This window comes from Semicossyphus pulcher, unplaced genomic scaffold (assembly GCF_022749685.1).
Source record: "Semicossyphus pulcher isolate SPU_LCO1_2020_fin unplaced genomic scaffold, fSemPul1.0.p SCAF_23, whole genome shotgun sequence".
In the NCBI taxonomy this organism is placed as follows: domain Eukaryota; kingdom Metazoa; phylum Chordata; class Actinopteri; order Labriformes; family Labridae; genus Semicossyphus; species Semicossyphus pulcher.
In genome coordinates, this window is record NW_027211697.1 from 15,694,198 (window position 1) to 15,814,677 (window position 120,480).

The following is a 120,480-nucleotide window of genomic DNA, read 5'->3' on the forward strand; positions in this document are numbered from 1 at the left end:
TTAACTTTGTCATTCACCAGCAATAGTGTCAACTGCAATACAGTTTTACACGGCGCCATGGTCTTGTTATGCAAAGTAATTTCTAATACAAAAGGTCTATTGAACACTGAAGGTCACTGGAGTAAAGATTAAATGCACTCTGTGGTCATGTCATGTTGTTGAATGTAACCATGTTGTCCCGTGTGAATCACAGAGTTTTCAATATTCTTGTGTGGTTTATTTCTTGTGCACATTGTTATTTTTGTTGTTCTCACATGCCTGTAGTGATGCAGAATTGTGCAAACTATCACATCTTCCATCATTGGATACGTTGGTGAGCAACAACAGCCAGAGAACCAGCTGACTGATGGTTAGTTGGTTCTATAAGTGACTTCTAACTTGCTTTGTCAAGTCCCTGCACCAAACGCTAGGATCTTAAGGTTATGAGCAGACACACTGTACATGTAATTTGAATATGACAAAAAGAGGGGTACAACTACATCTTATTAAAGTAAATAGAGAATAGAAATGACAAGAACAATAAGGAAGAAAAGAAAATCTATCTAACCATTGTAGAGGGTTTATGAAATCCGTACTTTTTTAAATCAAAACCTCTTGTAAAAGTTTCTCATCTTTAACATAAAGTTTGGATTTGTATTTATATCGAAGTTGATTACAGCTAAATGGGCATATGCCGCTGGTCTTACGTCACTTCCGACTACGTCTGCGGAAAGTTCCGCCCCCGCGAAAAAGCGCACAACAGTTAAAAATGATGGTGACAGAGAAAGAGAAAACAAGTATCAGCACGTTTGTGTGTGATCAACTCCGCGATGAAGCAGATTTGAGGTACTGAAGAGGCATTTAAGAGATTTTCTTAAGAAAAGCTGTACTGTGTGTACCGATGCAGGCCTGTGCGCCTTGATTTGGCATGTGTTCGTGAGAAGAGTTGATGGTAACTGTTGCTAACTTTGATTAATATGCAGTTTTAATGTAGTCAGACTCATTGGAAGTAACAGCGCCAGGGAGTGTATGAATCATCAAATTTAAACGATACCTGCTTGTGGTAGGTGGTATCTTTTAGTGTAGCGAGAGTTAAGAGTGTGGCAACCTATTTGTCAACGTTAGTTTTGTGCTGAAAGTGTTTCTAGCAATGTGTAAGCCGCACTTTCTGTACTAGTTAGTTTAAATATTTCTTCTCTCTGTTTTGGGATCCACAGGTATAGAGAACTACATCAAATGATAACAGTGCACTTAATCACACCTGCACGAGGAATATTTACTTGTTTGAAAAACTTGAACTTTGATAGTAGATTCTCTCAATTGTATGAAAGTTCGTTTTCTGGTTGATAATGTAATGCTGTTTTACCATTTTATCGTGAAAGTTTTTGTTTTAAGGGTTAAAGAAATCAAATAATCAATTTTGTGATTATATTCATTAAGTTGAGATTTAGTTTTGTTCTTTATTTAAAATTGACAGCCTCTCTTCGGAAATTAACAGTCCATTAAAAATCTGTAATACCGTATAATGTGGGTATGTTAAATATACATTTCAAATGTATTCATAAGACTGCATTTAAAAATACCGGCTCAAATTATTATGTCACTTTACTGTTTCTGTAAATCCTCCTTAAAACTTTGGTGTAATCTTTCTTATTTCAGCACACTGACCTTAGGAATTCTAAAGAAGAGATATCTGACACACGTGAGATGTGAATCATTGACTTCAGAGGCCAAATATTTCATGAAACAGGTGGTTGAAGAGGAACTGATGAAAATGCAGGTATCTATATTCTTCCATGTTTTGGGGGGGGGGGGGGGGTTACATACATCTAGCAGTTTCTATTGTCGTCCTCATCATATTTTTTTTTCTGCAAGGACAATGAAGGTAATGGAAAAGAGTTTGAGACCAGGAAGCCCCAAAACAAGAGGAAGAGAGAAAAGGAAAATGACGAGGTGAAAAGACAGATGGAAGAGGAAGCTGAATCCAGGGCGAAGAAATCCCGTTGTCACTCAAGCTCATCATCTGGTAAACAGCCATTTTTGATTTATTTAGATGCTTGTAGATTAAAGCTCCTGTGAGGAACTTTTGGATTTGTGTTAAATTTTGGCACCCCCTGTGGACAAAGCTGTACGCCTGATCTCTTTGCTGATTTTGTCCTGTACATGCTTACGTGGTGTTTTTTAACAAAAATCTAATCCTGCTCTCTTGAACAGTCATATGTCTCACTCACTTACATTTTTTTACAAAGGCAGCGTGCAGTTATCTGCTTCATCTGACACCTACTCCGAGCCAGCAGTTTGAGGCATTAAAAATAACTACATAGAAAAAATCAATCTTGTCGCTGATGGTCTGGTTTGCTTTTGTATGTCATACAGAGTCATCAGAATTAATTTCACTCTGTTTCATAACCAGCAAAAAACTCCTCACAGGAGCTTTAACTTATCTGTAGGATGTTCTACATTTCAGTAAGGCTACTCGGTGTACAATGTCCTGGACCACAATTAACAGTATAACTAGGTCTGCAAGTATTTCATTATCAATTAAGCTGCAAATCATTTTCTGTATTGATTATTTGATATGAAAAAAAGTTGTTTCTCTCCATGTGTACATTCAATGGGGCTTATTTGAAAAAAAAAAAATACTAGTAGTAATTTGTAGCCACGGTCCAGGCAGTTGTTTTGAGCTGTTGCATTGAAAACACAATGCAATTTCAGATAATCTTAGCCAATCAGAAACTGCTACCCTTACATTATGTTTGTTATCCATAGTTATGTTTTTCAATTATTTTTCTTGCACCAGTAATAACCATTAAAGGTTGTCTTTTCTTCTGATGTTAATGACAGAATCGGAGGATAAAGAAGACTGCAAAAATGGAAGTGAGGAGAGTGAAGAGGAGGAGCACGTTAAATCTGGTTCTGAGGATGAGGAGCAAGATGTGAAAAAATCACAAAAAAAGACAAATGGAGACCATAAACATCAGATTAAAAGTGAAGATTCTACAGATGAGGAAATTAATGAGTCAGGAAAGAAAGGGAATGAGAGTAAGGATGCTGACAGTCCAAGAGAAATGAATAAAAATAAAGCAAATGGTACAAATAATGGTGAGTCAAAAAGCAGTAGTGCAAGTCAAGGAAAGAAAACACAAAGTGATGAAGAGGAAGAAACTGACTCGGATAGCAAGTCAGAAAATGGTGACAAAATCGACAGGAATTACTCTTCAGATGACAGCAAAAAAGGTGACTTTGCAAACTCCCATATCAATAAAGGATCATTCATTTCAAGATTTTTTTTTTGTATGACTTTCTGTTGTGTTTTGCAGAAGAAAAGGCCTCTATGGAAAAGAAAGATGACCCAGACTCAGATTCATCGTCACTTCCCTCTCTGGGGGATGAACAGGATCGTGGGACGGAAAATGGAAAAGATAATAAAAAGAAGAAGAACATGAAAAAGAGGAGTGCCAGAAGTCACAAGGTGAGCCCATAACTGATGGTAGTGATCAAAACTGGAAGAAACAAGTTTTGTTTAGCCTTCAACATTCAAATGTTTGAAGATGGTGCAAGCAGAAAGGTCGAAAAGCAAAGATTAAGTTTGGAAAATGGATCGTGAGCACCAGAGTGCAATTATAAAGTACAGATGTATGATAAACTTACCATCTCCTCTCAACCCGTCATAACTTGGATTCTTCCTGCAGGATGACGACAAGGCAGTTGCGAGGCTCAAACGCTACATTGCTCTGTGTGGTATTCGGCAGAATTACAAAAAGCTCCTTGGTGGCTGCAACTCTGTTCGCTCCCAGGTGGCTGTTCTGAAGAAGGAGCTTGAAGAGCTTGGTGTCCAAGGTCTGTTGCCTTTTATCACACCACATATTATGGGCATACTTTAAACACTTGGAGTGACAAATTTTGTTTTTCTCTTTTGCTCATTAAAAGGTATCTTTGAAAATGTTATTTCAGTTAGATCTTAGTAGTCAAAGGGTAAAAGGAATATGTGGAGTCCACATGGCAAAAAGTGACGTTTCTGATGTCCCTTAACCTACTTCTGTAGTTTATTCTCTCTCCTCTACTTGTTCATACATTTACATACATTTCAAGCCCCAAAAAACTTCAATGGATTGTAGTATGTTTTTAAATGGGTAAAACTGCAGTGTGACCTTTTTCCTTTTGTAAACAGTATACAAAGTAAAGTTTATTTTTGTTTTATAATTGACACGATGTAATTAAGCTCAGGAAACCATGTGGTTAAGTATAGTGTGTCTTTATTCAACATAGGTCAGCCGTCTATCAAGAAATGCAAAAAAATTCGAATGAAGAGAGAGCAAGCTCAGGAACTGGCTGGGCTTGATACCAGCAACATCATTGCCACAAAAGGTAACTGTCTCCCTTCAACCCTTGATTACACATCTATTGCCATACTAATGACCTACAGGGTCATATATTTCAAGCTCTGTCCACCAGTCACTGTAGAACTGAAGAAGCCTTTCAGATGGGAGGTGAAACGTCTTCAAGAACTTCAACCAAGTCCAGTTGCCTTTTGGCTTAAGCTTAGAAACTTGCATATTGCTTTTCAATTAAGTGTTTATATGAATACTGATGACTAATGGGGTTACCTCTCTCAGGTCGACCTAAACGCAGAGGAGCTTCTGCATGGCAGAACCAACACAGCCCTCCATCCTCTGCACATGTGCACGCTCTGAATTCCAGCTCTGACAGTGATCAAGAAAACGGCAAACGCAGAGGACGCAAAAGAGCAACAGACTGGGCCAACCTGAAGGGCATCATCAGTGACGATGCAGACAGCAACTGACATTGACAGTTTTCCTTCAAGTGTTCAGAGGCCACTTGGATATGTCCATGCCTTTGAACATTTTCCTTTTAAAGTTGAGCTTTGGTTAAAACAAATTCCTTTGATACTAAAGGTATGAATACTAAATATTTCTTAAAGTTGTTCAAAAAATGTTTCTGAGATACAATTGATAGATAAGGTAAAATATCAGTGGCGGATGATAAATTTATTTTGTACATGCATTTTCTATTTCAAATAAAAGTATTTACTCTAGCAACAGTTTATTTTGAATGGGATAAAACAAAGAGTCTTGATTTTCAATATAGCGGTACTAAATTTAACCACTTATGTGCATAACATTTGCTTCTTGCAAAACATGCATTGATTAACAACCATAGCTTTAATCAATAAACACATTACAACCAATGTTGAACCATGTGTTGCCACAGAGAAAACAATACTGGTTATCCATATATGATAAGAGGGGAAGAGGAAAACTTAAAATTAATTTGGTTAAAATACCATGTTAGCTATTAGCTATTCTAAGTATGTGTTTCAGTATGCTAAATTGTATCTAGCTATGTAGCTATTTTATAATCAAACGAAATGAAGGCAATTGAGCAGCTATGATCACTTTCATCCTAGGGTGAAGGGTGAATCATTGAAGAGATAATATTTAGCAAGTCAAGAGCAACTTTTAGATGCATTGGAGATACAAAATTTTGGTTTATACAAAAGGGGGAAATCTTCGTATTATAAACATAAAAAATACATTAAATGGGGCAGTTTTGTTCAACGCCGGTGGAGGAAAGGAAACACAAAGGCCAGCAACATGTTTCCAAGAATTTTTTATTTTTTTATTTTTTTACAAAAAGGTCATTTAAGTAGCAAAAAAGTCCTGTTTCTGTCCGTTTCTAATGGAATGACTTTTTCTCTCCCATTCCGGAACCTATCTCAGTAAGCCCTTGTGTACACGAAATATTTCGCAGACGGAACGGTCCTATGGGGTTATGTGTCCGCATGCACTCCATGCATTCCTGCAGGTCAATAAGATCTTATATACTTTAGATCTTTTTATTACTTAAATACCAGGACAGTAATTGCGTTTTTGTGAGACAGTCAGCATTACGCTTACCTAAAATTTTGCAAAATAATCAGTGCTTTGTTAATTAGAAAACGTACTGATATAGATTAAAACTGCAGGCATGCGACCTTCTACTTTGTAAATACAACCAGTCTGTAGCAGCGGTATATCAGGGAATTATCATTAAACAAACCATTACAATTCATTTCCTGACTGAATTGTTAACAGCTCATACCAAACCTGTTATTTTTTGGTTCGCTTTCAACCGTTTTAAAACTTAAAGATTAAAACATTCTTATCATCAAATTTTACTGTACACCGATATCGGATATTAGCTGTTTGTGTAGAAGGAAAAGAGGATTCTTAATAACGGGTAAGACGACAAGCAGAAGTGAGAATTAGCAGCAATCGCTTAGAAGAGCTGCCAAATAAGTGTATTTTGTATACTGTGTGTGTAGAGAAAGATTATAACAATTAGATATTGTATTTCAATGCCATCTTTGACAGCATACGATTTCATACAATAATCTTTTGTGTGTATCTATATAATAAGATTTACAAAGACCCTTCACATATTTCATGCAGAAATGGATGATGACACATCAGACGAGGTCTTTACTGACCTTAAGACAAGGAACATTGGAGCATGGGGTGTTGCTCAGATAGCTGCTGGCACTGGTCTTGCAGTATATGCAATGTGGGTGGGAATCCTTCAGCCAGGCTTCCGAAAGGTCCCCTTGAAGTTACAGGTCCATACCTCTACATCTTTACAACACTTTGAATAACTATTGATGTGGCATTTCTTCTATCAGGTGTTCCTCTTGAAAGTGTTGACAAACACAATATTTTAATCAAATGCCCTTTGATATTTCTTTAAGGTCCCGTACATTCCTGCCAGCAAAGCCCAAGTAGAAAATGTAATGACACTGCTGAGAGGACGAAAGGGAGGCCTTGCAGATTTGGGATCTGGTGATGGCCGCATTGTTAGTATAAGCAAATTATCAGGCTTCCATTTTTTATGCACTGGTAATCAAGGGGGTTTAAATTGTCATTTGTCAATGCTTTAGGTCCTGGAGGCCTATCAGAAGGGTTTCACTCCTGCTGTTGGTTATGAGCTCAACCCCTGGCTTGTTCGCCTGGCTCGCTTTCATGCGTGGAGAGCAGGCCATCATGGAAAAGTTTCTTACAGACGGGAAGATCTGTGGAAGGTTTGACATTTGTTTGACATTGTTTGTGTCATGACATGAGTTCTACTCACAACAGCCACCATTAAATTACAAAATGTAACAATATACGTATATTTGTGCTTTGCAAAATTGTATTATGCCAAAAACATGAAAGTATAAACGATTATGCCTTCACTTCCAGAGGGGAAAGATAACAAGAATGACACAGTCAAACTCTCTTCGTCTAAATTCCTGACAAAGGTTTTTTATTACCGAACACAAATTAATTGAAGAATCATCTTTATGATTAGAAATGTAACATGCTGTCCTCCCTTTGGCATGACCCTTGCTACCATTACTTTAACATGTTCGGGGTGTCAATCCTCTAGTAACCACAAACCCCTAAGAAAGTCATTTGAATACTAAACTTGTCTTCAACATGTGATTATTGTATTTGTTATTTAAAGCTTAACAAGGTTTGTGGCTTGTTTACCACCTGCCTTGTATTTCATCACAGGTCAACTTGACAGAATGCAAGAATGTCACAGTGTTTCTGGCTCCCAGTGTTGTAAGTAATTTAATAAACAGATTCCTGATCAAAAGAAACTGTAGAATTAAGTTTACCTCAATCTAGCCAAGCAAATAATGCAGAAATAACAATTATTAATAAGGATTTATTATTCTGCCTTTTTCTTTCTTAGCTTTCATTATTGCAGCAAAAGTTGCAGGCTGAGCTTCCGGATGATGCCTTAGTGGTAGCTGGTCGTTTTCCTTTCCCTGACTGGACACCATGCAGGACTGAGGGACATGGTGTGGACAGAGCCTGGGCATATAGCATGCAGGCACTAAAACAGCACAGCTTAAAAGAAAATGACATGCTCACAGTCACAAATAGCAACAATGAACAAACCAAGGAAACAGGATCCACTTGAAGCTACTAGGATGTTCCTAATACATTGTTTTGTGCTGTCTTTTATTTATTTTCAGGTTTATCATTAAGAAAACTGCTTATTAGATGTAAATACCCTTCACTGGAATATTGAGGATTACCTTAAAATTACTGTCTGAACACTTTTTGACTATTTATCTACGACCTGATGTTTGACAAACTACCATTGCTTTCAACTCCATTGTTGCAGTGATCTTCAAACATGTAGATTTTTGCTGGTATCAACAATTTGATGTATCAATTCTTTGTTGTCAATTATTTGTTATCAACAATGTTTCAACCATGTCTTAAGAGTTTCTGTTAGCATGAAAGTATAACCACACCTTGGCCACTAAATTGGCCTGCCTCAAAATGTGCCTGCAGAGCCACTATATGTAGATATTTTAGAGCAGATACCTAACTGAAGTGAGAAAGTTTAAAAAGTTTTAGCATCAGATTTTTATGCTGTGTTGGTCTTGTGTGTCCTTTGGATTAGAACTGTACTTTTCACTATTATTTCTTAGTATTTTTTTACAGGCCCACATGTAATAAGACAGCTTTTGAGCAACTTTTGGAAGTAGGAAGTCAAAAAAAAAAAAAGAAAAAAGAAAATATGGATGATTGTCAAATGCAATTAGTGCTCTGGAAACAACTTTGTGTCAGCAAACAAGGAATGCAGCTCCTTAGACTCTGGGCTGGTGGCTAGTGTTTTTTTCTTTTTCTCACAAGCAGATTGTAACTCTTGTAAACTGCATGGGCTCCATACTGTATAAAGTGTACACAATTATTACACAAATAATAAAAGTATCTCTGTGTATTTCACATCCCTTAGCAGAATGACATTAAATCCCTTTTCATTTTATATAGATGTATTGATTGTTTTTGGGTGTCACCTCTTCTGTGATTCTCCAAAATGTTCCATTTCATCTTTTGGTACTTTCTATTAAAGTAATTGCTCTAATCCTATGCATGGACTATGAATTGCCCTTTCCAATTAATCCACCACGTGTTTGGTCCTCAACACAACAAGCAACATTGGTTTACAGTGACTAAAATTTTTTTTGTTGTAATCAGTCACATATGTTTTTTTTTAAATAATGCAAACAAAATGCTGCATTAACAACTTTATCCAGGGTAGCTTTGAAGATAAGCTGATCTCTATACGCAAATAGCAGCGTTAAACTGTATCTTAAACATGAGACAACACACAGTTTTGAGCAGAGAGAAAAGTAAGTATCCCCAGAAGTGCAGACTTCAAAACATTGTGTAAAAATGTTGTGTCCAACGGATACTAAATCAGTTTGAAGATAAAATACTGCAGATGTGTGGTTTCAAGATGGGCAAAATAGTCATTAGAGGGGACACATGCCTTACTCTAAGTATTCTGTCAAACGCTTTTTGTTCTATTACTTGCATTATTTTCCGAATAGGCACGTGTGTACAAATAAAAGCCAGCCATTTTTTGTGTGGCAAGAAGGACAATATCATAGAATAAAACCATATAACATGTTAATTACTTTTTGAGACAGCGGTCCTATTTTTATTTTTATTTTCTCACACTGACACTCAGTATTTGTAATATTATTATTATTATCATTATTATTATTGTTGTTGTTGTTGTTATTATCATTATTATTATTTTAAGTTCTATACTTTGAAAGATATAACCGGAGGTCGTGCTTTAATTATTATGACTAACTTGACACAGGCCGATGTGGTTGGCTGATTTCTGCATCTAAAGAGGAAGTTGCGAAGCAAACCCCACAACTAGCAAGCTAGCTATATTCTCGAGCCGCCCTAAGCATTGAAAAGGGGAATAACAGGAGCAGGCGCGCATAGAGTTATATATTTAGCGTTAGTACAAGTTTGTCAGATATATAACTTAGGTGTGCATAGTCACCCGCTTCGATATTACAAACGGTAAAGACAAGGTGTCGTGACTTCCAACCAGAGAAACATGTCTACTTTTGACAGCTAACGTTAGCTAACGAAAATTATGCCTTCTTCCTTCTAGAAAAGCTAACGAGTTAGCCATCCGCTGCAACGTTAGCACCTAGGTAACTTCGCTTCGAAATGCGTCTCATAGGAAGCTAATTAACGGTGCACATTTCTCCGGTGCTGGAGACAGTGCTATTTCTGCCACAAAAACAAGATTTATAACGTTAAATTTAACTTTACCGTAAATAGAATTATGCGACAATGCCTAACGTTATCAGTTGGAGATAACTGATTGAATGTTAAGCCTATACGCTTGGTAATGAAAAACACGTTTTATTCGAGCCATATAAAATAACTCACTGTTAAACGTAATTGCAAGCAAAGTCAACGACGCCAACCTTTGCTAGCTAGCTGTGTGTTGAGTATCCACCGTACGCTAAGCTAACGAGCAGACCATGATGAGCCCCTGCGGTTACACCTTAGCTAACGTACGCTACAGAATTGGCTAGCTAGGTAGCTAATGTTTGCTTTTTGCTGTAACGGTTATTAACGAGACTAAGTCAGCTGAAGAAAGCATCTGAGCCAGCGGAACATGGTGAGTATAATTGAAGACAAATTATTTACATAATTATTCATGCTGTTTACCTATCTCATTTGTTTGTAGCAATCGTGGTGCATACGATATGACTCGTGTAATTTAACAGGGAGAACTTAAGTTACGTTAATAATGCATTGTACTTTTCTTACATATAGCTAATCGGGTATGGTTGTATGCACAACGGCCCTGTCGTTCTGTTAAGCCATATAACGGTTTGCGAGAAGACAGGTATTTCACAGGATGTGGCAGCTAGCTAAGCCATTTCACGGTGCAAGACGCCCATCTTGCAAACCGAATATTTCCTTTGAGTTGTGTTCAGCCTCGGCAAGTTGTGGCTTATTTGAGGAATTTAGACCCGCCTGCCACAAGAGCTGCTCTTTAAAATCTCAATTTGCTATCTTGTCTGGGCTATGCTGGGCCCTACTTTCTCCACCTGTCAAAGCATGGTATTGCAATTAATCACAAATTATTTCTTTTAAATTACTGCTTGGTTTGCATTGATCAAGACAGGAACCCTCATTCAGTCGTCATTGCAGGACCATATGAGCAAGTCAAATTGCAGTTGTTTTAATATCTCCATGACATCATACCAAAACGTACATAGCACTCAGTGATACATGTGTTATGACCACCAAGAAGATAAGTCTTAAACTCACTAAGTGACGCACCTTGGAAAGATGGCTTATTTGTTGGCAAAAGTTTAACTACAAAGTGTACCTCCTCTTGAAATCAGTTTGCAGGGCTACATGTAAAAGTGATCTTAATGCTCAGATGTTTTAAGAAGTTACTCTAATAACTATGCATTGTTGTCTTTCCTGTGAGGATTCTTGAAAAGTGGTTTTGGTTTACAGTTGTTCTGCAGTTGAGCACTTGCTGTGTGCCTCATGACGTTCATGCCAATTAATTTTAATAATCTAATGAACAGATGCCGACCCAAGTGTGATTCTTAGTGGGTAGATTATTGTGACAAAAGCAGATCATTCAGTGTTCTTAATATGTATTTTGTCTAAATTTGCTTTTAGTTATTAACTTTACCTTTTATTATCAACTAGGCTTCAGAGGAGTCATCACTGCGGGCACTGGAGAGCCTTATGACAGAGTTCTTTCACAGCTGCACTACCAATGAACGAAAGAGAGAAATAGGTAAGTTGACCTTGTAAAACAGTTGATACATATCTGCCTTAGCTAGTCTGAATCACCAAATACAATGCACTATATACTGGAATATACTATAGTGTAGGTTTAATGTGACCTGAATTTATTTACTTTGTATTGCAAGTGCCTTTTTTGTACACTTCCTGTGTTATGACGCATTACTTTCAGTCTGTCTGCAAGTGAAGTTTTACACTGACATTTACCTCTGCCTGCTTCCTTTTTTCTGTAGAAGAGCTACTAAATAACTTCGCACAGCAGAGTGAAGCGTGGCGCCACTGCTTGTTCTTCCTCTCCAATACTCGAAATGAGTATGTAATGATGTACAGTCTCACAGTATTTGAAGTAAGTCCTTTCGGTGGGAGGTTCATCATTTCACTTCATAGTTCTGTCTACAGCCTTGTTTACCTTGTAATGTGTTAAAAATAAGACAATAAGAAAAATATTGCATTAAAGGAACTGAGATGAAAAAGTTGTTTTCCTGTTCCTTCATTTTGTTAATTCTAAAAACAAGTTGAATTTCTAATATATCTTAAATAGGAAAGTAGGCTGAACATCATGGGTCCCCTAATGACATGCTTTTATCTCTTTAATGCGTATCTGAGATGTGTATGCTTAAATGTCGGTTTTTTGTTTGTTTCTTTACTTTCAGCATTATGTCTATAGTGCGTTTGTTCAAAAAAGTATTTTGAATAGTCATTTAATTGAATGACTCATCTGATTATTGAAAACTCAATAAATATCTTTCAATTTTAAGTTGTAGTCTCCTTTAGACACATGAACAGCTGATTGTTCCCTTTTACTTCCAGAACCTGGTGAACAAGATGTGGATTGGTGTTGCTTCACAAGACAAGATGGAGATTCGCAGCTGTCTGCCTAAACTCCTACTTGCTCAGCACAAATCGGTGCCCTACTTCATTCGTAACAAACTCTGCAAAGTCATTGTGGACATTGGTCGCCAGGACTGGCCAATGTTCTACCATGATTTCTTTACCAACACACTTCAGGTAAGCCCTGCTGAAGTCGTGACTGCTATTAATATTTTTACATCAAGTTTTAATCTTCAGTTGCTGGTTGCTAGTTGACATGCTTTTAGATAGTTAACAAATGTTAACAAAGGCTGCTTTCAAATGATCAGCAGTTAAACCCATCCGTGTCTTATGGGGAGAGTGGTGCCACCCAATCTCGGATCCCAATGGCTGTAGTCTGACGACGATATAGCCTCTGGGGACAAAGGTGAACATGCTGGGCGTGTAGCCAGTGGTTAGCATAAACAGCTTCTGGCCAAGACTTCCTTTTCTGCGCGCTCCATTGTTTACAGAAAATGAAACGTTTTTCTTGTGATTGACTTTAATTAACGTGTCTTACCTTTGCCGAAATTTCAACATCATGATGCAGATTAGTAAAAAGTAAAAATGCAAGCTTTGTCAGGTCTGCCCTCAAGAGGAGAAGAAAACAACTTTTAAAATGCTGGTCAAATTGATCTGATGCATTCGAGGAAGTTGAAATCTGAATGCTGAATGGCTTTCGTGACACAGTGTCAAGGGATTTTATCTCATTTATAGGGAATTTTAGATCTAGAACGGATTGTTATCTGAACTTGCTGCAGATATCTGTTTATAGAGATTAATAAGGAGGTAAATCGTTGTCAGATGACCGCTGATGGGAGCTTGGATGTCATTACAACGCTCTACGTTCCGCCTGCTTTTGTTTTCCACACAGACTGTATCCTGCATACCCCACAGCCTGCTGATACTATCGGTCAATATTACTCGGACAACAAGCGTAGTACAAACGGAAACCAAATCCACGTCCCTGCCTCTACATTTCTATGTAGAATCTGTAAATAGAGATTAGGTGCCACCCCATTAGGTGGAGTACTCCCACACTCTACTCAAAATTACCACCTATTGCTGTGCAGAAGTTCAAATGATTTAACTTTGACCATGGTTGCAGCTGACCTTTTTAAATTGCAACCAGTGAGATAACAGCTGTTGGTGAGGTAGCTAGATGTGACCAATAAAAGCAGGGGAGGAATGGAAGAGAAACCCTGTATTTCAGAGCTCTCAGAACTCTATAACATAACATCTTCATTTGAGATGGCCTAAGAGTATATTCACAGCTCGTTGAACATGTCCAGTGTTTATTTATTTTGGGTAAAATGTAATGTAAACGTTCACTTCAAAATAAATGTTGATAAGCCACACAATCGATCTGTTGCATCTTAGATCATTATGACAATCTACAGAGTCACACTTAGCAGGTATATAGCATTTGCCGTGAGAAGGCAAATACAAAAGTGTATTAATACTATTTGATGGTAGCAAAGTTGGTCTTTGCTTTAGCAGAGATGGCCCAGCTCTAAAAAAGAAACCCTAAACAGAACTGCTATCAGTAGCATTCTTACATAAGATAGTCTTGGACTGTTTTATTGGTAAAGATTCTGAAATCTTCATTTATACTGATTAGAGCTATCGTCTGTCAATTGGTTGTGAATTGCAGTTAATCCAGTCCCCAGCTCTGGCTCCACTGGGGTTGGTGATGCTGAAAACCACATCAGAGGAACTTGCGTGTCCTCGAGAAGACCTGTGTGTTGCTAGAAAAGAGGAGTTGCGTAAACTGCTGATGGAGCAGGTACCTACAGTGCTTGGATTGTTGACAGGTAAGACAACATTTAATGTAATGTTCAAGGGCAGCTCCAAATTTTAAAGTCCTGGTTGTAGTTTGTGAAATCATTTGTAGGTTGTTGTTTTTTTTTTCAGTAAAGAAGCAAAAAAAGGTTGCATGACAAGATCTCTTGTCTTGCTCTTACCGTTTAATCTCAACCACTTGAGTAGTTTATGGAGAACTAGTGATACACATGGGTGTATGTAACAATTACTTACAGTACACTCTGTATGTGATGTCAGTGATATGTGCTCCATTGCAAAGGATGTATAGCATAGTCTGAAATGCGCATTTCCATGTTCTGCAATGCCTAAACTTTACTAATGATAAAACTACCACAAATAAGAGTCAGGCTGCCAATCGGAAAAACAAATGTTTTGGTGGAAAGCCCTCCATTTATTGTAACTGAGTTCTTGTGATTTATGTTGTTTTGCAGGTATCCTGGAGACCTATTGGGACAAGCACAGTGTCATAGCTTCCACCCCACCTCCCTCACCCACCTCAAGGGAAAGTTGTAAGTAAATTGTCCTTTAGTTACATAAAACTGCAAATATTAGGTTATTATATGGTGAGACTGACTACAGCCGTGTATTGAGTGGTTTGTAGTTGAATGTTAACCTGTCAATTTTTTGTCTCCTCGATCCATTAGTGGAATTGCTGGGCAGTTTGTTTCAGGGCAGCCAGTACTCAAAGCTGCTTTGCCAGCCCATGGCAGCATTGGACAGTGAGAGTCAGCAGCTCTGTTGTCTCGTTTTGGAGTGCTTGGCTCACCTGTTCAGCTGGATCCCTCTGTCTACAAGCATCACACCCACACTGCTGGCATCCATTTTCCACTTTGCACGTTTTGGTTGTGATATTCGGACGAAGGCAAAGACAGGATCCTTCATCTCCTCCAACTCCTCCTCCTCTAATGGGCAACTTAATCCTGGGACAATGCCACCAACATCGAATGGTGGAGGGCGAAACGGACAGCAGAGTGAGGGCAACAAGGTGGACCGCGCCCGGCTCGGTGTACTCGCAATGACGTGTGTCAATGAGCTTGTGTCAAAGAACTGTGTGCCAATGGATTTTGAGGAGTACCTGCTGCGCATGTTCCAGCAGACCTTCTTCCTCCTTCAGAGGCTGACACGAGAGAATAATGCTCATACAGTCAAGAGCCGCTTACAGGAACTAGATGAGAGGTATGGCTCAGTCCAGTAGTTGACATTGTACTTGTGATGAGACTATATTGTATCCCACCTCGACAAGTTGAGCATGGTATGCTACTAGTCCAATTAACTTTTATTACTCTAAAACCTAATTTGCTGTCAGAAGATGCACTGTGGTTTTTCATCTCATGTCTTCTTGCACCTACTCTTCACAGTCTGTACCTCAGCTGCGTCACATGTATCACACTCTGACCTCTGTTTTCTGCATGTGTTGCAAACTGTGCAATTATGACTATCTTGAATACTTAACACTATTTCGGTTGTTTTTTAGTTGGCTCAACAGTAGCTGAGAATGATCCAACGTTTCTATGGTTTCAATGGATAGAATGAAGTTATTCATTACTGACTGTTGCTTAAGCCGTATGTTTCATAGTATAGGTTACCTTTTTCAAATGTAGCTTATTCTCAGACTAAACCAAAAAGGATGGCTTATATAGTAATTCAGGACATAAAACTTGAAACATTGTACATTAAATCACCTCGCATCATCTTGTCATCTGTGACATCCCAATCATTATAAAATCAAGCTTGATAGAAGCAGTTGTGTAGTTTAAGAGGCACATGAGCCACATTTTCACAGAAAATTGGGTTATGTAACTTCCTTTTGCGATGTTACAAGATGATGTTTTCATTTGTATGCACTGTTAACTTTGGCTCTTTCATTTTGCAGTTACCTGGAAAAGTTCACAGATTTTCTGCGCCTGTTTGTCAGTGTTCACTTGAGGCGGATTGAGTCCAGTCCTCAGTTTCCAATTGTAGAGTTTCTTGCCCTGCTTTTCAAGTACACCTTCAACCAGGTAATACAAATTCTGTCAAATAGTTGTGTAATGTTTATTCAGTACACAAAATGTTATTCATTTCTACATGTTTCCTTCAAAATATTGTTGTGACATATTGTGTAACTGGCCTCTCATTGTCTTTCAGCCAACCCATGAAGGCTACTTTGCCTGTTTGGATATATGGAGTGTCTTTTTAGATTTTCTAACAACCAAAATCAAAAGCAGACTCGCTGACAGAGAAAGTGTTCTAAATAGGTAAGTTACCCAGAAAACCTTTTTATTCCTTTTTAAACTGAAATACACCACAACCTTAAAACTATAGGCAATCAAGTATATAAAATGCCTGATGTATTATTAATCTATTGTTTACAATGTACTTATATATTTGTGTCTGGTTTGACAGGTACAAAGATGCCTTAGTTCTTCTGTTTAGGGAAGTTCTGAATCGCATACAGTTCCGATACAATCAGGCTCAGTTGGAAGAGCTGGATGATGAGACCCTGGACGATGATGTAAGAACAATAAATGTTTATTTATCAGTCTGTCAGTAGCTCCTTTTAACCTAATGCTGTATGTACAGTGTGTGTCTTGTAACCATTAGCATGTTAGCACATTAACCCCTTCAGGTCTTGCTCTAATTACAAAGGCAAATATATTTTACTTAAGTCTGAATCTTCTCCTCCATTTTGTAACTATAGCAACAGACTGAGTGGCAAAGGTACCTTCGTCAGAGTCTGGAGGTGGTTGCCAAGGTGATGGAGCTGCTCCCATCCCATGCATTTTCCACTCTGGTAAGAGATTATTGTTGGTATCACCATGACGTCTTGGTAAAACTAATGGAGAAATTCAAACACACGACAACAGTTGGAACAATAGTAAAAGTATTAACATTGCACAAAATGTAAAAACACTAGTTAAACAATTCATTTGTACAGGGCTATAAATTAGGTTAATTTATAATGATGAAACACAAAATAAAAAAATACTATTTAGGTGAGGTGGGTGAGTGTTTTAGTGGTAATGGTTTAGTTTAGCATGTACAAGATTTCAGGCTGTCAAAGAGCAAATGTTAGTAGTTGTTGATTTGTATTTGGTAAATTGCTGTATAGAGTGATGCACTGCCATACTTTTATTTATCTTATTTCATAAAAGCAGAATTTAATTTTGGTGACTATAATAGAGTTCCTGTTTTGAACAGGTTTCCTGATAGATTATGTCTTTGGTTCTGTGGTTATGACACTGTCTGTATTGTGTATGTTAGATGTTAGTATGCCTGCTGCTTCCATTCCTGTGTCCATAACAGAAAAAGTAACAAAAATAATAAATATTCAAAAGAAACGGAATTCTTTTATCATAGCTATAGATTTTATTAATACATTTTTAAAAATGCACAGTGTCAGTCAATGTTTGCTGCAACCTCCTCCTTAATCCTCTTCTTTCTCTAGTTTCCAGTCCTTCAAGATAATTTGGACGTATACATGGGTTTGCAGCAGTTTATTGTCACCAATGGAACAAGTAAGTAACCTTCTCTTTTAATGTCATTTCTCTGTCATTCTTCCGTCTTTTGATTCAAGTTACAGCCACATGGGCTGATACTAATGCAATGTTGTAATGTTGATTGTGTCCTGCTTTCAGGTCGGAGGCTTAACATCACTGCAGAGAATGATTGCCGTCGACTTCACTGTTCTCTCAGGGACCTCAGCTCCCTACTTCAAGCTGTCGGACGCTTGGCAGAGCATTTCATCGGGGAAATTTTTGCTGCACGTTTCAGTGATGCTCTGGCAGTGGTGGAGCGGTGAGTTTTCTAATACTCTACAAACTTTTAAATTAAATGCTCTTGTCTACATCATGAGCTTATTATAGAACATATTCTACAGTCAACATTACTGAATCTCAACTCAGTCTTCTGCTGCCTGTTGATTTTGCTTCATTTAAAGACCAAAATATCACAATGGACCATGTGCTTCTTTTTTTAAGGTTGGTTGAAGTGACATGCTACGGCTCTCAGACCTCCCTTTATGACCTGGAGACCGCTGTGCCTTCTGTGCTCAAGCCAGACCTCATTGATGTGTGAGTATTTCATATAAAAAGCAAACCTGACCACAGATGTTGCACTATTTGTGTATTAGGTTTTGTTTGTATAAAAGTTTCAGTTTCAAAATAAAGAGAGAGGACTGTTCTGATGCTAAATGCTTTTTGCAGCAACACGTACAAAAAAGTAGAGAAACAAAGTTTGAAAAGTTTGTGGATGCCACCACAAAGTAGTTCTGGATGTTTGCATAGTGTTTACAAATTTGCCTGCCTTTCAGAGCTATCAGTGATACTGTTTTGAACGAGTACTTGCAGAATCTTTTTTAATTCTGGAACTGACTTTGTAGAAATCTTTTTTACATTTAATTTAATTTTTGAGTTTCAATGTGTCTTAGAAATCATGACAAAGACATTATAATGCCATCATAAATATACTGAAAAGCATTACAGGTACTGTTGTAAATGCGATTTTGTAACGCGTTACTAAGCTGTATGAAAAAGTTTTTGTTTGTTTGTTTTTTTAATTTTTACTGTGTTTGTGTGTGTTGTATGTTTGTTTCAGACATGCACAGGCCCTTGCTGCTTTGCAAGCCTACTCTCATTGGCTTGCGCAGTTCTACAGTGAGGTCCACAGTCAAAACCCAAGCCAATTTATCAACCTCATCACATCTGCAATAGAGGCCAGTAGCCCACTCATCACTGCTAAGGTAGCTTGCCCATCTTCTCTCTTTTTTCCAGAGGTGTTTATAAATAAACAAGTGGCTGTTGCACTAATGCATTTTATATGTTCATTACTTAATAAAACCTGCACATTTTAAAAGGGTTTCAAGAAGATTTATGCAGGATTTTATATGGGCCAATAAAACAATTCATGTTGGTTATAGTTCAAATATAAGTAAGTGTAGTTCATGTATACGTGATCTTAAGAATGTTCAAAGATTTCAATGTTGAAACTGTGGTTCATTAAGGAGGAAGTATGACATAAAACATATTAGCCAACACTGAAAACCTTAAGCACATGTTCAAAGAATCCTCATTATATTTAATTTTCCGCTTTATTTATCTGATACGTTTTGCTTATTAGTCCCCTCTTTACATTTTGTACATAACCTTTTTAATTTACTAGTATAGTTCTGCATTATTGATGGTAGTGTCTTCTAGATCGAAGGATACTTAACATTGATGACCTCATTGAAATCGCTGTAACATACAAACAAACTAAAATTAGTTTTGTTCATCAAAATTGATACAAGAGCTGATTACGGTGTAGGTTTATTCACCGAAGGATAAGAATAATTTTGTAGCTCCTTTCCACCTACCGACTGACATTAACCCTGAGTGAGGAAGATATTTAGGGTTGTTCTAAGAGAGAAACAAGAGTAGAGAGTATTATTACCAAATAGTTAATATTTCAGTGTATATTCACTCTGTCTCCAGGTACCTGAAAAGTTGCTGCTCTCAGCATGCCATCTGATAGTGTCCATAACCTCCACGGTGCGGCCTGTCTTCTTGGTCACTTTGCCAGCTGTTCAGAACATCTTCAACCTCATTACTACAGAGAGTCAGACCCGCAGACTTCCGCAAGAGGTAAATGTTTAGTAAATACATTTCCTGTATGAAGACAATTAAACATCCTTGAAATGTCCTCAATTAACAACAATGTAATTTTTCTCAAACAGGCTCACCTGTTGGTGTGCAGAGCTTTGTCCAACATGCTGCTGCTCCCATGGCCGAACCTACCAGAGAGTGAACAGCAGTGGCAAACACGTTCCAGCAACCATGCCAGCCTATTGGCAGCACTCACCCGAGAATATCGCATTTTGAGAGGAACTGTAAACATTACTCCAAGGCAACCCGATCTGGATAATGGTCAGTATTTATTTATCAGTCTTTTGTTTTATTACTCTTCGTCTGTTCTGTTCAAACTGTGTTTTTATGATTGTTTTTTTTTTTCTATCCAGTGAAAGCTGTGATTCACCAGACCCTGCCTGTTCTCAGAGACATTGTGGACAGCATCTCTGGGGAATCCACCAAATCACGTCAGATCTGTTACCAGAGTCTTCAGGAGTCTGTCCAAGTGTCCCTCAGCCTTTTCCCTGTGTTTATTCAGCAGCCAGGTCAGTGTCTTTCATCTGCATTGTGGCTCCTTTAGTGTTTGTGTTAAAAATGTGTTTACATTATAAAAATAATTGAATCCATCTAGCATTACGCTCCCTATCTAACTAGAAATAATGGATAGCTGTTTCAACTCTCTACAATAAATAGTATTTAATACAAATGTTAAAAAATACATTCCTAAAGACTATGATGAACTTTTACAGAACAGCTCATCTGACTGCACAGCTTTGTTAACTGTCACTTCTCTTTCCCAGATGTGACAGATGAGATGTTGGCCTTCTTCTTGATGCTGTTTCAGGCGTTGCGAGTCCAGATGGGTGTAGCTTTCACAGGACAAATCATTCACACTTTCCTCAGCATGTTCACCAGGTAAAAAATAAAAGACATCCTCCAGAGATTATTTTTAGCCACAGTAGTATTGCATTACATCTAGGTGGATAAAAGTTAAAATGATACATCAAATATTGAAATGCTGGATATTCTCTTACTACTAATTTATGTTGCTTGTTTGCGCTCCAGGGAACAGCTGGCAGCCAGTATTTTGCAAGAGGGCAGTGCAGGGTCTAGAGTGGTACAGAAGTTCCTGAAAATCCTTCAGGTGGTGGTGCAAGAGCCTGGTCAAGCCTTCAAGCCTTTTCTACCCAGCATCCTTTCTCTGTGCATGGAGCAGGTTTACCCGGTTGTGGCAGAGGTCAGTTGGTGCTCAACTGTTAAGAGTTTTCCTTCATTCTGGGGTGTCATTTTGCATGCAATTGATAAATCTCCTCTTTGATAGCGATCTTCCCCAGACGTCAAGGCAGAGATGTTTGAACTGCTATACCAAATACTTCACCAAAACTGGAGGTACTTCTTCAAAACTTCAGTCTTAACAAGTGTCCAAAAAGGAGCCGTTGAAGATACCATGGAAAATGAGGCTCAATTCACAGCTGCCATGCAGGTGGGTATGCAATTATTGGAGACTAGACTAGACTCCGTTTCTCTGGAGTTTTTGTTTTGAAAGGGAAGAAATATTACAGCCCAGTCATCTCAAATTACATAATTTGCAAGTTGCAACACAGGTAATTGTTGAAAGCATTGTTGAATCTATATCCGCTGCATTCACTAACTTGTGTTAAAATATCTTTTCCAGGCTTTTGGACAGTCTTTTCTGCAGCCTGACATCAACATCTTCAAGCAGAATCTGTCCTATTTGGAGTCACTTAACAGCAAGCACAAGTTATATCACAGAGTGAGTTGAGCTTTTATGTATTTGTTTTTTGGAGGAGTGTCAAGTCATGGAGAGATGTTCACCCACTTCCAAATTGTGATTTTACTCATTCTCCTTCAGTAGTCTGCAGACTGTTTACAACAGGCAGGAAACTTTCAGACCATATACAAAACCTTCATCAAAAATAGAAAGGAACATGAAGGCATAAACCTGTCGGTCTTTTTTTCTCTTAAGCTACAGTTTTGTATGAGGTTTAAATGTACCCATGAGTGAGTGCTTACAAGCCACTGTTATAATTTTGTTTTTAATGTGCTTTAGAAGCTATTCCGGACCTCGATGCTCTTCCATTTCATCAACGTGCTGCTGCAGGTCCTTCTCCACAAAAGTCACGACCTTCTTCAGGAGGAAATCACTGTTGCAATTTACAACATGGCCTCTGTTGACTTCGATGCCTTCTACTCGGCCTTCATGCCAGAGTTCCTCAATGGCTGTCAGGGTGTGGACACCAGCCAACGAGCTGTTCTTGCACGCAACTTCAAGCTTGAACGGGTAACAATTAAATATTTTCCCAGCATTGTTTTTCTTTCCACTTGAATAAATTATACCGAGCCATGTAAATGTATTTTGTAGGCTGTTTGCACAGGTTTGCATTAGAAAAGGTTGCCTGAGCGTTGCATACAGGATGTGGAAGGTCAGCTTTGATTATTCACAACATGGCATACGGAAATAAACAACATAACAAATCAAGTGTACGGTGGCATTTAAGTGATTGGCCACATCTGAATACTGAACAGTAAAATTAGTTGCCAAAAATATGCGTCACAGTCGAGCCTTTTTATTGAAAATCTTTCAATCCTGAAAAGTCACTTACTGAATTTAAATCTGTTTTCCTGGCAAAATGCTGACAAACATGCCATTATACTAAAAAAACCTAGCATATGAGAATACTTTTGTTTTCATCATATGAAGGAATACTCTTGGCTCTTGTTTCACAAAGATATCACTTTATCTCCAGAGAGCTCTTTGCAGTTTCTTTCAGAAACAAATTCTTTAACGTATATTTTCCCAGTTCACCTCTTGTGGCCGTGCAAATAGCTTGTTATTGTTTACCCAGGTCTTAAGAAATCAGATCAGTGCTGCTGTCCAAATACAAAGGTGTAAAGGATTTCAACAGCAACCTCTGTTTTTCACAGAGCATACTGTGAAGAGTGACTATTTAATCTTTGATTGTTCCTCTAAAAGCTGTTTACAAACCTTTCTGGAAAGATATTTTGATCTATTTTTTTTTTTTTTAGAATATTTATTGTGAAGTTCTGTAAGCAGGAAAATCTAATTGTATTTACCTCGTGTATTTGAGAGGAAATTAGGTCCCTTAAATATGGTGTACACAGCATGTTTTTTGCAGTCTCCTCCAAGTATTTACTTCATCAGCCCAAACACATTTAACCTTGCAAATTGAACTCTGGCTCATTTCCTTGCACTCTGATGCCAACCTATTTCTCTCTTGTAAACTTATTTTACTGTTAAACTATGTCTCTTCTTTCTTAAGGACTTGCCCTCGTTCACTCAAAGTGTGCAGCGGCTGGTGAATGACCTTCGCTACTACAGACTGTGTAATAGTAGCCTGCCGACTGGCACCATCAAGCTATAGCACAAAGACTGTTTGAACCACTCCACACATCAACTATGATCTTCAAGGACTGCCTGTGCTGACCACTTTGCCCAACACTCCTTCTCCAATTGAGCTTTGCTCCACCTATTCAAAGTAATAGGAAGGAACAACATAAAAAGTATTGTTGAGTAATTGGAGGTTGAGGATGCTGCTGATTTTTCTCTTTGATTTCTACTGTAGAAGGTTGGCGCATTAATATTTTTTTTTAAAAAGCAGCGCCCTCCTTATGTGTTGCCAATGATCTTTTGGCAAGAAATGTAAACCTGGTCTGCAGTTGGCTTTTGCCCGGACCTGGAGCAGTCTGAGCCAGGCCTTCTTTCCCACGCCTTCGCAACAAAGCTGGGCTGGGACTGAGCACTTTCAACTCATTTTGAGTTTTTAAAATGTCTGCTTTTATTCATTTTGCCTTCAATTTTTTTTTCATCTCCAAAGGAGACGGACTCTCAACTTAAGATCTTTCATATCATTCCATTCTGAAAAAGAAAAATCTGCTTGATTAATAATAAAGTGCTTTTTTAGTAAAACTCAGGTATTAATTCATGATTTTAGTGCTCTATGTGCTTTACTCCTGCAGTGTTATTACAGTATTTTTGTGAAAATAATAGTTGTATTCAGAGATTCACGGCGTTTCTGTATGTTTACACTGTTTTGCTTTACACGTCAGTGGCATCTTTTTAAAACCCTTTTTAACCCTAATTAATTTACTTCAACTTCTGAATATTTGTTTCCTCCTTGCATTTTTTAGAAGACATGCGCAAAATAATCACAAAGTCTAATAAGTTCTTGACAGAGCCAATGGACAAGTCGGAGCAAATTTAAATATTGAGACCTGCTAAAAACCCTTGACAGATTTGCGTGGCCTGTGATGAGTGAGGTGACAAGGCAGAAAGCATTGGCACAGCAAGATTAATTAAACAACTTCACAAACTTAACACCAAATGTGGCATCATCTTTTCTGTAGGTTGAACTTGCAGCAAGGATGTCAGTTTACTGTTGTGTCTGTCGATGCATGTCTGTCAAAGACCTTAGAAAACATGATGTTGAAACAGCCAAAGCTTCTCTCTGGGGACACCTGCTGTTAAGATACTGACATTGACGGCAATTTGTGTTTCTCTTATGCTGTTAACTTTTCGATAATGTTCAGCTATGTGTTATTGCTGCTTTTTAGAAAACAGACTGACAAACTGGAGGTTCATGACTGAGGACAACCAACAGGACCAAAATAATATTTGAGTTTCTTTTTCTGCAAGTCTCATCTTGATTTTTAATTTACTGGTAATAATTGTAATGTAAGGAAATACAGATGCATGCTGATTTTTAGTGCATTTAAAATGAACATAATAGTTTGAAATAACTAAGGTCTTAATATTTATTAATTTTTTTGTGGAAATCTACTTATTTATATTTCCAGAACAGTTTATTCATATTAATATCACTGTGGACTAAAAAGAATTTAATACAGCTTGGATGTCTCTTATGTTTAACATCATTTTACATGCAGTGTGTGGAGCTTGAAAGTAGTTAGAATACCTCTTAATATTATGGTTACGTTCATTTCTATTTTGGTGTGGTTAACCTTAAACTTTTGGATGTGTAGAGATCTGTACGACAGATCAATAAAACTAGTAGAAACTAAAGTGCAGGATCGGTGTCATACTCTTAAACTTCCTTTTTTTATCACACTGACACAGATGGCTGCAAGTGAAGAAAATGTAAATTCCAGATACTTAAAAAAGGTTAACGCACAGGACTGTTGTTTATCTTTAAGTTCAATAATGGAATCCAGTCTCTGCTGGAGTAGACATGTTGATGTTTAAGCAGAAACACAAGAAACAGCACCTGGCATGAGTGGAGTTAAATATGTTTCAGTGTGAGCGACATTCAGGGAGGTGACAGAGAGGGGAGGACTCGCGAGTAGAGATTGAGGAGGGCTGACTTTTTTTCCTCAGAGGCTGCTAAAACACATCAAAACGTGGTCATGATGCAGCGGTACACTATCAGAAGAATTCTCCAACAGACCTATTTAAGCGATCAACAAACCCACAGATGTCTTCTGTCTGCATTTCCCTCTGCGCTTCTCGGTGGACCCAGAGCTGCTGCAGGGCAAAGGAGCAAATCAAGTAAATAATTTCATTTTGTGCATTTCCTATTTCTGACACTTTGGTTGTGCAAATTAAACTTTTCATTTACAAACAAAAGTTAAATCAGGCAAGGCACCCATCCAGGACTTTCATTGATAAAAGTTTAAACTTGAGAAATCTCTTTTTAATACTTGATGATGACACAAATATTTAATGATTGAGATTTAAATAATAGGTTAGGTTACTGTTACAAACTGGCACTGACTGAAAAGAGACTTTGATTCTGTGCTTAATATTTATTTGTTCCAGACTAAACGGGGCTGTTTGCAAAAACAAACATGTTTGCTGAACTCCTGGGTTCATGAACTGGAACTAGGTTAGAGCCACAGAAGATAGTGTTGGTGCTGTGGGTGACAGCAGCAGTGAGCTGTGATGTGCGTAAAATGCTGAAATCTGAGCGTAGTTTGTGCGTAATGGGCAAGACAGAATGAAACTTCCATTCTGTCGCTGAGTTGCTGTACTATAATGGCAGAGACAGTTTAAAGTGAAATGCCTGTAGATTTAGTTCCTCTCGTGGCGAGTCACATGTAATTGATCGCATGCAGTCGTGCATTATCTCCTAGTGGAGATGAAGTTGCCATTCTGTGCAGAACTACAACTAAACATCTTAATACTCTATTAAAATGTCTGATGTTCCTATTCAATTCTACTCAAAGAATCTAGTTCATGTGAGTGTTTGTTTGTCTTCAGGTCAATATTTGTGTTCTTCCTTTTAGGTGAACATTAGCAGAATAAGTTTGTGCTCTGTTCCAGCAGGTCTTCCAGATGTGAGGGAGCGGACCCTTATAGCTGTCAAACCAGATGGTGTCCAACGTCGTCTTGTTGGACAAGTCATTCAGCGGTTTGAGCAGCGCGGATTCAAGCTGGTTGGCCTAAAAATGTTGCAGGTATAGAAGTCTGAAAAAGATGCTGGTGTGATGGGCATGTACTCTGATTTTAACTGCAGCTGTCTCTGTTGTGAAGGTGTCTGAGGATCTCCTGTCCCAACATTACTGTGAACTGAGGACTAAACCCTTCTATCCCAGGCTGCTGCATTACATGACCTCAGGCCCTGTGGTTGCAATGGTGAGGACACTGATACTCTGTGTTTTACCTACTTTTGTCTACTTGTTTTTGACTCTTCTATAGCTTTGTATGAGAATGACAGACATGAAGGATATGTTAAGAAAAGTATTACAAATAATCTGAGTATGAAATCATATATAATCCTGTGATAAATATCCATAAACTTTACATTCGTAGTTCTTGTATAAGAATACAGTATGTATCTTGTTTTATATTTCATTAGGTATGGGAAGGGCACAAAGTAGTCCAGGCGTCCCGTGCGATGGTGGGACATACTAACCCAGCAGAGGCCCAGGCAGGCACAGTCAGAGGAGACTTCAGCTTTCATGTCAGCAGGTAACAGGATGTTTTTTAATCTCCTTCTGTGCACAGTAAGTTTCAGGAGTAGACAAAAACCTCATGAGACTCATGCCACTGTTCAGCTGTGCATCCTGTAATGCAGTGTATTTGTCATTTAAAGGAACGTGGTTCATGCCAGTGATTCATTGGAGGGGGCTCAGAGGGAGATCCAGCTGTGGTTTAAGGGGAAAGAGCTCCTGAACTGGGACTGCTGTGACCAGAGCAGCACCTGTGACGTGTGAAGTCACAGTGGACTGTCGAACGCAGTGAGAATCAGTCACACTACCTCTTCTCCTGCTGCTCAGAGGTCTGTGTCTTGTGACAGTGTGACAATGCTGGGAAAGGATGACTTATATTCAGTGTTCATACCTACCATACAAGATATTTACCTCAGTAAATGCACTTAAAATCAAACAGATTTATGTTGAAATAAATGTGACTTTATTATATGGGTAGGAAAAGCTTGCCTTTGGTCTCTGGATGAATTTTGTGTAGTAATCATCTGTCATTCAAGAGCCAGTATTAAATATTGTGTGTGAAATATTGAGCTGCACTGAGCGGATTACAATAATTATTTATGATCTCAGTACCTGATTTACTGCAGCAATGTTTGAATAATGCGTTGCTCAAAGCAGGAGTAACATCATAGTTTATGCTACAAACGCCTAATATGCAGAAGTATTCGTCAAATTCAATAATTGAATGTGCTTGTATTAAACATTCTGTCTTTTATTCAAAATTTAAATGAAAACCAAATGTAACTGTTACCAGCATAAAGACTAAGTGATCTTATTTTAGTAAACTGTAAAAACATAAATGCTGATTTATTTACTAATTCTTGTATACAAATTTTCATTACAGAACAAAAACATTTAAAGAGATTGAGAACACTTTTTGGCAACATAAAAAAGGATATAACATTTCTAACAAAGATTAAAAAAAATGTGTAAAATGCCGTATGATGTTGATTTATTTAACAAATTATATGTATTGAACGTTGTGCTAAAATACTGAGTGAAATCATCAATGAAACTGAAACATTAATCAATACATTTCTGTATCTGAGTTGTGAAGTTCTATGTTTGGATCATATAACTCGTTCATGTCAGAAAAAGTTATTTAAAAACTGTTGCAGGGAATATACACATTAAGCTTTATTCAAGACAGCAAATGGACAGCAATGTGTCGTGATATGTTCAACAGATGAATCAAAAGGAAAAGATTGTAATCTTCATAGAACAGAGTCAGGATTGACATTCTGTATTTATGACAGTATTATAATATTTGTAGTTTTATATTTAGTCTTTACCCACATCTGGCTGCAAAAACACAAAACTTAATTCAGGTTGACGTTGAAAAACTAAGAATCAATTAAACATCTGACTGTTGTGTTGAGTTCTAAACATTTTTGTTACAATGCAGATGTATTTATTTTTAATAGCAGCTTCAGTCGATTGTTAAAACATCAACCTAATCCGCAGGAGGGGATAAGGTATCGCATTTCTTTATTGTCGACAGAAATTGGATAAGATGAACACTGCTGAGTTTTAAGCATAAACTTACTTTAAAAAAACACAATGTCTGAGTATTAATGAGTGAGCTTCACTTTTAATGCAGCTTGATTTTGTGGATGAATCTGTAGCACAGTAGAGATATGACGGCATATATGATGACAAGATTAAAATCCCTCTGCAACATAACTCTGTGCTTCTGGCTGTATATGAAATACTACAATCATCCCCATTCATCTTTGACTGATCCGTAAAAGTGGATGTTTGAAAGCGTCTTCACATTGCGGCACCCTCTGATATCAGTCCAATCTTCAACTTCTGCTTCTCCATGGCCGTCTCTAGTTCTGTGGCTTTACGCACATCCTGAGGAGGAGACAACACAACATTTAACAGGGAAATATCTTTGTTTGTATTTCTGTAAAACTTTAAAGGAAACATCCTTAAGGTTTTATTTGAAACTGTGATTTAAAAATGACAAGTGCGCTTAAATTTTACTTGTGCTTGTACAGTGAAGGTCAAATTCAAACACCCCTGAAGACACCCAATATAAAATGTCTTCAACACCAGACCAAGAACAAAAATGCTCTCTATTGATTATCAAATATAAAGTATACCCACTGCAAATATTGACCTTAAAGATCTCTTAAAGCTAATATGCATTTGGGGTTTTTTAATGTCAGGTGAATGATCTTTTTGTCGATGTAGGTCAGTAACAATTTGGTTATATGTCGTAAGTTTGTCAGAAGCCAAGGCTGAGCAAACAAACAGCTCAGAACACATGGACCCAAGCATGATCACATAAAAACACATAAAAACACACACACACACAAACATAAAAACACACACACACACACACACACACACACACGTAAACACACAGTGTATCCAGAAAAAACATAGACAAACCTCAAGAAGGGCCTTATGCACCATTATTTGGCCATAAACTCGTGCACCTTCCTCTGGTGCTACCGTGCGCAGCTCCTCCTTATTCAGCGAGAACAGCTGTGCTCCAGTTAAAATGCCCAGACTCTGAACTGTCCTGACAGAGGAGGGAAGAGCCACAAAATCAGCGTTGGTGTCATGATAGAAGTGTTTTTGTCATATGGAAGAATCCTGCTGTTTCCTACTGCCACTCTCCATTTCAATGTTGCAACTAGTTATGCCCCGACGTCCTCTTTGCTAACTGTTTATGTTTAACTCCAACTCAACTCTGTTCACAGTTAAGCAACACATAAACATTGGCAGGGAGGACATTTTGACATCTGAGGGTGCTATTGTACCCTAAACAAAATCACTTTGAAAGCTGCATGAATAATGCCATAAACTGTGGGGGGGTTTATTTTCTTTACTGTTCTTTAAGTCCTCAAAACCCAAGTGCAAAATAAGCAACACCATAAAGCTCGCTGAAGCCGAGGCAGTGCTTCTCGTAAAAAGAAATAATAAAATCTACTTCTTGTTTTAAATTTGTTGTAATCCTTCAGTGGATCTTGAGAACAAGACGTCTTTGTAAATTAACTAATACAGCAGGTTCTACAAACTATCCTTGTTCTGAATCAGGGTTTTGGAAACAGTGGGAGGTGAACAGTGCACACTCACTGCTGACTGAAGCCCTTGGCGGTGAGCCAGGCCTCCACCTCTGTAGAGGGTGAGTGGTAGTTCAGGGGAGTTGAAGTGTCGGCTGCGCGGGGGACCACCAGCGGACGAGTGGAGCCTCGTTTTCCAGCGAGCCGCTGCAGAAGCTCATCATTCATTATCAGGACTGCAGTTAAAAAACACAAAACACTTGCTTTCACAAAGTGTCACATTTCTTCTTTTCAACAGTTAAGCTAAATGATCATGGAAGGTGTTCACAAAATTTCAAATGAGTTTAGACACATAGTCAGAGGTCTGTATGCCCAGTTATTTCTGTATTTACAATCAACACTGCCCTATAGTGTATATATCTATAGTACAGCATAGTATGATAGTATAGCATGGTATAGTATGCCATTCTCAATCTCTCCACTAGATGCCCTCAGACTTCCTCCTGTTTCCCCATCCACACACCTGCTCCTCCTTCAGTCCTAGTTTTAGACCTTCCCCGCCTACCTGCTCACCTGTCTCCACTTAACTCATCAGCTGCAATCGATATAGATTGAACCATTCCTTTGTCTAGTTGTCAGTTCATCCTTGTTTCTCTACTCTGTAGTCATTCTTTACTGATCTGTGTTTTCCTTTTTGCCTACCAACCTGTCTGTAAGCTTTTAAAAGCAGTGTGCAAGTTACATATCTGTGGGTGTGTCCTTACCTCTTTCCTAAACTACCAACTCTGACAATTGATCTGTAATTTGAACGCGCTCTAAACATGTAGGAACACTGCAGTGTGTCAGTATGAAATTATCTCTAAGTGTGTGTGTGTTGATTCAGCATCTTCACAATGGCCTTCATTTATTCATTTATAGCAGCGCTATGTCTCTGGTTGAGTTTAGGGGTTGCTGATTCCAATAAGTCAGACACAAGAAACTCCTGAAATCCGATATAGTTTCTTGATTTTCAAACATGCTCCTCTTATGTTTGCACACGATAGTCCCTGGCTGATATTCAACTTGTATGTGCATGTTACCTCGGTCACTGTCGTCTGTCTGCAGTGTTGTCGACGGTAAAACCATGCTCTGTGGTCGCAGTGGGCTTGCAGCAATAGGACTGGTCCCATCTGAGCTTGATGGGGCGTACGAGAAGTACTTTGTCCGAGGTGAAATGGGCATTTTCTGTTGTGGAAAAACAGGCATTAATAAAAACTGCATGACGCGTGAGACAAAAAGCCACAACTTGTGCATATATTTGAGGTACTGACACAACAACCAAACTTTGTATGTGTGTAAAATGTGTTGTGTCTGTAATTTACCTTTGACTCTCTGCGTACCACTGGGCTGTCTCTCCCTGTGTTATTCAGAGCAGACAGAGGCTCCAGGATATTAAAGGGAACAAATCCTATCTGGTCAAAACGATTCTGACATTTCCACCATCGCTTTGATGACTCAATTACCTGAAAAAGATGCCTCACAAATCAGGGAAATTTTCTCATTCAAAGAAAATGTCTTCTTATACAGGTGAGTCATAACTCTGACAAAGGGTGGGTACCTCTAGTGTTTCTCCTTGCAGCACAGAGAGTTCACTGCTGTTTCTGGCCACAAAGTCATAACTGCAGCAGAAAAGTCTCTCACCCTCTGGTGGGAGCATGTTTTCTTCCCTGAAACTGAAGTTACATAAAATAACATGCAACATGTAAAATAATTGAAAACGGTTGAACAAAGAACAGATTGAGGCCAGTAATCTTAATTTCTGATGAGAGGCACTGAGATGATTTATTGTATGACATAAAAACCTAAAAACTGATTTTACTAGGAAATATACAGCCCTGAATTGCAGCCATTAGGAATTTGTCTGGTTCTGTCATCTTGCTTTAAGAATTTATCTGTGCCTTGTTCTGTAACACATTTTTTATTTGAACCTTAATTTAACCAGGAAGCCCCTTGAGACTGATATCTCTTTGTATACAGACTTACACCTCGTCAGTGCTTTCACCGTGGCCCGCCACTGTGTGTTGAGCTTGTTCCTGCAGAGTCTGTGCCGTCCTACGTTCACTATAAGCATCTTGCTTGTGCTGCGACTCAATGGGATCTTCCAGAAGATTTCCAGTTGAGTCGTAAGCCTGAGGCCGCCACCCATCCAGAAAGACAGGTGAGTATGGAGGAACAGACACACTGAGGTGCGAACTGGGAAAGAGGGCAAGAGGATCCAGTTAGAGCAATACAACACACTCTCAAACCAAGTATTACACACACATACATTAACACACAAACCAGGGGTCTGTCCAGTTTGGCCCTAATGAAGTCCACAGCTCCCTTTCCTGTACAGTCAGATGCTCCTGGAGTGTGGAAACAGCACCCCTGGTCATAGCAGGACTGAGCACTGAAGCACCTAGTGCAGGCCCCCCAGTGGTTTTCACCATCTGTGGAATGGAAACTCACCACAGTCAGAATCAAAGGGAGAGACTGAAAAGCTGCGTAATGACACATTAGAGAGACTCACCAAACCAAGAGGCACCAGGACGTGATGCAGAATTTCTGGAGCGTCAGGCTGTGTGATGGAGGCCTTGAGACGGTCCTGAATAAACCAGCAAATATTAGTTACCAGCAACTAGGACATGTTAAATGTTTAGTTCTCTATTAGGACAGGTCTAATCTCACCAGTAGACTGAGGGAGTACTTAATTTTCTGAAAGATGTCCACAAATTCTTCCTCTGATGGAGGGCGAGCCTTCATGGTCAGCAGGTCATCTGAACACAGAAGAGACCAATCAGACCAATAGACTTTGTAAAAAGATGGCCGACATGACAGCCCCCCAAAAGTGAAGCCAAACCTTCTCTATCGCCCCCTGCAACTGGCTGCACTAAAGGTCATAAAGCCCTCCTCCTCCATGTTAACAGATGGGACATGAGTCCAACTATAAGATTAAATTACACGTCAAATACATTTTTCTCAAACATGGTTTCTGTCATTATAGTTAGTTCTTAAACAGAAATCACAGTATGTACGGTAAGTTGTGCCTTTTAATCTTCCTCATCTTGGATTTTCGTGATGTAGCCCCAGCTCCAGTCACTCCTCTGTCATGACTCTTGGACTTGTTTATATTGTAGGCAATCATTTTCTGAATTCCTCGAAGGATCATTTGGCAACGAGCCTGTTGAGCTGCTTCCAGCATATGAAATAATGTGCCAATAATCTGCCTTTGTCTCCACATACATGCAAATACTCTTCTTCTCCAGCCTCCAGTCACCAGGCTCAACAGTCCTCCTCTGCAACCAGCTGATCTACAGAACAGGTCCTCAGATTTTTAACCTACCTTGAACTTATCATCCAAACACTGTACATGTTATTATTTGTCTGTGTGTCTTAGGACTCTATCAGGCTGCAAACAGTTTTTCAGCAGGGTATTTCTTAAACCTAAACCATCCGAGTTACAGTAATAAGCTGACAGGATTTAAGAACAGCTCTCACCATCTTGGCCCTCTTTCTTCTTGCTCTTTCTGCTTCTCTTCTTCCTCCTTTGGTTGAGAACACTCTGCGCCTCAGCTGTCTGCTGCAATCGTCCCATGAATCGCTCCACATCGTCGTAGCAGTGGTTCAGAATCTCCTGATAAAGACATTTGCTGTAAGTTTTAGCCCTCCATAGCGAAAGAAAGGGTTTCAAAAGTTAACTCTTCATATTACTGATTGTTTAAGTTATGAGTGAGTCAAACAACATACAAGGAGCTGAAAGTAGACATATCTTTTATGCATTGCACCTACAGTGTGCTAACACATATGCAATCCAACGAAACAACCCTGCAGAAAATGTGTTACTTATATTGTTCAATATTCCAGTTTCTATAAAAGTATTGATTCATGTACAATCTTTAATGCTTTGTTAATTCTGTACATCTAACATGTTTTCTTCTATATACTGAGCATCATGTGCTTCAGGATTTATTCAAAATTCAAACCACTCTCTCGGTAAATGTATAGACATATTTGGCACAGCACCTTTGAGCTATTACTGCCTCAAGGTTTTTACTGTAGAATGCAAATATTACATTTCACTTTGATCATCCATATGTCGCCTTACCATCACACGTCTTCTCTCATACACCGAGAAAGGTTCTAACCTGATTGTGCAGATGCGCACAATGTGGTCTTGCACTACATATTATGTTTAACTTCTTTGCACAAGTCGCCATCTTCTTTAAGATCTTATTAATCATTTGTAAACTTTACTCGTAAATTGCTATGAAGATATACACATATAGAAGAACATCTTAGTTGTCTGTTGAATTACATACCACTTCTCTCTCTGCATTCAATAGAGATGTGTCACTTAACTCTCCACTGACGCCATTTTCTGAGCAGAAGAAAAACAAAGCCATTTATGAAAACTCAGACTTAATACAAAAACACCAGGCCTGCTGTTAGGTTGGTTGCAGACAGTGGAATGATGTGTAGAGAATATAAATACATCTCTGCTCACACATACAAACACTATGATGACTATACCTTTTCTAGTGCCTCTGTAGACGGGCAGTGCACCAGGAGGAAGCTGCTCTCCTCGAGGCATCATCACTCGGACACCTGAAGGCTTTCTTGGGACCACCGGGGGAGGTGCAGACATCTGTTGAGTGTGGATACACAAAGAAAAATCCACTATATATATATATGCTTAGATCATTTAATATATGGTATTATAACTTGTTGAAACTGATCATTTATAAATATATATATATGTATATATATGTATATACATTTTGTATTAGTTTTCTAACCAGACTGGACTGACTAGATATGTCATGTGAAATATTTAATAACTGATTCAAGCAAGCTCATCTTGACTTCAGGTGAAGGTCTTAAAAGTGATGAATGAGAGCTCAACATATTGCAACATTCCACGAGCTGATAGTAAGAATGCTGAGTATTCTGTCTGCACACTTGCATGTCCGCTTGCACGTACACACGACAAGAAAAAACACTGTCACCAGGTGCATGGTATGCAGCTGACACAACCACCAAAACTTAATAATGAAACTATACCAGCTATAGTTACTAAAAGGTTTTTTTTACCAGCATCTCTTTTCCTCTCCGCCCTGCCTTTCTTCTGTCATTCCTTCTCTTCTAATAAGCACTGAATACTGACTAATGAATACTTCTTTAAGAATTAACAACTTCTCAATAAAGGCAAATTGAGCAGACAAAGTCCTTCGTGCAAGTTATGAAATATTCTAATGCATCAAAATGAAAAAAAAGTCTTTCCGAAGTTTCCCCTTTACAACATATTACTGATACAAAGCAGCTGTGCTTCAGTAGCAGGTGTACCTGCCTCTCTAACCCTCTGTCAAAAACACACACACACACACACACACACACACACACACATGTTTGCATAAAGTTAACACATAAAATGTAGATACACTACTGTACCTTCAGTGCAGTTTAAGAGTTTAAATCCAAGGCACAGACAATCCTCGTGCTGATTCTGTGTTCACTGAGCTTAGCTGTGTACACGAGGACGTCCCACCTTCCTGAGATATGTAGAAAAACGGGTCTGACTTTCCTTTTGCAGTTAATCTATGTTGCTTTCTCTCTTGTCTGATTCTCTGATACACACACACTCACTCCCTCTCTCACTCCCATTCTTCTCTCTGCATCTCTGTGAGCGCCTCTCTTCTCTCTTTCTAACAACTGCCTGTGGCCCCGTGTGAGCTACAACACATGCCATTCCAGGAATGTAATGCAGTCTCCCTCAAACTCACCTCCTCCACAAATTAGGTGTCATCAAGTTTCGTTTGAGGTTATTAAACAAAGGAGAAATTGTATTAGTTCGGTTGCTTTCAACATTCTTTTCTGTGTGGAGTTGCCTTTCACCTATTAATCACATTCAATAACAAAATGATAGAATTTCATACATTTAATCAACTTCAAATTTGTCACATGAACTGTTGTAAGTAACAGAGATGTATTTGTTAAAAAGTTATTATACTGCGTACAATGTTATCAGAGGAATAACCAATAAAATGATCAAAAAAAGACTTTTAGAGTAAAGATCACTGAACAATGTTTAATATCATGTTGACCCTATTTCTCAGTGACCTGTTTAGATGGAGAAGAGAGTGTATAAAATATTTAGTAGTGATTGTATCTCCACGAGGATTTTAACAAATGCAGCAGTACAAAGTCACAAAGATACTGTCGCTGAGATTCATAAGATTTTTTCCTCTACTAAAGAAAACGTTTCTGAACTTTTAAACAGCGCCACGCCTAAATTACTCTATTCAGTTTCACTCAAATGCTAACTCACCACAAGCTGCCACAAGCCTAATTATTTTTGGCAGCACAGTGTCCTAAAATAAATGAGTCATCTTAACTGGCAACATGAAATTATTCCCAGTGAATCACAAAACATGGCTTAAGGTTCCAAACATGTAAAATATAAGATGGTCTGCATTATACACAACTTAGATCAATGTAAATCATTTCTCAATGTTTGAATGATCTGTTCATTTTTAACATCTTTCCACCTGTTCCAGTGCTGCAGTTGTTGCAGGTGTACAGGCTCTATTCTGTATTTAAATACTGTTTCGGACATGCTGTGTGCAAACATTTATTGGGTAAGCTTGTGAAGAAACACAAGTTCACCAAGATCTAATCAAATGAATTCAACAAAAGAAAATGAAAGCAGGGAAGGGCAATGCATTGGGAAATAATGTTGGTGAACAGTGACACCAACTGGTTTGACTGGACTGTTACACAGGAGGGGAGCTGTGCCATATGGCAGTGGTTCTCAACTGGTGGGTCGGGACGAAAAAATTGGATACAGAAGACATGGACTACTTTTCAATTCCAGTACTGTTACTTTGAAGAGCATGTAGATAAAAGATGAAAAATGTCCAGACACTAAAACAACCTTTTGACAGTGCAGCAGCTGTATTCGGTTTGCAGTGCACAACAGATGATTTTACTTGTGCTTCTATCCAGGGCATCTCTTGGTCTTTCCCTTGGTTTTTCAGATCTCTGCAACTTTTTGGACAGCAGAACTCATAAACAGGCTGGGTAAAGGTTCGTGTGTATAGCTTTCCCTTGTTTTGGATCAGTTATGTTCATTTTAAGGTCAGCTGCTCTGCTTTTTCAAGGATCCAGTGACAGCTGACTGCAGAACTTAAGTTTATGTGAAGTGAATATTGTCTCTGCAGCTGCCCTCAGCTGGCTCTTGAAGCCAGAACACAGCAGCAAATCTTAGCCAAAAGAGAGAAGCAGTCTGCTGAAAGGAAATTTAGACTAATCTGATAATGAGGGATTTTGCATTTATTACTTTATTACATAATATGTTTCACATAACTTTAAGCTATTACTGGTCAGCTTAGCCTTAGAGCTTTTCAGTTGATCTCCATAATTAGCGCTGGATTTACTCTACTGCTAAAACACTCGCATTCATTTCCAGCTTTGACTTGTAGAAGGACACTTGTAATCTTCACCCAAACAGTGTTATACAGTGTGCTGTTCCAGTGACACACACAGGTGGAAACAGGGACACTATCTCTGCTCTCTATGTATTTGTCGTCTTTTAAAACGGCAGTAAAAGCATTTTCCTCACCATTAGCTTACAGACACAGAACTTGTATTGTATTCAGTTGTGGGAGCGAGCGCTAAATCTTTGCACATTTTCCACCAGGGGGAGTAAACTTTCCTTGTGTTCAGCCAAGGCTGAGGACATATATTACTACCTTGTTTCGCTGAGCTGTGTGAACACAGAAGATTGCTTTGTAGCCCAATTTAGCTTTTGTGAGTGTTTAGTCAGCAGTTGCATGTTAGACATTTTAATCTTTGCATTGTTGTTAATGCTGTTGTGTGTTTCTCATGCAGTCTAAATCTTGGACACAAACAGATTGTTTACTCTGTAATAGACAAAGTTAAAACTGTTTTCACATTTTCAAAAGATGTATTTTTGTCAAAGTGTCAAAAATTAATTTGGATCCTGGTTTTATTGACTTCTAGGTTACTTGGTTTGCATGTGTGAAAGTCAGTGTGTCTATCTAGCACACTGTGTCATGTCTAATAGGATGGAGACTTGCAAAAGTTGTTGTGGTCAGTGTGCAACAAGTTTGGGGTTAGCTGCAACATCTGACCTCTTCCTTTTAAAGAAATATTGTGAACAATCTGTCATACAGAATCGTTCTTGCATGGTATAGGTAATAAGCATGCAGATGTAAATTTAATATATATAAATTTGGTTGGTCTAGTCCAACAGTCTTTAAGAATCCCCAGTCTCTCTCAGCTACGTCTTTAAATTGCTGTATTGGATCATTCTTTACAAGTTTTACTCTTTACCATTTAAACATTTAATCCAGAAACATGAATAAGCCGTAATCAAGAAAAATGGTAGTTTTATGATCTCACATCAGTGAGCTCTGTCTCCTTTAGTTTGTTTGTTTTAGTTTTCTCTTACAGAAGGCAACTGTCAGTCCAGTCTGAGCGCTGATGGCATCATAATTGCTCAATTATAAGCACAATTATAATCGGCGGTTTTTAAATGTACTACCACAGAAGCATTACATGGTGATGTTTTGTTTGTGTTCTTGTGTTGTCCAGCCCATCTGGACGTTTTGGGGACGGGCAGGTCAGCCCCCTCTCCTCCCATTGGCTCCAGCTGTACAAACTTCTCCCTCTGTCTTCTTCTTGGGTTGGCAGCGACAGAGCTTGTTCCAGCACCCAAAAACGTGGTCTCGAGTTGTCAAAACTTTTTGGTCGAGACTTCTCTCCCTTTAAAAATTCAGTTTTAGTCTGGCTATCATTAAAAGCAGGAAAGGAAGAGCTTAAAGAAGTCTTCACAGAGAGGGACGAGCAGAGAAACGAACACCAGGACTGCTGAAAACTCCTCTCCTGGACCGTGCTGTCAGCATGGTATGTCCACAACAGCTTTAACACGTCATTGACGGAATTGTATGGTCTCTAACGACTAAAATATGATTCTATTTATTTGTCCCTTTTTTTTAATTGTGGGGTGTTTTTGACTTATAGGTTGAATAATTTACTGTCGACAACTAGAGACTTGTGTGTCCGTTAGTTAAGCAGCCATGAATAGGCTTTTTGGCTGTGGTTTGTCTTCGGATAATCTGTCCTGTGCAGCTTGATTGTCTTAACATGTGTTCACAGGAGTAGCCCTACTGCTTAGTATGTTCAGCGACAGATATGTTTCGCACCATATACATAACAGCGTATCTGCAGGAAGGCTACAAATAGAATATGGATAACCCACTGTAGGCCTACTGTACGGCGGCCAAAACTATATTACCGCCAAATATTACACATTTTTAAGTCTTTTTGTTTATTCCCTTAATTTTGGGGCTCTGAGTATAAAAATGGAAATCAATTCCTACTTAGTGATATGATGCGAATGTAAACAATCTTAAATTAAAGCCGGAAGTATGAAATACAACATCATGGAGTAGGCCTACTGAGACAACACAAGTTATGTGAGGCTGTCTTCAGACCTACAGACCGCTCAGTAGATTACCCAAAATATATTTGAATTTTTGCAAATATAGTTAAAACAGTATGTCAAGGTATTTTTTAATCTCATGGACAAGAAGCTTGAAGCATGATTGATGGCTGCTCAGATTATGTAATACTATGGTGTGTGTGTGTGTGTGTGTGTGTGTGTGTGTGTGTGTGGGCCCATGTTCCTATAATGTATGCTGACCCCTGATGAACATCTCAGTGCTGGTGGATCACAGCTTGTAGCCTAATATGCTGTTGCTCACATTTGGTGCCTTATTGTTTCAGCAGTGCCACAGCTAGCGTATCCTAAAAGTAATTTGATAGTAAAGTTCCCTAATCCAGAAGATTTTTTATTGTGTATTTTGTGCTTGCATGCTTTTCTATCTCACCTGTTTCCTGTAGCAACATTGAAAATGTATGGTAACTTACCAAAAGGCTTCATAATTACTGTGACTGTTTAGATTACTCTGGGATGTGTTACAGAAATGTCTCCTGTTTAGGCAGATTGCCAGAGAGCCTTTTACAGAAAAAAAACCTCTGGCTCCTTTTTAAACATGGCGTTGACATGTAAAGTTACGCGTGTGTGAAAGGGGCTTTATTCTGGCTGTTTATGGAGGGTTGCTGTGGCTGCCAGCAGGAACAGTCATGTTGTTTAAAACTTCCTTCTGCATTGAATGTAAACACATAAAACAGTGCTTCACATACTATATTTGTATTTGACTATAATTTATTGCCACTTTATGGTTTTATATGCAACCTGAACTCTCTCGTAGCCTTTGGTGATTTGCTATTGGGTGCAAAGAAAACCCTGATGAGGTATGAGGAATGTGTGTTTTAGGATCTAACATATGAATCTTTCCAAAGTAACATTTATTAGTCCACATATGACTTCATTGAGCTCACAGAGAAATAGAAATCTCTGTACAATGTCTCGACAAAGATGGCACTCTAGTACACATGCTTTGGAGTTGTCCCCAGATTCATGAGTTTTGGTCTGTGATATGTAGTGTGGGTAAAATTATTGGCCGGGATATCCCCTTCACCCCCGGTCTGTATATCTTGGGTGACCCCTCTCCTTTAAGTTATCGAACCCCAGCACTTGCAGAATGGACCCAGACTGCCCTTATGTTAGCGAGGAAACGTCTTGTAAAGGAATGGAAAGCCTCCTCTGCACCACCACCATCTTTGTGGTACTCTTCTCTTGGCCAGCTGGCTGCTCTAGAGCGATTATCATATAGGCTGCTGAATAAGATGGAAGAGTATGACTTGATATGGGGGCAGTACCACTCAGTTTTAATGTCCACTTGCTGACGTTTCCGGCTCAGGAAAGGAACAAGTGTTGACTACTATACAAAAATGTGAATTGCTGTAATACGAAACTTTTTTAGGCTGCCTGTACATCATTGTCAAGTTGTTCATTTTAATTTTATTGTCTGTCTTTTTTTGTTTGTGTGTGTGGAAATGCCCGTGGTGTTTTGTTAATTGTAGAAAAATAAATAAACTACTAATCATCAAAAAAACAAAATATATTCAGCAAAAGGTTTAACTTATGTTTGTTGTAATGTCTTACATACACCTTTTGAACTCTGTGGAGGACAATCTCTGTCCTTCTGACTGCAGGTATTTAGAGCTTATCTGATAAAATGAATGTGTACTCAAAATACAAAAGCATGGCAGTATTTACTGTTAATACATTTAATATAGTATCTTTAACAAGAAGGGTCCATAATGGTTTAGATCACAGACTGCAACATAAAGCATAACTCTTACCATTGAACAGTTACATTTTTTGTATAACATTGTTCCACTGTATGTTACTGATACATGACACATTTATGTACAAGGGAACCAGTGGCAGTTTGGGAAAGGTGGAAACACTCTGAGAACATTTGACACGCTGGTCCTTGTGCTGGTACTGAGCAATAAAGCTGACATCCAGTCTAACTAAATGTGCAAGTTCATTACACATACTACAGATTATTCAGGCACGTTGGACGACAGCTGCATGCATTTGTACATTTTTCTATACAGTTTACTGAGTACAGAAGTGTGGTCGCCTGTTTCCCAACCGTACCCAGAGATAGACTCTGGCTGACCAATAGGCAAAAATGTACAACCACGTGTGTGTGTGTGTGGGGGAGGGGCTATAGGGTAAGAAGGTAATTCAAGGTTATCTTAATATAGACAGACAAAAATACAGTATACCTTGGCAGAAAAATATAGCAAGGCACGCAGTATTTTTCCATATCCTTCATAGATGTGTTCAAAGTGTATCAGGGTGGAGGTAAACGACACTTAAATGGCCTCTCACTTTTAAACAGAGTGAATATTACCAGCTTTCCCACCAAACGACAGAAGTCTCTTCTACAGGCATGCTTTGTTTTTGTTTTGTGAAGAGGTTGAACAGTTTGTACATACAGGCCCGTATGATGTCACATGTGATTTGAGATTGGTTCTCCTGTTTTCAGTCCTTGAATAGGGCATTTTGTCTGCTCTTTGAAATTAACGAGATGCCACCAACGTTACTCACAAATCTGACTTTATTAGTTCGCAATAAAGTAATACAGGTCAATCAAGCAATCAAACAAGTCTCACTATTCCTACCTAAATCTGGAGGTAACTAGGGCAGCAACTTGAACTACTTTCATCAATTCATGTACAATGTTATAGTCTGTAGTAAAACAAATGTTAAATTACTTCAAATAGTTGGTAGATACATTTTTCCTTGTTGATTTATTAATTAAATAGCTTCTCGTTGGATGCTTTTTTTGCACTACTACAATACAAGCTGTTTTAGTCTGTGATAAATGGGTCGTCAAGTCGAAATAAACTGTAGTAGCCTTTCTCCTTGTTACCAACTATATATACTGCATGGTCTACCCATACACCTCAGCACCGCCCACAGTGTGGGCCAATGTGAACCTCACACCTCCCAGTGGGTTCTCCCACCCACATGTCACCCAAGACTATTCCTCCTTCACCCGAGATCTGACCAGTGGCTGCTGCTCTTTCTACGTCCCCTCCTCTCTACTTTGAGTGCATGCATATTTTTGTCACTCTCTCACACTCCTCTATGCATGTGTGTATGTTTTTTTTTTTAATCACCTAACTTATCTGGACATGTGTCTTGCCCAGCCACGTCCTTCTCTCGGTCATGCACCTCTTGTAATTTTCCATTCTCACCAGCTGCTACCAGCAGTGGGACAACAAATCATCCAGCTAGGTCGTGTCCGAAAGACAGTTTGGCTCAGTCAAGTCATTTTGGATCTTGCAGTCATCTGTGTTAACTGAGAGTGTGTTGTAGGGATGGTCAATGCTGTAGTGTGTGGCATCGGTGCACATGCTACATATGTATACCTATACAAATAAACATTAAATAAGTAAATAAATGAAGCTGAAAGTTGGGCTTTTTTATCATTAAATGGTATAGACTTCAGATGATCGAGCCCATAAAATAATCTAATCCTAGGAAACGTTGCCTCATGATGCACCCCTGGACAGGCTTTAGTCTAACTATCTAACTAGTTTCACCAGTTGAATGGTTTTAATGTGAAGGAGCAGCAGTACAAATGGTTGGGTTTGCGATAGTAATAATTTAACGCAGCTTTGATACGGCTGTGGGAGAGTGAGGGTAGAAACATTAACGCTGGATTAGATGCACGCTGGCAAACAGGCCATTTGAAACTAGGGCGATGGAATGACTGTATAGGTTACTGCAGTGTGTAATAGCTGAAGGGCTGAAAAAATAACAACCTAATATCAGAGGGTACATCAGGATTATGACATTCAACAAAAATCTTTGAGTTTAGTACAAACACTGTAAGTACAGTCGTGTTCTCAGAGTCTCACTTTTTCCCACATGGACCATTTCCTCCTTGTTTATTTTAAAAGTGAGCTGCTGCTGGTTACAGCACATAAGTCTTAAAGTTGTGTTTTCACATGGCAGTCTTCTAGACTCTCAGTGATCTTTAGTGTATCCCCCGAGACACTGTACACCTTGCATATTGTTTTAGACCGATGTGGTCCCTGATAAATGATAGGTTGGTCTCAGTGGGTATATGGAGTGTGAAACAGGCGTGAAGACGCTCAAACATCGGTCTTTGTTTGAGATGGGTAGCAGGATGTTGTGGCTTTCTGAATACAGCTTGTACTTTACAAACATCACTTTTCTTTGCAGGTGTGGGTGGAATATTTTGTCTTTATACATATCTCTTCTCAAGTTGATGTGCATTATGTATCATAATGTTACCTGGGCTGTCCCACACCAATAACAAACTTTTATCATCATAATATCACTAAGGTTTATCATTCAACTTCTTTTTCCTTGTTTATGACAAGACGGAGAAACCACCACTGGACAGCAACGAGGACAGAGCCTGGCTTGGCGAGGACCCGTCTGAAACTCAGCTCGCTGCTGTTAACGGACCGGATGGAGCCGATGAAGATCGGCCAGCGTGGGACTCTAAGATCCAGTACGTGTTGGCCCAGGTGGGGTTCAGTGTGGGCTTAGGGAATGTGTGGAGGTTCCCATACCTTTGCCACCAAAATGGAGGAGGTGAGTGACTTCAAAGAGAGATTTTGGTTTTGACTCATCAATGCTAGCTTACTTGAGAGCAAAATAAATGATACAAGGTGCATAACAAACACACAGAGGTGTAAAAAAAAACCATGAAGGGATGTTCAAAGTGGAATACGTTTGGGCTGTATGTGTAGATATTTTATATGGCTTCATGTTTTTAAATCCTCCTTCCCTCCTTTCAGGGGCCTTCATGCTGCTGTATGTTTTTCTTTTGCTGATTGTGGGAGTTCCGCTGTTTTTTATGGAGCTGGCAGCTGGCCAGAGCATTCGCCAGGGCAGCATCGGTGTTTGGAAGCACATCTCCCCAAAGCTGTCAGGGATCGGCTACTCCAGCTGCCTGGTAATAATTTACATTTGATGTATTTTTATGGGATGTTTGTCTGGGTTTGGGATCAAACTGCTCATGTATGTCCAAAATGTTCCAATTCTTTGTGAGGAAGCAGAAAAATCTATCTTTCTTCATCTTTTCTACAAGATATCTGTTGATGTTCTCACACACACACACACACACACACACACACACACACGTCAGCAGAATGATTACCTCATAGTATCCTGCTCAGGCTGCTGTGGTTTCAAACAACGCCACCATCAAATATTTGTGAAATCCCAAGAATGAAAGATTCATAAGCCTGAAAGTATTCTTCTTTAACCTTGTCCCATTTAACAGCCAGAGCAGCGTGGAACTACCACATGTTTCCTTTTGATGACTCTACACACTGTGTGTATAGTTAAGAAAGGGTGATGATGACATTCTGCCATGTTGTAATGTGAGAGAGCCAGTGTGCTGTAGTGCTGGCAGTTTGTTGCATAACACTTTCTCTATAGAGGGGACGAGGCTAATTCAGAGTGGACAAGAACTTTGTGTGCACAAGCAGCAAACAGACTTATACTTGTACCCTAAGACGCCCAAGCCTTTTTTTAGACGTGTTTTTTCTCCAAAAAGCCTCAAAGTTCTGTCCCAATTAATGGCCATGTCTCATTTATAATTATATTTATAATAATAACTAAACTAGTTTTTGGTTGCATATGCAAAAGAAAAGTCATGTCTAAGTTTGATGTTCTCCTTTTGGAACCCAAACCTTGACCTTGAAAGAACTTTTCACAGAATAAACAATTAACATACTGCATCCTGTATCTCCTGGGCTTTGTATTTGAATGTTGATAATCTGTTGAATAAATCATTTATAACCCTTTCTTGTCCTAGGTCTGTTTTTACGTGGCTCTGTACTACAACGTTATCATTGCTTGGAGCTTGTTCTACATGGGAAACTCTTTTCAGTATCCTCTGCCGTGGGAGCAGTGTCCCATTGATGTAACCACCAACAACACAGGTACCGACCATGACATAGCTGTTCAAGTTCAGATCAAAATCTGACATCATGTAAATGCAAGATACTTAGTATTGTCTGCCCTCAATCAACAGTGAAAGAATGTGCAAGTTCCTCCCCGACGTCCTATTTCTGGTTTCGCAAAGCACTTAAAATCACAAATTCCATCGACGAATCCGGAGAGTTTAACCCCATCATGACGGGCTGTTTACTGGCTGCTTGGGCGATTGTGTCCTTAGCTATGATCAAGGGCATCAAGTCCTCTGCAAAGGTATGGTCAACTCTACCTCTTTATGCTAAGCTAATCTCATCATATGTAATGACAAACATGACAGCAATATCAACCTTTCATCTAACTCTCCACCCAAAATGTTACACCAGAAATCATGCTCCATTTCTTTCTCCAAATTCTCAGGTGATGTACTTTTCCTCAGTCTTCCCCTACGTGGTGCTCTTTATTTTCCTCATCAGAGGGTTGATGTTGGACGGTGCAATGGACGGAATCACCTTTATGTTTTATCCTAAAGTAAGCACAGATCTCATCGTGTGTTTCATCATATTAATGTTTCCCTGTTAAACTTTTTCAACATTTCTTTTTCTATAATTTAGTTTTATAAAAAGAACTCCCAAGTGAAAGATGTTTGGAGAATATTAAAAGCTTGCAGCGTTTAAACTAATTGAGACTTAATGAGACTTCATTTTGTGGTATTTGTTTTAGCTGGAGATCTGGGGTAATGTGCAGGTGTGGCGGCAGGCGGCGACACAAGTGTTTTTTGCCCTCGGACTGGGCTATGGCTCCGTTATAGCATACTCCTCCTACAATCCAGTCAACAACAACTGCCACAGGGACGCGCTGATGGTGTCTGGCATCAACTTCATGACGTCTGTGCTGGCCTCGCTTGTGGTTTTCGTCGTGCTGGGTTTCCGTGCCAAGAACATTGCGCTGCGCTGTGTGGCTGAGTACGGATGTGTGAGTGTGTGCATGTGTGTGTGCATGAATATTAATATTGGCACTGATAATATCAATTCATTGCTAACCACATAATTTCTACTGCTGGCAAAAAATACATTCACATAACCACTTAAGTTTGTATGGAATATATTGAAAAACAATATTCTCAGAGACCATATATTTTTACTAAGTACAGCTTTAACTGTGTGTCCAATTAAGGTACGTTTTTCGTTGACTTTTCAAAGTAGGGAAATATATCTCAGCAGGTTGGAAAAGGAATTAAAGACAAACACTTTTCTGCATCAAAGATTGATAAAATACAAAAGTATATAAAGACCAAATGGTGGAATATTGTGCAATAATTCCTGATATTTGAGTTTAGTTTTTCATAATGCTTCTCTTATACTTTTATTTATTTATTCAAATGTCTTTCAGAAATCTTGGTCTTCTAAATGTCATGGCGTCTCATGAATTGAACCAGCCCTTAGTTAAACTGGGATGGCCTTGGATCAACACCACAGACCCCAGCTCTGTGCCTCTGGCTGACTACAGAGACTGGTACAATCAGCACAGCTCCATGGTTGGTCCCAACATCACTGACTGCAGTCTGGAGGAGGAGATGAGTAAGGTATGTTTGAGATGTCATTTTAATTTACTCTCTTTATGAAATGGTTATCCTAACGAAAGTCATAACATGTTTCAGAAACTGATTAAAACCAGGACGTACCTTCAGGAGAATTATTTATTATTGATAGGATCATTTCTGAAAACAAGCAAATCCAAGCATTTAATTTGTACTTCAAGGAAGGTTAAGATGCTAATCATCCACTGAAGAAGGCCGTCTCAGTGGCTGGTTAGTGAGGGACATTTACAAGCTCTTGCTGGAAGAGTCGTCAGAGTGGCTTTGTCGAAATGTACCGTAAGGATGCAAAGCAAATTATATGATGATGCATTTGGGATCAAATCAGGAGATTCATGTTCTTAGATGAACTCTTAACATGTTTGTTGTGGTCTGAATTTCATAATGCTGAACTTTCTTTTGAAGACCACATTTTTAGAGAAAAGGGTATCACTACAGGTTGCTTTGTGAGGCACTGGATACCGGCTTCCTTATCAACATCAGGGAGGTGAACATTTCAATAATAATAGTAAGTAGGAGGAGTGCTGAGGTTCCCAGGACCCCTGAGGAATCTGTGAGGTATTGTAAAATATCCAGCTGGCAAGAGGAAGACAACATATGGGACACTGTATCTAGTAGTTCTCTTGGAGAGATGGATTCAAGCTGTGACAGAGGAGTGAAAGGAGAAACTAAAGAAACAGATGAAGGGGTGCAAGAAGTCATGATATCTAACCATGCTTATTTTCTGAAAAAAATGTCCCTCTGTCAAAAATAGAGGTACAGCAGAAGAGCATTTTGTATCACTGCCAGATACAGTTTGTAACTTTTCATCTACATTAATGTGCAAAGCAGTTTCTGATGTTTTAAATGTGAGCTAGCAAAAAGTCAGAGTATTACATTATTTATGAGGCCCCACACACCTCCTGCTGCAAAGACTACTGCAGGGGAGCTTCTGGTATGCTGCTTCTATTTATGAAAGTGTTGATTTTTACAATCTTCAGTCAACAGTTACATCCCTTGTTCACACTTATCCCTCTCTGCATTTTCTGTCCTCTGTTTTGTGCGAGTGCAGGGTGTTGAAGGCACAGGTCTGGCATTCATAGCCTTCACCGAGGTGATGGCTCTTTTCCCTGCCAGCCCCTTCTGGTCCACACTGTTCTTCCTAATGTTGCTCAACCTGGGCCTCAGCACCATGTTCGGAACCATGCAGGGAATCCTCACACCTCTCATGGATAATTTTAGCCTTTTGGGCCGCCACAGGACCCTACTCACTGGTAAAGGGCCCTTTTTGCTTCTTTTTAATAACTTTAGTCAAGAAATAAAAGGTTACATTGAAGATGTTTACTGTTTAAATATGAAATATTTCTCCTGAGGCAGCACATTGTGATGTCTGACTACGTACACTAAGTACATACCTTTTTTTTCTTTAGAAATCAGACATCTATTTCCTCTGATGTCTGTTTGCCGTTTTATTAATGATTAAAATCTTAAAGAAAAGGAATGAGGCAGACAGCATTGGACATGAACTGCTCTTGATGATTTAGGAATTAACAAAACAAAAAAACCCGGCAAGTTGGTATGTTTTCCTAACACACTATCAGCAGAGGGTTGCTAACATGGTTATGATTGTAAAGCTGTGTTTTGTATCAGAAATGCAGCGTGTGCTTTGTTAGTTTAGATAACGTCTTCTCTCTTACTCTGCCCTCTGTTTATTTTACAGTGTCCAGCTGTGCTTTGGGCTTCTTACTCGGACTGCTGTTCACGCAGCGCTCAGGCAACTATTTTGTGGCAATGTTTGATGACTACTCTGCAACTCTACCGTTAGTCATTGTAGTAATCTTTGAGACTGTTAGTGTGGCGTGGGTTTATGGAACAGATCGGTAAGGAACCAATACTTCTGTCAGCTTTGAAAATATTACATTTGATCTTTTCCATCCTGTTTATTTATCTTTATATCATATTTTGAAAAGATACAACTAACATATAACTTCCCTCACTGCAGCTTCCTGGATGATATTGAAGTTATGCTCAAGTGGCGCCCTCCAGTGGTGTACAAATATCTCTGGAAGTATGTCTGTTTGCTGGCGATGGTTGGTCTTCTGGCTGCCAGTTTGTTGCGCATGATCTTCAAACGACCCACATACACGGCCTGGAACCAAAGCACCGTAAGAAACTGGACCACTGCCCCACACAGAAGAATTGAATCTAAGCATACCTTGTGTTCTCCCAGCTGCGTCATTCACTTCAATAAGAACTGAAGTGAAGCTGTTGACAATATGTAGTTATATGATCAACTACATATTCATTCACTGTACTATCAGCGTGTTTTTGTTGTCATAAGTCTTATATTTGATTTCTACCTTTTGGTGGTCACTATAAACACTTTTAGCAGTTACTTGTTCACTTTAATGGTAGAAGTTTGAGTTTTATTGTGCCTGCCCACGTTTCTCTGTCTGACCCGCTCTGTCTCCTCCTCTCTTCAGGCCTCTGAGATGACTCTAGAGTACCCAGGCTGGGCCCTGGCTATGATTGTCATGCTTATAGTCTTGGCCAGCTTGCCTATGCCTATCGGTTACATCCTCGCTATGTTGAAAAACCACCAGGGTCCTAACAGTCGTTCTGAGGAGGGGGGCAGCCCAGAGGTGCATCGTGAGTTGTACACAAAGTGCAGCTCCATGGAGCAGCTGGATTCCAACTCCCACCACCGAGCCCCTCCTGAGGAAGACGAGGCTCGACCCAGGGCTGGCTTCCTGCCGCTGGGTCACGAACTGTACCGGCTCCTGCCCCAGCAGGAGGACGAAGATGAGGAACAAGATACAGGGGTGTGAGCATGGCTGAAAAAAAAAAAACGTGTTTAAATGTTGAACCTCAGAGAGTATAAGAATAAGACCCCGCAGGAGAGATTGCAAAGTGAGGGGCGGGAAGTCGAAAAAACAGTTGTTCTCAACTTGAAAAGAGTCTTTGCATTAAACCAATGTATCATCTTCAGCAGGCTCTACATTGTCGGAAAAGTATTTTAACTATTTATATGTCGTGTATTTTATCAGTTAAACCGAGAGCTTTCTTAGATTCTGTATGAAACTACAACTCCTCCTCCAACTCCCTGCATTCATTTTCTGAACCACTCACACTGTTCGGAAAGCAGGAACACTCCCAAACACATGATAACGGAATAAGCTGCTATATTTTGTGAAACAAAGAATTTCTGTAAAGATTTTAGAGTGCTGATGACGGCGATTAGCAAGTCAGTAGTTTTGTCTAATGTCTGTCTGCCCGCCTTATCTCATGTGGGATTTAGAGCCATGGCTGGTGAGTTGTGTGAGGCAGCAACAGACAAAAACATGCTTTATGAGTATTTGTATAGCTTAACTGTGATGTGTGTGATGTGCGTGTGTGTGTGTGTGTGTGTGCGTGTGTGCGTGTGTGTGTGTGTGTGTGTGTGTGTGTGTGTTCACTTTTATTGTGAATCAGTTTGGATGTGAAATGTTAGATGTCAGTTGAATAACTTTATTTTGCATTATATTTGTATTATTTTACCTCATAAGACCACAGCAATGTTTTTACTCAGTGTAGCAGTCTTGTACTGTAGGTGAGGATTTAAATAAACCTCTAGATGGCAGCAAACTGACTGGATGTTTTTGATGATTTACTCATGACCACTCACACATGAAGCAGGTAACACCTTAAATATGATACTCAGGAGGCTGTTACCCGAAGAAATGTGATTTATTTTATGTTTAGAAAGAGGTTTTTTTTTAATTTTTCACAAAGTGTCAGGAGAGTTTATTGTCAGTGTTTGCAATATTTACTGAGCAGTGATGATCGAATTTGCTTTCAAATCACATTTATGTAGTTGTCTCTGCTTCGATTTGATATCATAAATCAACATACTTAGGCTACCAAATAAAAACGTTCACAGTTTAGAGATGGAAACATTCTGAGATTTGTTTAAAAGGGCTTCGGCGAAAAGACGCCGCCAAATGACAAACTTTAATTTTAAATAAAAGTCCATAAGGCCTAAGGACCACAAGCTGCATGTAATTTCTCACAGTGAATCAGAAAGGCCTTCACTTTCCTGTGGCCCATCTGAGAGTGTGGTGTGGCTGATGTGGGATAGGGAGGGATGAAACAGAGAGAGAGAGAGAGAGAGAGAGAGAGGAGTTTGCGCGCTCAGGCAGGACAGGAGGGCGCGCGGGACATCAGCACACCGGCAGGGTCAAGAAGCTGCAAGGATGGAGATCCGACCAGACAGGTTCAAGGCGGTCGCGGCCCAAACTCTGGGGAAAATTAACAGGTACACACCTATTTCAAATACTTCTGACTCCACCTCTGACTTTTCCCCGTTTTCACACGTTTGCAGAGGATAGTTTTTGTTGGTCGAGACACAGCAGTATTTTCCTCCTCAGACCAGTAGATCACAAGAGGACAAAAAAGTTTGCTTTGTTAAATTTTACTGAGAGAAGAAGCGACTGTGTCGAAAACATCATTTAGGTAGCGGCAAAAGTGCAGCTTTGCGCAGCGGATGTTGTAGTGAAAAAAGTGTCTGAAAAGGCTGATGGTGATGGAGAAAATGTTTGGCTGTCATTTAAAGGACAGTTTGTTTTCTTTGGTATGTAACGGGGACACAGTGAACAAACTACTACGGCCGAAACAAAAGTCAAGTATGGAGAATTATAATCGTCCGTGTGCAGTGCGGTGAAGTCACCGTGGTGTGCGTGTGGACTACAGGGAGTGTTTGGTTTCATTCCTTTTTTGCATAGATCTCTTCCTAAAATCATCAAGGATGTTGGTGCTCTTGTCGGATTTGTGCCGGCTCAAAGTGGATTGAGAGTATTGATGCTTCAGACGAGAAGAAAATGTGGTTACATAATGGATCCGTGCGTTATTGGCACGGCCTGGCTGAATGAGAGTGCTGAGCAGATGCACAAAGTCAAAGTATCCATCTATCCATCTATCTATCTATCTATCTATCTATCTGATTAATTGTTTCTGTAAAAGTTTAATTTACATATTTCCTGCTTTGAGCTCACAATTCTCCTTTAGCTAATTTTCTTTGTCTTATGAGAAAGAAAATTGAATATTATTTAAGTCATGGATTGTTGGTTGGATGAATATGTGATGTTACTGTTGACCAAAGCAAATTGTGATTTTACCAATCTCTGACATTTCTGCGGTTCTACAGTCATACAAAAAAATCTGTTTATCTTTAAATCCCCTTTGCAGTCTTATTAGAAATTTTAAAGAAAGCGTGTCACTTTAGTTTCTCATTCATAAATGTGTTAAATTGCTACAGAATATTTGTAAATTAATTTGTACAGTTTAATACAAAATATTGGTGTGCTGCCAATATTTCAGCAGAAAAACGACAGATTAAAGACACTGATAGAACCTCATGCAATAACCATCGCTTTAAGCTTTGCTCTCTCAGGATTTGAGGTAGCAACCAAACGTATAAATCCCGTCCTGAAATAGCCTGTTTTTCAGTCCAGCTGTCGAGCCACGCAAATCCCTAAACTCTCCCCTCCCACTCTCTCCATCCCAGCCCATGTCACTTCCTCCAGCCGCTCCCTCCTCCTCCAGCCTCCAGCCTCCATCCTCCCTCCATCCATTGAGATACTAGTGCAGACAAGTGTCAGCCTATCGAGGTCTCCCAGATTAACGGACATGCAAATCTCAGGCTTTTTCTCTCTTACTGGTCGTGTGCCATGCATGTGCACGGCTACAGCTGATGCTATGAGAGATGAGATGTTTAAGATTGGATCCAGATTGGTTTTAGTGGGCGTTTCCCCGACTTAGACACTGAACTCTGGGCTTATGTGGCCACAGTGTTAGGCACAGTCCGTGGTTTCAATAGAAAAGGAGAATATTCTGTTTAAATGTAAGTGAATATGTTGCATCTTGAGCTCAGGGCGTCCCTGCACTGTGTGAATAGATGACTGTGTGCAATCTCACCACCTCACAGACAAAATCCCTCCTGATGAAAGCAGCCAGAAGTTCATCTATTATTTAAACATTTTCTCCATCAGAATGCATCTCCTGTTTCTATATTAAACTCCACTAGGTAAGCATAAACTTCAGCACTGTAAGGTCAAGTGCACTCTGCATCTCGACTCTCACTTTTCCCTCCTTTAACATTTTCAAATGAATGTTTAAATATCATCTATCCAAGGAAATACTCAACAGCACTACATCAAATATAATCATTTTACAGCTGTCTTTGCATCATCATATTTAACTGTGTGCTAAAGTTTCTAGTAGCATCCCATCAACATTTTGTGTCTCATTAAAGTGCCACATTTATTTATCATAAGACCCTTAAATGAATCGTGTGTGCATCAGCAGGGTTGCACAGGGGCAGCTTATGTTTCTCTACACAGTAACGCACGAGGCAGAATATACAGGTTATACATTTATAATTCATTTTACTTGCAGTAAAGTGCAACATTTTCAGTAATCTTACACAGCGGTCTGTAAAGCAGCCTGAATATTTGAATAATAATAAGATTCTGCATATTCTTTACTGCTGAGACTTCTGCAACAGATAGAGACGCAAATCTTTGGCATGATATTAATCAAAGTGTTTTTTTGTTTTTTTTTAAGAATAATTCTAAGTTGCTGTATCACATATAAAACTATTCTCCTGCCATTAATGCTTTAATTACACATAGAGACACAGCAGCTACTCCTGGCTTAATTTCTTAAAGGGGTTCCCCGAAGAACGAGGGGTTTGTATCTTTGGAAAACTGTGAAATGTATTGCATAAGGCTTTCTCACATCAGTTCAGGGTTTGTGATGATTACAGTGTAAACGTTGAGACTCTGTCGATAGTGTTAAAGCTATTGGACAGGTTTTCAGGCGTGAATATGGCCACTCTGCTGGCAGCCATTATCGCTGAGGCAGAAAAATATCACTCAGTGAATCCTTGGAGCTGACAGAGTGCTTGTTGAGACTTAAAGAATTTGAAATGATGTTTGAAAGCCTTTAATTGTTGTAACACTATCTGAATTGTAATCAATGCAAGCGGCTCCATGTGCAGGTTTATGTGTATCTGTCACAGCTCAGACACTTGTGAAGTCAGCTGCAAATACTCAGCATGGCCAGTTATGTCAGCAATGCTTCTTTTCTCTAACAGACAAGCTTCCTACATGCCTTTTGGGGTGCAAATTTACACTGTTGGCCACAACAGAACTGGGAGGCAATAACCATAAAGAGAACAAGTTTAATATAACAAAGTTTATGACTCAGCCGAGTCCATCGTTAGCTGTCTGGTAAAGGACGTGAGACGCTGTGTGCATGTTTGAAATGGAGTTATATGTGAGTTTGTAGATAATACGTCTATCAAGGTCACACGCGTGGATTTTTCAACATTGTGTGTGTGTGTGTGTGTGTGTGTGTGTGTGTGTGTGTGTGTGTGTGTGTGTGTGTGTGTGCGCGCCCGTGTATGTGTGTGGGCATGTGTGTGTGTCCACAGGAGAGAGAGAAAAAAAGTGGTGTGACAGGATGGGGAGGAGGGTGTCTCCCTGGGTGACACAGTCCCACCGAGACCCAATCTGTTCACTTCAGGGAGAGTGAACGGCTCGTGGAGGAAGGGGGAGACACCACTATCGAAATTACAAAATAGCTGCACAAACTCCATTTAAAAATTAAAAAAACTCCTCAAGCTACCACAAATATTTCCGAGCACCTGACCTACAAGTAGGGGCGCTGAGGAGGAGATGGTTTTCAGAGAATCGGGCTACAGTGGGGGGGGCGCTCTGACAAAATAAAAGTGTACAGGTTTACTTTCAGCACAATAAAGAATCAATTCAGCACACGGATGTGGACAAATAATGACCAGGGCGCCTGGCGTTATATAATATTTTTACTGTCAACCTCCCTGGCTGTCTCTCTCTCCCTCATCCTCTTATGAGAGGATTACACAGAACGCTCTGTGAATTTAATATACAGGGTAACAAAGGTCCCAGGTCACCAAACAGCACGTGACAGGCACAGTGTTAGTTTGTTAGAGCTGAGATACTCGCGTATTAATCCAAATAATATACATTATTCTCACAATTTAACAGCAAAATAAAAAAGTTAAATGTTGTAGAAGTGGCTGATTTCAATCGACCTGCTTATAAAGGAATGCTCTCTAAAACTGTCTGTAAGTTGTTTACAGAGTTTCACATGATATTTGATTCAATATTTCATGGTTAAAGAAGAAATGAGTGACTGTAGGCTCTGAGGTTGGGGCTGCACATTAAGAGCTGCAACGACTAGTTGGTCATTCAGTTGTTCCAAAAAAATAAGTCTGACTACTTTGACATAAGTTTTAGTTTCAACCACTTTTTAAACAAAAAATTACAGACAAATTGCTGCTAAGACATTTTTGGTGGTAAGAATATCTTTGTGATATTAAAGAGAAACTAAAAATACATTTGGGTGAATTAAATAATGTAAGTTGTATAAAAACACCATCTCTGTCCATGGGAATCAATAACTTAATTAGGAAAAAACTTGTCAGAGTATATTAATAGTGTTAGTCCCACATTATATCTAATATCAGAGGCGGAAATGCCCCAAAAGTATTTTAGGGAGACGTGCTTATGATTCCAACAAAATATGTGAAAGTGTTCACATTTCTCAGGCGTATTCACGTTTATTGACCTTGTCCGGTTGACCATGTACGCTTCACGTCAGATTTGTATTCAGGTTTCATGTTGCAAGATGAACTTTGCTTCTTGTGCTCAGGTGACGAGCACGGCTATGATCTCAGTTTGAGTCTCTGCTGGGCCTGTAACTATCGTAATTATGATATTACAGAGAGCCTGAGGTCACGGCGCTCCTGCCTGCTCATGCTCTCTCGCTCATTAATCGTTGCCAGCTGAGACCAATCAGGTCCTCGCTATGCTAGCGAGAAAAGCTACATCAGCTGAGAGGAAGCTCACAGTGTTGTGAGCTTCACACGAAGCCAACTGTCCAGGGACAAAGCTCCTTTTCTCTACATGTGTCTCAAACCTGTATTACTCAGAGACAAAGCCATTTAACCAAGAACAGATATGAAACAAACTTGCAGGCATGCCTGATCGTTGATTTATGTCGTGATTGCTGTGCTTGTTTGTAAACTGAAAGTAAATGACCACATTAATATGAAAGGGGAGACCCACAGCTAGTACAGCTATTCTGAGACACTTACACGTACACCGGGCTAAGATTGCCCTTTAGTGGGAAGCATCTGTAATTAACAGTCATTTTAGCTGTGGGCTAGCCTCGTTAGCTGGTAGCGTATGTGTAGGTGTCAGGCTGCAATCTGTTTGGTCTTAATGAGGATGCTCCTGCAGCCTGACTGTGAAGTAGGATACTGAGCTCCACTCAGGAGGGCGAGTCAGCACGTTTGTTTCAAACAGAGAGGACAGCAGTGTGAGCGCGGCCAACTGATACAACAGAAAAAATGTACACAGCTTATTTATGTCACATCACTTTGTTGATCAATTAATCACTTCTATTTACAGAAATAGAAACACTTTCATCACTCTGTCTCCTGTGCTGTGGTATAGCTGCGTGTGTGGAGGCCTGTGTAGCTTCTATACAATAATAATCATCTGTCTGAATGGGCTGTAAAACAATCATGAACAGGGGCTTAAAACAGTCATTCTGTTTATACCACTATGTCTCATTTTTGTAAGAGACCTCATTATTTTCCAACATTAAAATATGATGTGTTGGTAGCTGCTTGAAAAAGCTACACATTTATTAAATCATTAAATGTTCGATTTGAAACACAGAGAAACAAAAGTGAACACCTGATTCATAGTAGGACTGAAAACTGAATCAAAGGCCAGCATGAACCCAGCAGTGAGAGTCGTGATGGAGTGAGAAGCATGCTTAACCACGCCCTGCGCCAGTCTCTCCTTCCATATTCATTTCCGGAAGTAAATCATTTTTGTAATCCTAATCTGAATGTTGTGACAGATTAAGAGAGAGAGAGAGAGTGAAGGAGAGAGAGGATGCAGCCTCTCTAATCTCTTACAAATTCCAAAACGTTGCTTAACAAAGTACTACTTTCCTGTTGTCCATTGTTTTTAACTTCACATGACGAGTATCACACAACAGTGCCAGAAGTTTAAATTTCATTATACCTGCGTATCTTTTTTCTTCAGTTTGTTGGCTGAATGCATGGATGTATAAAGAGATTATACAGTCTGGTGTGTGGAAGTGGGGGAGGGAGTAAAATCCACAAGCATAATATAGCACTGCATGGAAGAGATAATGTATATGCAGAGAAGCAGATATACAGGCTAACAGATAGATAGATACTGACAGAATATGGTGTAAAAGCTAAAGTGAATTATTTATCTCACCCAAAAACACATCAATAATTGAACAGTGTCAGAGTCTGACTTGTCTTGTGTTAGCGTGCGTGAATAAGTTAGCAGAGTTTCAGTGTGCTGAGAGCCCACTGCTCAAGAGAGATGAATTGTCGTGAATGTTTGCCTAAAGAACAGAGCGCCGTTCGTTGCAGTAAACCTTTATTTTATTGTAAGAATGCAGCCACCTTGGTCACATGGAAATAATCCTTGTGGTGATTGTGCTCTTTTTCTGTGCATTTCTCTTCAGCTCACTGACTATTTAGATCAGTCCGATGAAAAGTGAACGGCTGACACACGAGTGAGCTGTGCTGTAAAACGCGCTCACAATCAGGTTGAAACAAATATACCCTTGGAAGTGAGGGACTGGAACTCTGATCTAATCAGAGACAAAATGTATCTGCAGAAATCGTGTAGTCTGCTGCATGCACGCTGTGAGAGGGGGTGAGAGTACGGAGGTTATAATGCACAGATGGCCGCCCTCCTGACTTCTCTGTTTGACTCCTGTGGAAAAAAGTAACTCTTGCCATTTGATAAGAAAATGGCCCTGCACCAACACAGTAGCAGCCTGAATAACAAAAGAATTGTGTGTCGTCTAAGACAAGCTAATAATTCATTTAAATTGTTTAAATGACGCAGAGGAGTTTCTTGTATGAAAAAAATATTAGACATTAAAACATGCATGGATGTATTTTTAGAAATAACACTTCAAATATTGATTACTGTCTCTTCATACATTTTGCAGTGCAGTGAATTTAAACCTGTAAAGACTTCAGCTTTAAAACCTTCTTTTCAGTTCATCGACATAATGCACATACGTATGTACAAACTGAGAGGATGTTTAAGCCTTCGAGCCTGAACGACCTCACAGTAAAACACACAAGCTCGTCTCTTCAGTAATAAGAAGTGGTTGGATTCTTTCGAGAGCTCGTGTTTGTGTCTGGGAGGGTGGACATCTTGAACGGCACCGGTGTGGCAGCAGGTCCCAGGCGTCGTGAAGAAGCAGACACCAGGGGAATGTGGAGCTTTGCTGCTCAGCTCGTGACAGCTGCTTCCACACACTGGGACACACTGAGTCAGACACGACCCCAACATGATGCATGTTGTCTGCATGGAGATGTGTGTGTATGTGCAAAACCAAGAGACACATTTTGAAAAATCTAAGTGTATTTATATGATATATATAACACCTGCAGTCTCAGAATTGTTAAGCCTACAAAAAGAAAACATCTTCCATATAATGGGGAAAAAATTGTAAAAGGTCGTCACTGAGAAATGTGTCATGTTGTGTCTCATGATGTACACAAATAATTCAGAGAAGACTCACAGATGTTTGCTGATGTGAGGCCACCACGTTGAAGCTTTTACAGACACACTCATTTCCTATTTGAGCAACAGTTCCCCTGAACTGTTCCCCACACTCCCAGAGAGTGTTTGACACATGCGTGCATCCACATCCACCTACAACCAGCATAATAATGTGCTGTGTAGCAAAGTACTAATGTTCTGTTCTCCTGCACGCGTTCTGTCTCTTTGTCTCTCTGTAGGCTGATCGAGAAGCGGCAGCCCAATGGAGAAACCATCGAGTTATCAGCAGAGGGCCGTCCTGAGCTGGTGGAGGAGAAGGAGCTGCCGGTGGTGGACTGTACCTGCTTCGGCCTGCCGAGGCGGTACATCATCGCCATTCTGTCCGGCCTGGGATTCTGTATCTCTTTTGGCATCCGGTGCAACCTGGGCGTGGCCATCGTAAGCATGGTCAACGACCACACTGTCTACAAAGGCAACAAGGAAGTACTTGTGGTAAGTTGTACTCTATCAATCATTCATCATTCACTCTATCATTAATATCTGCTCAGGGCCTGATTAATACCAGCAAAGCTGTTTTTGAATGACAGAGAAAAAGCTGATCTCAGAGTGAACATAAGTGATTCAGTGTAGGCATCTATTTTGTTTATTGGTACCTTCTCTCTCGATTTCTCTATTGCTCACCATGTATTTACATAAAAATCATAACTTTACTTCTAAAAACTTTTTTTATTATCATCATACCTTCAAACTGTGAATAAAACATTGCAAAAATAATATTTATAATAAAAAACGGGACTTATCTCTCACTTGGGGGACCCACGTTTAGTTTGACTACCTTTTGGTTCATACTTTGAGTCTGCAGCAGTTACAGTCTGCTTTGTCAGAGTTGTAGTCATATCGTGTCTTCTCTGCAGGCTGCACAGTTCACCTGGGACCCTGAGACAGTGGGGATGATCCACGGCTCCTTCTTCTGGGGCTACATCGTCACACAGATCCCGGGTGGCTTTATATGTCAAAAATTTGCAGCCAACAGGTAAAGGTCTTAACATTTATATATTATTCTTCAGTAGGTGTGGATCAGAATAAAACCACACAAAGATTTAAAAAAATATGAGACATGGACTTTTAAGCAGGTGAAGCATCATTGACACAATAAGCCACTCAGGTCTTATGTAAGACCCTGACCACGAATCTTTATCCTCTGTCAGTGGGCTGCTTTTCTGCGTCATTCTTCTTATCATATTGAATCTAAGGCCCCTTTGCTTGTTTTGTGTGTTTAAGAGTGTTTGGCTTTGCCATCGTGGCCACGTCCACCCTCAACATGCTGATTCCATCTGCTGCTCGCTGCCATTACAGCTGCGTCATACTGGTCAGGATATGCCAGGGCCTTGTTGAGGTACAGTGTGTGTCTGTGTGCACATGTGCTTGCAGGAATCTCCTAAATGCATGAGTGTTTCCCTTACTGTACTGTGTCCTTTAGGGTGTATCGTACCCAGCCTGCCACGGGATCTGGGCCAAATGGGCCCCTCCACTCGAGAGAAGTCGATTAGCCACAACAGCCTTTTGTGGTAAAGTTTCACCATTTACTTCAACACGTGCCCAAAATTCAATATGTGCAGATATCTTCACTAGAGTTTAGTTCTGCTGTAAAGATGGAGCTGGTTCCTGCAGAGATCAGGAGAGGTTTAAAGTAGTTAACCTAGTTCTTCAGAGGAACTGATGATGATGTACATTCATAATGAAAAATGAAAGATTTACTGCTTCTCTTCATGTTTGATGCCTTCTCAGGATCCTATGCAGGGGCAGTGGTGGCCATGCCTCTAGCTGGGATACTGGTGCAATACACTGGGTGGCCTTCAGTATTCTATGTCTATGGTTAGTATCCCTATATTCATACATGCTCCTTACTGCAGTGCTTTGACTGTTCAGCCAAGAAAATATAAATACACATGTACATTAGCACTAGTTTGCATTAGTTAGCATTAGTTTGAATGCATGTTTCCAAATCCATTAACTAGTATGTTTCTGTTGCATGCAATCAAGACTGTGGCAAAGCTTTTATATGAACATTATTTGTGTCTGCATCCGGACATTAAGACAGTACTTTAAACCTCATATTAGCACATTAGCTTCTTTATTGCTAGTCTTCTTTATAGCACTGCAAAGCATTCCCCAAACCCTCTACTGTTGCTCTTCTTTACCCATGTCTGTCTTTTGCTCTCCATCTCTTCCTCTCCCAGGCAGCTTTGGGATATTCTGGTATTTGTTTTGGATCCTGGTGTCTTACGAGAGTCCTGCCGCCCACCCCACAATCACACCAGAGGAGAGGAAGTACATAGAAGATGCAATTGGAGAGTCTGCAGGGTTTCTTAATCCTCTCCATGTATGGCCCATAACGATATTCATGTGTAGCCTATTAAACTAACACTGAGAATCTCTCATGCTTTCACACAAGTAGATAGACTGTGTAGTTATTGATCCATCTCAGTGCAGTCGGTGGATGCCAGTAATGTCTTATTCCTTTTGCTGGCAGAAATTTAAAACCCCATGGAGACACTTCTTCACCTCCATGCCAGTCTACGCCATCATCGTGGCCAACTTCTGCAGGAGCTGGACCTTCTACCTGCTGCTCATCAGCCAGCCCGCCTACTTCGAGGAAGTCTTTGGCTTTGAGATCAGCAAGGTGAGATCACATTCACAGCGCAGCTAGACGGTCTTTTACAAAAGACATTTACTGTTCAACTTTGCAGCCCACTGCAGCCAGCTGCTTTTCTCCTGGAGGTTTCAGGTGTCCATTATTTGCCTTTTAACTTCACTTCAACTGGAGTCAAAGCTGTTTTTATAGACTGATGGTATTGTTACATTTGAGATATGTAAAGCTGATAGATTTGGACGGCTAGATACACAACTTTTGGTAAAATAGGATCCAGGTTTAAAACTAACTTTTATATGGTGCTCGCTTTTGGAGCCAGTTTCTGAACTACAGTTTTTGGCACCTCTGCTCTGATTCCATTTCTCAGCCCTGGAGGTTGCCGCCTGGTTAAACCCCCAGAACACTCCGGAGTACTAATGTGTTACCTCCTGTAGTCTTATCCTCTTTCATGCTAATCAGGATCAACATCAACTATTATTCAGATCTATGTGCTATAATCAATATGTAGAAAGAAAAATCTACCCTTGGTTCAGAATTTCAACAGTTTTCAATCCTTTTCAGACTTCCATTGCTTCTAAAACTCGTGCCTCTTTCTCACACACTCATACACACTCTCTCACTTCTCAGGTGGGGATGGTGTCGGCTCTTCCTCATCTGGTGATGACAATCATCGTGCCTATAGGAGGCCAGCTGGCTGACTACCTGAGAACCCATAACCTGATGTCCACCACCAATGTCAGGAAGCTCATGAACTGTGGAGGTGAGAGGTCAGACAGAAAAGGGTGACTGGTGGAGGATAGATGAAAACAAAGGAAAGGGGACCTCTCTGAGTCAAGGTGTAAAGGACCTGAGAGTCCAATGACAACAAAGGAATTACATGGTTGTCCAGAAAAAAGTAAAGTAGACATCTGGGTAAAATCTCACAACATAATGGAAATAATTTAAAGACATGCAGACACCTGTTAATCAGTTAAACCTGAAACTGTCTTCATGGTGTCATCAGGTGACAGCAACATAAAGAAAAACACACTACAACTACAAGTTGTTTAGCACCGGTTGTTGTTGTATATGATAGAATACAATGCAGTAATAAGTTGTCTCAGTGTAATATTAACGCCTAATGAGTAGCATCGGTGGAAAAAGAACCACACCGCTAACATCACATCTCGTTTGCACCTTTAACCCAGCAGGTTTCACACAGTGAGCTGAAAGTGCAGCAGCTGCCAGCACTGGAGTCTTATCAATATTTTAGCAGCACTTAAGGGTTGCATCAGTGTTTTTTCTGCATGTGTATAAACACATGTAGCTCACATTTAACTTGTGACAACATAATTATAATACAGTATAATATTCCAGATTGCTTGTTGAGACAGTTTTTCTCCTCTCTTGTTTTTATTTGATGTGTTTTCATGGATGTGTTTCAGGCTTCGGGATGGAGGCGACACTCCTGCTGGTGGTGGGATACTCTCACTCTAAAGGTGTTGCCATTTCCTTCTTGGTCCTCGCTGTGGGTTTCAGTGGATTTGCTATCTCAGGTAAGTTTTCTACAAGTATGCTGAAAACCTGATTTAATCCAATCAAGTGTTGTGTTGCATTGATCTTTAATAATATGAAGGTCTGAGTGAGTCATGTGTATTGTTGCCACAATAGTTGGACTTACGGGGTAACAAGCTCACTCACAGGAAAAGATTGAACTCTCATATCTGTGTGAAGAGGTTACATCTTGTTTGTTCAATAAGAAAAAAACAAGAATTACAAACACAATCGTTCAGACACATTACCACAATAAAACTCCAAACTGTTGTTTTAACATTTTGCTAGGCTAGCTGTTTCCCCCTGTTTATGATCTTTATGCTAAACTAAGCTCAGCTAAGCTAACCAGCTGCTTTTCTAACCCTAACCATTAAACTCTGCTTCCACAGTAAGAAAAGTTCAATCGATTTGAGTGAACTATGTTGTGCAATGTTTTTGTTCTTTCACTCAGGGTTTAATGTCAATCACTTGGACATCGCCCCTCGATACGCCAGTATACTGATGGGCATCTCAAACGGGGTGGGAACATTATCTGGAATGGTTTGTCCGCTCATAGTGGGAGCCATGACCAAACACAAGGTAAAAACTATCCGCTTGCATTTTAATGTCATCATGTATAAAACTTAATGCCAACTTGATCTTGAACTCCTTAACATTTCAGACACGTGATGAGTGGCAGTACGTCTTCCTTATAGCCTCCGTCGTTCATTATGGAGGAGTGATTTTCTATGGTATGACCTGACTTGTAATGTAGTTTTCAGAGACATGTGCAGAAGACCTCAGTCTAAACACTGATCATTCTTATCCCCACCAGGACTCTTTGCATCAGGAGAAAAGCAGCCGTGGGCCGACATAGAGGACACCAGCGAGGAGAAGTGCGGAATCATCGATGAGGATGAACTGGCCAATGAGACAGAGGAGATGTATCGTGGAGGCGGGCAATACGGGGCCATGAGCCAACCAGTTGTTGGTTCAAACGGAGGCGGGGCTGGAGGAGGCGGAGCAGGCGCAGGATGGGTGTCGGACTGGGACAAGTCTGAGGAGTACGTTCAACCACCAGGATACAACTCCTACATGTACGGGGGAGAAGAGGAGAGGGAGCTGACATAGAAGACTGACGTGATACGAGTTCAAAATAATCAAATAACAAAAAGAGGAAGATGTTGTTGGAAAGAGATTGTAAGAGAGCTTCTGCTGAATGGACCTGCTGTGTGCTTTGTACAAAACACTCAAAAGTGTGGATCTGATTCATTCCATTCTCTGTGTGTGTATGTGTGTGTGTGTGTGTGTGTGTGTGTGTGTGTGTGTGTGTGTGTGTGTGTGTAAGTATGTGCATGTACACAAACACATACAGTATTCATGGCAAAAGCTGAATTCATATCCCAGACTTCCTTCCTGCTGTTGAGCTCATTGTGATTGGTCAGGAGTTCTGTTTCCACGACATCTCTGAGGAGATGCTTTGTGTGCGTACATGCATGCATGTCCGTGTGTGTGTGTGTGTGTGTGTGTGTGTGTGATTTTTGCTTTTACAGCAACTGTTTCAAGCCACTGGCGTTGTGTTGTATTTAATTTTTTATGCATAAGCCACACATTTACGTTTTTGCTTGGAAAAGCAGCTTTGGGCCTACATTTTTAACTTTTAACATTTAAGAAAACATATTGTGCAAATGATAAAATCAATAAGCAAACTTAAGCGACACAATCATGTCCAGATATTCAAATATTGGAGATGAGTTTATTTCGCAGCCAATACCTTGTTTGTATAGCAGGCATGATTAAAGTATTGCGTGTTGCCTGGGTTCATTTATTTGATCAGAATCTGTCATGTTCAAACTCTCTGTGACGACATTCAAACTATTCAGTCAAAGAGCAAAAAGGTGCTTTAGTTTGTATCAGTCTGTGTGTGTGTGTGTGTGTGTGTGTGTGTGTGTGTGTGTGTGTGTGTGTGTGTGTGTGTGTGTGAGTGAGTGTGTGAGTGAGTGTGTGAGTGTGTGAAACTGTAAAGCTTTTTCTAGACCAGGCTCCCATTTATGTGTGCGAGTGTGTTTGAATGTGCAAAGGTGTGTGTTTGTGCACACAGCTGCATGTGGCGTCTAGCTGGATCTCACCTGGGCCTGACCTAACTAGGTCACGTCCAGCTTGGCTCATGGGTCACATGAGTAATCATCTGACATTCGTGACTTCCCATTTGGTGTGTACGCTCCCATTAGAGAGGTGGCCCAGAATGAAAAGTAGAGTGTGGTAGTTGCTTTACTGTTCCACTGATGAACCAGTGAGGGACAACAGTATTCTCCAGCATCGCAGCACGTGCTGCCTCTGTTTCTGCCTTTTCTGTGTCTCAGTGGCTTCCTCTCCCTCGTCCTCCTCTGTATCTAACACAACGTTCTCAGTCCTCTCCTCTGTTGATGCTGTTTCCTCGTATTCAATACCTTAATGTCAATCATGATTGAGTTGGAGCCTTTCAGATGTCTATGTGTGTGTGTGTGACAGTGAGTGTGTTGTTGTGTTGGGTGCAGGTGCTGAAACATTGTGCAGTGAGCATGCTTTAATGAGCTGGGCAGTGCCCCTCCATCCCTCTCTCACATACACACCTCATTTCATGCAGCGCATTCAGGTGCAGCGTGCACACTGAGCAGAGAGCGGTGGTGGCGGCACACTATTTGGTATTTTCATGTCTGTAGGTGAGAAACACACCGATGGAAACAGGGTGGAATTAAAAATAATCTATCATCATATATGATCAGAGGGTATTTTAAGGTTTGGTGACAATCATTGCCGATCACATCAGCTCCTCTCACCCCCTTTAAGAGCAGCACCCTCCATCTTGACGCACTGACAGCTGGGTAATAGAGTGGCAAGAACTGCTCCTCCTGACAGGACACTGACTGTCTCATACAGGCGAGGGTCTGTCACAATGTACAAGCTGCACACTTAACACCTGCACAAGCATTAGATGGAGCCAATATACTCTGACATAAAACAACATGAGCACACACACTTACACACAAACACAACTCCTTCGTTCCGCGTGGACTCCAGGTTCTGCAAACACACCACACAGTAAATATTTCAAATGTAAAGGCAGACGTGCAGACGGCTCTTTTTCTCATGAAGAAATAATTAAATGAATCGCTTTCTATTGAACTACAGAGGGTTGGTGATTTGATCTCACTTTGGTGAGTAACAGCTGGAATGTTAAGGAGAACGTCTTTGATACAAACGAGGAATTGAAGGTAGAATGTGTTGGTATGTCAGTAAATGATTTCAAAAAGTCATTAAGGAAAATTATCATTTTGTTTTGAGTGAAATGTCTAAAAGACTTGAATGATTATCCTGTGAACAATTTTATTTTTAAGTGTTGTATTGGTGTATTTTTAAAGTTTCTCTTTGTCTCACTTCATGGCTGTTCCAATGTTGTCCTCCTTCTTCTTGATGAACAGTGTGGTGGGAATCAGTGTAAAAATAAAAAGGAAACGATCATATTTAAACATTAAAAATGTAGAAAATATTCTATGTAAAAAAGATGTATATGTGAGATATCCTTGTGTATAATAAAATTTAAGCAATTTAAGATGATGTCACTATTTTAGCCCGAACATGTCATCAGGATTTATCGACTACAGCATGATGATGCATTAAATCAGTGTTGAATTTTTTTACATCATTACAGCGCAATGTCATTTTCTGTCTTTCTCTGTCTTTCTCTCGGGACAGATGGATGCAGGATTATCTCTGTGATTTTAGGCAAAGATTAGATAGGAGAGCAGATGCACTCAGTGGGATAGTGAGGGAGAGATATGGACGTCACAGACAAGGGAGTAAGAATGACGGAGCAGAGGGTGGGGCATGATGCCTGCCCAGTGTGTGTGTGTTTAAGTGTAGTGTAACTGAAAGTAAAGAAGCTTTTAAAATCTTGATTCAACCCTTAAAGAAAAAAACTTGATTTGTATTAGCCTCTTTCAATAGGCAGAATAAATTGATCATGGAATTTATTTTTGTTTTGTAATTTTCAGATTATCAGAATAATTTCATCACAATAATATTTGTACACTTATTTCCGGTATTGAGTTTCGAATTGCTTCATAGCGGTCTTTATTTTTGAAGGAATTTCCATAAAATATTTGTTGCTTCAGGTTTGGTCGTTATTTTGAAATAACCGGAAGTTATAGCAATAGCATTTCTTGATGGACGCTTACCGGGCTTTAGTTTATAAACAGCCAAAGCAGTGACAATGACGTTACGTAGCTTTACTTTCCATTTACACTGAAAGAATACGCTCAGGAAAGTTACGCACCTTAAACAGCTACTACAACTTTAAGCAGTCATTTAAGAGCGACGTTTTGAATAATTCAATTATTTTCACAAACATAACTAAAGTTGACTAAAATTATGATACGAAGGTTTTGACCACACAGATATTGAAAACGATTGTTACTGTTATTACATCACGGCTGGGCATTAGGACATTAGCCACACATTTAATATTAGGGTGATAGTTCCTGTGACCACTCGGGGGGGGGCTGTTCTAACAACTAAGTCATTGTTAGTTGTTAGAACAGCTCCTTAAATAACGCTATTATTACTTATATTTAAATTACTATTATTGAAAATGATAATGTTATTATATTAGTTATACTTATGGTAATTTTTACTTACAGCAATACCACTGATTTGACCGTATTGCTACCAAATACGATTGTAATTATTATTATTATTACTGTGGATTAGCCACGAATTTTAAATGTAGTGTTGCAATTCCGCAATGTAACCACTGGAGGGCAGTGAACATACATACTTATCAGAAGGTACTCGCTGTAGCCTTGCCCAGGTCTCATGAAAACCCCACCAAGTGATGGCTCATATTGCTGTAGATGGGGTCTATAGACAGATGGCCTCCAAACACTAACAAATCCTCGGCCTCTAAACTATTATTATTTATGCAAAAATTCCAACTAATAGATATATGGAGACAAAAGAATCCAAACACCAAACTGTATACACGGTCCAATAAAACTTGTACATCCATGTCATGCATAGATTATTTGTTCAGTGTCTGATTGTTTACAGAGATAATGTTAATGTTAACACTATAATTACTCCACTAACTGACCATAGGGCCATTTCTCTTCAGATCAATTTTAATTCCATCTCTCAAAACACATTCAGAAACTCTTTCTGGAAACTTAACAATTCTATTTGAAAACATGACACAGTAACTACAGAAGTACAATTCTTAATAAGATGTTTGTGGAACAAGGCTTTAATCGAAAAATGCTTTTGCAGGAATTGGGAGCTTTTTAAATTCGAGGTAACACAATTTTTAAGAGACTACAGTTCTTTATTCAAAACTAGGAAAATGGAAGAAACAGAGGTTATTGCCAAAATCACTGCTCTCACTCAAACTACGCCTGAGAATTTATCAGAAAATGACAAACAAGATTTAATTTTAGTTTAAAATAAATTAGATGAAATATACAAAAGAAAAGCTGAAGGAGCGTTTGTACGGTCGAGAGGAAGATGGCTGGAGCGAGGAGAACAAAACACTGCTTATTTCTTTCAATTAGAAAAAGCACGCAGCAAAATAAATTCAATTCAAAAGCTTAATATCAATGGAGCTGTAACAGACAATCCCCGTGAGATAGCTAACTACTGTTCCACATTTTATGGAAATCTGTATAAATCACATAATAATGAGACTGCAACAATGGTGGTTGATGGTTTAACATCTAAACTAGCTCCCGTCCTCTGCAGTGTATTCATAGAAAGCATTAAAAAACAGACTCCTCCTCCGACCTGTTACCAAGGACTTTTATCTCTCATTCCAAAAACCTAAAAAGATCCCCTTTACATTCATAACTGGAGACCAATCTGCCTCCTTAATAATGATTATAAAATTCTAGCTCAGATTTTTGCCAAAAGATTAAAAGCTGTGCTGGACAATATCATTGATGAAACCCAGAGTGGTTTTATGAGAGGCAGACACATATGTAACAACATCAGACTTGTACTAGACCTTATTGACTATGCTGATCTTTGCAGTGATGATAGTTTCAATATTTATAGACTTTTGTAAGGCATTCATTGCTATCAAACACAAAGTTATATTTCAGGCTTTAGAGAGATTTGGCTTTGCTAATTACTTCTGTAAAACCGTGTATAAGAAAGCAAACTGTTACATTGAAATGCAGACAGGCACCTCACAGAGGTTTCATTTAAATCATGGAATCAGGCAAGACTGTCCTGTCTCCCAATATCTTTTTTTGATATGTGCTCAATTGTTGTCTGACTTTGTTAAGCTCTCTCCTTTAAAAGGCATCAATATTGCTGAGTAAGGAAATATCAGTCAACTGGCAGATGATACGATGTTATTTTTAAAGGATGCTTCACAGATTCCAGTTGCTAGTGATGTATTTAAAACATTCTCTCATGCATCTGGGCTTCACTTAAATATTAGTAAGTGTGAATTACTCCCCCTTAAAAATTGCAATGTTCTGTCCATCTATGACATTCCTGTGAAGGATTCAGTCACTTATCTTGAAATTGTTATAAACAGACAGTCGAAAAGACAGAAAAAATTAATTGGCTTCAAAGAGATGTATCCCTTCATGGTAGAGTTCTTAAACAATGTAGAGAAAGAATATCTGTTCCCAGTGTTGTCTTCTACTGGAATAATATTGTTCCAAACCTGAAGTGGTTGCTCTTTATGTTCGGTGTTTGTTTGATCCTTGACACACTATGAAAAAAACCCCCCACCAAGTTTTAAGGTAGACACCTATACAGTCTATGGTAGAAACACAACAACACTTCCGCTTTTCCTTTCAAAATAAAATTATTATAGGACATCGTCGTTACTGATTTTGTCTTTACTAAGAAAATACTGATTGCAGAGCCTTTTGAATTTGACATATATTGCAAATGCAGAACATTAAAATGTTTGGAAGTAGTTGCTAATACAGATTAAATTGGTATTTGTTAACGAATAAATACCCTTCATAATTATCATCTGTATCTTTAGATGACTGCCTCCCGAAAGGTGGAGTTGAAAAGCACCATTTGGGAGAGAAAGAAGTTTGCCTGACTGGCCACGCCCAAGTAGGGCTACTCCCTTTTATGATTGGCCAGATTAGCTAGCTTTAGGAGGGGTTAGTAGCTGGAGGTGTACTGTGATTGGGCCCTTAAGACGCCTATCTATCTGCTGCGGTTTCATTGGTTGGTTTCCGAGGGGATTAACGTGAAAATGCTCTACATTCATTGAACCTCAATGGAGACTTATTAGGAACTCGCACGAATTTAGGCTTTTTATTAATTTAAAACATTCACTTAGATTTTTAAAAATAATTTCGTAATTTCTGTCGTATATTTTAACAAGAAATTCAAGTCGTTAAAAGAAGTTCCGCACAGATATTGAAGTTTGTCTACAAGTGTTTGAATGAGGAAATCGTCTCAGGCTAACGTTATGTAGCAAGCTAATCTCATATATCCATTCGTAAACTTAGCTATCATTTCACAGACTGGTATAAAGCTTCACAAAGGTAAGTCCCTATAAACAATATTCATATTAAACACTATCAATGCCGATTCAGTACTTGAGAAAGACTTAACATTAAAGTCAGCGGGTAGTCCCCTTAAATCTGGGTCAGTGTCTTCGCCATGTCAGTGTAGGGAGGAAGAGGGCGACTATTATGTGAACTGGTTAGATTTGTTCCTGCTCACCTGAAACTAAAATCACGGCTCCCTCTTGGTTCAATCATTTGCAGGCATGACCGAGTATAAACTGGTGGTGGTCGGCGCAGGAGGCGTGGGGAAGAGCGCTCTCACCATCCAGCTCATCCAGAACCACTTCGTAGATGAATATGATCCAACCATCGAGGTAAGAGACCATTCATTACACACAGTCCTGGGTAAAGTGTTCAGAGTTCAGTTCAGTAACAAGTAGTGGGGAAAGTATTCTGCTCTTTCCCTTACCTTTGCCATCAAGTATACTGTGAAGTGACAGAAGAAAAAGTTATTTGTTTGCAATTTATTGTTTTATGCAGAAAGTTTCATTAACAAGTGCATCAGTATTTTAGTATCTATTATGTTCAGAACACAACTAAATAAAAAAAACTTCATTCAATGTAACAATAAAATAGAAAAAAACAAAAGAAAAATACCCAATTACAGGGGAAAGTTCTGCCTTAAAACACCAACTTTCAAATACCAAATAAAAGTTCAGAAGTCTGTGTCGGACATTAGATTTATATTTTACATTATAGGATTATTTTTAATGATCCATAAATGTGTAAGAAGGATTTTAATGTTGTTAATAGCTGATTGAGATTAAAGGCTGCTTCATATTCTGCTGGGAAATTATTATAAAACAATGGATCATTTGTTTAAAACTAATACTTTGTTTTATATCTAAAATCCAAATCTGCAAAGTAAACAGTAAAAGTAGTTGTCCCACAAATGCAGTGAAGTTAAAGATCACAATACAAGGTGGTACCATAACAAACACTAGGACCTGCTGTAACAAATCTACAGCAAGAGAAGCTGCCAGAAGCCTCAGTTTTTTTGAACTTGGTAATACCCTTTTGAAAGCCATTAAATCAAACAGCTCTCCCTTAAGCCCTCATTAGTTTCAAATAATTGCCACAAACAGCTTTAAATCAACTCCTTTAACCCTGCCGCTTAATCTCTGTTGTTTCACAAGTTGGTTGTAAATCTCTCTTTCCAGACGTTAAATACATCAGGCTGTAAGTCGGTTAATGGTATAATTTAAAAGTGATGTTTAAAAAATATTCAGGTTTCTGCAAGTTCATTACAAGGTTGTGTTTTTACATGAAGCAGCGGGATGACAGTCATGGGAAAAACATGAGCATCAATATGATGCAATGCACTGCCAGGTTTCCCGGCAGACGTTCTGCTCGTGCTCTTGGTGCTTGCATGATCATGTCACTGGTGTGTTACAGGACTCGTACAGAAAACAGGTGGTGATCGATGGAGAGACCTGTCTGCTGGACATCCTGGACACTGCAGGTCAGGAGGAGTACAGCGCCATGAGGGACCAGTACATGAGGACAGGAGAGGGCTTCCTCTGTGTGTTTGCAATCAACAACACCAAGTCCTTTGAGGACGTTCACCTCTACAGGTACAAGTAGCTTCTGTCGAAAAAGGGCTTCTATACCATGATCAGTGTATGTGTTTTGGCATAATAATCAGTATTACAGCTGTGTATGGAGTGATGTGCAGAATCAGAGTCTATCACTACAAAGGCTACTTCCTGATTTGCAGGAACTGAATTTGTAACGCATATCTATATATCTGAGATCGGTTTAAGGTTCTGTGGGACACTTTGTACACCAGAGTCTGGGTCACATATTTGAGCCGATACATGAATAAATGCATGAAGCAAAAGTGGAGAATATGACATTTCATACAGATTCACGTTTCAAGTGTAACAATGAGCCTAATGAGCACTGTCCCTGAAACAGACTCATCAGGTCCTCATCATAGCCACTGATCATTACGTCTCTGAATCTGACGTCATGTGTTACATAAACACACACTGGATGTTTGTTTTTGCAAAGTGTTTTTCACACTGCAGGCTTTTGCACTCTTATCGCAACATGTTGCACATTCCTGCATAAACTGTACAGGTCTTCATTACATAAAAATATGTATTATACATATTTTATATGATATATAATTCTGATCATAACAACACAAAGAAAATGTGTGATTAAATTATTCTGTTTACAAATAAAATGCTCCTCAAACCCCAGTTCCTCTGCCTGACCTGCTGGTGAATACTTTGCATCAGATCAATGATTGTATGTTGAGTGGCCCCTGCTTGTATCTCTTCCTCAGAGAGCAGATCAACAGGGTGAAGGACAGTGACAGTGTTCCCATGGTATTAGTGGGAAATAAGAGCGACCTTAGTACCCGCACTGTGGAATCCCGGCAGGCGCAGGAGCTGGCACGGAGCTACGGAGTGCCATTTGTGGAGACCTCAGCTAAAACCAGACAGGTAGGTAGAAGGACAATGACACCTGTGTTTTGTTTGACAAGATGCATGCAAGACGTCTGCAAACATATATCTGAGCTAAAACTTTTAAAAAGGAAAATACCAAAATACAAATTAGAATCCTAAAGTTGTGTGTGTTTTTCGTCTTGCAGGGTGTGGAGGAAGCTTTTTATTCGCTAGTTAGGGAGATTAGAAGATACAAGGAGACCAACCGCAGCAACAAGAAGAGCAAGAAGAACACTCAGAGACGTTGCACAATACTATAGCAAACCACACACACACACACAGGCACACACAGGCACACAGGCACACTGCAGCAGTATCTCTTACAGCACTTGCTCATTCTCCCCCTCACACACTGCACCTACTTCTCTACCACGTAGGAGACGTGGCAAAATCCATTTTTACTGCTGTCACAGTTTAGACAAGATTTGCCATTTGTTCATCCACTGTGCAGTGTCCACTAACACTGGGACTTCAGTCAGGTTGTTCTGGTTTTGTCTTGTTTTGACAACTAAACTAAAAACTGCAATTTCTATTTTATTATAATATATAGATTATAATATTATATATATTATAATTTCTTTTTCAGTTCAGCTTTAGTACAGACCGTATTCGAGTCTGTGGTTGAAAGACTTTCCAAGAACGTGAATGAGAATGTATCCGTAAAGATAATTCTCATTCCACCAGCCGGTGTTTTTACTGACTGTTCAGCTCCTGTTGACTGTTTCAGGGGTGAAGGGTTCACTGTGGTGCGTGGTCACATCAGGTGACACATTTAATCCTAATACCAACTATTTTTTTGGGACTCAACACATTTTCTTTTTAAGAGTGGAGGAATGTTTGATGAATTGTATGCAACTGTTTGTTACATGTCCAACAGATAACAAGAACACGTTGTCATATTGATCAGGGTGTTTTTTACCCAGAAGCCCTGTGGCTCCCGGACAGATGATTGGTGTGATGTTTTGTTTTCTTCCCCTCATGGTTTTTAAAGGGTCATGTGTCATCTGTGGCCTGAACCACAAGAGCAATATTCAGCTTTTTATTTTACTCACCACGACCATAAATATGTGAAAATGCTGTAACAGGACCACATCAGTAACAAAATTGTGTCCCAGACTCGTAGGTGCACTTTATTCATTTCCTGTGTTTTAGTAGAGTTTAGGATTAGTTAGTGCCAGAACTCTTTCGAATGATTGGCGGGTATTTGATGCAGTTTGCTTCTTTTCACGCCATAATTAACAGTCAGCTCTCCTCTTTGTTCCACTCGGTCAAACTGTGTTCCGAAGTCCACTTTTAAAGCAGTTTCAGTGACAGTCTGTGGTGTTGGGCGTCACAGTGTTTATTCTACACAACAGTATGTGCAGGTTAAAAGGCACTGATGCTGGATGAAAGGATATTCAATAGGGCATGAAAGTTTTATAGCAGTGTTCAACTTCTTTTATAAGTACTGTCACCCGAAATGTAAACGATTGTCAAATTTCTATTTTTGTAGCATTACAAACAGCGTTCCCCAGTTTAAGAAGCAGCATCTATATCTGTTGTATTAACTGAAGTTGTTTAAAGTTCAGTGAGCGGACAGCAGTTGAGTTCCTTTCACAGACGTGACTCCAGCTGTAAAGAATTCTTACTTTGTTGTGTCCTCGTCCCTCTGTCTGGATTTAACGTAATTTCACTGTTAAAATATGAAATAACTACAATTTGCAAAGCTTATTCTGATCCAAACAAGTTACCGACAGCTTTGTAAAATCATAAATGCATTCTGCTGTAACGAACAAATAAATCTTTAGCTTTTCCTTCCCGTCTGTTTTGTTAACCTGAGATGGATGTTTACTGTTCAGGGCTTTTTAAGAGAAAAGAGATCAAAGACATGAGAGGAACTTTGCAATCACACCAGATCTCACTTGTAACCAAAACAATTAAGACTTAATCTTTTATGTCTTTCCAGAAGGTTCAGTTCCCCTCTTAGATTGAAAGTCAATGATCTTTGTTGCAAGGTTTTCAATCAGTGGTGTGGAAGAGAGTTGTTGTGAGGTTTGAGAGAAACAAAGTACATGCACTGTTTGATGGCGAATGTAAATCTGAACACAGGTCTGTCTCTTCCTAAGTTCTGCAATGATCACTACATAATCGATGATCATACATGACAGCACAAAGGAAAGAGTGCTTTTTGATTTATTTTACAAAAACTACTACATGTCATTTTATTCATATTAGAAAACGTAGAAAATGTGATATATATGCATTTTTACAAACATCAAAAGGCACAGAAACACATTGAGAAAGAGGCGATCTGAAGTAAGTCACATTAGGATGGGGAGAGCCTTTTACCATCCAAAGCGAGACACCAGCTTGCTCTGGTCATCCAGATCTTTCTGAACCTTCTTCCTCATGTAAAAGATGGGACAATCCCGGCTGCAGAAGATTCAGGAGGGAGAGTGTTACTGTGAAGCCCTGCTATAATAAACACAGATATGATAAATGTGTAATCGATGTGTACCTGGTACAGAGCACATCCTCATGGAGGGAGCCTTGACAACGCTGACACTGAGTCCACAGGCGAGAGAACCGCTCCTCCAGTGAGTTCAGGTGAAAGATCTGTCATTTACAACCTACATGTTAAAAACACCACTGGGAAAACGTGTTTCAGTACATTTTGTAAATGTACTTGGATGCATTTCATATTCAATTCCTTCTAATGGATTTTAAGATGGATTTTTTAAGTCACACCACCACATGAGTGAAAACAGTGTACTTTAGGGATCTATCATTTATCCTGTAACGTCAGACATCACAGCACAATTTCTTGTTTCATTTAGCAGAAGAATTAACATTTGTCTGAATCACAAAAACTCTTTAGGTAAACAAATTAAGACTAAAAAGAAAAGAAGGTTCAGTAAAAAACTGCCACAAATCTTTGCCTGACGTGATCTATTCTGATTCGGAAAAATGATGATTAACATCCATAGCTGGAATCAAATTATGAACTTGCATCAAATAATCAACAGCCCTTTAAATGAAGAAACCAATATGTTGAGGCGTTCGGGCTCTTGCCTACCTCTTTCTGGTACAGTTCAGACTCCTTCTTCTTACAGAAATCGCAAACAGCCGCTGTAATGACATGAAGTTTAGATGTCACACATTAACCCCCATTAAGTGAATATCAATGTAGAAAAATACATATACAATACAAATTCTGAGCACACACCGTCCGTCTTGAGTACAGCTTTGCAACCGATACAGGTGCTCCTCTTCTGAGCGAAGGCCATGAGACCCCCGATCTTTGAAGTCAACACAGTCTTACAGCGCGTGTGGTCGCCCTCTGACAGACGGCAGAAATCAGGAGCGATGTTAAGATTTGACAAGTTAACACAAGCTAAGTACCACTGGTTTACCGATGCAGCTTTAGCACTTTCTTTGGTGTAACGTTAAAATGAGTCAGCTTAATGCCTTTCCCGTAATAACAGGACTTTGATGCGTGTATTTTTGGGACTCACTGAGCAGGACGCTCTCTGCCTTGCTCTCTCCCAGGATGGGCTCAAATATCCTCAGCAGAGGCTTGGACAGCTGCTGCTCCAGGTAGTATTGTGTGTCGATGGGAATGTTGTTCTCCAGCACATAGATCGGATCCTAAATCAAGATATAGGAAAGGTATGTTGTCATCAGGAATAAATATATATTAGTTATGAAAGAAAGTGTGACTAACAAATGAAACAAACTAAGTCACAGACAGGCAACAATGACGCCACAGACCTCTGACTTCATGTATGCTGCTACTCCCTTTGCAGCCTTGATGATGACGTAGGGAACTCTGTCTCCCAGGTTAGGGGCGCTACCAGCATCTCTCTTCCTCATTCTGTAAATCATAAATATTTAAGGGTCGGTTCACCCATATCACACACATACAGAGACTCGCAACACTTTCACTTGAGTGTGATTTGAAATGAGATCGTGTCGTCACCTCTCAGCCAGCTCCACATGCGCCTGTTTGCCAGCGTACTCCTGCGCCGTGCGTGTCAGCTCCTTGGTGATGACCAGCTGGCTGATGTCAATGCGGTTGCACAGCAAGTCAGAGATCACTTCTTTAGCATGATCCACAGCACCCTGGGGATCCCTGTACGAACATCACATCAGCTCTACTTAGAACTTTTAAATCACCATGGAACTAAAATGCACTAATAATGCAGGGCGTGCGTGTGTGTGTGTGTGTGTGTGTGTGTGTGTACCGGTCTATGAGGATTTTCTGCAGACAGGTGTTGATAAGGTTGGCCACCAGAGGGCAGTTGTCTCTGCGCACAGTCTCAATGCCTTTACAGTCCATCTTTTCGTGTGTATCAGCACTGGAGGAGAAATAGAGGCCTGCGTAGCGCTTCTTGTTGATCAGCAGGTATGGGTAGTACACCTGAGGAAGTTACAAAAACCGAAAGGACACTTTAACCCTCATGTGGGCCCAAACGTCCCGTGCCCCTCTACGTTTTGGAGTTGTTTCCTGATTCTCAGAGACACACTTTGGCCTATCTTCCCATTTCAGTCTAAATACTAGATTCTGTTTAAGCTAACAACTGTCCCCAACATACAATGAAAGAATAACAGTCATGGCAGAGTGTCTCTGTTACTCCTATACTAAAAAAAGACAACTCAATTACAGCTTCCACAGATGATGAAAACACATGAACAAGTGCTTTGATAAATCTTGTGTAAAGAAGCGATACCTTCTCAAACTCCAGTTTGATGGGCGGCGTAAAGTGGGATGACACCCACTCTGCTGCCTCCTTCCCGATATCCATGGCCTCCCTCACTGTGCCAACGCCGAGCTTCACCATGACAGAGTCTGTGTCTCCGTAAATGACCTTTAAAAGATCAAACAAAAATAACATGCACACAAATAAGAAAACAAGAAGAAAACAGAGGATCAGTGTGTACTTTGGTGCATCTTTATGTTTCCTCACCTTGGCATCACCTTGGTAACCGTTGGAAATTGTGTATTTGGACTCCACCAACTGTTTGGTTTGCTCGATCATCTGCCTCCCAAAACCAGTGACACTCTAAAAAAAGAATAACATTTGATGGGTTGTGTTGGAAAAAGCTTATTGGCTATGGAGCACAATCATCAGCAGCCAAACTGCAGTTCTGAAGCTTTAATAGCAAGAAAATATTTGCCACTGAGCTTCAGCATTACATGCCGAAGCTGCTACTGTAAACAGGTAGCCGTTGGATTCTCAGCTCTCTGTGAGGGTGCTGTGTTATCAAGGAAGTGAACCTTCCACATAACAGAAAGAAACAGTTTGTTATGGCTCAGTTTTACACTAACAGTGTGTTTAGGTTTCCACCTGTTCTGTGGTTTCTTTTTCAACACGTATCTTTGCTCTACATCTCTGCCGTTTACAGCCCCCACTCTGACACATCTGTGCAGAACAGTGGGACACGTAACCACAAGTCAAGTGGGAACAACTTCACAGCCGTGTTGATCTAGAACACTTGTTATGTCTGAGCATGGAACTGAAGTAGAACAACACAACCACTGAACCTCCGACTCCCTGTTTGGTAAGATCTGCTCAGATGTACAGCTCTACAGTGTTCTAGCCTTCACTTACCAGTCGATAACATGTATCAGAGTATGTATGAGAACCTGAGTCAAGTGCTCACCTGAGAGATCTCTAGGCAGGGCAGCTTGCCCACCTGGGCACCAGTGAAGCCATAGACAGAGTTTGCACTAATTTTGAGCGCCAGCTGTCGGCCGTCCAGCACCTGCCTCTTGAAAGGGTCAGTTTCCTTCTTTAGCTCCACTTTGGCCCTGCGGACGGACAACAAGACAAGCTCAGGAGGAAGCCTCGTCTGAATCAGTCATGGCCACTCTTAGGCACGGTTACCTTTTTATATCATGTGTTGACTAAACTGATTGAGTTTTGTGTGTTTGTTTGGTCCTTCCATGTTTTATTTTTCCAGAGTAAATGTGACCATTATTACAGCAAGAACAAAAAAAGCATTGAACGTTAGCTGTGAATCAAAGGATCCATACATTTTGAGGGTTGGAAACTAACTTGATTTGTGATTGATTTGAAAAACTCAAACCTCTTTCTGGCAGACAGCAGGTTCTCCAGGATCTCGGGGAGAAGTCCCTTCCTCACGGAGCTCTTCACAAACATATCACCAGTAGGAGTCTTGATGAAGTCCTCTGGTGAGAGTCTGAAGACACACGAATACCAGAAAAAATGTTTACTGTCATAAATTTGATTAATCAATGTGTTAAAGGCGAAACTGGGCGTCGTTGTGTTTCAGGTCATTTTCAGCTGGAAGTAAAAAAGAAGATAAAAACTTAAGAGATGTTTTTAGACTTCATAACTTCTTCAGACATAAAGATTTGTTCTTCCCAGACTGCTCGGTCCAAACAGAAAATCGCAGACTGACACTGAATAAAAGCCAGTGCCTTGTTAATCTTAAACATAATCACAAATTTCAAAATATTAATAAATAACTGCTTACCCCTGTCTGTCCACTGAGCCTTTCTGCAGCAGGGTGGTGTAGCACAGATTGTGAGCCATCATGATGGACGGATACAAGGAGGAGAAATCCAGCGTTGCAATGGGAACGCTGTAATACCTACACACAGAAGAAAAGGTGATAGAAATGTTTGAGAAGTTTTCCCGTAACAAACCATCCACATCACACACTCACACAAACAGCAGATGTACTTACCCTTTCTCTGGCTCAATGACAGTCGCTCCCGTGTAGTCCTCGCCTCCTTCTGTCTTCACAACAGGCATGACCAGGTCCTGCTTCATGGCCTAAACATGTACAGACACTTTCAGTATCCATCTTTAGAACTCATACAGTCACTGTCCAAAGTGTTTGTCTTTGTTACCTGCCGCAGCAGCTGAGACACAACTTTGATCTGCTGTCCTCTTGAGAGCAGGTAGGTGAGGGGCACACCTGTCACTCTGGCCATCTCCATGTAGTTGATCACACACATCAGCTTCTGCAGCAAGCGCAGAGGGAGGTAGGCATCTTTCAAGCAGTAGACAGCCAAACGACGACGCGTCTGTTCGTTACCATTCTGTGATGGAGGAAAAAGGGGGAAAAGGAAAGATCAGGAAAAAAGCTTTTACAGCTGTGTGACTTCAGAAAAATCCCCATATGTTCAAATATGACTCTTCATAATAACTTGCTCTTTTTTTAGATGCAAGAAGTTTTGTGTTTTACCTGCAGATCTGTGATGATGGAGTGCTGCACGTCCTCCTTCTGTTCTTGCAGGAAGTGGAAACTCACAGCGTTCAGTGTGTATGAGCGCAGTTTATAGTCCCTCAGCAGAACCTGTTGGAGACATAGCAATCATTCAGGGCCTCTGTCTGGAACTAGTATTGCAGTGTAACTGTTTAGTTTCTATTGTTAAAGTTTCCATTTTTAAAAGTAGTTTTCTGTTGCTGCAGTTGTAGCTGACCTGCAGTAGATCAAACTGCACTCGGCCCTCCATGTTAGTCGTTTTATTCTCTCTGCGACCCATCTGCTTGCTCTGGAAGTTTAAGTCCTTCAAGACTGACTTGATGCCTCGCACACGGCCGAGGTAGGGAAAGAGATTCACCTGAACACAAAGGAATATTTTGTCTTCAGTATAAAAGGAAAAACAGGAATGTCTTAATCCAAATACAAAAAGGTAATTTGAAGTATTCATACGACAAGAGTATTTGTGATTGAGTCATTGGTATTGCATAGAAATAGTACAAATATGTGGCTTTGTCTAACCTTTAAAGCAGCTGCTCTGTTGAGAAGGTAGGGAAAGTCAAAGTTCTGGATGTTGTATCCCGTGATGATGTCTGGGTCCACTGTCCTCAAAAACTCAGCCCAGCTCTGCTCGCAGTGACAAACAGACAAACAATGACGATGATCAACAAAACAAGTGAAAAATGTCAGAGATATTTATGTTATTAGGTGCCTTACTGAGGCCATTCATGTATACCTGCAGGAGCTGCTTCTCCTGAGTAAAACACAGAATCTGGGAGCCCACGATGCTGGCACAGGACTGGAGGGTGAACACGGTGCGGATGAAGGGCTCCGTCTCGCCCTGCCGCTGCACCATAGACGCTATCTGAATCACAGGATCTTTGTCTGCTTCTGGAAAGATTCCTGGAAGAGATTTAACGCCAGGGTCAAACTCTGAAAATGCTTTTCATCAACTTTGACCAGGTCTCCCGAGCGAAAGAGAAGCAGACCTTTTCTTCCCGCACACTCGATGTCAAAGCTGAGGACCCTGAGTGGTGCGATCCTCTGCCAGTCTCCTTCTGCAGGGTGACTTATCAAATCTGTCCATCCCACATCCACCTCATACTGACACAAGGTCACCTGAAGCACAGAACACGGGGAGACAGCTCATGAGAACCGTTGAAAGAGCCTGACAAAAAGGCTGTTGAAACCAATCAGCGGGAGATCAACCGCTGACCCGTATTGCATCAAGGGCATTCGTTAACCTGACAGGCAAGACTGTTTCACACCTTATAAAAGGTGTAAACTAGACCTACCTTCCCTGGGTACTGAGAGTCAGTGTCCCCCATGCTCTTCTCTTCACGCACTCTGTACTTTCCTTTGGGAAGTTCAATCCAGCAGCATCCCACCACATCACTGTCCACCATAAACCTGAAAGCAGACAGAGGCTTATCAGCTTAAAATGCAGCGACAGAGTTGCTTTTACTCAGCAGATGTTTTGTAAGAAAGTCATTCAGAAAACTAATAACTGGAGCTACCACAGGTCCACTGGACGTCTTACTTACCTGTAGCCACAGTTTCAGGATTACAGTTAGAGCTAATCAAACCTGTCTGCATTGTATGAAACTGACCTGGTCCCAAAAGTTTGTAAAAAGAAGCTGAATGTTTCCATCTATTTGTTGGGTTGTCAAATCACTCTTACTGTTTGTACACAGCCAAACAAAGCACACGCAGGCACACACCTTATCTCAAAATCTATGTTGGCCTCGTAGGGTTGGTAGCCCTGTATGGGGAAATGTCCAAATTTGAAGCCCTGCTCCAGCAGTCTCTTTGCCGGGGCGATGAGACGAGGCATTGCCATGGTTATCCGCAAAAAATCTAGAATGCGTTTCCCATGGTAACCATACATGTCTGTGGGAAAATAAATAATATTTTTAATTACAAGAATCATCAGTCAAAGCATAGTCACGTATTCATTTGCATTTAAATATGATATCAAATGCATTCTGTAAGTAGGATCAGCCTTCACAGGCACAGAACATATTTGTGGTGACCGAGAAGTCCGTCACACTCTTAAATTCAGTAAACTATATTTTCACATAAGAATCTGTGATTAACTTGTTCTCACTCTCTTTGCGGGTGATGTCCACAGCCAACACTGTGACAGAGATGTTGTCCTTATTAGACCTCATATCCTTCAGGACAGCACTGTTCAACTCTCTTTTAAATTCACCCAGATCACCAGACGTTAATCCTTTTCAAAAGAAGCAGAAAAAGTACAAGATAGGATTTAAAGAATATATATATTATTTTATTTGCCCCTTAAAGCTGGAATTATTCAGAAAAATCAGGAAATGTGCCATTAATATATAAACGCTTACTTATTCCATTCATTGACAAAATAATGACAACTACTCACCACTAGGTGCGGGAACGTAGAAGTAAGGCGCAAAACCGTGGACGTGGCAACACACACTGTTGCCGCTGTCTGTGACCCCAAACATTCGAATGATCGGGACTTTTCCCTGTGACTGGCCGGGCATGCCAGCAACTGTCGCTCCTGCATAGAAGTGGAAAACAATTAGTTATTGTTCTTCTCCCATACAGCAACTACATTTAAGATGGGAATACTCTACAATCTTATTTGGACCCGAACAAAGGAGCCAAGATTACTTTAAGACAACTGTGATCTTTTTATGTAAATAATAATGGGATGTCTGTGGATGCTCCACACTTCTGAGACCCAAATCCATATATACATTTCAGTGCAAAAACAACAATAATAAAGACATACTATACATCTCAGAAATCTTGTTTCAACAAAAGACCTCTTTAAAAATTACCTAAATAATAGTCCAGATCAATCTGCTGAAACACCAAAGTATCAGATGATGGGTCCAGTGTAGGGGCATGAGGCCGCCGCCATCGAGGATTGAGGTCTGCTGAGAAGAGGTCACCTGACAAAATAAGGAGTCATGACAGAAATTAATTTTAATTTCTTGTTTATTATGCCAGCTGACAAAGCTAAGCATGCTTTATTTCTTCAGACATGACTGGAGTATCAAACTTCATATAAGTTAGGTGCTATATGACTTTACAGCTAAAGTACATCAAGTGGTTATCAGGTTATAAAGATGATTTGAAACTAAGTCGTTAACATTTTTCAAACAGATCTGCCAGTCCTTTACATGCTTCAGTTATCTCTTCCTACACCAGGAAAACCATATTACTTAGGCCAAATATGATTGTGCTATCTTCTGTACAACACTCACCTACGGGAATTACATCATGGCCTGCCTGCCCCTCCATCTCCTCTGCCTCCATGTCTGCTTCGTCAAACATGGACAACTCCTCTTCAAACTGCGATGGACTGTCCTCCCATTCTCCAGCTGTCTTACCTCGTTTGGCCTGGGAGGCACCACCAATTAAGGGGCCACCATTGCGTCTTTTAAATTCCATGTCTGAAACATTGAAGGCAGTACAATGTCAGAATGCAAAACATATATTCATGATGACGCAGAACCATTGGAGTAACATATTCCTGCTGTGCTGCTTTAAGACTACCACCTGCAAAAAGCCACGTTTTGATAGGTAAACAGGGCATTACGGTACATATGAAAAGTATACAGTACTGGTGAAAAGTGAAAACACTTGTAATAAAAGTCCTTGTACTGTCAAGAGTATATTTTACATTTTGTGCATTTGCTAAGACACTTTGTAGGCTGAGGTGAGCTTACTGAGAAATAATGCGACACAAGCGCAGTGCTGTCAGTGATAAAAACGCAGAATAAAGGATGAATTAAGATCAAGAGGAATTTTAAACAGAGAAACAGCCACAATAATTATGACATTCGAAACGTTAAAAACGTTTTGGTTGTGAATACTGTTGTAACAAAGGGGGCGAAAAGTAATGCGCTGCATGTCACGTGGTTCGTAAAAACAATAAATGAAATACAACATTTCGTACTGCATAAAAATCCATTAGCCTCATAACTAGCATGGCTGCTGATGTAACCAGTTAGCTCTCATAACTTCACACAACCCAATATACTGTTAGCATCAGAAATACAATAGCTTTTAAGTTGTGTCCTTCCAAACCTGTTTATTCTGTTAATGGAGTCACAGCTAATGATGATAGTCATCAAAGTGTTAAGAGCATTTCTCTATAGACGTGTGTCAGTTTATGTCGGGTTAGGTTTCGTTCAAACTAGTTCAGCGGCTTTCTTTTGTAACTAGGAAAGGAAACAAGCTAACAAGCACCTGTAAACACGGAGAAAGTCTCGTGCCAAATCTGATCTTACAAAACGTAGCACAGATCTTAACCAGAAACCTGTGAGACAGTTGTCGGCTGGTGCGTTTCTAACAAAGGTATAAATACCTATCAGCGGGTTTTACTTCTTGACAACAGCCCCTGGTTGACAACAGCTCCCGCCACTCTTCTTCAATTTGTGAACTTTCACCGACGAAAGCGCGGAAGACTCCGTTTTGTAACTAGGCCCGAAATTGAAGGAATAGACAATGACGACACTGGTAAGGCTGAAACCCAATGGTTAACGAGAACGGAAGTTATACGTGCCTGACAGCACCTAGTAGATATGAAAGACCGTGTGTTTCCGGGGAAATGACGTCAGCACGCATGCAGCAGCGAGCGAGGGAAAAAGAAATGTATTGCAATATGCCCTAAATCAACCCTTTGTCCCGTTTTTATAATATTTTAGGAATTAAAATATACACATAAAACTCAGTAGAAGAATCAAACTTCTTAACACTTTAGCACTGACTTAGTAGTTGTATTGTTGACAGTATAAAGGTATTTTCCCCTATTTATAATGCAATTTTTCTGTATCTCTGTAACATCTCTCTCAAATACATTCTGAGTACAATTATATCCTTACATGCTATGAGGTGTTAGGTGTTTTTGCCTATAACTGCAGCCATCTAAACAGCTGTGTTTACATTGGATAATAATTAACTAACTTCGGTACAATTTGGAGTCAGAATCAGAATGCCATTATTGTCATTGCATCGTTAAAACCATACAACGAAATCTGGAGTGCTACTCCTGAAAAGTGCTCAACACACTCACTCACGCGTTCACACAGTAAGTTAGGGTAGAATCAATATAACTACACATTTACATTTTGGTGTGGTGTAAAAATCCTGATGATGGGATTACTGGTTAGGCTATCCTGACATATTCCAGAGTTGAGTTGCTTAAATTGAGTTATGGTCAGTTATTTTTAAAGAAAGTTTTATTCAGAGTAAGCCTTCATTTTTGAGAAAGGCATTTCATTTCAAGAAAGTACATTTTATGAGACCAGAACAAGATAACTCATTAATACTGACATGATAATAAAGTAAGTAAAAAGCAAGTAAAACTTTAAACTGTGATGTAGTGAACTCAACTTTGTATGCATCTCAGAGAGCAAGGCTTCATAAATGGAAACAGATGTATGCTAATGCCAGCAGATGTCAGTAACAATGACCATTCAATCTTTTTGTATATCTGAGAACTCATCACTGTGTCTGTACTTATCCCTAAAAGTTGTTTGTGTTTTACTATCACCCCCTTCAGACACACATAAACACACAAGGTCAACAAGGTCAGAGGTCAAACCATACCACAGAAAACAGTTTTGAAGCTGGCAGGGGTGTTAGGCCATGCTAGGTGATACTTCAGCAGTATAGATCTTTGCTGGAATCAAGGTTCCTGAAGTACTGACTCTGAGAGACCCCCACTGGGCCACACACTTCTCAGCTGCTTAACTAATATAGACCCAGAGCATCTGGCCCATGTGGTTACTACAGGATAGGTCAAAGAGGAATGTAAAGGGCTTGGGTGTCTTAATGTCACTGGTCACGTTGTTTTCTCAAAACTATGCTCTGCATGACCCTTTGAAGGCATTATAAATAACTCTCTTGCTCTTCTCCCCCTTCGTTAGAAAAAAAAAAAGTCTCTCGGTTGCCCATGACTTCCCTCTTTTGTTTGGATGAAATGTTAATCCACCAACCACAGGAACGCCCCATAACCTCTGCTCAGCGAATAGGGTCTCTCGGTCGAGGAAAACACCCAGTTCCCGTCACGTTGTGCACAGAGGCAGATACAAGAAGCATACAGAAACCAATAGTAGCGAAGCTCATGAATAATGTGACAGCGGAGACCCCGCATTCAACCAATTTCTCCCTGCATGGCAGCCTGTGGGCGTCCTCTCTATCTACGTGACAGCAAACGCACCAAACCAAATGTGAATCGCTTGCATTTAACTAAAGCCGCCGCCCCCTTTTTCCTCTGTCCTCCGTTTCCTTCTTTTTGGATTGACTGTGACAGCTGCCAATGTGTAGTTCATCTTCGTGAAGTTAGGACAAAACCGAAGGGTGAGTAGACATCTGCCTTTTATTTGACAGAAATGATTATATTTTAATACTTCCTCACCGGGCGCGGGCGCGCATCAGGACGCTCTGTCCTTTGCGCGTTTCCGCAGCTGGGTTGCAGTATGTGCTTGATGTCACGTTCGCTCCACAAATCATGAGTATAAACAGACATTTCATCAGCGTGCGTGTACAGCCGGGAGCTCTGCTGTTAACGTGATGTGGTCGCCTGTAGTCTTGTGGGGAGGTTAGCGATCTTGTCCTTTACCAGACCTGTAGGCCTACTGGACTGTACAAACCAAATTATTATTTAAAGGGGTATGACATGAAGAAAAGCAGCATGGGGATTTCTGTGATTGCTTTACATTTGAGTGTGAGCTGTCCATTATTTAGCATCCATAAAGTGGTACTCAGGGTTCTCGAGAGAAAAACAGAGTCTGAGGGAATCCCAGGTGTCCCCAATGTTATGTTTAGTTTCAGCACATGGTTATTTACTCCTCAAGTCTGAATAAATAAGGTGGCTTGTTTCTTTTTTCCTTCATATTTAATCAAACCCCTTTTATCAAAACACTTATCAGTGGAGGTTCCATAAGAGACTCATTAAAAGTCCCTCAACACTCAAAAATGTGAGTTCAGTCACTTGGATTAATGAGCTTCTCGGTGCAGATTGATGTTTGTGCAGTTTGATTTATGGATGGCTGTTTTCAGGTGGACAGTTTCTGTGTTTAACCTGTAGTCTAGTCATGTACACACGAGCTTGATGTCCCGACTACACAATTGGTTTGGAAGCTTATCATAGTTCAATATGCAAAAAGTATAATAAGAGACATTAGAGTCTAGATTTTTCAATGAGGGACAAGGAGTGGATGTTAGTTGTAGATTCTCACATGTCTCAACACCACGCGATTACAACATTTCATAGAAGCACGTTACCAAGTTCAACAATGGATCAAGTTTATACCTGATCTGTGCCCTCCTTGTTTGTGCCTATCTCCACCTCTGCATCCTCTCCCACGCCACTCCCCCCTTTGTTAAGGTGGTTTCACCATTTCTGCAAGCAGGAATGCGGTCCTCCCTAAATGATCCTGTTTAAATATCTGCCAATGGAAAGACAGATCATTAAACTTCAGTCGGATGCCTTAAGAAGAGTTTAATGATCTGTCTCCGGCCTTCTTAGTTCATGGTTCAGTTATGTTAAAGCGCAAACTCAGAATTTCTGTGTACAAATAGACCTGTAGCATGCGCTATGTCTGAGTGTGAGTGTGTTTAGTAGTTAGAAGAAGACACCATTTGACTCTATGAGTTTATAAACAGAGCAAATACTGCAGACACACATGTGTAGACTCATACCTATTGTTCATTGTAGCACTTCAGGCTTATGCTTCAGATCTGGGTTCCCTTTAACAACAGCCAGAGATTAAGTTTATTACTTTACCAGAAAAAACATTTAGCTTTAATTTCAACCATCAGCGTTCCAGCAGAGCGAAGGAGGACTGTTTAAAGAGTAAAAGAGAAGGTCGTTTTTACATCACAGTAGTATAGTGTAATACTGTGAAATAGGATGTGGTTAATGATGATGTCATACTGGCTGCTTGCAAGAGAGAGTAATACTGTTTAACATTTACTTATGAAGTCTACCTGGTTCTGTAATCTAGAGAAACTTAACACCATTAGATGTCCCCATAGTAAACACAACATGTGTTTCAACATATGTTTATATATTCCAGTGTTATGCTAAATGATTAAAGTTATTTAAAAGAAATAAAAACAAAGAAAATGTTTGGATGTAAATCCTTTGTTTCTGTGTGACTTTATTAATAACTTCAGGAATAATTTACTATTCATATATTGCCTTCTCAGCTGAGTGTGTTCTGTTTTTACCCAGCATGCCGCTGGCTCGCAGCCTGTCTGTCACGTCCCTGTCAGGGATGGAGGAGTGGGACGAGGAGTTCGATTTGGAGGATGCTGTACTGTTTGAAATTGCTTGGGAGGTTGCAAACAAAGGCAAGTGTTTCTGTGTACCTGTGTTTGGGCATTGCCTGCGTGCCTTCATGTGTGATCCTACTTTTTAAAGTGTGTGAAAAGATTTGGAAAATACCTGCATATATAAACGCTGAATGAAGATGCATAAAGTGGGAAAAAGTTTAATCTTCAAATCTAGTCTTGTTTATTAAAACAGGTTATTCTCTTCAGGGAAGTTATAAATATATGAAAGACTTCTAATCATAATGCCTCGATGTATATATCAGGTTTAATCACATTGTATCTTTGTCTTGACTTTGTGTGTGTACGTGTGGCATGTTTGCTGCATGTGTGAAGTTGGAGGCATCTACACTGTCATCCAGACCAAAGCTCGTCTGACCTCTGAGGAATGGGGGGAGAACTATTTCCTGGTGGGTCCCTATGTGGAGAGCAACGTGCGCACTCAGGTGGAGCTGATCGAGCCCACAAACCCTGTGCTAAAGAGAACCATTGACAAGATGAACTCCAGTGGGTGTAAGGTACTACCACTCACACACTGTAAACACACACGCCTCTGAGTGAAACTTTGTGTGTTCCGCTCAAGGACAGTCAGTTTTCCTTCTCATAGTTGGAGTGATTAGAGGGTAAGGTTTTTGAATACCTGAAGGGAAAGTGCCCCAATGAAAACCTAGAGATCATCCATGGACTCTCTGCTCTCTCTTCTGTCCCTGACAACATCTCTAAACCCTGTGACATTTCTTGCAAAGGTTAGAGGTTGTATCAATGTCTCTCTGTCTCTCTCTCAAAAATACACTCCAGAAATAGATGACTGTCGGTGTGTGCGGGATACTTGTAACGCTTTGTGCTGTGTCACTCTGGAAGTGCTGTGGAATTATGGGTCAAGGCTAGGAGTGGTGGCGGGACTATTTTAAAGGGATAGTGCAGCCTTTCAACGAAGCCCGTCAGGTTTATCTTGAACTACGTGACCTTTAAGCTTCCAACAGATCAGCTCCAGAGCACTGTTAGTAAGTCAGTTAACATGTTTTCTCAGAAGATATTTAGGTCCGATTTTAGTGCATCGAACTCGGCCCTGCTTTCCAGTTAAGTTGTTTTTGATGGTCTCTATGTCAGTAAGACAACATTCATGAAGGTAAATCTTATATATGTTTTAGTTATGAGATATTGGCCTCGCATAAAAGTACTACATGTACACTACCAGTCAAAAGTTTGGACACATTTTCTCATACAAGTGAATGGGAAAGTGTGTCCAAACTTTTGACTGGTAGTGTATATATAAAGTACTTTTAGATAAGAGAGGGAAGGACTGTTAATCTGCATGTACAAACATGGCAGAAGTAAAATGCATTGTAATGCATGTATCTTAACAGAGAAGTTGCTGTTGCAGCAGCTCTTCATGTTAAAACGTTTCCCATAATTTGAGGGGTTTAGACTATTATTGTTGTTAACTGTTTTATTAAACTCATGAATCATATCTACACATCATTTAATTTTCTACAATAAAGTGAGAATTGTAAATAGGACAAAATGCCCTCCTGCCTGGGTTTTGTGCGGCATAAACTTCATACTTATTTCCACCTCTTTTTCCTATTTTCTCCCAGGTTTATTTTGGGCGCTGGCTCATCGAGGGAAGTCCTTATGTTGTCCTGATCGATGTCGGGTTCACCGCCTGGTCTCTGGACAGCTGGAAGAGCGAGCTGTGGGAGCTCTGTGACATCGGCGTGCCGTGGTTTGACCGTGAGGCAAATGATGCCGTGCTGTTTGGCTTCCTGACGGCCTGGCTTCTGGGAGAGGTAAGGAGCTCCTGCTAAGAGAACTGCCAAGTTAAATGTAATGAAAGAGTAAAATGTTTTGGCTGTGATGTGTCAAAAGGAGCGGTTGAATACTGGTTGTTTTTGTGCAGAAGGAGGACTGATTATCTGTCAGTCCTTGAAAAGTTTGAAACCGTTTTATAAAAGATATCATAATCTGAAGGCTTTCAATGTCACAACCCTGAAAGATAAATTAAAAACAAGATGTATATATAAAAGCTTGTTTGTGTGTTTCTTCACAGTACGCAGCCCAGAGTGAGGAGCCTCCGCACATCGTTGCCCATTTCCACGAGTGGCTGGCCGGCCTGGGCCTGGTGTTGTGTCGACACAGACAGCTTCCCATTGCAACCATCTTCACCACTCACGCCACACTGCTGGGACGATACCTGTGTGCTGGCAATGTGGATTTCTATAACAAGCTTGCAGAGGTCTGTGTGTGTGTGTGTGTGTGTGTATGTGTGTGTGTTTCATTCTTCTTATTTAGAAATAGACAGAGTCAGGATTGGTTCTGAATAAAAATGTAATGGTCTACATCTACGTCATTGTTCTCTGTCCTGTTTGTGTTTAATTCAGTTTAACGTGGATAAGGAAGCCGGCGACAGACAGATATACCACCGCTACTGTTTGGAGCGCGCGGCCGCTCACTGTGCCCACGTCTTCACCACCGTGTCACAGATCACAGCCATCGAGGCAGAGCACCTGCTCAAGAGGAAACCAGGTGTGTGGAGGTGAACTCATGTGTGAAGTGTAGAAACTTCCTCAAAGGTTCACTCTTTTCTCATTTCTTGCTGGCCAGGCAAACAGGTCTGACCACCAGCTTTCTTACTGAATGTTTCGACGCAGCATCATTTTCAAGTTAGCTACGCAGCTAATTAGACACTTAACTAAGCTTCAACTGATTTCTCTACTTACTGTATCCCTCCCATCTAACCTCCAGATGTTGTCACTCCCAACGGGCTGAATGTGAAGAAGTTCTCCGCTGTGCACGAGTTTCAGAACCTCCACGCTCAGAGCAAGAATCGGATACAGGAGTTCGTCAGAGGACACTTCTACGGGTCAGACAGAGACGTCACAGCACACATCGCAACATCACATCACTGTGAAAAACTTCAACGTTAATAAATAGTTTAACTATATATTCTCGTTTAGACACAGAATAGATATATATTTATATATATTTAGATTTATTATAGTGAGAATGATAATTGTGACGGACTTTGCTTTGACTTTCAGGCACCTTGACTTTAACCTTGACAAATGTCTGTTCCTCTTCATCGCTGGACGGTACGAGTTCTCCAACAAAGGAGCAGACATCTTCTTGGAAGCTTTAGCCAGACTCAACTATCTACTGAGAGTAAGTGTGCTTTTGTGTAGTTGTGTTAATAAATGTTCACATGAGTTTAAGTGTTTATATGTAAAATATTCCCGTATGATCTGCCTGTTTCAGGTCAATCACAGCGACGTCACCGTCATTGCATTCTTCATCATGCCAGCTCGGACAAACAACTTCAATGTGGAGACCCTGAAGGGCCAAGCAGTCAGGAAACAGCTCTGGTGAGATTTCTCCGTATGTTAACAAGGTGAAGCATCGAGATAAATTACCCAGTCTTCATCTACGCTGGACACATTGTGACCATCAGATGCCATGACTTAGTAAGTGTTCTTTTATAAAGAAGTTGTGTTATCATGTTTTTAATTCTCTTTGCTCTCGTGTCTGACAGGGATACTGCTCAGACTGTGAAGGAACGCTTCGGAAAGAAACTCTATGAGTCACTTTTAGTGTAAGTCGACCACTTTTAGTCTACTTCATGAAACCTGTAAGATGTGGAATTACCTGTTTTATACACCATAGAAAATATGTTAAGAGAAAAACTGCCTGAACAATCTAAATCCTGATGTTTCCATCAGACCTTCATATACTTTCTAATTCTAAACTAAATGTAGACGCTAGTTAACAAAACTGAGTTTATTCATGCTTCAAACAGTCGTGCCTGATGCCTGAGAAACCCAAATACACATCTAATCAATGAGGTCCAGTGTAATCAAGTCATCATTTTAAAAGTTTCCTTAAGTCTAAGAAAGTTTTCTTGTGTCTTCATTAGCGGGCAGCTGCCAGATGTGTCAAAGATTATGGACAAAGAGGACTTCACCCTAATGAAGCGTGCCATCTTTGCCACTCAGAGACAGTGCCAGCCTCCAATCTGCACCCACAACATGCTGGAGGACAGCAGCGACCCCATCCTGAACTGTGTGCGCCGCATCGGCCTCTTTAACAGCTCTGCGGACCGTGTCAAGGTGTGTCAGTTGTCAATAGTCCTTTAACGGCCTAAGCCAAGAAAACATGATTGTAGTGTAGAGGAGTTCACTTCTGTAAAGCACACCAAGTACAATTTGTGTAATACTGATATATCCTGCTCTGATACTGATACTGTCCTCTTCCTTCTTTAGATTATCTTCCATCCAGAGTTCCTCTCGTCCACCTCTCCTCTACTTCCGATGGATTATGAGGAGTTTGTACGAGGCTGCCACCTCGGCGTCTTCCCCTCTTACTATGAGCCGTGGGGCTACACGCCAGGTATGAATCATGCATGCTCGTGTACGGATGTATGTGTGTCGGTATATTTTATAATAAAATGTTAATCAAAATGTTTCTGTCACCATCAGCTGAGTGTACGGTCATGGGAATTCCATCAATCTCGACCAACCTGTCAGGCTTTGGCTGCTTTATGGAGGAGCACATAGCAGACCCTTCAGCGTACGGTGCGTTACTCACGATCTCTTCCCTTCATAAACTTTGTCTTTTACACTTTTACACAGGAGTAACTGATGCTTTCTTACAATTTCTGTTGTCTCTTTTGCAGGTATTTACATCCTGGACCGGCGGTTTCGTGGAGTGGACGAGTCGTGTAACCAGCTCACTTCCTTCCTGTTTCAGTTCTGCAAGCAGAGCCGACGCCAGCGGATCATCCAGAGGAACCGGACTGAGCGTCTGAGCGAACTCTTGGACTGGAGATACCTCGGCAGGGTGAGATCCTCAATCCCAAACCACACATTTATTTTTATTTGATCAATTTAAAATGAATAAAAGTTATGTTTTTTCCTGCTCCAGTACTATATATCTGCCCGTCACATGGCCCTGGCCAAAGCCTTCCCTGACACCTACATGTATGAACTCCATGAGCCCACCTCAGTGAGTTAATGTTATTTATGTTTACATGAATCTTTACACCTCCACCCACTGATTGAGAGACTGATGCCTTTTGGTTTTGCTCCTTAGACCTCGGGTTTCCGTTACCCCCGACCAGCCTCCGTGCCTCCTTCTCCAGCTCTGTCCCGCCACTCCTCCCCCCACCACAGCGAGGCCGAGGACAACGATGAGGACGAACGCTACGACGAAGATCTGGAGGCAGAAAAGGACCGAGTGAACATCCGCCAGCCCTACGGCCAGCCTTTTAAAAACAAGTCCGCTGCTGTCCATGCGGCCAACGGAAGCAGCGACGGAAGCGAGAAAAACTGAGACACACACACTCTCTCACACTCACACACACACACACACACACACACACACACACACACACACACACATATACAGTACATGCTGAACCTCACTAGTGAAACTTAATCTGTGGCAATCGTTTAGGTCACCAGTGTGCTCACAAACTTTACAAACGACTGCAGTTGTGTGAGTGCGAGTGATAAATTTAATAACAGCTTGTTGTGAAAAAGTGCATCACTGTCAGTGTCTTCCCAACCTGTGCGTACCTCAGAGTTTTTAAAAACATCAGTTTGATATTTTGTGGTCTTCTTTCAGTTACACCAGCAGTGCAACCAGTGGTTGGATGTGGAGTAAATGCAGCAGCTAGAAAGAAAACAGCTCAACATGGACAAACAAATCAGGATTGCTGGAGTTTGTAGTGAACTAACACTGGATAACATACGTAGAGCTAAAGCATTGAAATATAATAATTATGAGTCTCTGGAGGGTTTTTATTCTTGATTCAAAGGTGGATCTAAGCAGGGAAAACAGAATTACCTTCCTTTTACCAGCATGTCATCAACACATTCAAAGCACTATTGGCTGTTTTTTCCAGGTTAAAAACGGCACACATCAAGACGGAGCCAGTTGCTGAGAGTTCCCACAAAGAGCACAAGTTCTTCCTCGTAGCATTTTCTTCTTTCTTTTTCTTTAGAATGCCTTGTTTACTACAAAACCTCCCAGAGCGGAGATTAAATGTAGAACACAAACACGTCCTGAACAACAAACGGCATCAGAAAACAAAGATCTGTTTTATTTTTATTTAGTTTTATTTCTGCGCGCATCAAAGCCTTTCAGCGACGGTCACCGATGAATAACATCACACTCCTTTTACCCTATCGTCTGTGTGTGTGTGCTTGTATGGAGATGGTTATTTCCTGGTTTCCCTGCTTCTGCAAGTATTTATTAGTGAAAGGAAAAGAGGTGAGACAGGCAGAAGAAAAAAGAGTGTCTGTCCTGAGATGATCAGAGAAAAGCCTGCAGGAGGAGCTACAGTATGTTTTGACTATTTGTCTGTGATTGAAGAAGAAAAATGGTTTTACCAGACGTGGACTTACACTCCCTGTAAAAGATGTATCATTTGTTACACTCTTGCACCAAATGAACTTATAATAAAGTTTAAATATATGTACCTTGTTAGTGTTTTACAGATGATCTCTGGCTCATCTTTCTTTGTATGCATGCACTTTATTTGAACACAAATATCCAGGGGTCTTTGTTCTCACTAACACACTGATCCAGGAACACCATGCACACATTTTATCCACCGTAAACCATCTGATTTATCTGGAGTTTTACTTTGGATCTTCTTACTGTGCTGTAGTTTTTCCTGCAGAGGTCACGTCTGCTTCAGCACAAGTAAACTCGGCCCCCGTGACCTTTGCAAACTGTAAGAGAAAAGAAGGAGTGAAACTAATGAAACAAACGATTCACTCATTTGCACATAAACTCTTTTATTGTAATTAAGACCTCAAAAGTTTCCGCATGATGGATAAATTACATCATAAGTTAAATAAGACTCCAGTAGACTGATGGGAAGTAACTATGTGCATTTACTTAAGTATTGTACTTAGGTACTGCATCATCATTATTTTCACCTCTGCTGTAATCATGGTTTTTGTTCATCATCCATTTGAGGCTCTTTTTCTAGGACTCACCAAGTAAACTATTCCAGAAGGAGTTGTATGTTGCACTGCCGGTTACAGCTCCGAGTCTGGCTGGATTCCTCCTCACCGTGTGCACTGAGAAGCCAGCAGGGCCGGTCACCTCCACCTCCACCACATGATAGTCACTTAGTCTGCATGGGGCATGGAGAGGGGAGTGAAAAGTGTGATAAACACAGGTTTTGTAAAGACTGCATCAGGTCAGTCAGACTCACGCCGTGTCAGAGACGATCTCTCCCTGAACACCAGAGAAGCCGAGCGTTCCTGCTGCCACTGCTGCTGCTGCCATGGTGTTAACGTTGTTTGGAGCACGTGGGCACAGCTCAGCCACAGAGCCTTTAAACAAAACACGCCTGCCCTCTCCCTCCGTCCACTCGGAGAGGACGTCTCCTGTCAGCCGGAAGCAGGACGGATGCTTGGACATTCTTATAAATAAAGCCTGAAAACAAGTCATGACATAATTACAGCACAATAAGGTTTAAAGTTATTGTCGTTTCCTCCTTAAATTTAACCCTTTCATTTGAATTTTGTGTAAAGTTATCCTGTCACATACATGGTAAATAAAAAAGCTGATGGAAGACAGAAGAGACAATGGAAGAAGGAGTTGCCCATATTATAAATGTATCTATGTACTAATGTACTTCATGTTTTATCCTTTATAATGCTTTATAAAATACTTTATAACCATTTCTATGACACACGTGGTCCTTTATGCCCATGGGAATGTTGGCAGCAGCTGATATGTAATGTTCATACTCATGTAACTCAAGCAAAGCTCTGTAGTGTTGCCAGGAATTTAAAACATATTTTGGCATATTCAGTAAGTAATAAAGATTTATGTGGCAACAGATGTAAAACAGTATTAAGGTCAGCATGTACCAGATGTTTAATATACTGTGCAAGAGTGAAAAGGTTTTGCCTAAAATACTTAAAGATAAACATATCAGTCGGTGGATTCTTTGACCTGGAACTTGTGCAGCTGAAACAAAGCATGCTCAGTCTAACACCACACCTGCATGGCCTCAGTCTTACCTTCAAGCCCCCACTATCATTCAGCCTCTGGATGTCCTGGCCTCCCCATAATGCACCGCTGGGGACGTAGAGCGTCCTCCCGTACTGCTGAGCCGCCTGACGCAGCTTCTGGTTCAGATGAGGATCTGAGAGAGCAGAGGGAGAGCCAACCTGACAGGAGCAGAAACATGGGAACAAAGAGGATGACATCATCCTGTGACTAACAGTGGAAACTGCTGTCAGAATCTGTGTTCTCATCCTCTGTGATGGAAACATACAGAACCTATTTTAAGAACTTATTTCATAAAGTGCTACTTCTTGTTTACAAAGCTTTAAATTGTATGGCACCCCAATATCTCTCTGACCTGCTCACTGGCTACAGCCCCATCAGATCCCTCAGATCATCAGGTATGAGCCTCCTGAATGTAACTCAAGTTAAAACCAAAGCAGGTGAAGGTGCGTTTAGTCACTATGGTGCTGTTCTCTGGAACAAACTGATGACCTGAGATCTGTGGAAACTTTATGTTCTTTAAAAGCAGACTTAAAACTTCTCTCGTGCCTTCGACTGTTAGTGTGTTTTTGTTTGTGTGTGTGTTTGTGTGTGTATGGACTTGTGTGGATTCCCTTGTGTGTGCCTGATGTAAACGTGTGTGTGCCCTTACAGGGTTAGGTCAGGGCACAAGGCCTATACTTTCAGTATATGTGTGTTGTGTACAAGGTCATTTTCTTAATGCGTTTTGAACTTTAGAATTGTGTTTCTGGATTCATTTCATTTATGTGTGTTTTATTTATGTGTGTGTTTGTTTGTTCTTATCTTCTGTAAAGCACATTGAGTTACATCTGCATGAAATGTGCAAATAAAATTGAATTGAATTGAATTTATTCACACACTAGTTTAAAGCAGAAGTATGTGTCTGCAATTCTGACCAGTGATGTCATACATATCTGCTGGAGACAGCAAATCTATATCTCCCAATATCTCACAAATATCTATCTATAAAATCTACCAGAAACATGTACACACTGTGTCACAGGCCCGTTTCTTATCTGTCTTGTCTTTTGCAGCCGAGGAACAGGAACATGATTTGTCAAACATATATCTGTCTCCACATGAATAACTTGTCCACACAAACAGAGGACGCTCTCACCATGAAATGAGACTGAGACAGGAAGTGAGGCCCAAATTCTTTCACTATCTGTGGATGGCAAACCTCTACGATGACATCACAGCGCCTAAAAAACACAGTATTTAATGAAATGTGGTGCATGTTTTCTATGGTAGCACAGACATAATATAACATGTGTTTTAGCATTAGGGTTTATATTGCATATGTGTGTGTTTGCACCTTTCTGCAAAAGATGATAGATCTCCAAGTATGAGGTCATCAGGAACTAAACCTTTGAGTTTGTCTGAATTTCTGTTCCAAACAAAGGCCAGAGTTAGACCGAGAGCAGCTCCATCTTTCAGGATCCTCTCCACCAGGAACTGCCCTAAAGCACGCGCGCACACACACACACACACACACACACACACACACACACACAGAAGAAAAACATTACAGGAGGATACTTTAGTGACACTAAGATTCATTTAAATGATGACGATTACAACAGATTGAAGGGGGAGTTCAGACCTAGATGTCCGTATCCTACAACTCCGATCCTCTGTGAGGAAGAGCCGGTTGCCATGTCCTGTGCAGAGAAAGCAAAGGTGCCTGCAACTTGTTACCACAAACCAAAACACACGTTTGCTTTTGACCTAACTTCCTATCTGATCGCTCTCAATCTCCCCTTATAACACTTGCTATTTATTGCTCTACTCACCAGATAATCCCACACTCCTCCGCAGCCGTGTGTCTCCCAACTTGAAGCACACAACTACAGGACTTGTGGGCAAGCAGAGTACAAAGTTTGACTCAGAGCAGCCGGTTAATTATTGTTAGTCCTTCCATGAGTGGAAGTGTCACAGACTGGGCTCCTCCTTCACCCATTCACAGAATTTCACATTGATTCTTACATAACATGTGCTGCACATCAATCAACATGTTTACATTTTTTCTGAATGCTCAATAAAACCATATTTAATTCTTATAATCAAATATATTGATTTATATCTTCTGTTGTTGGACAGAGGTTTGTCCTGTTACGATATAAAGGTGGAGTTCTGCTCCATTTTTTCATGAAATCTGAAGCGTTGTGGCCATCAAGTGAACTTTAAAATGATCTGTTTTATATTATGTATTTGTTACAACTCCCCTTAAACTGCTGTTATCACAAAACACATATTTGTTGGAAAATAAATCCCATCCAACAGCTGGATTTATGCTTTCAGATTAACCCTGTTATTGTTGCTGGATTTGTGACTCCATCATGACTAACTCTGTCTCTCTCTCTCTTTTGTGTTTATGTTGGAGGAGATGAACAGTTCTGCATTTTGCATCACCTACACACTTCAGAGATGACGTGAAGGATTTCCCTAAAGGAATAATTTGACCATTAAACATGTCATTGCCAATGTCATCAGAAGATTTCATGTAAAGTAGGAACAACAACCTTTGTCATACATAAGTTTACTACTACATCAACTTTGCCCCTTGAGTGTTGATGTCACCATTATATTCCAGCTGAATAGGTCAAAGGTCAGCTGTGTGTCCAGGAGGAAATCGATTATCAGAGTACAATCAGACAGCAAGGATCGGTCTAAAGTTCATCTCTGTGAAATTCCAACAGACTGAGAGGCACGGCACAGATTCCAGTCAGGAGGACAAGAGCTGAACATCTGAGGATTACGTGTGTTTGTTACCAGGACAGTAAAGGCAGCGCTGCATAGACAGAAGAAGAGAAGAGAAAAAACAGGACAGGTTCATCCTACTGAGACATCTGCTGGAGCCCACAACGGTGCTGACTCTGAGACGATGGACATCCTTGAGACAGATGCCTATGACAGGCGGCAGAGGAGAAACATGGTAGCTAAAAATCATTTATCCTCATTTATAGAAATAGGTCAAAAGTTCTTTATGTTACTTATTACACTCTCTTCATGTGGAATGAACAAAAATGCCTCAAATCATCTTTTTACTCTTTAAAAGTCAGCACATGTAGTGACGTGTCTCTCTGTTTCTTTCTGTTCCTTCGTCTCTGTCAGTCCTGTACTCTCCTTTTCTCCCTCTTGCCTTTCTTTCTGTCCTCAGCTTTGTACTTCTACCTGTGGACTCCTGACTCGCCTGCGTCCATCACCTCTGCAGGTGTCAAATCAGCCCCGACACTCCTGCTAGCTGCAATAGTGCTGAGCTGGAATGGAGGTCAGAGTGTCCTGGGTGTGGTGGGAGGACTGGTCTTCTCTGCTGTGGGCGACTGCTGCCTGGTGTGGCCTGAGCTTTTCCTGCATGGTAAGAGACGTGTGTGGATACGAGTAAAACAAACTTTAAGATGCAGGCCAAACAGAATGTATGTGCATTGCATAGATAGAAATATAACTATAAGACGTGATATTAATATAAAGCTTCAATGACATAAATAAAGCCGCAGGATTTTTATTGTTCAAATAATTAATGCATTATTCATTTTACTGAAATTATTTTGTTTTCAACATCTCACACATCTGTTTCAGGAATGGGTGCGTTCGCTGTGGCTCACCTGCTCTACTCGCTCACCTTCCTCTCCAGTCATTATTCAGCAGAGTCCTCCTCCTCTTTGAACCGCTTTCTGTATCTGATCCTGTTCCTGATTGGAGGAGGTTTTTACATCTACCTGTATCCATTCCTGCAGAAGGCCCCAGACTCAGAACTACTTATTCCAGGCGTAGGAGTCTACATCCTTCTAATTGCTCTGATGGGGACATTAGCTATCAGAACCCGCCACGCAGCGACACTTTTGGGAAGTTTGTCCTTCATGGTGTCTGACATGTCGCTGGCTCTGCAGGTTTTCAAAGTGACGCCACCAGCAGAGCATGGTCATATCATTGTCATGGTGACATATTATTTGGCGCAGCTGCTTATCGCTGTGGGTGATGTAAGGGCAGTGAGGAACAAGGACGATCTTGCAAAATGGAAGAGGTCCTAAATTGGATCCCTGTGGCATCCCTAAAATCTGAAGTACCTCTCTCGCCCTCGTAAACAACTAAAACTTCCTAAAAATACTAACGTCAAGGATTTTTTTAAATGAACCAAATCAAGATATCTAAACCATTTGTACTGGATATGATTAATTGATCACACTAACGGTCTTAAAATCATGTATCAGAACAATATCTGTTTTCTGTCATTTATTCCAAAATATTTTAATCTGTGATTTTAGGTAACATTCATTTTCAAGTGTAGGTTGTGCACGTCTTAACAATGTTTTCCACTCAGGAGCTAGCAGTTATATGTATATAAACAGTTCCAGTTGTTTTGTTGATAATAAATAAATATGGTGTAAAAAAAATAAACAATGATGCTGATACCGAGTCTTGTTTTAAGAGACAATCCACTAAAATTAAATGAAATTACAGGAATTGCAACAATTAAAATGAGTTGTACATTTTTACCTTAACATTGAGATGTAAATATAAACAATTCAAACAGAAGAACTACCTGTGAGGGACGTGTTTGGTATTACATTTAAGACAAACTGGGTAAAATAACTGCTGACTTGAAAAAGTATTTTATACATTAGAGTTATTTACACGGTAAAATCCAGCTCCTGGATTACATGCAAATATGGACAGACAAAAACGTTGCTAAACATCCATGATCTGTACCATGAATGTGCGGTTACATCTCTGCACACTGAAACTAAAACATGTGACTTAAATAAAACTTCAGCGATCCATCCCATTTTCATCCGACTGCTGCCCGCGGAAACAGGTAACCCTCAAAGTCTCACAGAACTCCAGTTCTTCCTGTTAGAAAATAAAATGTGATGTGTCAAGAATTAAGCTTCATCCTTCATGAACTCTTTTTCTTACACCTACTATGATAATAATTGACTTACAAAAAAGTGCATGTTTTGACAAAGAAGAGACAAGTGTCCTTACAACTGGCTTTAGACTTAAGTCCAAACTATTGCAACACTTTAACTCAGTTTTACCATCTTTTACCATTAGGCTATTAAAACAATGTGTGAATTACCTGACTCTCTTCTTTTCCTTGGAGCTCTCTGGATCGCTGCCTGAGAACCTCCTCCAGGCCGAGAGCTGGATTCCTGCAGTCTTTGAGACCCTGTGGACAGTCTTCTACCAGACTACATCAGAAACACAACAGATAGAATTACTGATGTGGACAATGAACAAAGCTAACTTGCTGAAGAAATTATGGTAGAGAGTGCTTCTTACCAGCAAAGGGCGCCAAGCACATGCTCATGGAAAGGTGAGTGTGGTGTGCGGAGGACAGATACCAGCTGCTGTACCATACCCATGGAGATGACTGTGTCTGCAGGAAGAAAAGAAATGGATAAACATACAGACAAAAAATATCTAAAACCATAAAAAATAACTACCACTGAGATGTTAAAATGCCCCAGAAGATGGAACATACAGTGTCTGCAGGAATGATTTGAACTCCAGATTTACAAATCTTGATCTATGTTAAACTGACAATCTCAAAGATTTCAGTTTCGTTCTCTTTGGCGCCCCCTAATGGCAATATACGGTAATTGTGGGAGGACACTTCCCAGTTTAACCAGACGTCTATAGTTGTCTCCCTTTGTTACAGTTGTAACTCTTGATTTTCGGTGACGGTCGCTTTCCTTTTCAGACTGTTTGCTTCATCTGAGCGTCGAGTTTGTTTCTTTTTCTTCACTTCTTGTTGAAGTTGTATCTGTAGTCATCCATCTTTTCTTTGTTTGTTCAGCCATAGTGGATTACTGTTTACTCGCAACACTTGCTCCGCCTACCCTCTCTGGCAGACCAACCACTGCTGGATGATGGAAAACGCGTCACTAACTGGGCGCCGCTTGTGATTTTTTGTGTGAATGTCGACACAGACACCCGGTCTGTAATACTGCAAATGCAAAGGCTTTCATCAGTGGGCCATAGGCTCAGTCACCATTGTGTTACCTCATTCGGCGATAGATAGTGACTTAACATTTAGTTACAGGAAAATCTTCGACATTATTACTTTCAGTTCATATTTGATTGTTTTGTTTTGTTTGGATTAGAAACTGGAAATTAACTTATTTAAAGAACAGTTAAATATCAAAGCAACTCCTCTTTTCATCGAGTATTTCAGAGGTACTTTAGCTAAAACAAGCGGGAGAATTGTGTCAAGATGATCTGAATGACTTGTTGAAAAGCATCTCTTGTTCATACCTTTCTGTTCAGGAGTTGATGTCAGCAGGTTGAGCAGAAGGAATGCAGACTTGGTCCTGAGTTTCTCGTTCTCTGACTGCATCCCTCGCATCAGCACTGAAAAGCCATCGTGAGCCAAGAACGCCTGAAGTCCTGCCTCCTGCTCTCGAACCAGACCTGGAGTCATAACAGAACACAGTTACAGTTTTGTTCTTGCAGCTGTCCTCTACACTGGATGTCAAGCTGCATGAATGTAGACAATGTAAATCTAGTCTTAATTGTTTTATCATCACTCTGTCAGTGTTGTCTTCTTCATTATTAGCCACTTCTAAGCAGACACTGTTGAAGATTAAACATCTGTATAGTTGATTTTTGCACCACTGTCTCGGATACTCACACGACACAGCATAAAGGGCTTTTACTCTGACAGTCGGGTGGGGGTCTGAATCTGTCAGCTGGAGCAGTTTGGGAAGGGCTCCGATGCTAAGCAAGTGGACCTGAACCTGCGGCATGTTCTGGGCACAGGAAGCGATCAGCTCAGCAGCTCGCCACCTCAGCCCACTTTGAGCATGACACAGATAATAGGAGACGCTCAATTCCAGTCCACCGAGAATCATCAGGTCTGTGAAGCAGAAGAAGAGGGGAAACAATCAGGACAATGCTAAAGAGTATCTTGATCCATAACCTCTTTCTATCTAGAAGCTCCATTCTAACATCTATAGACTGCTTTGAAGATATCAACACTAATACCATTTATTACAAACCTCTAGCATTGTCCAAGTTCTCACACAACTCTGACAGCACCTCAAAGGCCGACTCCCGCTCATCTTCATCCTCTTCATCCCTCTCCTCCTCTCCTTCTTGTTCCTTTTCATTTGTTCCCTGTTTACTTAAGACAGCCAGGCATTGCTTCATCTGCTCCACTTCATCCATCTGCCCTTTGCAGACATCTGAAAGAGCTTCTCTCAGCCATGTTTTCCTCTGTTACAAAGACAGAGCACAAGTTTTAATTTGATGCAAGATCATCTACATGGGTTCAAATACAAACTTGGACTTAACCTTAAAAGGATTTGAACATCTACGACCCAAACTGTCTTGTTAAAATAGATTCTCAAAAAAAAACCATACAAATGCTCATATGAAGCGAAGAGAAATAAGACTTGAGAGCACAATTCAATTTGAGAAAACCCCACAGGGAACTGGGTTTAATTTGCTTTGAATAAATGCTTCTGATAAAGACATTATGAGAAACAGTGACTCAACACTTCTTACCTTTAGCTGGCACAATTTATTCTGAGCACTTGTGTCTAGAACAACATTACATAACTACTTTCATAATAAGTTAATGTCAGAAATAGTTTAAAAAGGCCTTTAACCATTTCCTACAGCGCAAAATGCCAAATTAAAATTGTTTGTTTAGTTCTACCATCATTTCAAAACTCCTATGCACCTGTCCTATGAAATAGATGTGTGAAGTATTTCTCTACTTGTATTTTTTAGCTAAGCCAAGGCACAAATAACATCATATATGTGAATACACTGCAAGAAGTAAGGTAACAATAATAAACAGCACGTTTCTCACATGCCTTCTAATCAGGCTGTTTTAGGCCATATTCTTAAAGTGAAACCTATTAAATCTGGACCCAATGAGGTGGGTGTGCATAAGTGTATGATAATGAAAAAGTTCTTACCTCCTCTGACATGGGTTCAACAGGGACAGGTCCCTCTGCGGCTGATCCAGCATCCACTGCCAGCTGCAGAACTCCCTGAAGGTTCTGGGGATATCTCCTGTTCTGTCTGTCTTCTGCCATGGTGAGACCGGCTGATGACCAAAACATAAATCGGTTAGACAAGGACAACCGGATTGTAGATGTGGAGCAGTACCTTTGGGGTCCTGGTTATATCCCACACACAGGAAGCCAACCCAGCAGACAGATTACTCTAGAAAATTAGTGATTGATTCGGTCAGTATCCTAGCACAACCTACCTAATTATTACACAGTACAAGAATGATAATAATAATAATAATAATAATAACAACAACGACAACAGCAGAAATTCAGAAACTCAACAGCTCTTCATAACAGCTTAACACGACTAGCTAGCTATTTAGTTACGTATAACATTACATCTCGTTGTCAAATTTTGATTATTCCCATCTTACCTCTTTAAGAGTCCTATAAAACCGTGTTGAATGAATGTCCCCGCTGTTTCTTTTTGAGCTCAAAACCAATTCACTCCCCTTTTAAACACAGAAACATGTATGTGCTAGAACATTCTAGCTAGCTGATCTCACGAGTGGCAAGGAGGCTGCCATGCTTTACCGTAAACCTTGAACCAACTTGTCCATCAAAATGTTTTTGCCGTACTCTTTTATCACGTCCACAAACCCGTGTCACTCTTTAATTTATCTGCGCCGTTGAAGTCCAACAAAATTACAATATAGTAAAACTGAAAGTAACGCGCCTTGGTTTTTATAAAGCACGGCAGCAAAGTACAGTATATTACCGTATTTAAGGTTAATCACTGACGTATGTACGAGCGACTTTCAGAGAGTATCAGTAAAAGTAAGAGAAGCACCACGGTCAGTTGTCGCCTACAATCCACCCGTCTTCAAGGTCTTGTTGAAGACGAGTAGAAGAGTAGAAAAGGAAATACTTCTAGCCTCCAATGCAGCAGACAAAATAAAAAGCGTATACAAAGACGCTTACTTAAGTTATATATAATAAGTTATTTATACAGGTGTATAAATGTAATTTGCATTATTTGCAATATTGTAAATGTACTAGAAGTGTTATTTGTAATATAATAGCAGTATTTTAAATTCCTGTTTGATATTGTCGTAACGAATAAAAACGCTGCCGAAGTCTGCTGCGAGGAACGACAGCTTTGGATCTGGCTGGGTATACTCTTGATTGTTTCATCATCTTTGGTTCGTCTTACCATCCAAGATGGCGGCGCTGGTGGGACTGCGTGCATGTTTCTCTGGTAAAAATCGTTTATTTCTCATGCAGTATTTTGCTTACATGTAATTATTGTTTCAAAAATGTGTATTCGTTGTTATGCATCAGCGTCTGTTAATTGTTTCGGCAGAAATATCACCTATCATAAAAAAAGAGATGATGATGTCTCTTCCGAGAGCAAGGTCACGTTACCACAGAACGTTAGCTAACTAAACAGCTAGCCTACGACTAGTATTGACGGAGCGATGATGGCTGAGACTAGCTAATATTATAGACAACTGTATTGGTACCAGATATCTAACAACATCTTATTTGAAGCAGAATGACACAGTCGAGTCTTCCCTTCTGGCTCAAAGGTGGTTGTTAGCGTAGTGACAGCTGCTTTTAGATATCTGATGTAACCTGTATGTTTATAAATCAGATACGAAACTCTAATATAGTCCAGTTCCTTTATCCATCCATTATCTCTATTAACAGATGTATGCACTGATTAAAACGGACATAAAGTGAGCATCACAAGTTTCAGTCACTGTCAGCCTGCTGAGCAAATTGAGCAGGTGTAAGGCATGACTGTATGTTGCAAAAAGATTTAAAAGAATAGCTGAAATTCTGTCATGGACCAATAATACATCACAAAGTTTCAATGCTTTTAGGATTGACAAGAAGTGTTTTATAGGAACACATACTATGTGAATTATAGGATGATTTGCCAATGCTGTGCTGTCAAAAATACAACATTATCTAATTTTATAAAATTCTCACATTTTGATTCCTGCTTCTCAGCACTTCAGCTTTCTTCGCCCAGCCTCCTGCACAGCTCCTACAAAATAGTGAGTATGATCACAAACTGCACTCTACAGCTGACATTTTGTAACTGGTAAATTATACAGTTTGCCTTTTTTCTTGTAGTGTGCTGTGCCTCTGAGTCGGCGGACCTTTGCTGCAGAAGCTAAGAAGACATACAGCAGAGAAAAGCCCCACGTGAACATTGGAACAATTGGCCATGTTGATCACGGCAAGACCACCCTAACAGCAGCCATCACAAAAGGTAAAATCACAGAGGTCCGTGTTTCATTCTTACGGTACCTCGGATGAATTTAACTTGCATATTTTTTCTAGTTTTGTCGAACAAGAAAAATCAGAGTGCAACCTTGATTTGTATTTTGGTCCTCAGTTCTCGCTGATGCTGGTGGTGCAAACTTTAAAAAGTATGAGGATATTGACAATGCCCCTGAGGAGAAGGCTAGAGGAATCACCATCAACGCCTCTCATGTGGAATACACCACAGCCAACAGACATTATGCTCACACAGACTGTCCAGGTCATGCTGACTACGTCAAGGTAATCTGCTTTAACTCTACAAAGCACCTGCAGCCAACCTGGCCTAGAAAGTGCTTAACCTGATGCAGCTTCCTTGTTGTTTTTAAATGCCCCGTCTTTTGTTGTCCTGAAACATTTCAATCTCATTAATTTACTTAGTGAACAACATAATTAATCCTTTAATTACTGTAATTGATTTCTTATTCCAGAACATGATCACAGGCACATCCCAGATGGACGGCTGCATCCTGGTGGTGGCGGGCACTGACGGCCAGATGCCTCAGACACGAGAGCACCTCCTGTTGGCCCGGCAGATAGGTGTGGAGCATGTGGTGGTTTTCATCAACAAGGCCGACGCTGTGGAGGACAAAGAGATGCTGGAGCTGGTGGAGATCGAGATCCGCGAGCTTCTCACAGAGTTCGGCTATGATGGCGAGAACACACCTGTGGTCATCGGCTCTGCCCTCTGCGCGCTGGAGGTGAGAGGAACACGGGCCGTCCTTAAATGATAAAACTGCTAATCTGCTAATCCTAACCACAGTTTAATTCACTTAGGTGGTTTAATCAGTGGTAAAATGGTCAAATGTTTGTCAAGCTAACAAAATCATTAACCATGAATCATTTATCACTTATAGTGACCACTCATTTTTTACATCTCTACCCTCCAATATGAGTCATCTGAAACCAGGGATTAAAAAAATTATTATTATTTTGACTTATATTGCAATTTCCATATTATTTGCCGTATTAAAGGGAATGATAATTTTTACATAATTATTCTCATTTCCATTGAAAAACATTGATTATGGTGTGATTTTTTTTACTTACATCTGTGTGTGATGTGTAGGCCGGAACATCTCTGCAGCACAATATTCAGATTAAAGTGTTTTTTTTTACATACATTTCACCTCTAACAAATCCTGCGCCTCCTGGGCGCTGGTTTAGCTCAGCGATTAAATCATGCAGCCCATTTTCAGAGGCCATAGTCCTCAATGCAGCGGCCTCGGGTTCGACTCCCACCCTCGGCCCTTTACCGCATGTCGTCCCCACTCTCTCTCTTTCCCCTGTTTCTGACTCCATCCACTGTCCTCTCTTTCTGATTACATGCATAAAAGGCCTCCTGCAATTTGAATTGCAATAGTTCATATTGATTTTGAATGTTATCTACTTTTACTTTATTATTTAATCTCAGAACAGAGAGCCTGAGCTCGGGGTGAACTCGGTGATGAAGCTCCTGGAGATCGTGGATTCTTACGTTCCTCTGCCCAAAAGAGAGCTGGACAAACCTTTCCTTCTGCCCATTGAAGGAGTTTATTCAATCCCAGGTATGAAAAATAACCTTATTAAGGAGAAATGTTTGTTGAATCTTTGTTTCTTTCACTAAATTAGAAACTTCACCGTGTGGTGAAATATAACAGATCTGCACCATTAGCTGTAAATGTTAATTTCTATATTATATAAACCACTTCAAATCGTGACGGGTTACTTGCTCTAAATATATTGTTTATGTTATCTTTCAGGCAGGGGTACAGTGGTGTCGGGCACCATGGAGAGAGGTGTCATCAAGAAAGGAGATGACACTGAGTTTATTGGCCACAGTCGCAGCTTTAAGTCAGTGGTGACAGGTAAGTGAAAGAAAAGGCAACAGAATGTTTCATGTGTAGTTGCAGCTGATGTGTTGATTTTAAATGATACTTTTAGGTCCTAAACCGTGAACATATCTGCCTTTCCTAACATAGTATTATGGAAAGCAAGGCATGCATGTCTGCTGACCAATTCTGTGTACATTTAGACGCATATATGAAAGTCTTCATCCACACAACACTAAATAAACACGTTTTTTGGAACAATGTTGTTTTTATAATTAATGCAAGGATCATTTTTCTTGTGGCTCATAGTGACCAACACCTAGACAAGACATGTTTTGTAAGCAGTCCTTTATTCGTCACTTGTTTGCATGTTAGAAAAAAGAAGCTTTTAAAACAGCCTCTAGGACTTTATGCACTGCCGGAGAATTCACCTGTCCTTTCATCTTCAGGTATTGAGATGTTCCACAAGTCTCTGGATCGGGCAGAGGCGGGAGATAACCTGGGCGCTCTGGTCAGGGGACTGAAGAGAGAGGATTTGAGGAGAGGGATGGTGATGTGCAAACCAGGATCCATCCTGCCTCACCAGAAAGTCAAGGCCCAGGTCTGTGAGCGCTAAGGTTTAGACAATTATCTAATGGCACTTTATTTTATAAGTCTGGAGTCTTATTCTTTTTTTAAATGAAATACTGTATCCTGTAACTGAAACTCAGATGTGTGTGCTTCTTGTATTACAGGTGTATGTTCTCAGTAAGGAGGAGGGAGGCAGACACAAACCGTTCATGTCCAACTTCATGCCCGTCATGTTCTCTCTAACCTGGGACATGGCCTGCAAAGTCATTCTCCCGGAAGAAAAGGTGTGTGTGTGTGTGTGTGTGTGTGTGTGTGTGTGTCTGTGTGTGTGTCTGTGTGTGTGTCTGTGTGTGTGTCTGTGTGTGTGTCTGTGTGTGTGTGTCTGTGTCTGTGTCCCAAAATTTTCTGTATTCTAGTAAATGTTTATTGTAAAAAGTTCTTTAACTGCTGTATTCAAACAGGTGCATAACTGAGTTTTTGCAGGGAGCTAACAAGACATTTAGAACGATGCAGCACGATGACAGTAAACACTCTCTGGTCTGTTGTTCTTGTCTGCTCTCAGGAGATGGTGATGCCAGGGGAGGACACCTCCTTGACGCTTTTACTTCGCCAGCCGATGGTTCTAGAAAAAGGCCAGAGGTTCACTCTGAGGGATGGAAACAGAACCATCGGCACCGGCCTGGTTACAGAAATCCTGAAGTATACAGATGATGACAAGCCCAAGTGGGGCTAAATGCTCTATGGGCCTGAAATTCTACAGAGGGATCTGGGGAGGGGGGAGGAGGGAGGGTGTGCCAGAAGGGGGGAGGAAGAAGGGTGTTTGGTTGTCTGTGCCTGACCAAATCAAATGATTAAATAGAAATCCAGAACATGAACCCATGTAAGAGCCTCGGCCAGGAGAGGACGCAAAGAAACGCATGGCTTTGTTGTGCGATACGACCCAACCACGATATCTGTTATGTTTAGCACTGTCTTTGTGTTTAAGGCCAGACTGTCGAAATAATGTCATCTATGTAATAAAATGTATTTAATAATAAGGTTCATTATTTTGTGGTATTGACAGCAAACTTCAGCAAAACACAAACACACAAAAGAGCAAAATATTATGACATATTCTGCTATGTTACACTATAAAAACTGTCTGTACTGTGTCAGATGTACACAGAATCTTTGAACATGAATCTGTAGATGAAGACTTGGCCGACAGTGGAAATTGTTCACTACTGCTGGTTACAAAGTAATATACCACAAGAGGGCAGCATAAGATGCCTCAGGAGTCTTTCTACAGTTATGAAGACTTCTGAGTACAAAACAGAACAGAACTAAAATCTGTGTTTTCAGATACTCGTTACTGCAGTAAAATGAGTATATCTTCAATCATGATCGTTCCTATCTATGATTTATACTTTTTTGACTATAACTGGAAATTAACTAGTCTGACAAGAACAATCATTTCACTGACTTGCTAAATCACCAATTGAAAATGAGCAATGGTGACTGGAGGAGGGGTCTAGCAGGGTCTTAAGCCCCTCTGATCCCCCTAAACCCTCCTCCCCAGTTATTTTATGACTAAAATGTTTGTGTAATAAAAATTGTAACGTACAGGTTGATCTTTCGTATATTTATATATATTTAAACAACTAAAAATGTTTTTGATTTACATCCTTTTGCTTTAGTGATGTGTTGACCTTTGACCTCAGCTGCTTGTTGTGCAATTTGATTTGTTGGTTAAATCATAGCCAGTCTGATTGAATGTGGGGGACAACATAAACATACCTCTAACAGTTTAGTCTAGGAGATACTACAAGTGTCATATATATTCAGTGAAATACAAGAAGTTTGTGCTAATCAGCTAATTATCAGTTACTTTTGTTATCAATAAGAATGAGGGAAAGTGGATAATGTTAGTGGCATCGATCATTCCAGCAACGAGAATGCTAACGTGATGACTTCGTGACACAAACAAGGATTATAAGAAGCAAGAGGACGGCGAGGGAGAGGACTGTCCAAACCAGCTGCATTCATTCTGTGAGTTAGCATCGTTAGCTAAAAAGAAGCTACTTCTGTCATGTGCTTTGTGCTGCGGGCTAACGTTAGCTACAGCTGGGCGGCAGCTGCTAGCAAGCAGGAGTTGTGCAGTACTGTTTAAATGGATATGCTTTACCACAAAGTGTTTAACTTAAGCAGTACTGCAGTCGTTTTTACTCACAGCTGTGAGTAAGTGCTTTGTAAATCCACATATGCTTTTTGTGGTGACTTTGATTGGATCATTTTGGACCACGTTTTGTGTGTATTTGTTTAATAGTAATATTCTGAATTATCGTGCTTGCGGTGCACATTTAGTGACGGGCATTTGAATTATATACCAAACATTATTGAATCTCTTTTGTTTCTGTTGTAATAGCATTTGTTTTTTAGTCCCTGCTTTAAACAATGCCGCCCCCACATAGCTCCTCAAATACTTGTGATAGTAGAAAATAAGACATCTCTGTTGGTTGGAGACAAAGAGCATCAGCCTGAGAGATGAGTAATCCTAAAGGGAACGTTTGAAAATGGAGCTAGAGACTGTAACGTAACTTTATTGGTGAGACTTTTAAATATCGAGTGTGTTTTTGCAGATCATTTACGTGTGATAAACCAGGCTGACCCTGCTGGAGTTCTTTCATCCCCAGCAGGAAGTTCTCCAGTTGCTCTGTGTTTGCTTGAAGTATTTGAGTCAGTGCCTGCTGTAATCCAATCAGCCTGTTGCTGTAATCAAATACTGTACGTCTGCAGGAAGACAGGCCGGAGCGGCTCTCACTGCTGAGTGATGTGCTCAGCTGGAGGATGAATGTCTCCACAAGCAAAATAACTTAGAGAGATATGGATGATCAGACAGTAAACACTGGTATGTACTGGTGGTTAGTGATACTGGCTTTGACTGCCTCTCAAGAGTGCTGTTGATGCACTAAATGTGATTCAAACCAGCGCTCACCTGTGATGGATGTTAGCTGAATCATGTGAAGACAACGGAAGACGTTTGTGCTCAATTCACATGTTCATGTTGGCAACAACCTCACAGAGGGATGAGAAACGTCTCACTGTCAGCATCGAGCGTGATTTATTTAGCATTATATACAGTGTCTAATCAATTGATGACCTGGTTGGTTTTAGGATTAATCAATTTTAAAAAATAAACAAACCCAAAAACTCTTTACCATTAGGGGAAAGAGGAAAGCAGTTTAATGTAGTAATGTAAGGCTTTTTGTTTTGTTTCACCCTTTTACTTTTTTTAAGCAAAGACAGCTCGCATGCTTTCCTGTGCAGGTTTTCACGATGCAGTAAGACCGTATGTTAAATTACAGTCTTATCCAACCTGATTTCCGAATCCAGTTTCTTTCGTCAGATTTTCCCAGTCATCTTTTAAGTCTCCTTGTGAAAGGAAGATCGCTGATAGGAAAATATCAGCACAAGGAGACTTCTCCAACCATAAGCTGTCCACACCCGTTGAAAGGATAACACGACCCTGCCTGAGCGATCTGATTTAGCTGTGAACGGAAAGAGAAACTGCAATTTAATATCAAGAAGATGCTTAGACTGGTTTCCTTAACTTGTCCTGTCCCGATGAGATGTCCCATCTCTGAGCCAAGGACCACAAGATTTATTTCCTTCCTTTTTCAACATGAACCTCATTTCCAACGATTCTGACCATCACCTCTTCTGCCTGAATGGGTGGTCACTTCCTATGAGAAGCACATCGAGCCAAAGAGCATCCAAAACATCTTCAACCCAGAGATATCCAGCAGACATTTTTAGCTCATCTATCAGAATAAGGTATCGCAGCAGCGCAGACTGTACTAAACAATGTCAAGGTTCAGTGAAAACTTGAGATCATTTTCCTCCCAGCTTTTCATCTTTTATTAGAGAGCAGTCAACCTGTTGAAACAGACTTTGCAAGATGAATACTTTTATATACGTGACTTTATATACGGTCAAACATTTTGAAAACTCCAGTGAGTCAGTAAGAAACCATCGAAGCATCGATGTCATTATTTCAAGATCATTAATTTTATTTATTTACTTTTATAGATTTCTCCAGTAAACATAATAATTGATCAGGAGATAATGCCTTGTTTTCTTGAGTTATGGAATAATAACAGAGAACTTGAATATTTGTGTCTGGCTCATTTGTTAACAAATGGCTCCATAGTTAAAAAGTTGATAAGGTACTCGTCAGAGTTGATTTATTGTTAACTGAAAAGGCAGGAACAACATGATGTGTGGTGTTTTGGCTTGAGGACAGGAAGTGCAGCTGTTGCATCATGTTACTTTTATCCATCCTCCACCTCCTCCTGGCAGCTGAGGGAAACCATGAAGAACAGAGCTGCTGCAATTAAGGCCGAATTTACCTCTAAACAACCCACTCTGCATGTTGGAAGACTGACCCTCCACGCTTCTCTTCCTCCAACACTGACGAGTGGGTGGGAAGCATCCCAGTTTATTCTCTGTGCTCCTTCCATCATATCTGAGCACTTCTCAGAGGACATGCAGCTCTCATGGAGGGAGAAATTACACATTCATTTGACCCTTAAATAGTTTCCTGACAGTTAACAGCGTGGAAGACAGTTTCTTCTTTTAAATGTCTCTGTGCCAAGATAGCAGTTTATGATCACATACACCCTGTTGACAGACAGGGCATGTTGACAGACAGGGCATATTTAATGGTAATGGCATAAAACCAGACCTGGGTTACATAAATGTTTAGTCCAACACGTAGATATATTGATAAAGAATAGGACTCAAGCATTTCCTCAAACACAAATGTCATGTGACGTGCAGGAGATTCTGTCACGTTGTAGAGGCACCCTCACAGATATTGGCCGATTTAACAAAAGCTATTTATTAAGGTTAAGGTTTGGAGCATTACTTGTATTTCAAATGTGTAAACTCATTTTAACATGGCATAAAAAATGAGACCTCTCCTTATTTCTCGGTAGCATATTACAGTCTGGTGACCGATATAAGGATTCGGGACGGTTTGGCCAGGACACTCCAAAGGATTGTGTTTTGCGTTTTAGCTCTGCCTCCTTTAGCTAACCTATACAACGCTAACACTGTGCAACAATAGCTAAGCTAAGTCCAACGCAAAACCTCCCAAATGTACATCTACTGAAGCCTGTGTGGCCACATAATGAGACTGACATCAGGGGGAGACTAGGGGCAACTTTGGAGGGCATCTGATTCATGGAGGGACCTTCATTTGGTTTAGTTAGCTAATGTTAGCTTGCTTGCTAGCTTTTGCTAGCTGATACATTTTACATTTATAAACAGAAAAAATCAGTGAAAAGTGGGCCCACAGCAAAGCATTGCAAAAACATGATCAGTCCTTATACACATAAACATTTGTAAGTACAAACATAAGTGCAAAAAGTAAATTTCTCTTGCAGCCCTCCTGCAGTACCATCACAGCCCACCAGGGGGTCATGTTGAACACTTTGGGCATCAGTGATGAAATTAAACTCCCCAGCTGATCTGGCCTACAGTTTGCAAATTACTTTTCCAGCATGAGGATAAAAAAACAAACACTTCCTATCCAGGCAACGTAGCAAAGTTACAGCTAGCTGATTAGCTAATACTTGCTTACTGGCTTATGTTATTAATGCAAGACGATATCTGAGTGGATGTTGTCTAGCATTTTTGTTGTCTACCAAATTTATTCGCCAGCAAACATGCAGGGCAGTCATGTTCAGTCATGTGTTTGTCACAATGTTGTTTTGTTCAATTGTGTGTGTGTGTGTGTGTGTGTGTGTGATCTCTATTCTAGTGTTCAAGGTTACAGGGCAGTGAAATCAAGCAGGACTGCCAACTCTTGTGTACATATGCAAAGACATGCCTGATTGATTGCGTAAGAGTGAAAGGAGAAACCTCTGACCCCAACCAGATACGCTTCCACCAAATCACAGCCATAAATCACAGTCTGTTCCTCCGTGTTTATCAAAAGCCTCGCTCCCATTTTCCCTCCACGGCTGCTTTGATTTGATTTAACTGTACAACAAATACATTCAGTAGGTGCTTGTTGATAAATGATCCCTTTGTGTCTGTCTACCGTACAGGAAAAAGAAAACTGTAGGCCTTGAGAGATTTACTTTATTGTGGTAATAGACAGGAGAAAATTTTTTTGTCTGTCACTTTACAACTTGTTGTCCCACATGACAAACTCAAACCCTGCAAGGAGACACAAGGTGCGATTCAGAGGCAGGACTGCTTCAAATGCATTAAATGGAAGACAAGAAGAGGTCAGATTCTTTCCGTCCATCAAGCAAAGAGAGCTTCCAAGTTCTTTCTTTGCCAAGGAAACGTATGATATTAACACTGAATCTTTAAAATAATATATAAATACTTAGTCTCAATTTAGCTCGAAAGACCTTAAAAACAAACAGAAGAAAAAATGTATTTACAATATCGTCCTGCCAAACGTACAAATTAGAGTTCGTCCCTCTTTCTACATGCAGAAGATCCTCGGCCCTGCTCACAGTGCAGATGGCGGAGGAAACGCCATTTGTTTTCTAGAGCGAGCCTATTCTGATATTTTCAGCACAAGTCAGCAAGATATTATTACACATGTGTTCAAATCTGCTGAAATAGCAGTCAGCTGTATAGGTTAACCCACATGGAGCCTTAAGTGAGAGAAATGGGGAGCAAAACTAATTAATCTCACCCGGGATAAATAAAACTGGTACAGTCTGACCTGATATCTTCTTCACTCGCCCAATAAGAAAGGAGGAGGAGAATAATGCCACCAGCAAAGAACATAGAAAGTCAACTTCGGTTGTATGACAAAAATGTATTCAGTGCAAGAACTTAACATGTATATGAAGTGCATGGAGGTCTGTCATTTTAAAAACAGATAAATAATACATCGTTTGAAGCCGTGCGTGTGCTCCATCCTGAGAGAAACTAGGCTGCACACTTGTTTCCTTAAAGCTGTGTGTGTCTGTATCAAACACATGATTATGATCAAGCAAATGTGTCTTGAGTCAAATTAATTTTAATAATGTTCCAGAGTCTTCTAGAAGTATGTGTTGATTTCTTTTAGAAACAAACAATGTTCACTGCGTTCTTTTTAAGATAAACTGTATCGTCTGATAAAACATGTACCATGACACAATAATGACTTTAAATCTCTGTAAAAACTTGTAAGAGAAACCTGCACCAAGAACGGATCTTGAACTAGTCGTGCATGTGACAGGTTTTCATTGGCCTCTTCTTTGTCCAATGGGGGCCAACAAAAATAGTGTCATGTCTTTCACTCCTGATATGTGAGGGGTCACAGACAGATTCTCCTGCTGTTGCTGTTTTTATGTCCTGAGCTAACGGAGAGGGCTGAACATTGAGGCGCTTGTTATTTGTCTTTGGTTATTTCTAATTGTGTATTTTAATTTTTTTCACAGAGGTCATGATGTGACCTTTTGTGACCTGCACCTGCACATCTGTAAGAAGAAAAGGTGTCATCTGTAACATATAAGGGTAAGTGTATAATCTATAATCTACCTTCATTCCCTGTAGGAAACATATTGCATCAAAACTGACGAATTTACCCCCCTGCAACCGGGCAATCGCAGAGTCAACGCCCCTACAAGCGGTATAGATAATAGACGGATGGGAGGTCAAAGGTTACGTCACCTAGCAGATTGACTTTATCGGAGTCGTCTAATATAACCCGCTCTTTCCTGCTGCTTATTAGATCTGGGTTAGTTTACATTCCAGTTGCCATTACCTGAGTTAGAGTAGTTTGTCCTGAAGCCTTTTGTCTTACACTGAAAGTCAAACATAAAGTCATATTGGAAAAATACAGCATGAAGCTCGTCTCTGTCTCGTGTGTTGTTTGTAATCCTAGCGAGACAAGCTAAGCTAAACAGGTTGTTTTTATTGTACTCACACTAGGACGTACTATTAGAACTGTTTCACTGCCACAAGAGACCATTACTGTCTTTATTCCCTAGAAATAAAGAAACAATACTAACTTGTTGGGGACCTGTTAGCTTATTATTATGATGTAGACACAAGAGAACATGTAAATCATCTGCTTCAAATGTTAGAAAGTTAGCTGGAGATGGTGTTTGCAACCAATTCATGAAGCTAACATTAGCTTAATTAGCTTGGAAGATGGAAGCTACAAACCTTCAGCTAATTAAATCTGGCGTCTGCATGTGTCGGCCACTGCTCGAGATGAACGACCCATTGTTTCAGTGAGTCCTGTGATTTCCTGCTTTTAAAGTAAAAGGAGAATAGAAATGTGTTATTACCAGGGGGAGCGTTAGCATTGAGCTTTGAGGATTCAGGTAAACTTTCACGGAAAAACATCTGCTCTGGTCAACAGTTGTCCCTGCTAGCAGGCTACGCTATCCGTTATTAACATGTGATGCGCCATGAAGTGTGTTTTCCCTTTTTGTGATGGAGCTGTGTAAAACTTCACCTTGTCATGTGTCTCCCACGATTACGTGCAGTCCAAACGCATATTGTATGTCAGTCCTCCACCAACATTGTATATGTGTAATTTTCAGAGTCTTATTGTTCTCATAAATCAATCAGGTTGATCTAAACCTCTCTGTGTTTACCAGTGAGTCTGAAGAAATATCCCCAAGGTTTCTAAACGAAGCTTCACTCCACACTGTAAATGGTATATTTAAGGACTGTGAAAAGCACCTACAGATATTCTCACCAAACTATGAAACATTTCTCCAAATATTCATACAAAACTATTCTATTGTCATGCACTTTATGACCATCTGCAAAGTGAAACGTGTCAGTCCTGTTTGCATTTCATAAAGCTCAATAAGTATCTCAGGGAAGACAAAGTTAGTCCCATGACAAACGTCCGAGTTTCAGCCTTGCTTGTATGATGGAGAGCTGTACTGCTGTTTCTCCATCAGCAGCAGAAATGTCTCTTTATTTCCTCATGTCATTCTAATGACAGTCATAGGGATCTTTACATGATGCTTGCTTTGCTCGGCATCCAGAAACCAACAAAAACAGTTAAAGGTTAAATCTCTGATTCTTTCGGGGACGACAGCTGATCACGTGCAGGAGTGGTCTGCTCATTCACTAACTCTGATGAACACTTCCTGTCCTTCTCGGCGTCTCCCTCCTCCTCCTCATCCCTGCTGATGAAGGCCAGCTCGTTCTCGTAGCAGAAGGAGTTGGCACCAGATGTTGGGAATTTTCTCTCCTCCATGTCCTTGGCGCTGCACCTCGGGGTGGATGGTACTTCGAATGTTTTGTGAAAGTAAGCGTAATCTATCCTGTACTGGCTCTTCTCCTCAAAGATGATGGGCTCGAAGCGGTGACCCCACAGGATCTCTGAGGGCAGGTAAGAGCTGCGAGCCTGCGTCGTCATAGCTGTGGCCTCCACCAACCCTTCAAGTATGATCACTATTTCAAAGTCAGAGGTTTCCAGATCTTGCTTACTGATGCCAAACAGTGGACTCTCTTCATCAATCTCATGTATGACGGTGAGGGGTGCGACCAGAAACAGGCGGTCTGTGCCTTTGTCATAACCGACGTTCATGTCAATCTGATCCAGGGGGATATACTCGCCTTCCTCTGTGAAACGAGGTTTGACAAGCTGGGCTCGCACATGAGCCTCCACAATGTGGCTCTTCCTTAAATTAGCAACCCTGAACATGAGGCACAGTTTCCCATCCCGTAAAGCGATGACTGCGTTGTGGCTGAACAGAAGAGTCTCTGCACGCTTTTTGGGCCTCGCCATCTTGGCCATGATTGCACCAATCATGAAGGCATCGATGATGCAGCCCATGATGGACTGAAAGACCACCATGAAGACAGCAGCAGGACATTCCTCTGTCACGCAGCGAGCTCCATACCCGATGGTCGTCTGGGTCTCAATAGAGAAGAGGAAGGCTGCCACAAATGTGTTGACCTGCGTGACACAAGGAACAAAGCTGTCGTCCCCCGCAGGATGGTCCATGTCACCGTGAAGAAGCGCAATTACCCAGAATGCCAGGCCAAAGGTCAGCCACGACACTACAAACGCCAGGCTGAACAGCAGGAACATATATCGCCAGCGGATGTCCACACAAGTAGTGAAAATGTCAGATATGTACCGCTGGGACTTCTCGTCCATGTTCGTGAAATGGATGTTGCATTGGCCCGTCTTACCGACAAACCGGCTGTGGTATTTGCGTCTTGTGTGAATCTTTCCATTGCCGAAGCTGCCCACGGCAGGCATGGTGCTGAGTCTCAGGCCTTCTTCTTCACAGGACAGGAAGCTGTGGTGGTGGGCCCTTCCCACGCTCATGCCTCGGTGGGGCACAGCCACGCGGCTTCACACTATCAGCCCGGCTCATACAAACCTGACCAGGCTCATAGGAGGTTACAGCTCCGTCCAATACAAACTCAATGTCGACTGGAACTGAGAGGTGAAGCGCAGAAGAGGTGTCCTGGGAAGAGGAGACCAGTAAGATATTAGTGTTCGACATTATCAACAATACAATAATCTTAGTATTGAAGCTGTTTAGACGTAGATTAATTTATACTGCATAACTTAGGACAAATATGGAAGGGATTCAGTCAAACAGATTCTTTATGTTAAAAACTGGCTTTAAAGAAACTCAACAACTTTATAATGTCCATTGCATCTGATTTTCCGTCCTCCCTGTTTGTCTCCACGTCTCTGACTCAAACTCCTGGGTATATACAATACATGTTTCTCTGATCATCAAGGTACAGAAATAGCAGCTAATCCAATGCCCTGCCATTTTATGTGACGTATCTTCTGTTTCCTCCAGCTGGCACGTCTATTAGAGTCACTGGAGTCCTGAGATGAGGCTGTGTGATTCCCCTGTGAGGCTGAACTGGAAAAAAACATGAGCTGAGAAAGACGAGGCAGAAAATTGTGTCTCACAGGAGAGACGGCCTCAGATACCAAGGGGTTTATGGAGGGAATCCATGGTCGAATTAAGGGTCGTTAATGGCAAAAAATATGCCTTTTTACGTTGGTGCCCTCGGAAAAACATATTTTACAAGTTTAGAAAAGATTTATGTACAAAATTAAACTTTTTACTTTTAAAGCAGTAGAAACATTTTTCTGAGAGGGAGACGAATGGGTGCTATAAGAAACTACTTTAATCAACTTATATTATAGTCTGACATCAATGATAATGCTAACATATTTAGCAATATAACCATGTTTACCACTTAGCATAGCATGCTAGCTAACATTGGCCTGTTAGCTGTAAACACGAAGTATTTAGTAACATCACACAGAAACTCAAACCTGCTGGTGGCCCGAGAGGAGAAGTCAGGGTTTCACCAGAGTTAGTGGGAACTTTAAATATCTTTAATTTCAAAGACCTAAAATTCTGCAGGTCATTCAGTTCCTATATTTATGTAATTTCCCCTTTTTGCTTCATGAAGTTTAAGTGCTCTGCTTCTGTGTTTTTACA

The 120,480-nt window shown here is 40.3% G+C and overlaps 15 protein-coding genes across 16 annotated transcripts; 10 read left to right on the plus strand and 5 right to left on the minus strand.

Annotated features, from left to right (window-relative positions):
• Positions 1 to 732: 732 nt before the first annotated feature.
• Positions 733 to 4,997, plus strand: hirip3 (HIRA interacting protein 3). 2 transcript variants are annotated; one of them, XM_069674604.1, is made up of 8 exons: positions 733 to 825; positions 1,639 to 1,759; positions 1,855 to 2,005; positions 2,824 to 3,216; positions 3,300 to 3,451; positions 3,672 to 3,819; positions 4,249 to 4,347; positions 4,596 to 4,997. In XM_069674604.1, exons 1-8 carry the CDS (start codon positions 749 to 751, stop codon positions 4,781 to 4,783), a joined length of 1,329 nt encoding a protein of 442 aa, XP_069530705.1. In that variant the 5' UTR covers positions 733 to 748; the 3' UTR covers positions 4,784 to 4,997. The 2 variants fall into 2 exon arrangements, with proteins under 2 accessions (XP_069530705.1, XP_069530706.1); XM_069674605.1 differs by lacking the exon at positions 733 to 825 and adding an exon at positions 908 to 931.
• Positions 4,998 to 5,770: 773 nt separating this feature from the next.
• antkmt (adenine nucleotide translocase lysine methyltransferase) lies at positions 5,771 to 8,901 on the plus strand. The gene is made up of 6 exons (XM_069674560.1): positions 5,771 to 6,219; positions 6,432 to 6,595; positions 6,725 to 6,829; positions 6,914 to 7,054; positions 7,530 to 7,580; positions 7,714 to 8,901. The coding sequence occupies exons 2-6, from the start codon at positions 6,434 to 6,436 to the stop codon at positions 7,942 to 7,944; spliced, it is 690 nt and encodes a 229-aa protein (XP_069530661.1). The 5' UTR covers positions 5,771 to 6,219; positions 6,432 to 6,433; the 3' UTR covers positions 7,945 to 8,901.
• Positions 8,902 to 9,720: 819 nt separating this feature from the next.
• Positions 9,721 to 24,836, plus strand: xpo6 (exportin 6). Its single transcript, XM_069674354.1, has 24 exons — positions 9,721 to 10,473; positions 11,529 to 11,619; positions 11,861 to 11,973; positions 12,438 to 12,635; positions 14,131 to 14,290; positions 14,732 to 14,809; positions 14,945 to 15,476; positions 16,174 to 16,300; positions 16,428 to 16,537; positions 16,686 to 16,794; positions 16,981 to 17,073; positions 17,728 to 17,797; positions 17,918 to 18,077; positions 18,260 to 18,352; positions 18,876 to 19,020; positions 19,751 to 19,900; positions 19,993 to 20,182; positions 20,275 to 20,430; positions 20,686 to 20,800; positions 20,951 to 21,122; positions 21,207 to 21,368; positions 21,561 to 21,659; positions 21,957 to 22,187; positions 23,188 to 24,836. The coding sequence occupies exons 1-24, from the start codon at positions 10,471 to 10,473 to the stop codon at positions 23,287 to 23,289; spliced, it is 3,459 nt and encodes a 1,152-aa protein (XP_069530455.1). The 5' UTR covers positions 9,721 to 10,470; the 3' UTR covers positions 23,290 to 24,836.
• A 455-nt stretch (positions 24,837 to 25,291) lies between these two features.
• nme4 (NME/NM23 nucleoside diphosphate kinase 4) lies at positions 25,292 to 27,097 on the plus strand. Its single transcript, XM_069674352.1, has 5 exons — positions 25,292 to 25,430; positions 26,208 to 26,338; positions 26,415 to 26,516; positions 26,740 to 26,852; positions 26,977 to 27,097. The coding sequence occupies exons 1-5, from the start codon at positions 25,292 to 25,294 to the stop codon at positions 27,095 to 27,097; spliced, it is 606 nt and encodes a 201-aa protein (XP_069530453.1).
• Positions 27,098 to 27,747: 650 nt separating this feature from the next.
• eps8l1a (EPS8 signaling adaptor L1a) lies at positions 27,748 to 35,455 on the minus strand. Its single transcript, XM_069674302.1, has 14 exons — positions 35,356 to 35,455; positions 34,438 to 34,552; positions 34,227 to 34,285; positions 33,406 to 33,541; positions 32,596 to 32,684; positions 32,438 to 32,512; positions 32,209 to 32,357; positions 31,912 to 32,121; positions 31,487 to 31,601; positions 31,251 to 31,391; positions 30,969 to 31,113; positions 29,963 to 30,125; positions 29,273 to 29,405; positions 27,748 to 28,729 (listed from the first exon to the last, which is right to left on the minus strand). Exons 2-14 carry the CDS (start codon positions 34,550 to 34,552, stop codon positions 28,643 to 28,645), a joined length of 1,617 nt encoding a protein of 538 aa, XP_069530403.1. The 5' UTR covers positions 35,356 to 35,455; the 3' UTR covers positions 27,748 to 28,642.
• Positions 35,456 to 38,624: 3,169 nt separating this feature from the next.
• Positions 38,625 to 50,522, plus strand: slc6a16a (solute carrier family 6 member 16a). Its single transcript, XM_069674035.1, has 12 exons — positions 38,625 to 38,832; positions 43,768 to 43,984; positions 44,191 to 44,348; positions 45,216 to 45,342; positions 45,435 to 45,610; positions 45,755 to 45,865; positions 46,058 to 46,299; positions 46,727 to 46,919; positions 47,983 to 48,184; positions 48,631 to 48,790; positions 48,913 to 49,075; positions 49,394 to 50,522. The coding sequence occupies exons 1-12, from the start codon at positions 38,830 to 38,832 to the stop codon at positions 49,736 to 49,738; spliced, it is 2,097 nt and encodes a 698-aa protein (XP_069530136.1). The 5' UTR covers positions 38,625 to 38,829; the 3' UTR covers positions 49,739 to 50,522.
• A 608-nt stretch (positions 50,523 to 51,130) lies between these two features.
• On the plus strand, positions 51,131 to 64,021 carry slc17a7a (solute carrier family 17 member 7a). Its single transcript, XM_069674382.1, has 13 exons — positions 51,131 to 51,204; positions 58,804 to 59,056; positions 59,479 to 59,597; positions 59,846 to 59,960; positions 60,045 to 60,132; positions 60,353 to 60,439; positions 60,805 to 60,947; positions 61,098 to 61,247; positions 61,845 to 61,977; positions 62,642 to 62,752; positions 63,202 to 63,329; positions 63,412 to 63,481; positions 63,565 to 64,021. Exons 1-13 carry the CDS (start codon positions 51,143 to 51,145, stop codon positions 63,858 to 63,860), a joined length of 1,755 nt encoding a protein of 584 aa, XP_069530483.1. The 5' UTR covers positions 51,131 to 51,142; the 3' UTR covers positions 63,861 to 64,021.
• Positions 64,022 to 70,022: 6,001 nt separating this feature from the next.
• LOC138602554 (GTPase KRas) lies at positions 70,023 to 74,555 on the plus strand. The gene is made up of 5 exons (XM_069674058.1): positions 70,023 to 70,282; positions 70,508 to 70,620; positions 71,702 to 71,880; positions 72,600 to 72,759; positions 72,909 to 74,555. The coding sequence occupies exons 2-5, from the start codon at positions 70,510 to 70,512 to the stop codon at positions 73,020 to 73,022; spliced, it is 564 nt and encodes a 187-aa protein (XP_069530159.1). The 5' UTR covers positions 70,023 to 70,282; positions 70,508 to 70,509; the 3' UTR covers positions 73,023 to 74,555.
• Positions 74,556 to 74,954: 399 nt separating this feature from the next.
• Positions 74,955 to 84,407, minus strand: pold1 (polymerase (DNA directed), delta 1, catalytic subunit). The gene is made up of 27 exons (XM_069674456.1): positions 84,335 to 84,407; positions 83,229 to 83,417; positions 82,800 to 82,913; positions 82,376 to 82,516; positions 82,085 to 82,210; positions 81,699 to 81,867; positions 81,273 to 81,387; positions 80,967 to 81,096; positions 80,714 to 80,880; positions 80,500 to 80,604; positions 80,198 to 80,338; positions 79,960 to 80,070; positions 79,622 to 79,813; positions 79,456 to 79,544; positions 79,243 to 79,359; positions 78,832 to 78,945; positions 78,406 to 78,553; positions 77,709 to 77,804; positions 77,472 to 77,609; positions 76,986 to 77,161; positions 76,721 to 76,873; positions 76,513 to 76,615; positions 76,257 to 76,389; positions 75,968 to 76,081; positions 75,818 to 75,870; positions 75,260 to 75,357; positions 74,955 to 75,174 (listed from the first exon to the last, which is right to left on the minus strand). Exons 2-27 carry the CDS (start codon positions 83,413 to 83,415, stop codon positions 75,087 to 75,089), a joined length of 3,318 nt encoding a protein of 1,105 aa, XP_069530557.1. The 5' UTR covers positions 83,416 to 83,417; positions 84,335 to 84,407; the 3' UTR covers positions 74,955 to 75,086.
• A 1,844-nt stretch (positions 84,408 to 86,251) lies between these two features.
• gys1 (glycogen synthase 1 (muscle)) lies at positions 86,252 to 94,783 on the plus strand. Its single transcript, XM_069674704.1, has 16 exons — positions 86,252 to 86,331; positions 88,211 to 88,329; positions 88,645 to 88,826; positions 89,907 to 90,098; positions 90,359 to 90,544; positions 90,690 to 90,834; positions 91,054 to 91,171; positions 91,350 to 91,470; positions 91,564 to 91,670; positions 91,838 to 91,897; positions 92,219 to 92,411; positions 92,565 to 92,691; positions 92,781 to 92,876; positions 92,978 to 93,141; positions 93,226 to 93,306; positions 93,394 to 94,783. The coding sequence occupies exons 2-16, from the start codon at positions 88,212 to 88,214 to the stop codon at positions 93,631 to 93,633; spliced, it is 2,130 nt and encodes a 709-aa protein (XP_069530805.1). The 5' UTR covers positions 86,252 to 86,331; position 88,211; the 3' UTR covers positions 93,634 to 94,783.
• A 191-nt stretch (positions 94,784 to 94,974) lies between these two features.
• On the minus strand, positions 94,975 to 98,030 carry aspdh (aspartate dehydrogenase domain containing). The gene is made up of 7 exons (XM_069674791.1): positions 97,961 to 98,030; positions 97,673 to 97,817; positions 97,475 to 97,559; positions 96,348 to 96,497; positions 95,531 to 95,754; positions 95,310 to 95,449; positions 94,975 to 95,039 (listed from the first exon to the last, which is right to left on the minus strand). Exons 1-7 carry the CDS (start codon positions 98,013 to 98,015, stop codon positions 95,002 to 95,004), a joined length of 837 nt encoding a protein of 278 aa, XP_069530892.1. The 5' UTR covers positions 98,016 to 98,030; the 3' UTR covers positions 94,975 to 95,001.
• A 1,211-nt stretch (positions 98,031 to 99,241) lies between these two features.
• On the plus strand, positions 99,242 to 100,388 carry tmem86b (transmembrane protein 86B). Its single transcript, XM_069674897.1, has 3 exons — positions 99,242 to 99,292; positions 99,472 to 99,715; positions 99,937 to 100,388. The coding sequence occupies exons 1-3, from the start codon at positions 99,242 to 99,244 to the stop codon at positions 100,386 to 100,388; spliced, it is 747 nt and encodes a 248-aa protein (XP_069530998.1).
• A 201-nt stretch (positions 100,389 to 100,589) lies between these two features.
• On the minus strand, positions 100,590 to 104,889 carry hspbp1 (HSPA (heat shock 70kDa) binding protein, cytoplasmic cochaperone 1). Its single transcript, XM_069674611.1, has 8 exons — positions 104,759 to 104,889; positions 104,286 to 104,416; positions 103,359 to 103,575; positions 102,992 to 103,216; positions 102,616 to 102,771; positions 101,641 to 101,737; positions 101,438 to 101,549; positions 100,590 to 101,208 (listed from the first exon to the last, which is right to left on the minus strand). The coding sequence occupies exons 2-8, from the start codon at positions 104,403 to 104,405 to the stop codon at positions 101,128 to 101,130; spliced, it is 1,008 nt and encodes a 335-aa protein (XP_069530712.1). The 5' UTR covers positions 104,406 to 104,416; positions 104,759 to 104,889; the 3' UTR covers positions 100,590 to 101,127.
• Positions 104,890 to 105,536: 647 nt separating this feature from the next.
• On the plus strand, positions 105,537 to 110,073 carry tufm (Tu translation elongation factor, mitochondrial). The gene is made up of 10 exons (XM_069674067.1): positions 105,537 to 105,582; positions 106,341 to 106,387; positions 106,467 to 106,605; positions 106,732 to 106,898; positions 107,087 to 107,356; positions 108,070 to 108,202; positions 108,398 to 108,502; positions 108,916 to 109,067; positions 109,201 to 109,320; positions 109,599 to 110,073. The coding sequence occupies exons 1-10, from the start codon at positions 105,546 to 105,548 to the stop codon at positions 109,767 to 109,769; spliced, it is 1,341 nt and encodes a 446-aa protein (XP_069530168.1). The 5' UTR covers positions 105,537 to 105,545; the 3' UTR covers positions 109,770 to 110,073.
• Positions 110,074 to 115,144: 5,071 nt separating this feature from the next.
• Positions 115,145 to 119,374, minus strand: kcnj12b (potassium inwardly rectifying channel subfamily J member 12b). Its single transcript, XM_069674069.1, has one exon. It carries the CDS (start codon positions 119,331 to 119,333, stop codon positions 118,059 to 118,061), a length of 1,275 nt encoding a protein of 424 aa, XP_069530170.1. The 5' UTR covers positions 119,334 to 119,374; the 3' UTR covers positions 115,145 to 118,058.
• Between the last annotated feature and the right edge of the window lie 1,106 nt (positions 119,375 to 120,480).

Excerpts from the sequence above, each read along its gene's own strand:
- hirip3 (XM_069674604.1), top strand. The coding sequence starts at position 749 with ATGATGGTGACAGAGAAAGAGAAAACAAGTATCAGCACGTTTGTGTGT. Across the intron at positions 826-1,638 it reads CGCGATGAAGCAGATTTGAG|CACACTGACCTTAGGAATTC; the intron begins GTACTGAAGAGG and ends TTCTTATTTCAG. Across the intron at positions 3,452-3,671 it reads GGAGTGCCAGAAGTCACAAG|GATGACGACAAGGCAGTTGC; the intron begins GTGAGCCCATAA and ends TTCTTCCTGCAG.
- antkmt (XM_069674560.1), top strand. The coding sequence starts at position 6,434 with ATGGATGATGACACATCAGACGAGGTCTTTACTGACCTTAAGACAAGG. Across the intron at positions 6,830-6,913 it reads GATCTGGTGATGGCCGCATT|GTCCTGGAGGCCTATCAGAA; the intron begins GTTAGTATAAGC and ends TCAATGCTTTAG. Across the intron at positions 7,055-7,529 it reads GACGGGAAGATCTGTGGAAG|GTCAACTTGACAGAATGCAA; the intron begins GTTTGACATTTG and ends ATTTCATCACAG.
- xpo6 (XM_069674354.1), top strand. Across the intron at positions 16,795-16,980 it reads ATGAGACCCTGGACGATGAT|CAACAGACTGAGTGGCAAAG; the intron begins GTAAGAACAATA and ends TTGTAACTATAG. Across the intron at positions 17,798-17,917 it reads TATTGTCACCAATGGAACAA|GTCGGAGGCTTAACATCACT; the intron begins GTAAGTAACCTT and ends TCCTGCTTTCAG.
- nme4 (XM_069674352.1), top strand. The coding sequence starts at position 25,292 with ATGCAGCGGTACACTATCAGAAGAATTCTCCAACAGACCTATTTAAGC. Across the intron at positions 26,339-26,414 it reads TTGGCCTAAAAATGTTGCAG|GTGTCTGAGGATCTCCTGTC; the intron begins GTATAGAAGTCT and ends TCTGTTGTGAAG. Across the intron at positions 26,517-26,739 it reads CAGGCCCTGTGGTTGCAATG|GTATGGGAAGGGCACAAAGT; the intron begins GTGAGGACACTG and ends ATATTTCATTAG.
- eps8l1a (XM_069674302.1), bottom strand. The coding sequence starts at position 34,552 with ATGTCTGCACCTCCCCCGGTGGTCCCAAGAAAGCCTTCAGGTGTCCGA. Across the intron at positions 32,513-32,595 it reads AGTACTCCCTCAGTCTACTG|GACCGTCTCAAGGCCTCCAT; the intron begins GTGAGATTAGAC and ends TGGTTTATTCAG. Across the intron at positions 31,114-31,250 it reads TGGTACGCAGAGAGTCAAAG|AAAATGCCCATTTCACCTCG; the intron begins GTAAATTACAGA and ends TTTCCACAACAG.
- slc6a16a (XM_069674035.1), top strand. Across the intron at positions 45,343-45,434 it reads TGTAACCACCAACAACACAG|TGAAAGAATGTGCAAGTTCC; the intron begins GTACCGACCATG and ends CTCAATCAACAG. Across the intron at positions 45,866-46,057 it reads CCTTTATGTTTTATCCTAAA|CTGGAGATCTGGGGTAATGT; the intron begins GTAAGCACAGAT and ends TATTTGTTTTAG.
- slc17a7a (XM_069674382.1), top strand. The coding sequence starts at position 51,143 with ATGGAGATCCGACCAGACAGGTTCAAGGCGGTCGCGGCCCAAACTCTG. Across the intron at positions 59,057-59,478 it reads GCAACAAGGAAGTACTTGTG|GCTGCACAGTTCACCTGGGA; the intron begins GTAAGTTGTACT and ends TCTTCTCTGCAG. Across the intron at positions 59,598-59,845 it reads CAAAAATTTGCAGCCAACAG|AGTGTTTGGCTTTGCCATCG; the intron begins GTAAAGGTCTTA and ends TGTGTGTTTAAG.
- LOC138602554 (XM_069674058.1), top strand. The coding sequence starts at position 70,510 with ATGACCGAGTATAAACTGGTGGTGGTCGGCGCAGGAGGCGTGGGGAAG. Across the intron at positions 70,621-71,701 it reads AATATGATCCAACCATCGAG|GACTCGTACAGAAAACAGGT; the intron begins GTAAGAGACCAT and ends GGTGTGTTACAG. Across the intron at positions 72,760-72,908 it reads CCTCAGCTAAAACCAGACAG|GGTGTGGAGGAAGCTTTTTA; the intron begins GTAGGTAGAAGG and ends TTCGTCTTGCAG.
- pold1 (XM_069674456.1), bottom strand. The coding sequence starts at position 83,415 with ATGGAATTTAAAAGACGCAATGGTGGCCCCTTAATTGGTGGTGCCTCC. Across the intron at positions 82,211-82,375 it reads CTACGTTCCCGCACCTAGTG|GATTAACGTCTGGTGATCTG; the intron begins GTGAGTAGTTGT and ends TCTTTTGAAAAG. Across the intron at positions 77,805-78,405 it reads CCTGCCTAGAGATCTCTCAG|AGTGTCACTGGTTTTGGGAG; the intron begins GTGAGCACTTGA and ends TTCTTTTTTTAG.
- gys1 (XM_069674704.1), top strand. The coding sequence starts at position 88,212 with ATGCCGCTGGCTCGCAGCCTGTCTGTCACGTCCCTGTCAGGGATGGAG. Across the intron at positions 92,692-92,780 it reads GCCGTGGGGCTACACGCCAG|CTGAGTGTACGGTCATGGGA; the intron begins GTATGAATCATG and ends TGTCACCATCAG. Across the intron at positions 92,877-92,977 it reads AGCAGACCCTTCAGCGTACG|GTATTTACATCCTGGACCGG; the intron begins GTGCGTTACTCA and ends TCTCTTTTGCAG.
- aspdh (XM_069674791.1), bottom strand. The coding sequence starts at position 98,015 with ATGGCAACCGGCTCTTCCTCACAGAGGATCGGAGTTGTAGGATACGGA. Across the intron at positions 97,560-97,672 it reads CTATCATCTTTTGCAGAAAG|GCGCTGTGATGTCATCGTAG; the intron begins GTGCAAACACAC and ends TGTGTTTTTTAG. Across the intron at positions 95,755-96,347 it reads ATGATAGTGGGGGCTTGAAG|GCTTTATTTATAAGAATGTC; the intron begins GTAAGACTGAGG and ends ACTTGTTTTCAG.
- tmem86b (XM_069674897.1), top strand. The coding sequence starts at position 99,242 with ATGGACATCCTTGAGACAGATGCCTATGACAGGCGGCAGAGGAGAAAC. Across the intron at positions 99,293-99,471 it reads GGCGGCAGAGGAGAAACATG|TCCTGTACTCTCCTTTTCTC; the intron begins GTAGCTAAAAAT and ends CGTCTCTGTCAG. Across the intron at positions 99,716-99,936 it reads GCCTGAGCTTTTCCTGCATG|GAATGGGTGCGTTCGCTGTG; the intron begins GTAAGAGACGTG and ends CATCTGTTTCAG.
- hspbp1 (XM_069674611.1), bottom strand. The coding sequence starts at position 104,405 with ATGGCAGAAGACAGACAGAACAGGAGATATCCCCAGAACCTTCAGGGA. Across the intron at positions 103,217-103,358 it reads GAACTTGGACAATGCTAGAG|ACCTGATGATTCTCGGTGGA; the intron begins GTTTGTAATAAA and ends TCTGCTTCACAG. Across the intron at positions 101,209-101,437 it reads AAGGAAAAGAAGAGAGTCAG|GAAGAACTGGAGTTCTGTGA; the intron begins GTAATTCACACA and ends ATTTTCTAACAG.
- tufm (XM_069674067.1), top strand. The coding sequence starts at position 105,546 with ATGGCGGCGCTGGTGGGACTGCGTGCATGTTTCTCTG. Across the intron at positions 108,203-108,397 it reads AGGAGTTTATTCAATCCCAG|GCAGGGGTACAGTGGTGTCG; the intron begins GTATGAAAAATA and ends GTTATCTTTCAG. Across the intron at positions 108,503-108,915 it reads CTTTAAGTCAGTGGTGACAG|GTATTGAGATGTTCCACAAG; the intron begins GTAAGTGAAAGA and ends TTTCATCTTCAG.
- kcnj12b (XM_069674069.1), bottom strand. The coding sequence starts at position 119,333 with ATGAGCGTGGGAAGGGCCCACCACCACAGCTTCCTGTCCTGTGAAGAA.